Source organism: Thunnus albacares, chromosome 12 (genome assembly GCF_914725855.1).
Source record: "Thunnus albacares chromosome 12, fThuAlb1.1, whole genome shotgun sequence".
In the NCBI taxonomy this organism is placed as follows: domain Eukaryota; kingdom Metazoa; phylum Chordata; class Actinopteri; order Scombriformes; family Scombridae; genus Thunnus; species Thunnus albacares.
The window spans coordinates 10,857,740-11,001,918 of NC_058117.1; the positions used below are offsets into that span (position 1 = coordinate 10,857,740).

A 144,179-nucleotide genomic window follows, 5' to 3' on the forward strand; every position below is an offset into this window, starting at 1 on the left:
ATAATGATATATCATTATATGCCTTGAAATATATATATTCAAAGGCTGTTGCAATATTGTATCACATTTATTCAGTTTGACACACAATGAGCTGCTTTTAAAGCACATTCAGAGAAGAGGCGGCCAATGACTATGCCAGTTACATTGACTTACATTCATTTCCTGGAGACTTATTCTAAACTTAATCATAACCACCACATGCCCAACCCTAACCCTTACCCGAACCTTAACATAACCCTAAACTAATCTTAACTTTAAATCAAGCCTTCACCCTAAAATTAACAATTTACATTAAGAGGACTTGCTGTTTGTCCCCATAAGGGCAGTGAGTCCCCACAACATAAGGAATATCTGGACCACATACACACACACACACACAGACACACACATACACACAGATTTATTTAAGTCACTTTTGGAGACATTACATAGATTTACATTCATTTCCTGGAGACTTACTCTGACCATAACCATAACCACTACTTGCCTAAACCTAACCTTAACCTAACCCTAACCTTAACCACTGCCTCAAAAATCAGCATTTTACCAATTGGGAACACGGCTTTGGTGCCCAGTTGCACAAGCCATCCCCAGTCAGCTAGTCTTAAGTCTGGTGTGTGTCCCTGAAAGTAACTTAAGTCATACCTACACACACACACACACACACACACACACACACACACACACACACACACATTTTTGTGCATGTGTGTGGGAGGAACAGATTTGTATCGTGCCTGGGTTTATCACACCTGCATCTAATGTGCAACAGACCATATTGTACGTTCAAATCAGGCATTAAGTCATTCAAATCAACAACTACATTAACAGGAGAATGACACTAAACACAATAAAAACTAAATTTCCCTCCTCAATCAGCCTTCTACTTTGCTACAAAGCTGGAAGTATTAACAGAAAAGGAAAAAAGGAGAAGAGTCAAACACTGGATGGAGAGAGAAACAGAAAGGAGAAAAATAAATTGGATAGAAGAGGGGAGATGAGCCTTAGCTCCCTAGTGTAACGAGCTTGGCAGGCTGCAGCAGAAGCAGCCGTATGATTGGACGTCTGTGCGGAGAGACAGCGAGGGAAGAAGAAAAATCAGATAAAACTGGATGATGACGTTGCAGTGGCGCAATGCCACCTCCAGCACTGAGCTGTATGAGGGAGTAAAGCATCACCAACAAATTACAGCAGCAGTGCTGACGTCACCAACATGGAGCCATTACCACATCTCGTTCAATCACTTCACCCAGAAAGGAAATTTGTCGTCACTCTGACCACTTGGGAACAGGACTGAATGATAGGATGTGAGAAAACTAATTATTTGTACTTTTTAAATTGGTGGCAGTTAAAAAAGTAAATTTGGAGTGTTGTCTTGAATGCTAGGACATCTTAGTGGAGAGATCTGAATACTGTTTTGTCATTTGTATACACACATTGTACATTATGATACATTTACCCAACATTTTGAATCATGGTGCTGCTCATTGCCCTCTCACCTGACACATGTATAAATTGTGAGGATTACTGGCATTCAGCAACATTACCTTGATACAAAATTGATGATTTAGTGACTGCAAGGAGGCATTTAACAAGACACTGCAATTACTTTGTTAGCTACTAACAATGAAATTTAGAATAAGAGCAAAACAGAGAATTAGATGAGAAGATTGATATGACTCTTGTGTTTGTTTGTTAAATCACAAAAAAACATATTTTCCCGTACGTTTTAACTGTTTCTCTGTAAAGCAGCCTGGCCTGTAGAACTAAAGGTGTTTGGGAGGCAACACAAATACCGATTGATTTATTTTTTCATTTCAAGCTGAAAAGGTCACAGTGGTGATCATTTGTGTTTTTAACACAAATAAACAGAGCATGTGATATCAAATGAAAAAAAAAGACTTGTATGTCAGCGGTCAGCCAGGTATAATAACGCTCTGTGAATTTGTGATTGCAGATGTGTCACATACTGATCAATACTTAACTTGGATATTGATTAGGCCTACACCCAAGACAGAAAATTGATTGTAGTGTTTTGTCTGTAATAAGCAGGGAGAATCTTCTAACGCTGTAGAGCTTTATTGCTCAGTGAGAGCTAAGATCCCCACTCAAACCATTAAGACCATTCATCCAGCCAGCGTGGTTTCCATATATATCAGCCTCCCCCCTTGACAGCTAGCCTAATGAATGTGTATATCAGCATCTCAGCATCCCTCCAGACTGCACATACCCTCCAAAGACACTTGATTATGGTCACTGACGTCTGTAGGCTTTGGGTTATTACAACAGACTCCAACCCACAAACACAAACACACCCAGGAGGCATCTGTCCATGAGAGGAGGAGAGGAATCCACTTACACAGACAGAGACAGAGAGCTCCAGCCTCTGCCACAGTCCACCATTAGACAGACCTTTCCTCCATAGTATATGATGAATTCTTTAATTTCCACTGATTAGATTATCCTGCTGCTGAGCTCACAGGTGTGTGTGTGTGTGTGTGTGTGTGTAAAGAGTGTAAATGGTGAAGTTTGCTTGTATAGTAGGCCTACTATGAACACACTATACCACTATAATTTGTTATAGTACCTTTATACCACATATCATGCTATTTAGAACATATACTATGTTACAGTATATTAAAAAGCACATGTATCTGTAACATCTTCTCATTAGATCCATGTAGCTTTTCACACCATCAACAATACAACATACTGAATACCGTAAACCTCCCAACCTTTCTTTTGTCTAACTGAATAAATGGTTTATAACACACTATTATGTGGTCATAAACAGATATAAGACATTTCAAAGTGTTTCTTTAATGTAGGCTACAGTATTTGTCAGGGATTATAACTAGAAAATTATAATCATAACTCCAATTAAGATACGTTCTATATTATAACTACTATGTGTAATCTAATAAACACTGTATAGGCCTACTGTACCTCTGTTGACAACTACATCATACTGTGTTATGACCCATTTATTAAATGTTTATATACTGATATAAATGCTAAATAGTGGAACTTAAAGTGGTTATAATCAATACATTTTATAACAACGCATCAAAAAACTCTGCAGCTGTCCTTGGCTTTGGAGCTTTACAGTGAGTTTCAGATCATTGTTTAGCTGTCCAGCCCTGTAACTTTACTGTTTCGGTGCATTTTCACCACACTCACACACATTGTTTTCAGCTGTTTTTAAAGGAAAAGCTCTAAAACCCCGTTATACACTACCTGCTCAGCACCAAATGGCAAACAGTTTGGCACAGTTAGAGACAAGCTGGTGAACATAGCGGAGCATTTAGCAGCTAATGAGCCAGATATTTCCCTTAAGAGCTGATAGAAACCAAAAACTGAGGTAAAATAGAGTGAATATTAGACTTACATTCACCACATGGACAGAAACATGAATCTAAAGGAATGATGCCTAATATTGCTCTGTACCTGCTGGATGTATAAATAACCAACTGTTTTCTAACAAGTTCAACATGTCAACTTAAAAGTAGAGATGCATCAATACCGATACTGATATCAGAAATCGGCCTGATACTGACTGAAATAGCTGGATCAGGTATTGGTTACAATGCGCTGATCTGGTATCTGATACCATTATTTTAATAAATAACAATTCAGTAAATTTATCTCTATGTATTTAGTTGTCACATTTCGTTTTGCAATGTTTAAGTCAAGCCTGATGTAGCATTACACATAAAAGAATGATCCCAGTCTCTTTCACACAGTGAGACATACAGCTTATTAATTAAACACTGGTATCAGATCAGTACTCAGTATGGCCGATACCCAGAGCCCAGGTATTGGTATCCGGACTGAAAAAGTCGGATCAGTGCATCAGTACTTAGAGGGTGATGATATGTCAATGTTTTGTTCACAACTTGTTTCAGCTGCTTCAAAGTGACCAAAAAAATCCTTTAATGCAGGTTTAAAGTTTTGTTTGTTCAGTTTGTTTTTTGAAAATACAATTAAACTGTCAATGTTTAGATAAGTTAGCATTTATTACTATTACCACTGTGAGTGGCCAAAGCACGAGCTTTCAACCATTTATCTGTTAGCCTACTTTTAAATAACACATTTGAAATGTTCATCCATGAGTTATATTTTTATGTTTACCCATCAGATTACTTTTATCTCATTATTTCAACTGTTTATCCATTAACACTTCTGGCTAATTGTCACAAATGTTTATAGATTACTTTTAGCCAATAACTGAAACAATAATATATCCAGTACTTTCAGCTGTTTCAACTTCTCTGCTCACTTGTTATCTAGTTTCCATGTAATCTCCATGACAACACGTGGTTTTAAAATGTTAATCTGACATTCAGGTTGGTGAGAGGTCTGCACTGTGCACTTCACCTGGTAGTTTATTGTGACAACAAATATTCTAATCTATCTAGTATATCACCATCACACCAACTTGTAATCCTGTTTGTGGTTTAATTTCCCACCTAAAGACAAATACAGTAGGAGGATCTATTTTTTAATCAAATCATAATTTCTTGGCCCTATTTTTTCAAATTAGCTGTGCTTCTCTACAGTCTTTCCCAATATCTCCTATCACTGCTCAAAGCTAAAACCCCATAGAACTGCAACTTGCTTTTCACAGTGACTGACATATTGACATAATCTGATGATAAGGGAGGAGCAAGCAACGCTACACCTGGGGCCAGATTCAAGTCTGTGGTGCTTTTTACATTCAATTTGCGTTTCAGTCTGTGCTGTTATTAGCGCCCGATTAACAGCCAGCAGGTATTCGTGCAGTCAGCACCGGGATTGCCCTGCAGGCGCAGTCTGCAGACTGAGTGTAAAAAAGAGATGCTGCATAAAAGAGAACCATAACAAAACCAAGCCCGCAGTACAATTTCCAGATGAGAAATACTCAATTATTAATCATGATTACTCACAAAATTAGAGTACAACCTCAGCCATAGGCCTGTTTATACTGTAGGAGTTATTAAACGAACTCCAAAGGAAATGAAAAAAAGAAACGGAATTACGTAATAGGGCCCACAACGCTTATTAAAAATATATGATAGAGAGGAGAGAGCTGAGAGAGCAGCAGGGGCTGTTCTGTGCGCTGGTGATGAGGCTGATCATAATTTCACACTTCATTTAGCATCAACTTCAAATATTATTTTAATGAACACACACACACACAAAAACGCCACTCCCCTTCTCCTCTTTGTTTGGTGTCAGTCAGATGTTCATTTATCTTCTCGGATGAGTGTTTATTTATTTATTTGTATTCATTTGTTTACTTTTAGTTAATTCAGTGCAGCTCTTTGTATATTGTTGTGCTGCGCTCAGTCTTTGTCTGAGATCTACGCAACAATAAATAAATATACATATATAAAAAAACATATGAATTAAAGCCTCTCTCCCGAAACATAACCTTCGTTTTTAATACCTGTTGAACGCTTTTCCATAAAACTGAGCCTCGCAAAATGAGCAGTTGTTCACACTTAAAGACTTTTGCCAGTTTGGAAAAATACGGTGCAAAAGGCTTGCTGGATTTGAGATCCATTGGTGAAAAACTCCAGACACATCCATGAAGTGAAATGAAAGCATGGCTCAACTTGATTTGACACCGTGGTCATTCATGTTAGACTTTTCCTCATTAGAAGTCGCCGTCTGTCTGAGCTGTCAGCGATGTTTTGTACAGTGGATTCATGTTTTATACTAAAGAGTGGAGTGTAGTTAAAGAAGACTTGTAACTGACCCTTTAAATTTGAACCTCCAGTGTTATACTTTGCTGTTGGGAATTAATTTGTTTAAAATAACAAAAGAACAGAAAAATAACAAAGCTGTTCCAACTGCCAAAAAATTAAAATTATTTCTGTCGATGGTGTTTCCTTCTCCATAAATAGAGTTTGAGCTGTGAGCTCACTGAAACTCTTTTGTTGTTTCAATAAAGGACGCGTTGTGTAACAATACCCGGAGGTCAAAAGCAGTCCACAGATAATCATGAAGGGCCATAAATATATTTAACCAATAACATTGACAGTTCGTCCCCATGAGTCCTCTTCTACAAAGCAGGCATGTGGAGCTGCGCTGTCAGTGATGGAGTTTATGTACAAGAAGCTTCCTCACTGTAATATCTGGGCTCTTGTTCTCATCAGACTGTACTTTGTTTTAACATCAGATTACAGGATTGCAATCATATCAGAAATACTCTGGATGCATGCATTGGAAACATATTCAGGATTATTTTTAATGGATGTCGATTGTTTTCAGAACGTTAAAACATTTCCTGATTGTATTATCCGAGGACAATAGATCATTTGTGTGTTTTCGATTGGTTGTGTCATCGACTGCAACTTTCAGGCACACAGTCAATACTGGGTTAAATGCTGCGTTTATGGTTTCAAACAGCAGCAGCAGCGTGTCGGTTCATGGTGCTGATTGTGTTGAAGGTGCTGACCTTGGTGCTGAAGTGGACCTGTGACGTGATGTACTCCATTTCCGTGTCTTTGCTTTTATTTCTGGATCATATGTGGCTACGGAAAGTACTTTTGTTTTCCTGAATAAGTTAGCTAGTCTATAGAAGCAACCCAGTCGCCAGAAGAAAACGCTGGCATTGAACGTTTCTGCAAACCACAGAAACGTTGAATATATACGTTTCAACAGGTGAAATAAGTATCATATTCACATTTCTACCCGTTGAATAATGATGTTTTATGGTGTGACAACACTGTGGCTAAGGTCTGGTTAGGTTTGGGCACAAAGACCACTTGGTTAGGGTTTGGGACAGATCGTGGTTTGGGTTGAAATAAAAATAAAAAGATAAAGTAAAAACGGCCAATGTCTCCCTAAAAACACCGGGTTTTCTCGCCAGAAAAACGGCTGCAAATGTCCGGACGTCTCACTAAAAACACTCGCTTTGCCGGTTGAGACGGGAAGCGGGCACTGGTTTCGAGGTGGTCTCGAACCGTGTTCTTTGCTGACTTCCAACTTGCTGCCAAGAAACTTACTAACCATGCACCGACCTCTCCTCCCCGTAACAGGAAAGTCAGCTCATATAGATCGCATGTGAAATGTTGAGATGATACGTATTTTGGAAATGTTGATATGATATGTTTTGTTGAAATGTTATTATGCTACGTATTTCACGTGTTGAAACGTAGATATTCAACGTTTCTGTGGTTTGCAGAAACGTAAACTGCCAACGTTTTATTCTGGCGACCAGGCTGATAGAAACCCAGGTAATAATAATCCTGCGCTCCTGTGCTGAGCCACCACATGCCTCCATTTATGGGAATCTTGCAATAGTGAATCAGATGGATGACACGCCATGTGGCCTAAGGCTATCAATTCAGAATAGATTTTGCAGTTTTTGTCATTAGAATTTAATGGTTAGTAAAGATCAAGCAAACAGGCAGAGGTAATCATATTGTCGATAAAGAGAAGATTTCAAGACTACTATGCTGGTGAAACTCTGATTATTATTAGATCTATTTATAATGATCATAGAAAATATTAGTGTTTAGTTCATGGTCCTTGTTTTTTTCTGAAGTTTGAAGCTTTTGAACTATTTGATACCAGATGTTGGCATTTTGCTCTTGGGTTTTGTGAACTGACGTTGTTGGCATTTTACCTCTAATACGTGGCGAGTAATGAAGTGTTGTATATTGATTCTTTAGCTGCAGAAATGTGATCCTGGGAAACCTGGATCGCTGAGCCTACAGCCCGCGCGTCACTCTCCTGACATCAGCACACAGCTTAAATACCCGCAGCACCAAGCAGTGTAAACACAACCAGGCACACCTTCATATGGGCGCATCGGGAGCCAAACACACTGCTGGACACAAGAGAGTCACTTCAATGTGATGCACTTTATGCTTTCACTGAAATAAGATTTTCACCATGTAGTATTACAATTAGTGATTATTTACTTGCTCTATATTTCCAGAGCAAGTTTTCTGAACATTAGAGAAGGCTCTTGTACTTTAATTCTTGTGCATTATTTGTTTTAATGATGATTAACGACACACTTGCGTTTGGAGAACTGGACACTAATGTTTCTGAGCCGCTGCCGCCTCTCTCTCTCAGCCAAAACTACAGTGGGGTCCCAGCGCTCCGACTGGAGTCAAAATCTCTGGTCACCTCAGCCACGATGTTCGCTGTGGGAGTCCTGGGGAATCTCATCGCCATAGTTGTGCTGTGCATCTCCAAAAAGGAGCAGAAGGAAACAACTTTCTACACTCTGGTCTGCGGGATGGCCATCACCGACCTTTTGGGCACATGCTTCACCAGCCCGGTGGTGATCGCCACCTATGTGGCCAGCCGCTGGCCTGGAGGAGCCCTGCTCTGCCACTTCTTCTCCTTCTCCATGCTCTTCTTCGGCTCAGCCGGGATGTCCATCCTGTGCGCCATGGCTGTGGAGCGATACTTGGCCATAAACCATGCCTATTTCTACTCCCAGCACATAGACCGAACCATGGCGCGCTTTGCACTCCTGGTCACCTACTTGGCCAACATTGTACTGTGTATTATGCCCAGTTTTGGCTTCGGGCGGCATGTCAAGCACTTTCCGGGTACTTGGTGCTTCCTGGACTGGAGGGCGATGGATCCACTCGGCGCCTGCTATTCCTTCCTGTACGGCGGAGTGATGCTGGTGCTGATTGCAGTGACAGTTCTGTGTAATTTGGCGGTGTGCAGGTCGCTGGTGGGGATGAACCAGAGAGCAGGAATAGTCAGGACGGAGCTGTGTGAGCAGGGAGGCTCACGTCGCCGCTTCCCTCGGCTGCCGTCGGTCACTTCTGCAGCGGAGATCCAAATGTTCTGGCTTCTGGTCTTCATGACCATCGTTTTCCTGGTCTGCTCCATCCCCCTAGTGGTAAGGACAACAGGCTATTTTATTTATCTATTTTATGAGGTGCACGTGCATATAGGTGCATATATTATTACACTTCGTTACGTCTCAGTCATTCTCTGTCTCTGTATGCCTATCTGACAGGTGCGAATCTTCGTGAACCAACTTTATGACCCTGCTTATATTTCTGCTGGGGGGCAGCCTGACTACCGGAGTGACCTGATGGCAATCCGCTTCGCCTCATTCAACCCCATTTTAGACCCCTGGGTGTACATTCTGTGCCGGAAGAACCTGCTGCTAAAGGGCTGCGAGAAGCTGAAGAGGTTAGTGACCCGGGTTAAACAGGGCCGTAAGGACAACATTGTCTGGGTGGGAGGTCAACACTCCCCTCCTTCTTTAAACAGCGACGACACCAGTTGTGCGTCATTACGCACAGCCAGCCACAAAAACGACGTGGAACACCAGGTGTCCATCAAGATTGAATCCTTTACAGACTTCGCAATGAGACAAGCGTGGGACTACGACACCGCCCGGGTCAATTTCCATCCGTTCAGCGTCGAATCCACCGCGATCCTCGGGTGTGAGGAGGAGGTAGTGGCTGATTCAAAACAGGAGGCGACCGCGAAAGCTTCTTCAGGACGCAGCGCCACGCCGCTGCTCTCTGCACACGTTAGAAGAGGAGACATCGTCACCTGCACGTTCAGCACACCGAGTTCCTGTCACTCAGTGAAATGCCTGTAATAGACAGTTCATAATAACACCACTTTAAAACATCCCAGCAGAAGCAGCTACTTTATGTCAGGTGCAAAGCAAACTTTTAAAATTACACTTGGAGAAAACGCTGCCGGTGTTGAAATTCACACTATTATCAGTGAATTTATCACTAGATGGTTTTAAACCACCAAAGAGCCATATCTACTTCATTGATGAAATACTTGACTCAGAACTTAGCAACTGACTGTGACTCAAATTAACATTTCAACACGAGCACTGGGTTATCATGCATTTCTTGCACATAATTAAGTCCTCTGCAGAGAGGTGTCTAAGGATAAATACTCAGCACGTTAAATTTTAACCAGAATGTGTCTCCATTTAGATGAAGTCCAGAAAACCTGTGTCAGAAGTACACCAAGCTCCAAACAACTAGAGTTTTGTTCAGTTTGTATAATTGTTCACCTATCTTATATGATGTGGAGGTGGATAAAAAAAGGGGGCGGGGTAGCAATGGTTTGGGGGTCACTAGAGGGGCACACATCCAATTTGCATCCTCTAGGAAATTTAGCCAATAGTTAAATTATAGAGGACTCTGGTGCTGAAAGTAAATTAAGTCAGTTGTGAAAATTTCCAAACAGGGAAATCTATACAAAATATCATCATACCCTACGGGTACAAATAAAAATGTGAATGTATAAATCTGTATGAATCTTGAAAATGTGCTATTTGTGTATTCATACAAGGCATCACTCATGTGTTGATATTACACTGTATTTCATACTTTTTATCTACTTGCTGCTAATTTACTCTGTGCCATTAAACAGTGTTGTATGACACAGGGAAAACTGAATGTATATCTTTTGTTAAATCTTGTTTTATATTATAAATTTGCATATTATGTTTTGATAACTGTTGTTGTAAACCAGCAAAAGTGAACATATCACCTGTTAAAAAAAGAAGAAAAAAACAAGTGTTGCTGTGAGTTGTATGACCTGTAGTGTTTGCTGGATGTGTTGATGGGTCTGTACAGAGAAATAAAATGACACTGAAGATGGCACACTGCCTGCTCTGCTGTTTAAAGAATAATGAAATCATCTTTTTAAAAGTAAACATTCCCAGTTTATCAGACAGGTGGCAGGAGAGTGATAGCCTACTACTGTCGTCTTAAAATGGAGATATGAGGTTGACATGTGGCCCTGTGCACTTTCAACCAGCAGGTGGTGCAAGAACATTAAAAAAAGTACAGGTTAATCTGTAGAGGGGAAAAATAGTGTTAGTTGTGGTCACATCCTGTACTCTGTCATTGTAAAGGTAAATGTAATGAACAGTTATAACCAGGTGTATATTAAAAAAGAACTTTATTCCCTTCGAGGATAATGCCATACAAAAATAAATTTATAATAATAATAATAATAATAATAATAATAATAATAATAATAATAATAATAAATGACATACTGGTAGTGTGTAACTGAATTACTCAACCACTTTAAGATGAGAAATGTTGAGGTCCTGTAGTATAAATGTTTCAGTTGTTTGCTGTAGATACATTCTGGACACATAAAACTGATTTTCTGTTTCCATTATAGTTCAGAAAAGATGATAAAATGACTCAGTATCAGCCACAACAATAGAGATCAGCTGTCAGACTCAAATGTGTGAGGTACGCTTAAGCAGATGTATTTGTAAGTACACCACATCATTTCACTGTGGGTCAATTTGTTTCTGAAACCTGTTATTTATGTTTTTTAATAAATGTCTGTCTGGGGTGAAATGTGAGAAAGTGTTTTTAAGCTTTGGCATAGTGTTTTTGTTTTCACATTTCAGAAATATAAATGGCATCCAGTCTCGTTCCACTCAGAATCAGCTGTTCAATCCAGGTTTATGAGGCATTTGACAGCTCGGAAAAAGAAAATCAGCACCTTTATAAACAATGTACGGGAGCAGAATAACTGTCAACATGAAATCTAAATCTTGGCAATAAATAGATATTCATCTACAATATAGAGTTCGTAAAAACAGCTCTCATATGAAGCTATAATAAATAAATAATTTATCAGAAATAAATATATTTTTACTTTTATACAGTAATACATGAAGATGCATGGCATCCATTTGGCTGAGTTCACCTGAACATAGAAAATGTAATGTCCCTGTTTTTGTGTGGAAAAAAAAAAGATATTGAACTTCTGGGAGGAGCTGTCTTCACTGTGAATAATAGTGAACATTGTATCAGTCTCATTTTTTTTGTTTTTTTAGTCTGAGTCAGAATATAAACACAGTGTCAGTCCTTTAACTGTGTCTTTTCTTTATGTCTCTTGAGCTTCAGCCTTCGGGTCTCACCCAAATCAAAACAGTCTTGTTCACATAAAGAGTCTATTTTATGAGTAATAACCGGTCTGGGGTATACTGCTTTGGGTACCAGTTGAAAACAATTCACTCTTTGAAGATGCAAACAATAAATCCAGACTGTGATTCCCTGACGACCTCCCCCTCAGTCTCTGATTTTGACCTTTGCCCTCAGTTGTTCGGCTGCACCCAGACCTCTTCCTCCTTAACAGGAAGTGAACAAGTGGTCTCCATCACTTCCTCTGCTCTGTGTGTGTTACAGCGCACCCTCTCTGGCTCTTCCATGCACCCCAGCTTTCTCGCACATACTGTAGCATCCACACTGAGCCTCCTTTCTGTTCAAGAAACAGCTGACCTTTCCCTTTTTGTCCCCCTCTCCCTCGTTCATTTCTTCAGCCAATACACATGCAGCTGGCAGCAGATAACGACTGGATGGTCCTCCACGTGGTCTGAGCATCCATGAAGGAAACTGGCTCATACCGGTCGGGCCGGCAGCAGGGGTGGCTGCTGACCTTGCGGGTGGTACGCCGGGGCAGCGAGCCATTCTCCAGCAGAGCTTTGAGTGCCAGGTCGTAGTTTGTTCGTGAAGACTGACAGGAGCCCACGCAAAACTTGAAGAGGACAATCTCATCTGAGTCAAAACCCAGTCCTAGGTCCCGAACCTTCATCTCTCTCTTCTCCACACGGCAGTCCCTGCTGCTCTGCTTCGGCTGTTTATTACCTTTACCCTTTCTGTCTCCAGTTCCTGTCTCTTCCTCTTCCTCCTTTTCTTTCTTCTTCCTTTTCTTCTTTTTCTTTGGTGATCCCTTGGGTTGAGGTTCTGAGGGGTCAGAGGAGCGTGGAGAACGCCCCACCCAGCGACTACTGGGATGGTCGTCCACCTCATCCATTACAAAGGGGTCTGAAAAAGAGAGGAAATAAAAGGAGTGGTGGACAGGAAGAATGACAAGTGAATAGAAATAAAATACACCAAAAACACCCCATGAAATCATATGAAATACATTTTGATGGCTGGGATACAAAGCAGATCCCTGAACCCGCGCCCTCTTTCCACTCTAATACTGTCTACTACAGCAGATGTTCTGTAAATTACACTTTCATAAAGGCTTCAGTACCATATAGAGCATGCCAAGTAGAGTAAGGGTCACTGTCATCTTTCTGCTCCTCGTCCCCCACCAACTCTGGCAGTGTCACAGGAAGCTCTCGCTCCTCCTGGCCTCCCAGCAGGCCCACAGCAGGGCCCGAGTCTGCACCCACACCAGCTACACCAGTGCCAGCTTTCATATGAGCTCCTTCCGCCAGAGGCAACAGAGACAGGAGCACCCACAGCAGCACCTACAGCAGGCAGAGGACAAATGAGAGACAGACTTCTTTAATTAAAGAAACAGCTTCCTGCCACAGCTGGAAACAAAGCTGATGAGGACGGTGAGAGTGAACCATAACATTAAAGTTGCTGGCTGTAAAACCAAAACAATGAGCTGAAAGATGCTAAAACACTCCATAGAGCTAAAGGGAACAATAACACCATTTACGTAACACGTGGAGATTTTTTCCATTGTTAATATAAAGATACCTTTACCTTTAACACAGACAGGCTAGCTGTTTCCCCTTGTTTCCAGTCTTTATGCTAAGCTAAGCTATCCACCTGCTGAATCTATAGCTTTATATTTAGAATACAGACATGAGAGTCGTATTAATTAGCATGATATAACTCTTGGGAAGAAAGCGAATAAGCATATCTCCCAAAATGTCAAACTATTACTTTAATTTTTAAATATTTGTTTCTTTCATTTTTGATGACCCATTGTACTCAACTACTTCTAGTCAGGCAAGAATCACAGAGCGACGTAGAGTTCTGCTTTTTGCTTTGAGCTCTTTTCTTTCATAAAGAAGCTTACTTACAAAGAAAAGATAGTAACAGTCAGGATGCTGTATTGGTGCTTTCATGGTGACCATATAAAGTAATAACACTTATAACTTTTATTTATGTAGCATTTTTCAGAAACAAGTTTACAAAGTGCTTTACAGATTAAAAAAAACTGATAAGGATAATGAGATAATACTCATACAAGCACATCAAATCCAAAAGCTGTATGAAGGAGATACAGCTACTTTTACTTAAGCCTTTTTCATCAAAAGTGATCTCACTTACTCTTAAGTAATACTTAAGTCAAATAACTTTCTTTCCACCTCGGATCGAGCTTTGTCCACTGGCTTATAATTTAGCAATGAAAGCTTCGGCTCTGACATGGTTTTATGGAAAGCTCATTTCTGAGCGTGGTGGGAATGGATTTCATTAACAATTTATACCTACACATAACCCATCCTCTGGTTTATAGAGGTCTGTAGAGTTGAAATGAAAAATGATAAGGGGAGGTTATTTGCAGAGATGGTGATTTCATAGAGGACGATGGCAAATAAGGATAGTGCGAAAAATGGAATGGAGTGGAAGAGGAGAAGGAAAGTAGAAGAAGAGATAGAAGATAACAGGAAGAAAAACAATATGATAAAGAAGAAGAGGAATGTTTCAGGGTGATCTTTTGGCAGTGATGTCTGTTTCTGACAAACCTTGGCCTTTGCTGACATTACAGAAGTTATCTCTTTTCTATCCTTCCTCCAAACCCTCCATCGGGTCCCACCTGGAGAGAAAGAGAAAGAGAGAGAGATAGGAATGTAAGAACAAGAACAAGGCTTCACTCTGTCAACTTTCCTCCTCCCAGAACTCTCTTTGAAAAGGGTAACATAAACTAAAGGCACAATATGCGGGCAATATGAAGTCTATACATTCACAATTGTCCAGATACTGTAAAAAAAAAAAAAACAGCCCTGTGGGCCCCTGAGCAAGCCGACGTGTCACATAAATCACGTCCTCAATGCATGAGGATGGCGTGTTTGTTGCTGCTTCAGTAAAAGACCAGTGTTTGCTGCCAGCCAGTGTGGCTAGTGTTGGCTTGTCAGTTCATACATCCATGCAAACAGCCTCAGTCCGGCAACAAAAGGCAACATCTGCGATTTACTTGTCAAAGGCATTCTTCAGGGTTATTCCTGTGGCAGAGGTACAAGCAGGGGGAACCAGGCATAGCGAGAGCACTTCGCGGAGGTCCTGGACAAAAACCACAGAGATGCAGGACAGGTGATAAGAGATGTCACGGATGGAGATGTTTATATATAGTACGTGCAGTGTGGAAAGTTGCACTGGCTGCAGCGTGCCACCCATCCTGTAACATGATGTCATTATGTGAAACTCAGCGGAGATTAGAGCATCATGTTCGGCAAAAATGGGAGTGATGCTCAGTGTTAGGTAATGTAGATGTTCCTCGTGTATGTTACGTCAGTTTATTGGCATTAAGAAGCATTATAAAGGGTATGAGAAGAAATGAATGGTTTTGTCAGACTGAAAGTTCATTCTTGATCTTGGAAACAGCAGCTGACAAAATAACGTCACCACAAGGCCAATCAGTAGCTGTTCTGGACCTTTTGACTGTATCGCAGGATCCTCCTCAAAAGTTTGCACAGTTTTCATGAACTGTAGATGTTAAAATTTCCATTTTTCAGAGCATTTTAAACCTGCATTAACTGATTTTCTGGCCACTTGGGGGCAGCCGAAACAAGTTGTGAACATAACTTTGATATATTCACACCTTTTAAGTTCATATGTTGAACTTGTTAGCAAGCTGTTGCTTATTTCCACATCCAGCAGTTGCAGAGCATCATTATCATTCAGTTGGAGTCATGTTTCTGTCCACCTGGTGAATGTAAGTCCAATATTCACTCTCTTTTAGCTCTGTTTTTGGTCTCTATCAACTTCTGAGGGAAATATCTTTCTCTTTAGTTGCTAAATGCTCTACTCTCTTCACCAGCAAGTTGCTAACTCTGTCTGTTTGCTGTTTGTGGCTGAGCAGGTAGTGTACAGTGTTTTTATAAAGCTTTTTATCTGAAAACAGCTGTCTACTGCCGATGAAAACAACACTATGAGAGCAAACAAAACAGTAAAGTTGTATCCAGGCAGCTAAACAATGAGCTGAAACTTGCTATAAAGCTCCGTATAGAGGGCAGCTGCAGAGTAGGGTGATGATTATCTGTAGGTTCACCACTATTAGTGACACCTCTGGTATTACACATGGTCATTTGATGTTTTTGTTATGAAAAATATATATAATAGCCAATTTAAGGGCTTCCTGTGCATGTATATTATATTAATAATGATATTGAGGGTCAAGCAGCAGGCTGCCAGTGATGGCAACACGCTAGGTAGCTTAAGACACTGTTAGCTGGTTGTTGCTAAAAGACAGAAGTGAATATAGTTTGCTTTTTAGGGCTGTGTCAAATATGTGGTTCTGTGATGCCTGAACACACTGTTGAGCCTTCTCAGTGTCGTGAGTCCAACTCAACAAAACACCAGTTCTTGAGAGGATGCCCCCCTGATGACCCCATAGACTTTCCTGCAATCTTACACTCAAATACAGACACTGCAGGGCCCGATGATAGGTCAAAACATTTAACATTAACACCAGGTAAATGCTCACCCAACTTTTGGCACAGTTCACTACTGTATGTGTGTTGATAACTTACATATAAAACAGAGGAAAGCAGCAGATCCTCACATTTGAGAAGCTGGAACCAGGAAACGTTTGTCATTTTTGCCTGATAAATGACAATGATCAAAATTGCTCTTGATTAACTTAATAATTATAATTTCAAGAGTTGTTGTACCGTCTGACCACTGGGAGGAGCCTCTGGTTTTCAGACCAGAGACTTCTGATTGTTCCAAAGTCAATACTCAAAACAAAGGTGATTACTCTATTGCTGGTGTCACTCCAAGCAGGCCCTCCCACAAAGTCTCACAGAAGCCAAATCAGTGCACAAATCTTTAAAAGACAGCTTGTTTAAGATTTAGCTATCAGCAATAATCTGTTTAAGTGTGACACGAACAACAGATTTGTGTAACAACATTATGTCTACAGATACACCCAACATCTCTGAAAACCACATCTGTCATCTCTGCAATGCTTTGCATAACTTTGGCACTGAACTACAGCAAGACCATACGCCCATAGTAACGTATTCAAGCATGTACTGTTCATGTATTTGGTAGATTTCACTGATATGTAGTGTACCATGTTTATTTAAAAGTCAAAAACAATCCCAGCAGTTCTGTCTGTGCAGCGAGATGGAAGACTGACAAAGCGTTACGGATCACAGGTCACGATAAGAGCAGTTGATGCATTTATGCAATCCTGCATGGTCCAGCTGTAGTGATCCACTGGAAAGAAAAGGCTGCAAAGTGAAGTTACAGACACTGAGGGGTGAGAGAGGGACAAAGAGACAAAGTGAGCATAATTCAGACAGACAGACAGAGTACACGCCACGGCTGCAACCTAAAACCAAACTGTGCTGACTCCTCGGCCCTCCATCTCCCTCTGTCTCCAAGCTGATTTAAAACCTGACAGCAGCGCGAGACGGGACGTAAGGGGATGCAGCATGCAGGCCTTGCTCCACAGATCTTCACTGGGTCTCGGGAGAGGTGCCATTCTGAGTCCCTAATGCCACAGCTGGGAGTGTTTAGCTCCTTTTAGATCAGCGAGCGGGGAGTCTACGTGGGCCTGTCTGCTGGTTCATTTCACCCCAGCACTCTGAAGCTGTTTACAGCTTGACGCCTCCAGCCTTTTCAGGGATGAGGTGGGTGGGGGAGTTGAGGGGTGGAGAGAGGAGGAAGAGGAGGAGCGGGACACTGGTCCTGAAGACCTCCAGACTGACACAAGCCTGCTGATGGCATGTGTGTATGTACAGTTTCAAATCCAACAAAGTTCATGTGTGTTTCTATGTGTGTTTAGAGAGCAGAGCATGTGTTTCTTCCTTGTGTGGCTGATTAAAGCCTTTGGTTTGTACATCAGGCTGGATGTCTGCAGCAGGGGAAGCCCTCCCTAAGCAAAGATAACCCATAAAGATGGAGCCAGCTACTATTTCCAGAGCTTGTTCTTCTGTGCGTTGTTATTCCAAATACTGTTTAAGTGCTTGGAGAGGATATAGGTGGATTTTGTTTTGAGGGTATTTATAAAGTAGGAGTGGGGAATTACCTTTAAAACAAAGGCAGCCACCACAAAAGTAAAATTAGTTTACTGAATTTTTTCACTGAGGAGCAGTATGCACTAAATTAGGGAAATTAGAGTTTTTATTCATCATTACCAGCATTTGGTCCTTCAACTTACAGTTTAAACTTCTGACTATCCTGCCCTACAAAGCCAAAACACAGTAATTGTTTTACCATATAAAAATTATTACGCCACAGAAATGTGGTTTCTGGTGGGAAAAAATGTGCATGAAGTAGAAAACAGGGGTAAAATCCAAACTGCAGTGGCTGCAATCTGGTTAGTTAAGACTAGCTGGTGAGATAGCCTCAGCGAACGCTAATTTACCCACATTTTTCTGTTTCCTGCAGTTGGAAAAATACATTTAGAGGATCCAACACTTTAGTAAGTGAGTTTTATGCCACATAAATAAGTCAGTAGCTGAATATAATCATAATGTAGATAAAAAAGTTACACCAGATAAACTACCTGCTAAAAGATTAGCCTAGCTTAGCAGAGTAGCAATAACTGCCGTCTCTGCGGTGTCTGACTCTAACTTGGGGGAATTCATGTGATTTGATGTGGTTAAGCAGCCTTAAAATACATATTTGTTTGTTTGTTAATTGCAGAATAATTTAATACATAACTTCAGTTGTTCAAATCGACAAAAAAAGCTGAAGAGAAACAAAAGCATGTTTGTAAATCCTGCGTTTTCCCTGAATGTTTTTTTTAGGTTTTATGTAAAGTCTGTTACAGTTATTGATAATCAGCCTTAAAGACATAAAATAAAGGTTTTACAGCTTTTAAATCTGTTACATATTTGTATAAAAGCAAACTTCCTTTTTAGCCAACATCACTGTCTTTCTCTGCCTTTGTACAGAAGCAGAAGTAATACAATAAATCAATAAGTTAATTCATTTAAAGATGTTATTCAGACTTCTATTATTATTGCTACACGTGTTTCCTAAGGAAAGAAGCAGGGCAACATAACATAAATATGTTTCTTATTAGTGATCTTGGTGCCTACTGTATACTATTACATCGTCAGACCCGGGGTTTGCCCACAGAGCCTCTATAAACCTCTCACGTAGTAAAAAAAAAAGAAAGCTCTGAGCTCTCTGGTGTTTCACCTCTCTCTAAAAGCCAAACTTCTCTGATAATGACCTCCTATTAGAGACACAATATTGTTCTCTGCTGTGCGCGCATGCATGTACGCGAAATGTTCTGACCTCCAGCTTTAACCTGTCACTACTGCAGTGCCTGATTGCAGGAGCGAAGAGGAAAACAGGGTACAGTAAATCACCGCCGGCTCAATAAAAGACACCTGCGGTGTAAGAGGAGATGCGGGAGAGAGAGGCAGAACACCAGGAGAGCCGTCTGATCACTACCAGACACTGAGAAATCTGTAGAAGTCCCACAAAACGCAGCACAATGATATCTGCTATACATGCACGTGCCCCACAGCTCTGCATACATGTATCCAGAGCAATGTGAGAACTTGTTTTTCCTCTAATCTTGCTTGTGGCGTTCTAATGACAGTTCTTGGCTTCAGGGTGTAACGCCAAGCATTCACAATCTGACGTGATTGTTTGTTTTATCTTTATCTGAACTGAAATTAGTCTGAGGATGGATTGTGAAATCACAACAGATTTTCTTAGACTTTAATGTCTAGTAGTCATGTTATTCTGTAGAGCGATCTGCAACTATTTTTATAATCAAACCATTTTCATTTTTAAGTAAAAATGCCAAACATTTGCTGGTTTCAGCTGCTCAGATGGGAGAATTTGATGGCTTTCTTTGTTTTACATGATAGTAAACATAATATCTTTCAGTTTTGGATTCATGGTCAGACAAAACAAAACATTTGAAGATGTTATCTTAGACCATGGGAAATGATAAAGAGCATTTTATACCATTTTCTGAACTTTTATAGACAAAGTGTCTATAAATGGATTAATCAAGAAAATAATTGTCAGATTAGGCAATAATGTAAATAAATACATACCTATTCATTTTAATTATGCTTCATTTAATGCTTCATACACATTAAATGTATTTTTTTCTTGTTTAATGTTCTTTCTTCTCCTTTCTGACTAAACCAATTTCACTCTTCTGCAAATAATGACAGCATGTCTTAACTATTCAAGGCAGCCACAAAGTCACAGTCAGAAAAGCTAGAGGAGGAGCGATAAGATAACAAATATTGGGGTGAAAAAATCACAAGGAGAAAAAGGTGAAGAGTAAGGGGAATTAAAAAGGAGAATGTTTTTTTTTCCCAGAGAAAAAGATAATTAGACCACTAAATGGGAGAAGTCTAAAAGCAGAGATAAGGTGAACACAGGGAAGCGAGGGAATGGCCAAATGAGAGTGCAGAAAAAGAGCGCAGACTGAAAGCCAGTCAGTTTGTAATCCCATAATCCCTGGCAGGCAGGCAGGATGTAATTGCTCGTTAGTGCCAGTTTCCACTCTGAGGCCTGTCACTGCTGGAAAACCACAGAGCGCCGCCAAAATGAGAAACAGATAGCAGATCCCATGCCTCGGTTCAGATCGGTAGGTAGGCCCCCCACCCATACCCCCTCCCGTGAAATACACACACATGTGTGCACACACCGCCTCACTCTTTCTGTCTGTTATCCCTTTTATTCTCCTTCCTTTTACTCATTTTTGGTCATTTTTCAGCCACAAACACACACATACACACCCTATCTTTGTCAGTTTCTCTCCCACACATAAACTCAAGCACAGAGGGGGCCAGGGTAATCAGAGGTGTGGACAATACAGAGCCTGGAGGAGGATGGTGAAGAGTGGAGGGAATCTGTATGACCTCACTCCTCGTTGCGTTTCTCCCACCAAGAGGTTTTATTAACTGACTGACAACATCTGAGCTGTAGGTGTTTGAGAATCTTTCAGGCCAGTAACAGAAAGTAAAGTGTGAGAGAGAAACGTGGGGAGGGAAACACCGGTTAGCTGAGAGAAATCTTTCAGGAGCAGCGAGCGTGACGGTGATTAACATGAACCGGGTTTGACTCCAATCTTTCTCCAAAAACCACAAGACAGTTTATTCACCAATTTATTAGTGCCAACAAAAATAATTGAATAACTGACTAGACGGTTGATTGAAAATTAAAATTACTCATCAACAATAATAATCAATTGATAATTTATGTTATTTATGGAGCTAAGATACGTGACATTTGCTAGTTTCAGTTTCTCACATGTCTTCCTCTGTTTTGGGTCACAGTGAATAACATTTAAATTGAATATTTCATCGACTGTTGGGTTGAGCAAAACAAGCAATGTGAAGATGTCACCTTGGGCTTCGGGAGGTTGTTATTGGCATTTTCCACTATCTTACATTTGATAGACTAACCAATTAATCAAAAATAAGCATATATAAATAGTTGTACTGTTTTTCATGTAGCTGGGAACAAGTCTGAACCCTTAATCATTTGCATCATTAGATTCATCTTATATCACCTTGGAGCTATGGCTTACATGCTAGCAAACAGTTGCTTATTTACACGTCCAGCAGACACAGAGAAACATTATCATTCCTTTGAAGTCACGTTTCTGGCCAGTATTCACTCCTTTGGACTCTGTTTTTGGTTTCCACCAACTCCTGAGGAAAATACCTGGCTCTTTAGCTACTAAATACTCCACTATGTTCACCAGTTAGTCGCTAACTGTGTCTTTCTGCCGCTTGGTGCTGAGCAGGAAGCTAACTTATTTTTTTTATTGTTTATTTTAGCTTTTTTGCTGAAAACGTGGCTGAGTGCAGCAGCAGTGGAGAGGGATCCAAAACAGGAAAGTTGTAGGCTGTTAAACCAAAACGATGAGCTGAAAGATGCTAAAGTGCTCCATAGAGCAGAGTTTGGTGATAATGGGGTTCATCACTACAAACAACACCTTTCACATTACATCTAGTCATATGATCCAGTGCTAATATAAAAATATTGATTAGAGCAGCTTTAAGGTGCTTTGTACATATTATTATGATGATTATCTTGCTGATTATCTGCTTGTGAAGGGTTAACTAGTCGCCAATTATGGGGAACAGTACCTCTTTCAAGCTTTGCCTGTAGGGTTAGACAATACAACCTGGATCTCATTAGAAGTACCTATTAGAGGTAAACTTATTGGTTGCCTGATGATAAACCTGAGTGATTAGTGATTTACCTCATTGACCCTGCAGCTTTCTCTCCATACCAAAGAGAAGAGCTCCAGACAAAGGTGTCTAATGGTTCTTCCATGGGATAAATGAAGCAATTTCCACAGAGAAAAATGTGTTTGAAGTGTAACAGTTCTGGATTAACACCCTCACACACGCAGGTTCAAGCTGCCAAAGGTGCTGTGGAGAGTTACTGCAGGTCATCAAAGAGCCAAGATCAGTGGGTCACAACAAGCACATACATAAAAGAGTACATAAAAGTGTCATCCGTGACCAGCACATTAACCTGGAGCTGCAACCCTGATGGCATTATTAAGACAGAAAGAGCTGCCACTAAAGCCACCTGGCTCCACTAATGGAAACATGTTCTCACTGTGAAGCATCATCACTGTAATAGAGCTCACAGCAGAGGAAACTAACAGATAGTATGGGGCATTTGGCAACCAAGAGAGCATTACAAAATGACAGCAGTCTCTAACAATATCAAGTAAAGAGGAATGAATATCAGTCCTGAAATATATATGTATATTATGTTGTATTATGTTTATTTAGTTGCATAGATGTCTCAGACACTCCCTTGATGTTTCCAGTGAGCTAATCACTGTAATTGTTGTGGGAGGGCATTCTGCCAACTCCTTCTCTCATAATATGCGACTGTTGCTGTCAGTCTATCAATAACATCACTATCAAACATCATTAAACTATAGTTGCATAACAGTGCATCAGTTGCATAAAAGGAATGTATCGTGCACGTTTCCAGGTCTATATTTTTATCCTGGAATGTTTTAGCTCCTGTCTCTTTAAGGCCCCCCTACCCAATGAGCCCACTCTGTTCTGATTGGTCAGCTCCCGGGAAGCTGCTCTTCGGGAGACTTTCTCTGGCTACGGAGGCTACATCAGCAAACAGTAGCAGGATTTAAATTCTTTGTCTTGTTCTTTACTCAAAATCAACAAAAAAAAAAAACTCAGAAACTTTTCAAATACATGTTCAAATCCAATCCAAAATATGCAAGTAGACAACACAAACAACCCATGGAACAACGTTAGCAACACCCTTAGTAACGAAGACTACAGAACGATCTGATGTCACTTTGAGGAGGAAGTAGAGGTAACCGTAAATGAAGCGTTCACAGAAGGCTGCAGGGCTTTCGACTTTCAGGTAGCATTTTTACATACGTTCACTTCATGTTTTGGAACTTAAACTATATTTAACATAAACATCTAGCATTAAAACAGTGTAAAATGAAATCAAAAAAAGCATCTTTAAACTGGTTTAGAGTACACAACCAGAAAACTGAAACAATGGTAGAAACTGTAAAACATGGACAGGAAAGGGTTTCTGGTACGGTAAGGAGCTATAATGATCCTGCTGTAGGATTTTCCACATCAGCTGTAATGTCCATGATGTACAACGGCCTCTACAAGATTAAGCGTGCAGGGTCACTGGAAAGTTTAGCTAATGTGCAGTTAGTGCTAATTACCCACACAGAGACCCACAATGCAACAGACTTATATGTGTCTTGTGATCCAATCAGATAAATTGGACGGGACACCATCATCCGCTGAGCTGGGCCTTTTTTTTCTCCCATGAGCGCTGAGATAAAGATGGCCTCCTGATGCGACACATCTGCGTCCTCACCGTCTCGCTCTCCTTCACCTCGTTTCTCACTGAGGCAGTTTCCCTGTGTCCCTGACCCTAATAACCCAAATTCCTGCCTGATTAAGTTGGTTTTAAAAGGAAGCCACACAGAGAGCGGTTGGGTTAGCCTCACCTTAAATGGGAACACATTTTAGCGGTGTTGGAGCGGTGATCAGAGGGTAGGATTTCATTTTCCGTTGTTTGTAAGGACGGCGGCGCTGAAAAGGCCGCAAAGGGGGCAGAAGGAAAGAATGGAGAGGGACGAAGAGGAAAAGATAGCAAACATACACACACACACACACACACACACAAACACACACACACACACACACTCTGAAATCCAGTCTCCCACCCTTGCGACCTTTTCTTGCTCCCATTTCATGTTGTTATTTCTCCAAATTAAGCCCACACTGAGCCCGAGAGTAGCACTCAGAAAAGTGGCCATCAGTGACTGACACACACACACACACACACACACACACACACACACACTGGTCATTATTAGCGTGTCTTGTGTCTGAGTGAACCAGCGCTCTCCAAAGTGTTTCCGTGTCGCCCGCTTGCGCCCCAGACAGGCTGGGTTTAATGACCTGGCCTGATAGTTCAAAGCAGCCCTCAGACGCTATGATTAATGAATCTGACCTGCTAATTTCAGAAGAATACAGCTTATTGTATCAAAAAAAACTCTCACAGACACAAACACTGCACTGGGCTAGTTAACATTCTTGTGCATTTTGAGAAAAAGTTGTTAGTTTAAGGAGGGAGATTTTACGATAAGGACAGGAGTTAGCTTTATGTTTCATCAGCGGCTCCACAAGTATGAACTGCTGCTTTGTTCTAAATAATTTAAGTTGTTTGAACTTGAAGAAGCCAAAGTGCTCAACAACAACAAAACAATTCAAGATCAGAGAAAGAAATAATTCCCCTGGCATACTTACACAAGATTGTCTGCTGCTACGAAAGCAAGGCACCCAAAGAACAGAAGTAGCATGGGAAGCATTTGTCTGAAAGAATACATCTAACAAATTGAAATTCCTTGTTGTCAGATCATGCCTCCTTCAATTTGCCCTGAAGGAATCACTGTGGTTCGCTGCGTACTCTAAGCACTTCCAGATTGAAGTTGCCCTGTGGCACTTCAGGTTGCATAATCAATCTCTCTCACTGCACTCTCTCCATTAGCGCCGGGGCAAAACAACCAGAGTAACGTTACACGTTGAGGCTGAGACCCAGCTGAAGATGAGACACACATCCATCTTTTAACAACTGATGTGCACTAATCTGATGATGTACACCACTTTAATGGTTAAATATTTAATTGCATTATTGCTATAGAGGGAGCAAAAAGCCTGAATCTGTTGCCTGTAGAATCGAACCGTCACTCTCTCTAATGATGCTCTTTATGTTCTCCATAGTTTTGTGCCTTCTAAGCAGTTTGTACAGTTCATCCTTTGTATTAAAGGATAGGTTCACAATTTTTCAAGTCTGTCTTAAAACAATGTTCAGGCGCCCAGATGAACATTGAAGTAGTTTTTTTCTTGCTGTAATCATTCCTCCTGTTCATACAGGCCAAGAAAATATTGTTTCTAAATGTGCTTCCAATGTAAGTGATGGTCCTCCTTCTGTGTAAAAATGTGTTTAAAAGTTAATTAAAGTTAATATGAAGTGTCAGCTATCAAAATTAGTCAATATCAAGTCAATATCTTTCAACGTTACAGTCTTTTTAGTGCCGAATTCCCCTTTTTGTTACTTTCCCTCCACTGCAGCTCACTGTCAGAGAAGTTGCTCTGCAGAGTAACTTTTATGAAACCATTAAAGTTACATTACAAGACTTTGGACTTCATTGGATGATTTAATGAGCCGTAACAATATATAGATTGTTTGAGCTTACTGTTGGACATGATGCCTTATCAGATTAAGAAATCCAAGCATTATAGCGAATTTGGTTAATGGAAGAACAAGGTGAGCAGAAATAAAAACTATGCTGTGAAAACGGAGAAGTGAGGAGCAAATGTTAATTTTATTAAGTCTATATGTTGTTTTCTGAACACAGCTAAACATTTTTTTCCACATAGCTTCCATATTGCAGAAATGTTATTTCTAATTATATGGATGAATTTAGTATGTTCTTAGCTGTGCTGAAACTAGGGCACTGAGGCAACATTAAACTCTTTTTTTTTTTTTTTATCACATTCCATTCAAGTGTACCAGTAGCCATGACAATGTGACGGTGAGTCAGCATGCACAACACCAGGACCCTGAAACTGAAGCAGCTAAATGGAATCCAGCAATCATTAATTTTATTAATTACACCTGTTCATTTCCTACTGAGATGTGCAAATGTCACTCCTGAAAAAGGTTTATTCAGATTTTGTGCTCATGATTGATCAAGTTAAGGAATCTAAGCCTTATAGTGAGTCTAGTTAAATGAAGACAAGGTCAGCATGAAACTACCTTATATGGCCATGAACATTTTTTTTAAACATTTTGGAATATTTATTAAGCTCCAAAAGTAGATGAATTTATTCTTCCTTTCAGCTTTTTCCAATTCATTTCCCCTGGCTGTAAGTTGAGGTAGATTCTTATGTTTTTCTTGGCTTCTTTCTAGAGTTACAAAAAATTAGGTTCTTTACCCACAACATGAGTCTTGAAATGGAAAAAATTTAAGTTATCTTTGGAAGTAAAGCATCAGGTTCTGCAACTGAAAGCTCAGTGAGTAATGAGGACAACTGTGAGAGGAGGACAAACTGTGTTACAGCCTGTTCGGAGCCACAATGGCTCCAAAATACATTTGTGGGGATCCTTCTATATAAATGAGTGGCAATAACAAGAACTTATTTTGTCGTTTTTATTACAAGTGTTGAACTGACTCTCTGCGAGCCTGAGGAGCAGCACAGAACAGTACGAGAGCAAAAGAAGAGTTAAACCCCTAACACCAACAAACGGCTCGCTGGCTCTCGTAAAGCTGCATGCCAGTTAAAACAAACCAGACCACACATCAGGAGGCTGCTGGTAAAGAGAGCACGCCAGCCCCGCCGTACCTGACCCTCGACAGGGCCGCTGACCCCGTAACCTTTGACTACAGGAAGTGAAAGCTATGGCAGCGTGACGGGGGAGTGTGAGATGCCTGAAGCAGAGGCGATGCTCTCATGTTCAGCCTGAGAACGAACCTGAGATTTTCAGAGACACGAGTGAAGAAAAGGTTGTTTCATGACATTTTTTTTTTTTTACAGGCATTTAGTGGGGGGATGCCAGCTTGGGATGTGCGACATGTCTCAAAGCTCTTGCACACTCATGCTGAGGAAAAGAAAAAAGATGAAACATCAAAGCAGGATTCAACTCTGGACATCAGTCCTCTAACTAAACCTTGCCTGTGTTCTGAGTGTGTGAGTCAGTGGGTCATTGAGTCAGGCACTAAGTATGAAAGTTCATCTACGAACGTGTGAGTCAGTGAGGCATCATGTTGTTTCTTCATCTTTAAGTGGATGAATCCTGACAGAATGCACAGTTTGGGATGGAAAGTTCCACAAACTGAAACCGTAAGTGTGATGAAGATAAAAATCCAGTCTTGAAGCTGCGAAAACACTTAAAATAGGATCACTACTGATGAGATCAAAATAGTTTCATCTGAGACTGAAAAGAAACTTGCTTGACTTCCAGCACGTCAAAACACCTGAAGCTTAAAGACTTCATCTGCCCCAGATCCCCTCAGAGGTACCAGAGAGGAGGGAAATGGATGCAGCTGTGTGTGTGTGTGTGTGTGTGTGTGTGTGTGTGTGTGTGTGTGTGTGTGTGTGTGTGTGTGTATGACCAGCACTTTGATATTTAGATTTGCAGCCCACCACAGAAGAGGGTCACACTGGAAGACTTCCTGACTGCCACCGTTTCCTTGCCAGCCAGAAGAAAACACACACACACACACACACACACACACACACACACACACACACACACACACACACACACACACACACTATCACACTCCGACTTATATTTCTCCCCATTTCAGAATCATCTTCTCGCACCTTCAGACCACAAGTCAAAAAACTTCGCTTCATAAACACAAAAAACAAACACCTTCACCATCCTCCTCCCAGAGGGCGTTTCAGGAACACTTCCAATAAACACTGAATTAAGTCCAAAATACTTAAGTCCAGGTCACAGTGACCCCGAGAGTGAGAGGAGTCTGAAACAGCTGGCAGGTGCGAGCAGGGAGGTTTGGAGCTCAGAAAAAGCCACTGATGTGTAAAGAAATCAAACAGCCACTCCAGTGTTGTCACAGCAAACAGAAAGACAAGAGCTCTGACAAATGACATCACAGCAACATTACAGAGGGAAAATCTAGTGATATTCAACAATATTCTTCAGGAAAACTTTGACATTTCTCACTGTAGTTGATCAAATCACTATAAAGACATCCTTAAAGAATCTTACCAGCTGTCCTGTGCACACTCTGCTCCAAGTGCGCACCAGAGAGGACAGGAAAGACGCTTGTCCCACGCTGGGTGCAGGTCATGTTTTTGGCTATCCATACGCTGCAATGTGTCATGTTTTTCGCCTGATTGTCACAGCGTGCAACTCTTGAGAGCAGGCTGTCCCCTGTGAGGCTGAAGCAAACATGAAGAATCCATCTAAAAGCGGCGCTGCTTCAACGCGAGAGGCGCCTCCTCCTCGTGTTTGCGCGGCCAAAATCCTTTTCTCTGGCCGGTCTCCTGTCACCGCTCCTTGCAGAGTCTCAGCACCCTGAACAAGAACAGAGAAGGTGGTTAGTGGATATAAGACAGTTAACCTGCGAGCTTCCAAAATGTTGTCAAGGTTTATAAAGGGTCTTTAAGTTTGGGTGAAATATCACTACTGGATGCGAATGTTTCTCACGTTTTTTTTTTTAAATTTATTCATTTTTTAAAAATCAATTTCCCAAATCAAGTGTTTTATAAAATCAACTGCCTCTTTATGAAATGGAACAAGCCTAATTTTCTTCATCTGCCACCTCCTGTCTTGTTTCAAGACACTTGTTTCTAGAAAAATCTTGAAACAAGTCCCACTCTTTTTTGGAGTTATGTCAATAGCATTTCAGTTGTTTAAAGAAATGCGTATTTTAGGTCGGAATCTGAGACCAAATGAGTTGTTAGGATGGACATTTTGCAGACGGAAAGCTACCCGGGACAGTGAAAATAAACTTTACAACCGCCTGGCGCACGCAAGCTAAAGCCCATATTAAATCTAATTAGGTAGGAGATTGTTTGTGGTGAGATAAACAAACAGTGGGCGGGAGAGGACAGACAAACAGAAGTGTAAAAAGAAAATTTTACACTTCAATTTGCTACTCGTCTCCGCTGACTCATGTCCAACCATCGCTTAATGAAATGAAGCCAGTTTTTCAGGCACGACTCCCCGTCTCCTTACCTCCAACAACCTGTTCAGTCTTGCCTCCAAACAGCTCGTGTGGATAATGAGTAAATAACACCGCGGGAAATTTCTCACAACATGTTCTGCGTCTCTTTAAAGAAGAAGTCAAGGTCGAGACAATATCAAAACCTCCAAGGAGACTCTCTGCGCGCCCCCCTGATGAAGGACGAAATCGCAGGAAATATCTTTGTTTTCTTCTTTAGTGTGTCAGTTGGTCTTGAGCAGATCTGAATGTGAGGTTCAAATTGGAAAAAAAAAACGCTGTCCTGTCTGTCAAAATATCTTTCGTGAAAGTGAAAAGTCCATGCGTCACGCCTTTACGCAGCGTCTCCAAATGTGCCTGACTTGCTTTCTAAAAACTCTCTCTTACTTGGGACTCAGGTATCCGGTTATCAGAGCCTCTGTCGCTCCAGTATCTTCTCAGGAGTCTACTACACAGCTACTAAACAATGTCTACAATGCCCCGCAGGACTGGAGGCTATGCGTAAAAACAGCGCGCCGCTCCGCCTGTCAGAGACTATGTGAAACTGGAGCGCGGTGGCCGCTGTTCAAAGTGCTGTGATTTTTCTTCCCCATCCACATAGCTCAGATGTCTTTTTGTTCCTCAGCGAGGAGGAGGAGGGAGATAGAAGTGTGGGGGGGTGGGGGGTGGGGGATTATATAGACGGGGATCATACAGGACGGTCACGGAGCGTTTCTGGAAAAGTGTTCCAGTGGAAGAATCCGCCGAGTGACATCTGTCTTTTACTGTTTACACTCACAGTGTCGTAAATGTGTTTCACTACATTCCGTTTGCCATTCCACTAGGAGCACACACAGAGTACAAGCATGGTGAGACACACATGAGTGATGAATGCGCGCACTGTGCACACACTTATGGGTGTTTGCTCAGTTCTGCTCTGGCTTCTTCAGCAGACTGATTCACCTGCTATCCAGCCTGAATGATGGACAGAGAGGAGTGGAGGAAGGAGCTGGGACACACTACAGACCCCTGCTCACTGCGCACCGGCCCGCCCGGTCCCCTCTCCACCCTCCACCCTCCGACACACGGAAAGGTCCACCAGCTGAGGCACTCCCTGCAGGGCAAACACTGAGGCCCGCCGAGTACAAAGGCTGGGTAAACAGCTCCTTAGCTTTCCTCTCCGGGCCCACTCTTCGCGCCGAGGCAGAGACAAATGCAGGGAGGATCCCTGGTCTTTGCCACGGCGCTATTAATAGTAGCGACCAACAAGGCAACAATGCACACAGCTGAGGCGCATGACATGCAGGAATGTACCGTCAGATAATAAGGATGAGCTCAATAACAACAGGAGGGCAATTAAATGAGAGATCAAGAAGACAGACTCATGAAAAAGATGTACAAAACTTTCTTTTCCTGATATTAACCAAAACACAGAGACCTACTTTACTCCTTAAACACACTTGAAACATTATAACACACATCACACTGATTTGGCTGTCAAATCATGCCAGTCCTCCCCTCTTAAAAAGATCAGATAATAACCCCCAGAGTGAAAAATGTCCTCAATAAAATGAATCACTGTGTAAACTCAAGACAGTAGGCGGGTGGCACACATAGTTTCTGCAGAGGGCACCACGCTGCACCCAGCCCCACAAATTTAAGAAGTGTGTGTGTGTGTGTGTGCTTTTCAGAAGTGTGTCATCCATCACTGTGAGTGATGGCGATGAACTGGTTCAGCATTGTAAGAGGCTTTGCAGCTTGACACTGTTTGTACACCCACAGTAAAACCCCATGCAAGCACAACACACATATATCTTCAACACACACAAACACACACACACACAGGTTTAGTACACACCTCCTCTCAAGTTCCAGGAACATGATGCCGGCTGTTGTGGAATTTCTTCATTTCCTTCTAAAAATTTAAAACTGAATTTATGAGGACAACATTTTTAACTGGGAGATATTAGATTTTTATGATTTGTACTATTTATTTATTGAAGGTTGACTTTTTATTCTCAAGAAAGTGCTGCTGTTGCTTTAGGATGTCCATGCATGGCGGTTTCCATGGATACAGGGTGCTGGTCTGGGCCTCTGGAGCTGCTTTAAGTCCATGCAAGTTCAGGACTGGATAGGGGAGAGGGTGAGATTTTGGGTGGTGACAGAAAGACAGAAAGGAGAGAGTAGAGTGGCTCTCCAGATGTAAAGGACAGTTAGAGGTTTTTTAAATTCCCTCCAAGGTTTCTCCAGTTTTTTTCGGGAGGCACAGGTCACTGCCCTCAATGTTGTCCTTCCTCTCTGTCCCTTTTGTGCTCTCTCCATCCAAAGGTGCCTTTCTTTCTTGGGCCTCTTCCAGCTCCCAAGTTTGTTTTCACTTTTCAAGTGGAACTCCCCTCATCCAGCAAAACTGTCCAAAAGCCCCCTGGCCAAATCTGCAAAACAAAGCCAAATCTGTGGGACAAAGTCATAGCTAGAAAGTGAAAACAGTGAGCTCCATAACAACACGTTTCCACATTAGCTGAACAAGTGAATGTAGCACAGATAATCATCTCTGCAGTGATTTACACTTCATCAGAGCATTTCAAGGCTGCGTTCCCACAGCCGTCCTCCAGATTTGTTTGGATCACTGTTCATACAAACAAATCATAAAGCAAAGCACCAGCGTGTGGCTTGATTAGAGGCGTTATAATGTGGATGGATGGAGGGTGAGCAGAATACAAAGCATGGGAGCTACAGTGAGCAGTGGTGAGACTTCAGTATGTCACTCTGGCCTTATTCTTATCTCATGAATAGATACCTGAATTGGCATCATTTTTGATAATCAATTTACCATTTAATTCATTTATTAACCAAAATATATAATAAATAATTGTTGTTTTTTGTTTTATATCAATTTCAATAATCTCACCACAAGATCCATTTAGTAGCTGTTCTGGAGCTTTCTGTTATATCACATGATCTTCAGCAGATGGGGTTTGCCCAGTTGTCATAAAATTATAGATTATTATAAATTTCCAAATTTCTGGTTCTGAGCACTTTAAGGACTTCTGGTGCATGTTGACTTTTAAATTTAGATGAAAAATTCATTCTTGACCTTGCAGCTGACAAAATAATCTCACTGCAAGGTCAATTTAGTTGCAAACCATATGCTCATCATCATGCGATATGATCGAAAGCTCCAGAATAGCTACTTTCACAGGTCAAGAATGAACTTTAAACTTTTTAGGTCCAACTGATGTCACCTTCAATCATCCCTCTTTGCAGTCAAAAATAATGTCAACATGTTTTTTTTTAAAATGTTAATAGTTTTGAACCATTAGAATGATGAAAAAAGGTCTTTGGGGAAATATCAGAAAGGCGCCTTTTTGTCTCTGCTGGCTGGGCGGGCATGTTGGAGGCTTGTTTGATTGACGTTCGCTGGCAGGCTACTGCTGTTACACTGTACAGAACAAAGTAAACAAACTGCCTTAGTTACACGTCATAGTCAGACAGTGTGTTGCTAACAGGGATTTTGAAGAGCAATGACCAAAACAGCATCTAACAGGTCCGAAGTACATTTTCATGCATGTTAACATGTTTAATGTGCTGCAGCTGAGCAGCTAATTAGCTAAATAGCATACTAACTGATGTTAGCAGTGCACTTTTCCCTGGTGAATGTTTGGCTCATTCATCAAGCTAAGGTGCAGGACAAGATGTGCGTCCATGTTTGCAAGTTAAATAAGAAGGAGGCTTTAGCAGGAAAGCTAATGTGGGTTGTCCAGAGGGCTCTTGTGTTGCGTAGCAGGATGCTATCAGGCTCAGTGTGACCGTCTGCTCTGCCGATGACACGCCACGTTATCTGAATGGTTAATTAAAGTAATGAAAAATTAGGGGGCACAATCATGAAATCAAAGAATTTAAAATAAAAATTTTCTTCCTTTTGGTTTCTGTTTTTTTTCTCAGGAGAACACTGATTTACAGAGCAGATATGTATGCTACAGTAGACTAAAAATGCAAGTTCATTTCAGTTGGACTTTAAGTCAACATGGACGAGAAATCCTTAAAGTGCTAAGAAAAAACTGAAATTTGAACATCTACAAATCCATGACACCTGGGCAAACACCACCTGCTGATAAAGATCATGTGATATGGTCAAAAGTTCCAGAACGTTATATTTGTCAAAGATTTTTGGGTTTTCAGTTTGTCAAAACAACTAAATTGAAGATGTTGGGCTGGGAAATTTAAATGGACACTTTTCCCACTACTTTCTGACTGACTTCATTTAAAACTGTAGTTAGTTGCAGACACAAAAATGATTTTGTCAGCTGGATAAAAATAAAGATGACGTCAGCATGAATGAACACATTATCGTCAACTTTACAGCTGTTCAGAACTGAATCTACAGTAGTTACATTTGAGTCTTATTTTGCAGTCTCTGTGTTGTAAAATGCGCTATTCATAAGGAGCAGAGACAGTAATTTGTTCTGTCTTCCTCTCATACTTCATCTTAAAGGATACATCGCTGACTGAATGAAGTGTTTTCTGATTTACAGATGTTCAAACTTACAGATGTTTCTAACTTGCTTCTTGCCTCTGAGCACTTGTTTTTGTGATGTTTCCATTGCAGCATTGTAGAGAAACAGAAATCGGAAACATCCAACACAAGGTCTTGACATCTTTTAACAATTCAGTGTCATCTTCAAAGATTTCTGTCATCCTGAACAGGCCTGTAGGCGTGTCACATGCAGAGACAAAGGTAAACTGACTGAATGTGGGACACGGTGTGGAGGGTATGTTGTTTTCCCTCATCTCAGCTGAACCAGCATTAAGTAAACACAGGGAGAAAAGGGCCCTGTCTTCCTGCATGGGTGTCTGAATGGGTGTTTTCTCTCCCCATTCCAACTCTTTTTACGAGGAGTTTAAATTTCAGGCCCGGAGGTCATGGCCTCTCCGTTCCAACCCTACAGAGAGGAGGTGGGGCGGGGAACCTGTCGCCGAGAATAAAAGGCCCGTCGGCTGAAGAGGTGCAGGCGCGTTCATACCCCTGTCTGCCGGACGAACAGGAACGACCGCCTCCAGCCGCTCAGCCAGCTGCCTCGGGGCAATCCCAGGTGGCAAATATCCTCCTGCCAGAGGCGTGAGGGAGCGAGCATTCAGTCCCACCCAGTGCAGGTCAGGAAATCTGTTGAGTCAGAGTAGTCAGAGCTCGGGGAGGTTTTGGTGACCGGTGAGGCGTAACGTGTGTGTGTGTGTGTGTGAGGTTGAAGTTTCTGGAACCCCATTAACAGCAGGATGGGACGGTCCAGCGGTGCTTTAAGGGCCCTTGGCGTCTTGTCCTCTCTCACCTCACACCAATACTGACTTACAGCAGCCGCAGCTGGACGAACAATACTCCTCTGGTTTATGGTGATGTTGTGGTGTGTGAATGTGAGTGAGAGTTTCACGGCTGCAGCTGAATAGTTTGTGTGTGTGTGCGTGCATGCACTCTAACCCCACAACAGGTCTCCAATGGGTCCCTCATGGCTACAGCAATGAAACAAGATCCATCTCAGAGTTGAGCAGGTGAAGAGAGAGAAATACACAGCACAGAGATGGGAACGGACAGCAAAATAAAGGGTGGGGGATGAGGGGAGTTTTGGGGAGGGGAAAGTGACAGTCGGAGAGGGACAGACATAAACACACAAGAGAAAAGGAGAGTACATTAGGGAGGAAGTCCTGTGGATGGGGATTGAAAAATGATTTCCTCTTAGCTCTGCAGGTAGGAGATACAGAGTACAGAGCAGGAGAGGAAATCCCCTTCTCCACGCTCCTCCGTTCCATCCCTCCTTCATCTTTACTGTGAGCTTCCTGCAGTTTGTAACCTCTCAAACAGACTAATGGACACACAGACGGTATAATAATACCTGTGGTACGCTGCATATGAGGCCCCATCGACTATAAGCACAGTAGACAGTGGAATTGAAGGCTACACTCTGAAGAGCCATCTGCAAAGAGCATCAGCTGTCACATTTAGACAGAAGCAAGGATGAAAAGTACGTCTGTTGAGATAAAACAGAAAAGTAGACTGTAAAGAAAAACAAAACAGAAAATTACTGTTGAGCTGTTTGGGAAAAATGTGTCCAGATGCTCCGCAGAATCCATCAAAAGATGCAAACATGCACAGGCAAATATCCTTTACAAATGTATTTATTGAGTTGCAGAATGCCATTTATAACTGTATATAAAAAAACACTTTATTTTGATCACATAACTTTTGACTTCCCACTGATGATGGTCAAATGTTAAAAGAAACAAAAAAGGTTTATAAATATGATGAAATGAAATGCTCGAAGCGAATACATTCTGCTTTATTATGAACAGGTTATTAGAGGAAAGGATTTGGGCCCAATCCATCTGAACACCTCCAGCATTCATAAAAATTCAAAACCGTGGAAAAAAAAAAAAAAAAAAGAATAGGGCTTAATCCAACAAAGGATCTGCTTAGTCTCAAACCTTTAAAGACCATACTGGTGGTTTGGCACGTTTTATCCTGCCGAGTACAAATTGTACATATTTTACATTATGAATGACCATTTTCCAAGACATACGACAAGATGTGAGTGGTTTCCAAACATTTTAGTACTGAAAGTCTACCTTCAGAAAAATCAAAGTTGTTAATGATATGTTATCTATGACAGTCGCCTTCTTTTTGGTAAGTCACATATTATCATGATATGATAGTGTGGCTGTCCTTGCTGGTGCATTCAAGGACTCTGACAATTGAGCATAAACAGTCAGCTGCCGGAAAACATAGCACTGATGAGCCATGTTGTCTGAAAATCAAATCCTTTACACAAACATACGCAACCGCAGACAAGACAAAACAATTGCTGTATAGCAGCCAACATATATGTGGATTTGTGGCTAAAACATACAAAACCACCATTATGGGGGCTTCAAGTCGTACTTTACTGTATATAACGTGCTGTTTACACACCACAGATATGAATTGGACTGGTCCCAAATCACAGGAATGAGTGACCTGTCCTGACCTGCAGCTGATCGGCTGCGGTTACTTTCCTGTGTCAAACTCCCCGCTACAGTTTCCATATGATGAGGTGTAAGGCGCTGAGAGCGCCTCATGATAGTGCAATGGTCAGCTGTTCCCTGTACCTTTGCTCTGAAGGTCCCAAGCAGGGCCTATTTACGCAAAAAGTGATGCATTCATTCAAACCCAGCAGCCCGTTCTGACAGGACTGACTGAATGATCCCAGCAGTGTTTGTGAAATGAAAAAAATGTAGCAACATAACAGACATAACAGCAGCTTACTGATTGAGAGGAATGGAAGTGAGCCTGTATGTGTGTGTGTGTGTGTGTGTACAGTAAGTACGCACTTCCAGAGAAAAAATAGATACAGAAAATAGTTGAAAATCCCATTAAACCGTCATGTGATGAAGTAATTAAAAAAAAAACGGTAAAACAAGAAAACTGCTTTTGTGAAGCAGTATTTAAAATGCACCGTCACTACATAAATCTGATTATCGCATTCATATGTTCAACTGACAGGCAAACATAAATGTGACAATGTGACATTCTCACATTGTTGTTTTTTTTTTTGAGGAGGGGGGGAGCCAAAGGAGAAGTAAAAGGTTTGATTGTGTAATACTGAACAACTGCTGCGCTTATGCAGTGTCAAAATACTGACAACCACGTGGCAAATGTGACCATGCCATCAAAGTGCAAAGGCGTGATCAACACATGTAACGTTGATTTAAACTGAACGTGGCGATTCACTCACAACTTGCAGATTCTCTAAATTTTGCCAAGAAATTAAAAAAAAAAAAAATTGCTATTGTATGTCCATTGTCACAAAAGAGCACAAAGCAAAGAAATAAAAGGCTGCTGACTTAACAACATTCAACATTAAGCCAATTAAAGACAGACTCATGTATGGATTTAAACATGCCACAAACTTAAAAAGATGATGCAGTCTCTGAGGAAGCACATGGTGGTGAATTCAAAAGAAACACAAACTTTTGTGTTTCCTCTGAACAAAACAACAGAAAGCAGGCCTGCCTGTGACCAAAACGCTGGGACCTTGTAACGAAATAAATAATTTAAAATCAACCTAAAACAAAAATATATATATTTATATTCTACAATCCAAGATTTCACCAATTACTGAAGAACAAGGAAACCTGCAGCAATAAGGAAGATGGAAGAGGGATCCGGCATACGGACAGTCTGTGATATCTTTGACCAGGACAGGACATGTTACTGTATGTCTCAACAGCTGATGAAGCGGTGAAGACTGTACCGTGACATGAATGAACTGAGAGGAAGAAGGATTTACATAGAGACGTAGAAGTGGAAGAGAGAGATGCTGCATTGCTCAACTTCAGGGCTTCACATGTCAGAGCTGGTAAACTATATAAAATTAAAGTCCCACAATAAAAATAATTTAGACCAAAATAATTCATATACCTTTTTCCTCATACCTGTTCTCAGCGCCACTGCTTGTAAAGAATCTGATAAAGCTAAAATGATTACTAAAACAAGCAGATTTAGTTTTAATTTAAAACTTGGCCTCTCAACTGATGCGAGCTGCCATCAAGACATCAGGAAACAGACGTAACCATTCTGTGCAGAGTCAGCTTAACAGGCAGCAACAGCCAGGTTTTCGGAGTTACTGCTTTGATTTGATTCCAGTGAGTTTACAGAGGTCAACACGGCAGCAAATATGAACAAATCCTCAAACACTGATGTCTGTATATTTCTAAAACACTTGAACGATAGTGTAAACCAGCCAGTGTGACAGGTGACCCTCACTGATTTACCTCCTGTCATCTGGCTTGGCAAGTGTTAACTTTGGACTCTGGACAGACAGTAAAAAAAAGTGAATGAATGGACAAATGGCAGGTGGGGGGGAGGGGAGGGCGCTGCTGTAGCTTGTAGCACAGTAAAAATCTTTGATATTTACACTGAGGAAGGTGAATACATTCAGGCAACAAAAGGAGAGGAGGACCACCTCTCCCTTGTTCGAGGTACGTTTGGCACTGCTAATGCTCGACCCAATCCCTGCGTGCTCTCTGTTTCAGTCCTTTTTTTAAAAAAAAATTCCGTTTCTCTTCAGTCCCGTAAGTCAATAGAAATCCTGACATCTGTCACCATGTCACCTCTGCTCATGCGATTCATTCATGTGATACTCGGGGGTTTGAAGTGGCAAACGTCAAACGCTGAAGTGTGGGGCCAGCGCCGGAGCTTTCCGGCAACTGTCCTTTTGATAAGACAGGAACCGGGCAGATCCAGTCCTCCCCACGTCGCCCCCTGCTTCTATCAGCAGGAGTCTTTGGTTCAGAAGGCACATGTGTGTGCATCACTCCACAAAAACCCTCCTGTATCTTTTTCATTTTTAAAATAATCTCCTTTGATATAAAAACCCCGGCAGTGTGCAGGCCACCCAGACTTTAAGGGTTCTTTCTCCCAAAGTTGATCCATTTCCCAGCTTCCTGTTTTGGAGTCCTTTGGGAAAGGCAGAAGGAGACTGGGTGGGTGTAAACTCAGATACCGTTGGTCAGGTCTGTGATGACATTGGCCTTCACTAGCTTGCGGAGGAACTCCTTCTCCTTAGCTATGTTGTGTGTCCATGACTGTGGGAGAATTAGAGGAGAGAACAAATTCAGAGTCATAAATACAATCACAGCTACAGGAGGAGGATAACTGATCAGGTAACTTATGACCATTGAGAGAATACTTCAGAAGGAAAACCTGAGTCTACTGTACATTGTACTGAGGAGGCCATATTCAACAGCCTTTATACCAAAAGTATTACTCTATGTACTGATGTACATGCCTGCTGGGACTTGTGTGGGTGTACATATATATATGTAAAGCCACACTGGATCAGTTTTCCTCCCTGCCGTGCTATGAGGATTCAATCCACTGGGCTGATGTGTAACCAGAGCCGGAGGTTCCTGTGTGCTGCTTTGGGATGCGGAGACGAAGGAACAGCCAGAGAGCAAATGAAGGAGGCAAAGGGTGGAGGAAGCAACACACAGGGGGGAATAGGAGGAGAAAAGAGGAGAGCTAGGTTGGGCCTTGTAAGACTCAGATTCAGTGTAAGACTCTCCCTATAAGCTCCAGGTCTGTCTGAGTCAGACCTCCCTCCACTGTGGGATGGGGTGCACCAGGACCACAAAGAACAACAAGCTGCAGTTGTGTTGGAAATCAACATAGGAAACAGGGCTGTTGTGTTTACAGTCCAATTAAAATCACAATAGCTCATCCTTTTTTGCAGTTAAAAATCATATCAAAGTGATTTTAAAATAAATTGTTCAACATTTTTATCATTACAAAGGAAGAAAAAAAGGTCCTCAGATAAATCAGAAATGCTTCTGTAGTCTCCCAACCTCTGGACAGGCAGGTCAGGGAACGTGTTTGATTGACAGCTGAGCCAAGGGCACAACTGTGTGCTGGTAAATATAACTTACAGTTAAGGGCAGAAAATGTTTTGTTGGCAGTGATGTTGAAGAATAAGGACCACCATCATTTAGTAACTAAACTGACTGATCCTTACCTTTGCAGTTTTTAAAAGGGAAACTTTATATAATATTCAGCCATGACTTTGAAAATCTTTTAGGTAACACTACGCTACGTTTTCTGTACTCCAACATAACAAACTCCTCCCGGCACTCCTCTCTCTAACTCTGTCGTGGCTGAATATTTAGCTGATTTCGACAACAACTCGACTCTCAGAACAAGACTTCTCCTTGAGTGAGACTCGGTTAGACAAAATAACAAACAGACCAGATCAAGCGAAAGGAAAGAAAACCGTTTTATTTCTCTGTTTGGTCGTCTCCATAATGTTGTCACACACTTATAATAACAATCTGAGCCTGTCAGTGGCAAAAACAAGCACATTTAGTGGACGGACATTGATGGGACGCCATTGCCCCAAAGGATTACATTACAGCTCATTTTGTGGCTGCTGGCTACAGTGCTCTCAATACTGGACCAATTTCAAAAATTGTTGTCCCCATTAGTCACTTAGCCACAAAAAGATGGGAAAATAGGGTCCAGGTTGAAAAATATAGAAGTTTCCCTTTAAGCTTTTCAATATGAAACTCATTTCAGTAGGACTTTAACATTCTGTGTATTTCCACTTTCCTTAGACATCAAGCAGATATGTAGCAACATTAGCATTCTCCTTTGATCTCTGTTTTGCTCTCCACTAACTCCTGAGGGAAATATCTGGCTCTTCAGCTGCTAAATGCTCCAATTTCTTCAGTCGTTAACTGTCTGTCTGCTGTTTGGTGCTGGCAGGCAACAGTGGGTACAGTGGGGAAACAGAGCATTTTTGCAGTTGGAAATGAGGTTGATGAGTGGATCAAAACAGTAAAGTTGCAGGCTGTAAAATCCAAACCATAAGTTAAAAGTCACCGAAAGCTCTGTAGCACCGAGTTATACTGCGGAGTTGGGTGATGATTCTCTGTGGGTTCATCACTACGAGCAACCCCGTTCACATACACACATTTGTTCCATTGTTAATATAAAAATATCGATCATAGCAGCTTTAACTGAATCAATTATAACTTTAATCATCTTCAAGATAACAGAACTGAGGATAGAATAAAAATCTAGCTTCTCATACGCCACAGCAGGTGACCTCAGCAGCACTGCAGCGTCTCAAGTGATGAATGTAACATTTTTTCATCAATTTTTATATAGTTTGTCAGGTCACATGATTTCCGTGGAGCTTTAAAGCATCCAACCAAATAGGAAACAGGCTCTTTCTCCAAAGCAGTGGAATAATATGTGGTTGATTTCACAGCTCAGCAGCTGTAAAATCAAACAACCCCTGGGACTGGCAGTGGTTAAGAGTTCCAAACAATAAAGCCAAAACTTTTCCCATTAATTAACCATGTGTGGCTGATGATGACAACGTTGATGAAGATGATGATAATAAATGCCAAAGGTTCACTGGGAGTTTAAAAAAAGGTTATCATCATACTGAGCTCATGGTTTACACACGTCAGCACATGGGTGACATCTTTGATTCCACTGGGTTTCAGTGTAAACAGCGGGAGGAAGACTTGACTGATGGAGAGGAGAGCGATCTGTCATGAAGGCATTTAGAAAATGATTGTTCAAACAAAGCACTGACAGAAAAAAAAAGACCAGTACCACTCAAATTTAAATTTTTAATGTTTTAGTTTCTGTTTTCTGGATTATGATTAAGTTTTTGTTTCAGTTTTACTTTTTTTTTTTTTTAGTTTTAATCTAGTTTATAGTTTTGTCTGTTTTCATTTTCCATTACTCTAAACAAAAGAAACGTTTTAGGAAATTAAAAATCATATGGAACAAAAAATAGGGTGATTAAGTACATCCCAGGGTCTAACTGTGCCACTGACAAATATTTTAATCAGCATTCTACTTATTACATTCAAAAGTGGAATCATATTTAGTGATGAGTGCTATGTAACTGTCTACTAATGGCAATAAATACAAACTTAGCAAGTCACGTGTGACAATAAAGCTGGCAATATCATGTAAATGAATCTTTCTGACAGCTCTCAGTCTTCCCTATGGCTGTTGAGCTAACATTAGCTTATTTTAGCTAACATTAGAATTTCACAGACTGACAAGGCAAGCAGCTGCTGAGCTCTCAATGTCCGGAGATCCTGATTTAAGTGATGGCATATATTAATGCTATTATGAAGTAAAGTATAACAGAGATTCATTTTGTTGTTTATTATCTGCTAGCATAAACTTATATAGCTTTAGATAACCTAGATGATTCAGAAGGTTTGCAGGACAAGTACAGCTGATTATCATCAGCATAGCAATGAAATTAAATATCATGCTGTTTGATAATGTTGCCCAACGCAGTACATAAAGAGAAAGTAAAATTGGTCCTAGAGTGGAGCCCCGTGGCACCCCACACGTAGACGATGCTTGAGGGGAGGTAAAGCCATCAACAGACACAATGAATTTTCTGTAAGAAAAGTATGAGGAGCGGCGATAAGATCAAGCGGAACCAGTATCGAGCAATCATCCTGCATCAGCCTTCATCAAGATATCATTGACAACTCTTACAAGAGCAGTCTCTGTGCTGTGTTGCTGCCGGAAACCTGATTGGAGTTTTTCAAAAATATTGTTACTGATCAAGACCTCCAGCATTTGATTTGAGACGATTTTCTTGAGGATTTTTGATATGAACAGAAGCTTAGAAATCGGTGTATAGTTGCTATGGTCAGAGGGATCAGAACCACGTTTTTTGAGAAGTGGCTGGACACTAGCAGTCTTAAAATAATCGGGAACACATCCAGAAAATAAAGAACTATTGATGATTGAGAGCAGGCATGGGGAGAGCGGATCAGCGGTCCTTAATGACTCCCTTTAGTGCACTTCCATACATTTTTCATGATGTTCATCAAGTTTAAACTGTCATATCACTGGATGTAAAAACAGAACCTAAGAGAAGTTAAGTTAATGCATAATTCCTTGGCTAATATTACCATCAGATTAAAGAGTGAATGCTTTTTAGTGAATGTATTTTGGCTGCAGGCCAGTTTAAATCCCCCCTCACCCTCCTCCACACAAGTGGTGGTCCCTCCTCATCAGAGATTACAGTTTTTTATTCTTCAGGGAGGAAGAAGCCATAATGCATTGTTCTCTTTCACATGGGGGAGAATGTCACACCTGATTTCATTTTTAAATTTGGTAATTTAAGAGTTCCACCTTCTAAAACTGAAGATTTTAACTTTTTGATTAGCGCCAAACAAAGCCCAAAAAAAGATTCTGCAGTGAAAGAAGTGCTGCGTTGAACTGTTCAAACACTCACCTCTTTAATGGCTGACATTTTGACAGTCTCGTAATAGTGCAGGGGTGCGTGGGGCGTGTTCATGTCGTAGCCAAAACCAGCCACCGCCACCTCATCACAGTTATGTAGTGCCATCGTTATGGCAACTGTCCCTAATGTTGGAATGTTCTGTAGTGAAGAAAGAGACACAGGCTGTCAGACAATTACAGCTCACATACACCATTTACTTCATGTACTGAGAGACAATTATTTTTTGAGGAATACAGTGTGCATTTGTCAATAGGAATTTATTTTGATAAACACATGGATTGATATAAACTAAAACATGTGTCGTGTTTTCATTTTTAGTCAATTTTGAATTTCTGACACTGGTTAAGAGACAGATGTCCACTCCTGTATCTGCTTCCCTCCCTCCTTTGTACCTCTGTCTTTGTTCTCCTCCACTGCTGCTAACTGACTTTGAGCACTTGGTGATTAACTATTACTTTTAAGACGCGACCCCTGCTACGACACAGTGATCTACAGGGTTGAACTGTGCTTCCTAACCGCCTTGGGCTGCCAGAGATCTGGGGGGTACAGCTTGTGTGTGTGTTGTTAGAAGAAAAAAAAAAAAGAAAAAAGCGGGTGCAGAAGAAAGAGTGAAGGGAGGCCCCATTTAAACCATTACCCTGATTTGCAGCCCTCGGGGTAGGTGGAGCTGAACCAGCAGCTGGTCAACCCCCTACTGTGTGTTCTAATACAGATTAATTTACACACACGCTCATAGACACTCAACATAAACACTTGTATAACAAATAGACCTACTCATTAATTTCCACAGACATAAACATACACTATGATGGTCAGGAGAGAGACAGGAAAATGTGCTAGGAGAAAAAAAATGCTAAATCATACAACTCCACAGCTTGTATTGTATGAGACAGCACTGCAAACACCCAGACACAAACACAAATGCGCACACACAAATGACCACACCACTCTCATTCATACACACACACACACACACACAGGCCAGATGCCCACATGTTGAACACATGTTGCAGAGTGGAGTTCATGCAGGGGTGTTCTGGTGGACCCAGAGGGCAGAGTTATGGTGATACACTCCTCATGTCCCCTCCAATTCTCTAACAATATTCCCTCTCTACTTTCCAACAAAACACACAAGCACATAACTGAGACAGCAGTCTCATGTCAAGACAAACATGATTCATGAGTCAAGAACATATATCAACCTCAAATCAAACAAAATGGTAAAATTCAATGTAGAACAGGGTTGCAGCAGCTATTCAACAAGTCTGCAATGTCAAAGTTAAGAAATTGTTTGGTGTTTCCTCTTAATTTACTTTCTTTCTCCTTTTCTGCATTTTGAAAATGGTGGAGGGATGCTGCATTCTGCGGTTAAGAATGTTCAAGAAAGCCTATAAAAGTACAGAAGTACTGAGGTAAAATACAAGTGAGGAGCAGATCATGTCATCATCTGCGAGGCATCTTTAGAAACCACTTTAACAAAAAGTAAATTTGAATCCAAAGCTCTGTTACAACTGTTCCCTGGAGTTCCTGTCCTGAGTGACAAACATTCCTCATGAAACAGCAGATTATGTTATATTTGTATTTTTTCTTCAATCAATAATTCAAAAAAGACACATGCTGTCTTCCTCTGATCTTGGCTCCACTGTAGTAGTAATGAGTTATGTTCATTGAAGGTTTCCTGTGCGGTTATGACAGAACAATGTGCTGTAGAGTATTACAATAAACAATTATCAAAATACTTGTTTGATGCAGCCCAAGTCTGGATTGACTCATCCAGCATCCAGATTTTTCAGTTTATTTGTTTCCCTTCAAAAACAATGCAAATGCTATGCGTGTGCATTTTTCTTGATTTTTTGGTACACTCACTTTCCATAAAAATGTGATTAGCTACAATGTTTAAGCAAATTTCCCCTAAAAAAAAACAACTCTGCAAAAGAAGATGCAAACCAGTGTGTTTTCATCAAGTAGTGTCATACCAATATTTTTTTTAAGGCTTAATGACAGCAATTCTTTAAATCTGGCTGTTCGTTCTTTAAATCAATGCTGTTATGTCTATGAGTCTGCATGTGTCTTACCCCTTTGCCCATCACGCCATTGTTGAAGGGCAAGCCTATGAACTGGAAGGCGGCCTCCTGGATGAAGTAGGGATTGAGGATTCTCATCTCGGTTGGCTCACGAGGCACATAGTGGGCCACCGACTTCCAAAAACCCTCTGTACCCCTCTGATGGAGACAAAAAAAGGAGGAAAAGCAGAAACTGTGCATTAGTCATTTTAACATCAACAGCAGAGTATTTTTCTCATGTGCATAAAACACAAAACTAACACCCATGTGATGACACCTCTGCTGGGTCCAGCCAACTGCAATTTACCTACCAAACATCAAAGTGAGATTATCTTGTGCAACACTGACATAAAACACAGAGGCCAACCAGGAGCCAGACCCCTACTAGCACTGATTAGGAAAATGGCTTTTGGACCTTTAATGGATGAAGTCAGGGTGAAGGGCTCGCAGGACATCAGTAATTACAACCCCAGTTGGAGCAGAGTCTAGCAGTGGGTGAGGGGTGCAGCTGCCCTGGAGTGCTGACAAGGTACTGCTTTACTGTCCCCCTCTTCAAAGTTTCATTAGTTGTGGGGAAAATGCTTGGGACTGTGGTTAATATGATCATCCTTATTATTTAAGTTGTTTGTTATTGTTTCAGTATTTCTGAAAGTAACAGCAGATACAGAGTTTTACTCTACTCTGTCTCCCTTTTATTTAAGAAATGACTACTGCATTATTACTCTTGCGTAGCACTCTTGGCTATCTGATGTAAAATCAGACAACAGAGAGAAAAATCACAACTGAAAGAACTTTTAGGACGTAAAACCATGTTTACACCCTCTGACTCAAGATTTTCCTTTCCATTACTTTCATCACTTCCATTACTTCCCCACTTCTTCTTTTCTTCATCTGGTTTCATCCCCCAACTCAAGATATCCTTATAAGTTTCCTCCTTGACTTTCTTATGACAGTTTCCAGTTTCTTGATTGTGACATTTACCCTCCCTGTCGAACAAGTTGCATATCCAATCAGTTGAGCTCATAGGACTTGGTTTTACAATCCCGTATTATAATCTGTGATCATTCCTTGAGTGGGGGTAGGAGTAAACACTTCACTGAGGGCATCAGGTGGGCACCCTCCTTCCTTGGTGTTTTGTTGATAGGCCTACGCAGCAACAGAACTTCAAGATGATCAATTGAGTCTGGGTTTCTTCTAAAGTGATAGTGTTCAATGGTAGTGATTGTTCACGCTTGATGGAAGAGTTTGCTTTACACTTAATATTTGTGTCTTGGTGAAATCACAAACCCTAAAGCCTTTTCCCTGACCAACATCTGAGGTTAAATATGGCATTTGAGAGGAAATGGTTCAAATCACACCTTGACCTGAGGGTGTTCTGGGAGACCTCAGGTCTTTTTACACAAAGCAATCATCAGTCGCTGGGGCAACCTGTCAGCAGGTAGGCAGCACCACCTGGATGAAATTATATAGCTCTAATGAAATGCACTTGTTCAAGTCAGTCATACCAGAACAGCCACTAAATATCGGCATACCTTTAGACACAAAGTCACAAACAGGTACCCTACACAACTGTAGTGCCAATACATAATATTAATTTATTCCCAATTCTGACATCTTCAACAAAAACAATCAACATGATTACACCTCCAACAAATCAGTCTTCGTTACAGCATTACTACTGTTAAATGGTAAACTAATTGAATGTGCAACAAACTAGCAGTGCGTGATTGACTTGCCTGACAGTGAGTGTGATTTCCTAAAAGGCATGAAGCCAATCAGGTCAGCAGATGTAAATGGGAATCACCTGTTCAAATAGTCAAGCACCCGCCCGGCCGCCTTTGATACAGCAATGCATGACTCTGTGTGTGTGTGTTTGTGTGCGTTTGTGTGTGTTGGCAGAGGCAGTAGCAACAAGTCTGCTGGCTTTGTGGCTACAACAGTGGCGGCTCTTTTTGAACACAGGCCCGGCTCTGTGCCTTCGGCAAGCTGCAACAGGAACAGCAGCTCATCTCTCCTGTCAACACAGCTTGTGTTTGCCAGGAATCTATTTAGCAGTGCTGTTTGGATGTGTGTGTGTCTGTGTACGCTGAATAAAGAGAGTGATGCATTTTTTTCTTTATTCTAGGACGGAGAACAGCTAATGACACACAACACACACCCCTCGCTTTACACAGCAATGACCTGACATGTACACAGACACAAATGTCACGGGGTGGGGATCTCTTTGAAGATATTCAGACAACTGGCAAAGTACAGGTGGCTTTGAGAGATGTAAGAGCAATTAGTATGTAAGGATTTAGGACTGTCAGAGGGAGGGGGTTGTGTGGGAAGTGGGGAATGTGGGCAGTTGATTACAGTAGATGTCACCAGCTCAAACCTCCACCATTTAGAATAGAGAGTAAAGGTTTATGATAACCGTCCATGCTTGTTAGATAGCATCCAACAGGGTGCTTAGAACAGGGCACTTAGCTTTTTAACTACCACAGAGATGTAAATCTGAATTAAGTGACACGGGTGAAGACTAGAGCCCGGCTCTGCTTAAGGGTCCTGTTAAAGGGGAGTTTTTCCTTGCCGCTGTTGCCAAGTGCTTGCCCATGGGGAAATGTTGGGTCTCTGCAAAATAAAGAGTACAGTCTAGACCTGCTCTATGTGAAAAGTGCCCTGAGATAACTTTTATAACTGTTATGATTTGGCACTACATAAATAAATTTAATTTAATTGGCTGTGGGTTGCTACTAGGTATAAATATTAAAAAATGTGCAAATGTGATACAGGTGAGTTTTAAAGGTGTTGTATCTTGCAGATTTCCAGATCTTTTTTTTTTTTTTTTTTAAATTTGGGGCACTCCCGGAAAATCTTTTCATGATTTACAGTTAAAAAAACTCCTTATTTATTTTATACTGGCCCTTTATACAGCCCCTCAGTTCAGCATCTGTCTGAAACAGGCTGCTTTAGCTCCTGTCTCTTTAAAGGTCACCCTTCCGATGAGCCCACTCTGTTCTGATTGTTTAGCTCCCAGAAACTGCTTCTCGGCAGACTTCTGCCATCTCCGGAGACTACGTAAACAGTAGTAGTAGGATTTCACTTCATTTCCTGTTCTTTACTCAAAATACAAACCTCTCAAATACATCTGTACATGTTCAGGCCCAAATCCAAATTATGCGAGTGGACAACCACTTAGCAACAAAGGCTACGGAATAGATGTGGGCATGCGTGAATGATCTGATGTCAATTCATTGTGAAGTACAGGTAACTTTGCAAACTGAGCATTCAGAGCAGACTGAAGCCCTGGCTTTGGACTTGAAGACGATATTTACATTCACCTCAAGTTAACAGTATATACATGACAGAAATTTTTAAAAAGCATGTTATGGCCCCTTTAATAAGAATTTAACCAAACCATATCAGGGTAAATTAAAGTTAAAAGAAAATTGTAAATGATGGAAAATAGAACTGAAAACTAAAAACTGCTGAAATGCTGAAAACATTGCCAGGATGGTGGGAGCAGTGCTCAAAAGTTCTTGCAAATAGCCTCAAGGGAACAGGATGTAGCTTCCACTGTGCACTGACCGCTAACCTCTGTGTGAGTGCGTATTAGTTTGTCAGGAGAAACACCACTGCACGGACAGAACAGGAAGTGGTCCTACACCACTTACTCACCAAGCCCTGACACACACACACACACACACACACACACACACACACACACACACACACACACACACACACACACACACACACACACACACACACACACACACACACACACACACACACACACACACACACACACACACACACACACACACACACAGAGCGCTTAAAGGTGAACAGAAGTGTGTAGCTTTGGCGTTTGGGCTGTTGCAGGGATGTGGTCCGAGAGGAAATGGCTGTTTCCCTTCTCCGGCGACAGCTTTATGGTTAAATTGGCCTGGATTATTAGATTTAAGTGTGTGTAAGACTGTGTGCTCCAATAAAGCACCTGTTAAAACAAGCTTTAACTGGGAGAGTTAATTATTTGCAATGCAAGGAGACAGACTAAGACTAAGATGAGAACAAGTTTGGTTTAGAGAACTAAATTTGACATTAGAACTCCACTTGTGTTGACATTGGCTATCAGAGGTTAACAGCCTTTCAAGTCTTTACAGGCACAGATACATCTTGAAATTTAATGTTGATTCCAGAGGAACCCTAAAAAAGTGCCTTTTGTTGTCAGGATATTTTTTGGCAGTTTTTGGTGCTTCTGAGATTAAGGGTAAACGAGTACTTTTGATGAGTGACAGATTACAAGAAAAGATAAGAATGGTCACAGTCCCTTGCCTCACATTTAACAGAGCTCGACAACAGACCACAATGAGGTCTCACTTTCTGTGCCAAGTTGCCCTCTTCTGTGAATCCAGGTAAAGTTTGTCAATCCTCATGAGCACATATTTAGCAGGAATGTACCAAAAACTGCTGCATCGAAGCTTCAGAAGTGAGCCTGAGAGAAGCAGAGGCTGAGAATGGCTGAGTAGCTTTAAAAGCCTGAATGAGAGCCAAATTTGTATAATTTGCAGTAAAGCTCTTCATATCCAAGGGGAGAGTTGTCATCAACAGTTGCAGTATTGAATACATGTATATGAATACATGGTTCCCATGGACAGCAGCAAGCTGGCTTATATACCTGTGCTTGTATATGTATGTAATGTCTAAATAGATCTTTAATGCTGGTGAGTTTCGAAGAGACAAGACTGGAAAGAATTAATTTATCGTGTATGATAAAACAACTTCATTGCTTTGATGCCTATGTTGCTAAGTTTTATTGATGATCCTTCTTTGGTAGGGTACTTCAGGATGTAGTGTTAAAGCAGTACTGCATTGATTTTCCACATCAAGACCAGTTTGCTTGTCATGGGGAGTACATAAGTAGTAAACTACAACAAGTAAACTAATCTAAACTAAAAAATAATCCTGATGATGGCTGGGCTCGGGTTTGGAGACTAATTAAAAGGAAGCCTGTGTTACAGTCTGGAGCTATGGAGTTTGAAAGATATGGGCATTTACAAGGAAGATAGTTGCATTATGGAAAGTGTAGGATCCAGTGTTTTTGAGTATGACCCATACTGGAGACTAAAAGTCAATATACCTCATTCATTCTTTTATCTTTTACAAGTCCCCCAACTTTATAGAGTCTAATGCTTAGTCACTTGAATCCCCCTTTAATGCATTTCAGAGCATACACTAATACCATAAAACACTCAAGTTTCTCAGTATTTGTCTTGTAATTTCACAGATGTAGGAATATCACAGCCATACAAAACCATCACCAAAGGAGCTTAATGCTCAGGATTAGAGCAAGACAAGACAAATTCAAAGGGTTACGAGAAAACCTACTGTAAGCCAATAGAAGTGAAGGATAAAACAGATGGAAAAAGTATGTGAACTGAGAGATAAAGACGGATAAGGACAATGAGAAAAGGGGTACTGAAATGGAAAATGTACAACATTTTAAAATGCTAAACTACATACCTATGCCATGACTAATGGTTAGTGGTGGTGAAAGACTTAAATTAGAGTGGATATATACATGATGACATACATCACTTTACAGTGGCATAAAACTGAAAAATATACTTCAGTTGCACTTTCACTCAATCCCCAAATTAGAAACAGCTTGGTTTATAGCCTAGTCTTATCCAACTTTGCATTTATAGTTTTAAATGTGGTTTGGTTTCAGTGTGGCTTAAAGCTCAAGCCTATAACTCACCTTTAAACTGAAATGTTTCTCTGTATTGAGTAAAGCAGCCCCTCAGGAGCTATTAACTGAGCTTCAGTCTCCGAGTGCAAAAGTGGAGCACTGAACAGGACTGTAATATGAGGGGAAAGAGAAGAACAAAATGTTTCACATCTGCAGGGTTTTCTACAGGTGGCTATGAATCCCTTCGATGTCAACAAACAAAACCAAACTTCAGTTTTGTGGCCACAAGCAGTGAAGCCCGACCATCTTGTCACCAGTTACAGTATGGCTGATTTCAAAGGTCTTATTTAGTACTCTCTGGAATAATCTCATAATATCCTTGAAATTAGGGAGTTGTCCTTTCTTAGGCAGCTATCATAAAATTAGTCTCTATCTGGGTTCTTCAGTCCTTTAAACCACTCTCTAAGGATGTGATTGTGTTTGATGTTTACGGAGCAGACGACTCAACCGAGATGGACTTGATTCCCGGAAGGTAGACTTAAAGCAATTTAGAAACAAAAACGGCAGCCCCAAACTGCTAACAATCACAATTAAGGTTGTCTGGAGGTCATTAGCACTGTGTACATGTTGGACCTTTGAGTTTTACAAGTTGCAATGTCTCACCACACAAATGCTCCACTGAGAAGGAAGCATTTCAGAAGGAATGTTTGAAATGAGAGAGGCTTTCCAAAGTAGGTGGTAAATATGAGGTGCACAGTAGAGGGTTATAGTTCGTAAGCTTCAGAGAAGTAAAATTCTGGACAGCTTTGGTGATTTTATTCCTTTTGTTAGCCAGGAATCTGAAGCATTCGCCAATTTGCTTTTGCTTTTCTTGACACATACCACAACCTCTGCCCTCGTCAAGGTCATGGTGGTTTCTCTTTTCCTGGCCTCTTGGAGGTTATCCGGTGTGTGAAACCCTTGTCTTCACACTCCCATGACGGCAAACCCAAAAACAGTGTGAACGTTTGACAAAATTGTGACCCTAGGTGGCATATACAAAGATCAGAAGGCTATTGCTCCATTGGCCCACTGGCAGAGTCGGTATTTTGTCCTGCTGTTGGCTTTTTACAGTAATACAGTAAAGAAATTCCTATTTCTAGTGACTTATTTTGATACCTTAAACTTATATAAATACTTAATTACCCAACATCAATTGCATCCATCAGAACACAATACTAAAAGGAACCCAGTGTACTGGCTTGAGTGTTAATCATCTCTTTCTAGGAAGGTGACTCATTTGTGAAACACAACACCCATGGTAATCAGTGACATCCGGACCCTATGTTAGTCACTTGGTTCATGTTCAAAATCCATGTTTACAAGTATGTAAATGTTTATGAATGCATGTATGCATGCTACTTTAGGCTTCTGCACAGATGTTTGGGCTTAAAAAAGAGCCATATAGCTGTTATTTCTGTCTAGCGGTGCATCCTCAATGATAAAGTTACAATAAACCTATTGGCTACAATGACATGTCTATAAACTGGAAAACCTCAGTGTAACAATAGGGAATCCTTCATAACAAAATTCTGGCTAGAGGAAGTTGAATCGGACATTTCTCAGTGATGTGGCGCAACTTTAATGTTCTTCCAAACTGGCTATTTTAGTAATTCCCTGCACACTTCATTTCTGGCATTGCCTGAGAGATGTGCAGTGTTTATGAAATATTGGCTTCATCACAATATTATGATACTTTTGAGTAAGAACCCTGGCTGAATTTCTATTAAAGGAGAAGTACTCTCTTCCTCAAATTGTCTCCATCCATCATTTATCTCTCTTGCCTGCAGAGCGCAGGGAGAGCTCCTGTAAACAAACAGCAGAGATAGAACACCGACACTCCACCTTCGAACCCCGTGTTTACCACCGGCTGTATATCCTTCACTGGCTCTGTTTGAAAATATCCCCGCATATACAAACAACTGTGGCTGTGTGTGCATGAACCATGAGCGCGTGCTGTGCATGAGGGCAAAATCAAAATTAGACACGTAGGAAAAAGACAACAATCTGCAGAATCATGTTTGAGCACATTTGTAAACAGCATGTAACTGGGCAATCAACCTGGCTGCGGTGTCTGTGGGGTCAGACTTTCAAGTAGAGTGACAAAGTTGAGTCGTAATCATGCCGACCTGCTGTAATGAGGGATTAGGGAAGTTAAAATCCTTGTGATGCTGTAGTATGGTAATTGTATATGTAGTAGAGGACTTCACTGATCTACGATGCCGGACACGCTCACGGAGAGAAGCCTAGAATCTGATCAGGACCGAGGTTGAGTTCCCAAATCTGAACTTGGTCTGAATTTTACCCTGAAGTTTATGACTCGTGCGTGTGAGCATACGAGGGAGAGTGAGTGGGAGGTTGTGTGTGTGTGTTTGTGAGAGTGTACGAAACACTAAATAACAGATTGGGAAATTGCCTCGCTAATTTGAATTCTGCTCAGCCATCCAAGACTGTGCTGTAGGCATCTAAAAAGCCACAATAGCGCAGGAGAGACAAGCACACTGACCACTGACTAGATGAGTCACTTGCGGCTACACAACTGCGTACCACCCACTAACCTTTTAAAGAAATACACTTGCTTTCATAACCACTGAAAGAGAGTGAAAAGGTTTTGCATCCCCTCCAGCTGGGAGTGTACAGGTTACACAAAGAAAACCCTGCTGGACTAACAGATGTAAAAGCTGCCAAAGGACAACTGTGCCAAGTTACATTAAGGCTCTCTTTCTCTCTATCTCGGATGGACTAAATGGATAGGGCGATGGGAGAGATGCTTTCTACTAAGTGAAGTTAACCTGCTTCATATTTTAAAGTATGCACTACCACTCCCTGAACCAAATGCGTCTGTAACAGCTGTCAGTGTCTTTTATTGATGTAGATAATTGATGTTGTCAGGTCATAAGTGGAAAGAAATATGTAAAATAAAAATTTAAAAAAAGAAATATGAGTCACTGTTGCTCTAAATGTATCCCTGAGTGCACAGAATGCACATGTACATACACACAAGAGCACCTCCTAATGTTTATGTTTCCACTGCATTAGTCTATGCTGGATGTGAGTCACATACAATGAAGCTAGGATACCAGTCTTTTAACAGGACTTCAGTTCCTTTCATGTTGCTGCTAAGACTTAAAATCCACTTTCCATAGTAAACAGATATTGTTGCCCTGGTAACAAGTTTTCTTATTTCTTCATTTCCCACTGCTTTTCCAGCTACTTATGTAGCTACCAAAATCTACTTGCCAGTTGCTTTCTATGTATGAGAAAACAAAACAAAAGAAAACAAAAAAATTAACCAGACACCTGTTATTTAATATACATATACAACTGTCAAATGACAGCACAGAGGGAGGCCTACAGTAAGTAACACCTGCTCACACTCATAACAACACCTACCACAACCAAGCATCTAATGGAACAATAGCAGGCACTAGAGAGAGCAACACAACTCATCACACTCAACTGGTCCAAATGGTTTAAACCAACTGACCAACACTGCCATCCTTGGAGCCCGGACTCTAACTAAAAAGGCTAAAAATGGTGTTCAGTCTTTTGGAATCATTGTTGCTTTTTATGTGATATGTGTCTATGTATGATGTTAGGGAAGCATGATATCCTGATATTTTCTAAGTCATTTTGGCTGATTGCCGATGCCGATATACACACTTTTTATTCACCTGGCTGAAGAGACTATTACACATGCAATCACAGATTGTACTAAGTATGATCAAGAAAGACAGTATATGAAGGAAGAACTTAGGAAGAAGCACAGCCAGGCCGCGGAGGAGAAGGTGACGAATTGGCCTGTCATATTGGAAGAAATCTTCATTTCGGGCCAATGCCAATAATTAATTTTAAAGTCTTTACTGGCCAATACCAATGACGTGCCAATATTATCGTGCATCCCTGTATGATGTTAAAACTATGAGCTGAGTCTATCTACAACATTGGACCCAAAAGTCAAGTGGTTATTAAAGTGGAGTAAATTGCACAGGAAACATGGACATAAGGTGATGTGTGTTAATTGAGGTGTGTTTATATGACAGTAAATTAACTCCTGCATGCGTATAAAACAGACTATCCATAGGTCAAATACAGGTGCTTGCACATCTGTCAGTTCTCTTCTGCCATATTATAATCAAGGCACAAACCAACCTGATTTTTAACCCATGAGAAACATTCTTCCTTCCTAAGCAGATCAAAGAGGGCTGAGTTGGACGCCAGGGGCCAGATCAATTATCCCAAGCAGCCATTTCCACTGTCCTCTCCTTCTGACACACTAGAAAAATCTGGGCCCTATCAAAGGCTGAAGGGGGCCATCAGCCAGCCAACCAAGCTATTTTCCTCCATTTTACTTTACCGTTACCTTGCACTGCTCATTTTCTTTTCCCCAGCTATTATCCCTTTACTCGGTTTCACTTCATCCTTCCCATTCATCTTTCCTCTATCCTGCCTTGTGCTTTAATCCACCTTTGCACCATTACTTAGTTTCAGCTTGACACTGCATGCCCTTTCCATCCCCTATTGTAACAGTATTGTCCTTTCCTCTTTTTTTGTCCCCCTTCCTTAACTCATGACTCTTGTATTATGACAAATGTCACCTTGTAAAAATTCCAGCTGGCAGCTGGTTGCTGAAAGTCAAACAGCTGTGCTGGAAAATAAAGCAGGTTTCCCCAGTCTTGGGTTGCCCAATTAGACAGAAGCATCCTCCACCAAAAATGAGGGGGAAAAGGAGTTAAGCTTTTCTGCCTGTAAGGAACTTGCCATTAAGGACTGTACAAGTGCTTTTGCATGGTTTAGCCCATTTACTTAAGCTTCACATAACTATATTTGCAACTTCTCCGTCTTCCTGCAATAAATTACTTTACCTACATTTGGCAAACACTTTTGTCCAAAGCGACTCACAATAAATCCATTCAAACTCAAAGGTCTGTCTGGGAAAACACATTTACAAATCTTAAACACTCTATGCTTTGGAAAATGATCAGAAATTGTCTGAATTCATAAACATTTGTAGTAAATGAGCAAAAGCATGTAAAAAGAAAACTGGAATGGTCCTTTAAAAATGATTTTTTATGACTCTATGAAGGGCTTTTAATACGTAACCCCATTGTCTGGGAGTTGAATGGACTCAAAATAATCTCAGTCCAAGAGATACTAGAGACTGTTCAACAAGAACAAAATGAAAGTGCTTACATGAGCTTTTTAATGACAAAGGAAAGAGAGGACATAGGAGCCATTAAAATGACCCTCTGTAACACTTAGAGATAAGGGAAAGACAGTTCTGTCTGTCAGTCAGACCCTGCTGATTAAGAGGCCAATTCACAGCTTGTCATAGAACTGTGGCAATCATAAAGTTTCAAAGGACATCCAAAAGAGCTGTTAGAAGGAAAAATTATAAGTGAATTGGTAAGACAACATCCAAACGAGCCCAATGGGAGAATACAGGTTAAGAGGGTAATTTACTTTTTAACAATGTAAGTCAGGGGAAATGGCAACATAGTGTGAAGAAAATTCACTATGTTGCCAGAGAAAGAAGGAAAAAACTCAACTGTCCTTTCCACGTTAAGCATTTAAACCATCTAAAACATCCAAACTATATAGTAGACAGTCATGTTGTCCTCTTAACCCCTTTACAAAAATGGCTTACATTTCCAAAGGAAGGAATGTACAGTATGTGATCAGAGGTTGGGCTGCTATGCTCTGCTAAAAAAAAAAAAAAAAAAAACCCACATAACTCAGATACTCAAAACACATTTAGACACCCAGAAAAGTAGAAATTTTCGGTACAGTATTGTAATCCAGTTGGGTGCTGGTCAATTGCAGGTGTAATGTGAAAGAATGCTAAATAAGAAAGGGAGCATGATGAGACAGAACTTGCAAAAATGTTGAAATAAATGAGAAAAAAAAGCTTTTACATGGGCCTTTGCTGTGTGTCAAAACCAGTTTTCATTTTGGATTTAATCACGTTTGGACATACTTTTGAAGTATTTCTGACGTGTATGTAAATCTGTCAGCTGTGAGTCACCAGTCCTTTATCTTTTGTGACTGTGCGACTCCCCAAAAAATCTGTAGTGGCTGACCAACTTGATATTTGCAAACTACTGTGAACCTCAAAGGAATATAAGAATGCCAAATGGTAAATTAACACTGCCAACAGTCAAACATGGCACAATCTACACAAAAAAAAGTCTTAAACCAGCATTAGTGGGGTTAAAGATGTTCATTTTTTATAAATTATTCAAATATATCCTTACCAGTTTCTCCTTGAAGACCATCTGTCTTAGCCACTTGAAATCCAGTGGTTTGAAAGCGGAAAAAACAAAAAGCGAGTCTTTTTCATAGTTTTCAGGCTTCTGAATAGCTCCCTCGGGATAAGTAATCCGCAAGGTAGTTTTGGTCCCTACATCCCTGCTGTAACCAGCTACTGGAGCTTCATTCAGCCTGTGAGGAAAGAAGGAGTATTAGTGAGTGAAAGTTGACTTTTAGAAAAGTCAGAAAAGACCCATAACACCGGGAATAAAGTACCTGGGATGTGGTTAAGTTACATTTCATCAACTATGTGCACTTAAATAGTGTTCTTTAAATGAATCTGTGTTGCGTGACAAAATGCTCAGACATTCTTCACAGTGTCTTTGTCATGAGAGAATCATCTCACCTTACGACGACATCATAGTCATCGATACGGGAGCCCAGAGACTTGTTGTACAGGATACCCCCGTTGCCCACAATGATGCATCTCTTACAGCTGAGACTGTAAGGCAGGAGGGTCAGAGATTAGTAGTATTAAGAAATGATGGATAGACAAAACGGGATTTCCTGTTGATGTGTGGGAGAGTAGCAATAATTACCTGTCCAGGTCATCTCCAAGTCCGTAATTTTTGGTGGCAGTTAAAATGCTGTCGATGACTCTCTCTGCAGAGGGAAAAAAGAAAGAACCATTACATTTAGTTGTAACCCACACTGCATTTTGGTTCACAACATTAAAAATGTACTTCTTACATGAGCATGCTAAATATAGATATTTGAGTAGGTTACTTTATTGCACTGAACAGTTTGTGTATAAACACATTAGTGGATTAATTGCTTTCTTGGCAGTGAAGGGGCAACTGAATTTATACAACTAGTGTCAAAGTCTGTATTTCGTAATTTGTTACCAGAAAATGTGCTGTTATCACCATAAGCATTAACTCTTTATGAAGCAGTACATCAGATTGGATGGTAGAACAAGGTCAACTCTAATATTGAAATAATGGGATATTTGCAAAGCCAAAATTAAGGAAATTATCCTTCAAAAGATCAACAAACTGCCTAAGACTTCACCACACCACTAGAGGTACAGCAATCTAGGTGGTCTTAAGAGGAGTTGGAGGAGAGAACACACCTCTCCGTTTATTCAGTTACAGATAAGGAGTGAAACCAAAGAAATAGCGGTGATGGGATTATGGAGGGAAAAAAGCTGTTGAGTTCTTGACAGGAGTGAATCTGGGAAGGAAGAGACATACAGGGTTCAAGATGATATGTGTGTATATGTAGAAACTCTCCCATAAAAGCACTCAGAGAGGAATGCTGTTTTCAAACAAGCACATTCTCCTGGTTAAGTGGGCGATGTTGAGCTTGTCTCTCTGCGTGGCTAGCACCCTTCTGATCGCAGGGTGAGAAACGGAGATGTTTAGCCATAGCGCACATTCCTGCCATGTTCTAGGGGGCATTCTGCTGGAGTCATGCTTCCAGCATTACATATTAAACATATTTGTATCTTCTCCTGACCTTTTTTAGGCCTCTCACACTAATTCAAATATCATGACATCCCAATATACAGATTCCATTACAGCATCTACTTTCCTTGATCCACGTTACATTTGTGGTAATACGGAAGCACCATAGAAGGACTACTTGAATGATAATACTGTGATGGCAATTAATCAACCTTTATTTATCTGCATCCCACATGGAAACACACAGTCAACACGTGTCATGTTTTTAAAAAATGAGTGGCATTTTCATTACCCTCTCTACTTCACTTAATATAATCACCATATAGCACATAGCCTGCCAAGGGGGGCCAAGAGAAACAGCAAAAGTGAGAGTAAGGGAGAGTGAGAAGAAAAGAGTTTAGACTGGGGCCTCAAAGCAGTTTGTAAGACATATTACAGCCCCATTCACCCTGGCTAACGATCCTAATGATTAACCTGCTGAGGAGAGGCGAGCAAAGCAACAGCCCATTGTTTGGATGTGGTGTCGATGTCTGGCGTCAAGCACCACCCCGAGCAGCGTAAACACAAGGCTGAGGACCACACCTGAATCCAAGCGGGTGAAAAGTGAAAGATCACAATGGGCAGGACTCTCTTCCAGAGGACGACATGGAAGCTAATTGTTATAAGTACCCGGGATAAACATTTCAGCAAAGTATGTCTCGTGGTGCAGCTAAAGATGAATGGCTGTAGGTCCAGACATTAGTTACAACACTGCGCTTGAATGACAAAAATCTTTACTGGTAACATCAAGGAAGCTTGGAAGCATCATATAACACATAAACACAGACACATTGTTGGGAAGAGTGTAGTCTAAACAATATAAAAGAATCACATGATGAGAGAATGGTATTTGTTAGGCTTGCACTTAAAATAGGCTTTTGATTCAACGGCAATTGCCATGGTGAGAAAGAAAAAAAGAATAACTACAATTTCTACATTTCTAGCTGAATCATGTGTCCTCCTAAGAGTATGTTAAGTTGCGCAAAGGTGTGGATGCTTCTTCTGCAAATTATTTGCATAGGAAATGTTGCAAAGAATTGCTGCAACTACAAATTGCACTTGCACTCGTTACAAAGAACATAAACCTCTCATTTCTACATGCACATTAAAAGTGTGATCATGTGACTTAGGTAGAGCTCATGGAAACAGTATACTCTGGGTATGTTACAGCAATTGTATTCATAATCAAAATAAATAAAATATTGGTATAATCTGCGCTCTGCTAAATTAAAACCTGATTTATGTTAATATCTGTCACCAACAACTGATAGTATGAAACACTGTGCAGGAGCTGCTCTTACAGGTATCTAAATCTTTTTAGTCAACAGAGGTGGAGGGTGAGACAAGTGAATTCCATCTCTCTGCATCCTCTAACGTGACGGCAGTATCATTCTGGGGACTTCATGCAATGTGGGTACTATCATTATCTGAAAAGTTAACATCAGGTTTTGCACAGGTACAAAAGCTTCTCTAATCTTGTTCCGCTCATCTTCCAAGTGTTACACACCACTAAAGGCAAACGATAACAAGCCTGGAGTTCCACTGAACAGACCATTTGAACCACTCCACTTCACTCTAAACCTGCCTCTTCACCGCACTGTGTCCTTCTTACCAACAAGTTTCCCTGAAATAGCACATGAAGCATTGCATTTTGTACCTAAGCAGCGGTTTTCCAAAACTGACTCAATTTTCACGAGCTGTAATATAAAATGTATCCACTTTAACAGTTTATCGATACAAATTACAGTAGTTGGTAATGATACTGTACATACCTGTCAACCTAACTGTAATGATAAATAGGAAAAAGCTGATGAATACTACCAAACACCATTAAAACATTTAATGGTCTTTTAACGCGATCATTAAAGGACCAGTGTGTAGGATTTAGTGGCATCTAGTGGTGAGGTTGCAGATTGATACCCCTCCCCCTTCCCTTCAAAGCCTGTGGCTGCGGAACCCGCGAAAGAGGGAAGGCCCTCTCTAAAGCCAGTGTTTGGTTTGTCCGTTCTGGGCTTCTGTATAAACATGGCGGTGCAACTTAGCAGCCTCCGTGGAAGAGGACCTGCTCCCTATGTAGATATAAAAGGCTCATTCTAAGGTAACTAAAACGCAAAACACCTGTTTTTCAGGTGATTATACACCAATCAAAACATACTTATGAATAATATTATATTCCATTTCTGCAAAGTCTGTTCCACTCGATGCCACTAAATTCTACAGACTGCACTTTCAAAGAATAATATTTAACAGTTTTTGACCATTCAATGGCCAACTGCATCACACAGATCTAACAAGAATGGTTTTTCTCGAGGACAAAGAAAAGAACAACAAAACACAAAAAAAGAAAAAACACCCTAATCCTGTGTGCCAGATATCTCTTGGCAGAAAAAAAAAGTAAAAATAAAACTCCTGCCCTCCACAACTCCATGTTCCTAATTTGGAATCCTTTGTGGTGTTCTATTCAAGATCCACACGTATCATCGCTCCACATGAGTACCACTAAAAGGGAAACCCCACTGCCATCGCAGTCCGTGGAGAAAACAGAAACCAGGTGTAACACTCATACAGGGAGTGCTCCTTTGATAGCAACTGTGACAGTGTGTGTGTGTGTATGTGTGTGTGTGTGTGTTCGTATGACAGCAGAGGACTTGCCAGAGCACAAAAGGTAACATTCACTGTACCTTCTGCTTCTAAGTATTGGAAAATGTGACAGGGCATGTAACTGAAGCCTGATTAATGTTATCTCTTCAGTTCCCACGGCATTGCGCACTGGTTTGATATCTGAAGGGCTGGAGCGTGTTGAGGTCAGGGAACAAGTAAAAGCGTTGTGTGTGGATACATGGAAGTGCTGTCCCGGGAGACTAAAGCTTGTTCAGACTGCAGGCAAATCAGATTTGTTTCTCAAATCAGATCTTTAAGACAGACTGTCTGCACTGTTATTTGAAAGTGATCAGATCAGATTTGTGTGTCCAGAGATCACCAACTTATCTGCATAGGTTGCTGTGTGCTGACAATGTAGCCGTCAGAAACTACGTGTGCTGGTGACGCATCTTTCCGATACAGAAGCATGAGAAATGGAGATCAGTCATGTCAAGTCAAGTGCCAGCACACAATTTATTTCAGCGTCTGTCCACAGACTGTTCTGAGTTGTCGTCCATACCCCTCTGCTAGTAGCAGCATGGGTTCTGCTTAGCTGCTCTGATGCACTTCCGTCCCTCTGGGTTTGACATTGTCGTTGTGTGTCGTGTTGCGAGTGTTGCAAAAGACACTTTGAAATCCGATTTGAGCGGCCAGAGCATCCGAACTGAGACACATATGTAGAAGTCCGATCGGAATCACATTTCAAACCACCTTCAAATGTGGTTTGGATCCAATTTGCAAAAATTGCATTTTGTTTTTTTTCTGTCCAGACTTTCTAAAATCAATCTGGATACAATCTGGATCTGCCAAAAAACAGATTTGGGCTGGCAGTCTGAACAAAGACAAAGTCCCCTGGTCCCAAAATAGAATTCATCTGGCAAACAATTGCACATTACTGTAAAGGTTGTTATATTTAAGGATACAGCAGCACAGCTAAAATTGCAAATAAATTACTAAAAACTGTTCTTATAATCTGGTTTATGGGCATAGTTCAATAAGATTAGTATGAAGTTATGATAATATCAAGAGATGGAGGCTGAGAGCTGGTAAGAGGTAAGGACCAAGTTAAGGCCATATAGCAGGTCAGTGTAATCCTAGTATTTGAAGAGTGAACCCTGCTTTACGAAATCCTCCTTTTTAAATACCCTCCAGCTCAAAGAAAGGACAGTTTTAGGAAACATGTTTTAGTGGTGTGCTCAAGGACTCAAATCAAACAATAACCAAATATAGAAAGTGTAAATTTGTCCATTTGTTGAATTAAAAGACTAATTTTTGGCAACTTACTCTGACATTTTCAATGTCAGGCCTTCCAAGAATAAATCAATAGTGGGAGTTCTCAAATAGTCCCTGCTTAAATTGCTAGTTGATGAGAACATAACTTTGGCAAAAGCTAAAGGTGACTAAATGTACAATGTGATGGATCACTTATCTCACCTGTGTCTTAACTCAGCACAAAACACAATAACAAACCTGAAGCAGGATGTATTCTGCCAAAAACACACAAAGTGGCAGAACATTGGCCACATTCTCTACTCATGAACGATTAGAATGAAATGATGATGAGGAGAGCTTAAAAAGAGCAGGCAATTACTGCTCTTACTTTTAATTACTGCCCAACATCTCTAATTCTTTTCAGCCATTCAATCAGAAAAACAAAATGGCAATTCAGTCTGATTATCAGGCTACAGAAGAACTAGTGTCTTCGAAGATGCAGACAGTGTGTTGAAAGGTCTCACAAGTTACAGTGATGCCACAAGTAGATACAGTATGAGAAGCAAACTGATGTCTGCTGATAAGGAGAGGTGCTTGGCAGCTCTCACTCTTCATTTGGTTTCACCTCCTCTTTTGACCCAGGTGTAATGTTGGCAAACCAGAACAATATTGTAAATTGCATAAATCCTCAAAGCTGAGCTTAATAGCAGTTAAATCAGATAGTTTATTTTGAGATGCCAAGCACTGCTGGCAATAAACACCCTACCAAGCAGCCACTGTTAAGCTCCCACATGGCATCTAAACCCGTAGAAACAGTAGCACTGAGAACACAGGCTCAGAGTTGGCTTTAACACAAGCATGTCTTCCACACCAAATCAAAATGTCTAGTGTTAGTGTTTTCTTTGGAGAGTAAGGTAAATCAAGTAAGCAATATTTCTTACCTTGTGTTTTGAAACCAAATGGAGGTAAGTAATTGCTGACTTTTGCAAGACGCTTGAAGTTCCGATCAAGAAACATGGGTGCTGGTTTCACAAACCTGCAATGAGACACAGGAAAGGAAGGAAAAGGAGGAAAGACAGAAAAAAAAGTTTTATTAGCTGAGACAAAGAACCCACTCTGGTGACAAATATCCTATAAGAATGATCTATTCTAATGTGCATCTCCCCACCACACTTTTTATCCTGTCCAGTAGTGTTAATGTCTTGGGCAAAGTTTAAGGCACACAGTGATAACCAAATTAGCTTGTTCCACTGTCATTAATCTAATGGCATCCCTACTGCTTAAGCTTCCCAAAACAAGCAAAGCCTGCACAAACATTAGCAAGGTAGCTAAAAACTAAAAGGGGTGATACTGAGAGGCAGGGATAGACACAGAAGGCGGCTGCAGTGCATAAACCATCAACATAACCTCTCCACCCAAGCCTAAATCACAGCTGACACACGGTTTTGATAAATCTGCAGAGACAACATACTCATGCCAGAATGCTTTTCCTCAAATGATCTGGGACAAGACTGTTTATACAAACTGAATTAGAGTGGAGGAAGTTACCCCACTTCAGGGGAAGACACACTAAAAAACAATAAGTAACCAGAAAATTCACAAAGGCAAAAATGCCACAGTTTAAACTGCTCCAGCAAGAAGACGGTCATCCTGAGAGAGTTTGATATTCAAAAACACGCCTGTGACCAATGTTTAAATGCTCTGTGAACTATAACTTCCAGCATCGCCTCTTCCTTATCCTGTGTGTCTGTTTTAGTATGTGTGTGTGTCCCACTTTGATTAATTGCAGCTCTAAAATCAAAAGCATCCATTTCCTCTTAGTCACGCCTGCGACCCCAGTGCTGGGCTACGTGCCACTTGTGCGAGTGTGGCTTCAGGATGGATGTGTGTTTTTATGACCTGCTGTCAAGCTGGGGGGGGACACAGAAGGAGAGAGACAAGTCAATCTGGTTGTCTCTCTTCTGATGTTAATATGCATGGAGCTCCTCAGCAGCACTTCTACAAATACAGTTTCATGTCAGACGTAAATGATCATTCAGGAAACACATACACACACACACACTGAGAAGACAACGCCAGGTGCCTTGTAAAGATCTGTTGAGCTGGTGTGTATTATTATGTTTATGAAAGAGACTGTTGCACTGTCTCATTAGCTGGAACCAGACCACCAGTGACTTAACTATTGCATCTTGCTGAGAGGCTGATGATTGGCCGCCCCGCACACACAAATGGTTGCTCTTCTTCACCAAGTATTAATTATGGCTCCCTGAGATGACATCAACTAGCAACGTCATTTTAAACTGTGGAATCAAGAGAGGACACATAAGCATGAACATACTCCCTCGTTTCTCGGCAGGAACTTGGATAGCTTGTTACCATAACAATGCCGTGGGTTCACAAGAAATATGAGGGGCTCTACAGCACAATGACCAAAGATGGCTGACATTATCGGGAGGCCTTCCGGTTCCCTTGTCTCTTTTTCAAGCACTCTAATTGGTCTTTGATACCCTCATTATCCTCCGTCTGTAAAGTATGCGAGCAGAGAGAGACAGACTCAGAGAGGAGAAGCAGTTATGTATGGCTCTCTCTCCTCCTCACATCACCTGACAGGAGCACATACACTCAGAGACTTCTGACCTGCCAAAACAAATGGAGATTCATTGAACCCAAGACTTCTGAGGCCATAAGGGGCTATAAATAACACAGGACCATTGCAAGCCGCTGAGCCCTGACCAACAGTCAGTCACTGACATCCTGACAAAGCAGAGAGACAGGGGGCTGCTTGTTGTTAAATACAAAGTGAGGGTTCCCAAAACAGCCAACAGGCTGGGACGCATTGTACTCATTTCCTTTGCTAGGTCCATCTCTCACTGGCAATATTTTCATAACCGTACCGCTTCAAGTTCACTGCCAACACTTGATTTAGGGGTCCAGTACAAACAGTTTTAGGTAAAACGGAGGGGAGGGGAGGTGTGGAAAATAAATTGGATTCTGCAGGGCAGGGGCTTCAGAGAAGACAAACATGGAGGAAGCAGGAGATGATTAGAGGGAGAGCCACAGGACCTCACTGCTAGAGGTTAAGTAGGTTTTCTCTAACAGCTGAGCAGCACGCCACGCCTATTTACACAAAATGCTAACAAGAACATTTAAATTGATTTGGTTTTTTTCGCGGTAAACTAAATTTTTTGAGATTTTTTTTTAAGAACAAACAAGCAAACAAGATGTTAATTGGTTGACTCTCTTTCGCGGAGGATACAATAAATCACACACTTGGGCACACAAACACAAATACATACAAACACATACACACAGTCAAACTTACAAAAAGTGCAGCATTAATTGTGCTCATTGACCTGTGTGTGACTGGGTTGAAGGTGGTAGTAATCAGTGGGCTCCCAGTGGGGGTTCTGTGTTGTACGGAACTTTGATCCGACACGTGCGGCTGATTAGAGGAAGTCATTACGAGGGAGGACATTTTTAACACGTAGTCTCTCAGATAGGTAGAGGGCAGCTCCACAAAACTGCCTCTTCTGTGTGGTTAAGCAGCGCAGCAATTTACAGCCAACAGTGCAGCTGATGGTGATGTTTAAAGCGGTTTGTGTACAAAAACCCACACCGACAACTCATTCAATACAGTTTATACTGTACATCTTATGTCATAAGCCTTGGATAACCCCACTTAAAGCACTTAGGACAGCATTTTATTAATATGCATTTCCCTTGTAAACAGAGAAAGTACTTTAAAATGTAAAAATATATAAAAGAAAGTAAAGCAAGTTTTATAATATATTGTAATTTATTGCGAAACAGATAGTGATTTTTTTCTTTTAATCTAATGCTTAGAACATCTTCAGGCAATAGATAAATTAGGTTCAATACTCAATGCTTGGAAATAAGTTGGCGAATTTGCCCCATAACTAGGTCAAGTACTGCATTGAAGTCCCACTCGCTATTGTTCAGCAATGTGGAAAATTACCCCTCTATTAGCTTAGCTCCAAGAATGCTAATAGGACAATGTCCTATAGATTGAGCTGAGTTGGGCGGCAAATAGAGGCCCATAATCAAAAGAGTCAGTGACATCGGGCAGGACCGTGGAGGATTCAGTGGACTGTGTGGGCTGGGTACCAGGATGCTCGTGGTGAGTCATGGTATGATGGACAGGAAGTTGGTTTGTGTCGCTCATAGAGAAAGCCTCTAAGGCTCTAGGACTTGATAGGAGAGAGATGGGAGACCTTGTGCTCAGATAACAATGGTTCTGTTGTGTAACAGCGGGATCACAAGGACACAGTCAAGTTTTTGTGATGGGGGAGATGCTGGTAGAAACATGATTGAAAGTGGGGAAGATTGCATAGGAATGTGGGGGCTTCTCTGTTTCTGAGTCAAAACCCTTAAGGCGAGGTTGGCTTGAGAAGTGACATCATGCATCTTGGTATGCTTGAATACTTCGTTTTTGGCTTTTCTCATGCTGACATGCAATTAAAATGATTTGTTTGCAAAACTCCTGAAATTGTATGTGGAGACATTACACTTGTTTGAAGGAGTCTGCTTTGTTCGTTTAGATAAAAGACACTTGAGGACATTCAGTTAATTTAAATGTTGTCTCGTGACATTATGTGTACAAAAAAAGAAAGGGGGGGCGATTTTTCTCACTTAGGATAGATGGCGGTCATCTTGGCTGCTGCGTATCCCAGCTTGCACACTCCTTCGCTGAGGTTGCCATACTTGTATGCCAACTCCGGTGGCCTGCACATTAAAAAAGAGAGGGAGAGATTAATCCAACACATCGTGATAAGTGATTATTAATTATACTGACACATTTTCAACCCTCAAAAAACCGAGCTTGTCAAACAATCTTGCTTGAGAGATAGGGAAAACGGCTTGCTTAGGAAGTTGGAGAACTCAGCAACAGCTCAGTGTATCACCTGTGTGTGGCGAGACAAAGCAGAGGGGCCTTGTAAAAATAATCATACTGACAGGGCTAAAACTAGAACTGCCCGATTACCAGCACGATCATTAATAACTTGATGTATGCCATGAATCTAGTTCAAATAAACAGGGAGAAGGGAGAGAGGCCCAGGTCTGCCAGAGCTGGCAGAGGAAGCAGCTTAACTGGGGCCTGCTTGTACAACATCTGAAGCTCTCCTATGCTAATATAATACATTTCAGTTAGCTGGTAAGTGACTTGGTGAGGTTGAAACCTAGGGGACACCTTCAGAAGGAATGCATTACCAGAGTCACAAAACTAATTCCAGTTTTGAGGTGAATTGCATTCATGTATGCATGTTCTTTAAAGGTGTAGTTAAGGAACACTGTACATATAATGTAAAGAGATGTATCACCCATGTGAAAACCACCTTAAAGTGTGTGCTGACATGGTGCTTGCAGTGTGTGCGCAGAGTGTGGGCAGACATGTCCTGTGAGAGCCAGGGTGGTGATGGCAGTATATGATTATTGGCTGTATGGTAATGTGGGGGGGAGGCCTTATCATGGCAGTTTAGAGCAAGAGTGTCAAACCAATTCAGGGAAATATATACATTTCAACAGACACACTGACACCACGACAGCTGCATAATGACTCAATGTAGCACATTCCCACCCTGACAAACCACAGCTGCTCTGGAATAAACGAGAAAACACTAACTACAACTCAAATCACACACATTTCAAAATGTATTGCTCAGGCCAGCAATCAAATAGGTGCATTTGTCACCAGGTTTTGGTTAGGACTCCAATGAGATGTTAGGTGTTTATTTAAAAAAAAAAAATCAAGTGAGATTAATTTGCTGAAGGTTTACATTTTCATGTTTCATTTTTCCCCATTGATCAATCAGAATCTGTGTGAATAAGTATTTAGTGAAAATAGCTGTAAAACATATCTAAACTAATGGAGTCGACGTCTGACTGGGAATTCAGCTGTTCTAAATATAACAGCTTGGAAAAATCCCACACAGTGTGTGATGGAGAATTGCTTAACGTGCTACATGAAATGACAGGAGTGTTTATTAGAAAAAGATGCACTCACAATTTTGTGTCCAGCTGAAGCAAAAAGCCCTGCTTATCATACACTGGAAAAGAAAGACAAAAACAGAGATGGATATGATCCATTACTAACACAGGTCTACATGGAACATTGTTAGAGAGTATGGCATCATTATACGGTTGGATCATTAGCACTGGTTCAATCTAAGATGTACCATATTGCGCAACTATCAGCTCATTAGCTGTAGTTGTAAACAACCTGTGCTTTTTTTCCATACAGAAAATAAAATAGCAAATGTAAATGTAAAAGCATTAGAATTAAAGATTTGTGAAAAACAAGCAAAGTTAGGAAGAAGCCAGCCAAAACAATCTGTTGAGTTTAAAATAAAGTTAGAAAAGAAGTTAGAGATCACCTATGGACAACCGAAGGGGCAGCCAATAGGTGCCTGGTGAAGCGTTGAGTTAAGGCCATTTAGAAGACAGAAGCACAGAAAACGAGGAGGTAAATATTTATGGTGAGATGAGAACTTTGTCTTGAATTAAATCATTTGAGTATTTACTGCAGGATCTTCTATATTCTATAATGATACTTACATACTTCCATAAAAACACTTAACATTGATTGATGTCTGTCTGTTAAATGCCATGATTACATTGAAATGTCAGAGCGCTACATTTAACATGAGCATTAGCGGAAAGTAGGAAGAGTGCGGTATTGCTCCTGTGGTTGCGGATCTTGTCTTCACAGTGAAGCTGGGGGAGAAAGATAAAGAAAGAAAAAAAAAAACAATGGCAATGTGTGACGGCTGGTTAGGGGAGGATCCAAGCACTGCCCTGGTGGATGAGTACTTTTGCCATAGCAGCCAAGATGAGTGAGTGTGAGTGTGTGTGCATTATGTTTCTGTTGAGAAGCATAAGGCAGCCAGAGGCAACAGCTTTGGAGAAAATTAAAGCAGCGGGGTCCTACTAGTTAGACAAATATTACAATATATGCACCAAAACTCCCGCACACTGCTTCACTTGCCAACCATTTGTTACTGAGCCAAGACAACAGAGGGCAGTGTTGTATCACACTGCAGCTTCATGTGGAGGAGGACTACTGAGCAGATGCTTGATTTCACAATTTGTACCAAATTCAGATTTTTCATCATAATAACAACTTCACTTGTCTTTCAAAAAAAATGCTGATAGTTTTCCACCACAAATGTGGCTGCTGATGTATTGCAGGGTTTTAACAGGTTCTGTAATTTGTTTTAAATGGTTCAGGAACAAAATGGATGGGCAGGGGTTCAGCTGGTTTGGGCTGCAGATGTACCTGAGCCTACTATTCGTCCCGCGGTGATGTCTGTTTCCGACTCTGTAACACAAAAGGGTCAGTTAGCACCGTTTGAGGTCAGTCTGTTATGGCAGCATTGGACTTGAAGATAAAGCCAACTGCAAATGTCAGGCGTAACAGAGTACAAGGAGGAGGAGAAGGCGTGATTAGTAGCTTTAATCCCAGTAGGCTGAATTATAATTCTGATTCTCAGTCTTAATTCAAAGTTGAAAGCCCAATGAAGTGGAAAATTAACTGCAGAAAGCCCCCATTGTGCTTTTGTGATTATTATGATAGTGGTATATTGAGAGTTACCTTTACAGATTGAATGAGTGAATGAGCACAAACAGCTTGGGTAATTAAAAAAAAAAAAGAAAGAAAAAAAAAGATGAATGGTAGATTAAAATGATAAAATGCAAAGCTTTCATTGTTCAGTTAGCAGAGATTTATATTCCATTGGGAGAAAAAAAACCTCTACAGCCCAGTTTTAAAATCACCCGCTTCACAACAGTCACCCAGTATAAATGGGCAGAGTCTCAGTGCCTCTACCTGTTATCCTTTTCACTTCAGCACCTTTAGTCAGGACTACAGGTGTCGCTTCTGCATCACTCTCTGAAAACAAAAGGGGGTTAAGACACTGAAAAAACATCATCACTGTAGAGCTGTGGAAGCAACTATTAACCATACAACTATTCATCAAGACCTAAGTACTCAGAATATTATAAAAAAAATATATATGTTTTCAGTATCAGCTTCAGCAAAACACACACCGCGGCTACGCACAAAAACAGATGCACACAAACGAAAGGCAGACACAGAGACAGAAAGAAACCAAACACATCAAAGGTTTACTGCTAATCCTCCAATGTTTGTCTACCATCACAGCAGTACCACTCAGAGTACTGTAACAAGTCTTATTACAGACTTACAGGACAATGTGGAATATTAACACCCTTTCTGTAAAAAGATGAGTTAACAAAAACAGATAGTCCAACAGTAAATGACTGTGACTTACTCTCAGCACCCTTAAAAATGCTGAGATTTTGACAAGTGCTGCACATTTCTTCTCTACTTATCTTTTCAAGTTGTTAATAATTTTTTTTTTTTAAACTAAAAGGATAAAAGCTGAGGATTCTAATTAACAAGGTTGGCTTGAAACAAAAAACATCTAAAAGGAAGAAAGTTAAAAAATGTCTCCTTCTATGAAAACAATCAGAGGACAGCTGACGTGTCATTTCATCCAAATGCCAATGATTAAGTATGACACTACTACAGAGCCCTCTTCAAATCAGAACAAGGACAAAAAGTGCTCCTTGTGACAAAAAGACAGCATAACATTTCGCCAGAGGCTGCATGTACAACATGCATGCCATGTGAGGGTTTCGTGCAGATCAAATTCCCCAATTAGTAAACCTCAAACTCTGTTCCAGCTGAAACTGTATAGGCGTATCACTGATGACTACAACAGCTCTATAGGACATGAGAAGACAATCCCTAAAGTTGTAAACGAAGCTGGGTGTCAGATATATTCAGAGCACGCTCCTGGAACAGCGGCTGGTCTTACTGCTAACGAAGCACTGAGAGTGACAGGGGGAAAGGGAATCACGTTTTGAAATATCACAGATTATAGATTTATGAGCAAAGCATAAATACATTCTTAAGATCTATTTTAGAAATACATAGAGAGATTCACTATTGAAGAAACAGCTGGATTATCTCATATCATCACAACTGGCGTCACATTTTCATGAGGGGTGAAATTAATAGAGTTGAATGTTATGGCTTGTTGGCTACTGCAAATAGAAAAAAATCTCAGCAGCTTGGCTGGTGGCACACATTCATTTCTCACCCTGCAGGTGTTAATTCCAAGTGTGATTTAACACCCTGAGGTGATGTTCCTGTTACTAGCAGTAAAGTAAACCAATTATAAGCAACTGCGCTGTTAAGAAGCACTGAAATAGAGACTTGAAAGTTGGGAGTGACCACATTACATGCCAGAACTTCAGTGACAGTTGAACCTTGAAGATAATGGGCCTCACACAAGCCTCGGCCAATATTTGAAATGTGTTACATGTGGGCAGACCCTAATCAGACTTGAAAAAGTGATATTGTGGAAACTTGTGTAAAAGAGGCTCAACGCAATGATCATGTTCACACTGAGGTGGATCAATCTGAAAACATTTACTTGTGAAAACAACTTTTTTTCCCCTATTTTTGAAAAAGGTCTTCTGTTCAAAATGCACTGAAACACAAAAACAAAAGAATAGCTTTATCTTTACTTCTTCCTCTTCTATTGGTTTGCAAACAACAAAATTGTACATTGGAAACTTTTTTCACAGATTACTTATAGTGTGTTTCAATAAAGCTGAACACAATGGAATTGTTCTGATATGTTTCTGCAGTCAGACACCTCAACCTCATAAATGCTACCTCGTAACAAGGCTAACACTAACTCCTGCCCTGCTGCACTGACAGTCGATCAAATCCCTGTTTTATACTTGTAAAGTTATCTCACAACTTGAATACAGATCAATGACAACAGCTCTTTTGTTTTGTTGACGTTCGCAATAAGCAGTCGCAGAGAAAGTTTGCTTCGTTAACAAATTAAATATCTGCTCATGTCTGTGCGGGCACACATCATCGCTTGTTCAGCTGCATAATCAGTGCACACAAAACAGCCTGTTCTTTAGGTTAACAGTGATTCAGCAGCCTCTGTGAATTTATGTGGCTGTACAGGCTTTAATGTGATTTCACAGTTGAATGATACAGAGAAAACCGCCAGAGATACAAGTGGCAGCTAACAGGCCTCTATGTGTCAGCAACAGCACTTCTTGACTATGTTAACTGAGAACATTACAATGAGTAGAATTTGGAGACTAAAGCCTCTTTCACACTTAGTTCCTGGTAAATTAGTGGGAAAGCCTTTCAGGCACCGCTAGTGACTTTCACTATTCACACATGCTGCTACATTCAGGAACATTTCTGTCTTGCGCATTTTCACACATGACATGGCAAAAGTTGTGTGTGTAGCGAGTCTGGTTGAGAGAGAGGTGTGGAACAGCGACTGCCAGACCGGAGCAGAGAGTATGAAGTTAGCGGTATAATGTTAGCTGTGAACGTCAGTGCAGTGTGTGTACAGTTTAGGCTATGTGTCAGTGAATAAATGCTCCTGTAACTACATTTAGAGATGTTTCTGGTGGAGCGGCATGTTCATCAGCAGGAGTGACGAGAGCATTTTAAATCCTTAATCACAAACCAGTTTGCCGTCTCTTTTCCATGGATCTGACACCCCATGTCTCCGTTCTCCATATGTCTGCTCACCAAAACTTTACTCTACGCTCCATAAGAGTAGTTAATGTTATGGATATGATTTGTACTGTGATATTAAAAGATAAAATAATGTTAAATGGAACATGATGCTGTGATACTGTCGCACCAAGCACAGACACACAGACTTTTAAAAGAGAGCTTGAGGAGAGGAGACATCGCTATTTTTTGTGTTGTGTTTAAATATTTTAAATAAAATATTCACACTCTTTTGTTAATGTTTATTCACATAATTTTTAATGGTATTGCTTTCATAAAGTCATATCGATTATTCAAATCTCCACGAGATTAAAGATTTTGAATAATCAGCTCGAGCATGGTTCACTGTGTGACAGAGCTTTGAATAATCGATACGGCTTTATGAAAGCAATACTATTAAAGTTATGTGAATTAAGATTTACAAAAGAGTGTGAACATTTCATTTAAAATATTTAAGCATTCAAAAAATAGCAATGTCTCCTTTATTCAGTGGGGTCTTGTGATTGGTTCGCTCGCCCGACGTGAAATCGTCTTTTGTCAGACGGACGTAACCCTTTACGTGCTTGTTCCTGCAATGTTACTGCTTTCAGTCACAACACAGCCTTACTGGCATTTTCCCTGAAATGTAACTAGGTCTTAAGATGGGAAATTGGCAGCACAGATTTAGCTGAATATCGATCCCTGCTCCCATTCACACATGACCTCATCCATGCAGGAAATGTTCCTGAACATTTCAGGGATAGACTGCATGTGTAAAAGGGGCTTAACTAAATTAGGCGGGAAGAAGAGAACTCTATTGTTAAAAGAACAGGTGAATTGGACCGGAGCTGCTCAAACTATAGCCATACAAGAGTCACACACTCCAGCTGCCACAGGAATGACAATGGTAACATGAACCTGGTCTGAAATTCACTCTCTAAATGTAGTGAGGCAGAGTTTAAAAGGTAACCAAATAATAAGTGGCCATAGGAAATTCTGGCATCAGTAAACACCAGCAAAAAGGGGATGTGGCCCAAACCTTCTGGATGTGGTGACCATCTGGTGGATCTGTGTACAGCAGCTGGTTGAGCCTGGCTCCTGTCACAGCCCACAGATACAAGCACCACACACACACACACACACACACACACTTTATACAGGAAGCCAGCTTGTAAATGCATGGGCTTGTTGAAAATACTACTAACACAGAATTGAAGGCTTTGATTCTGTATTGAGTACTGATGGAGTTGGCATCACCACCCTGAGTCATCATATTGCCTAACAGAAACATACTCCCTCTAGCTGACATCAGTGTTGTGAAATGTGTGGAATTGTTAGGGGTGGGAACATTCCTCTTTAAGCCTAAAACTAATCTAAAGTGGTTAGATGTACAAATTTAAAAATCCAAATCCAGTTCCATTACAAAACTTTACCGCCAATATTAAGATATCAAGGACACCACAAGCTGTACGCTTTAGACAGCATGTTGTCCCTCTAGCGAGGCTCTCAATCTGGTTCAAAACACTGGCGTGTGTTTTCTGTGCTACACGCTGCTCCCTGAGCTTGTCTGAAACCATGGGCTTGTTGAAAATACTAATAACACAAAATCGAACGTTTTGATTGTGCATTAGTAAGGCTTGTCATTTAATTTTTTTCCCATTTTCCCTTGTAAGTACCCAGATGTTTTTAAAAGTTTAGACAGATTTTCACCTGGATTTTATATCCCAATGCATCCAAAAGATGTGTTTTCTGCTGCAAGAAGATGAAACTGAGCCCTATTAATAAACATCTACTACATCCAACGAGCAACGAGTACCATGGTACCAAAAGTCTTCATTTATGTATACAATGAGGAAGGGATAAGCCTCTGTATGTTCCATTTGTCCCTGGAGCAGTGACTTAGTCTCTAACACTCAAAGTCAAGAATGAGGAGGAAAGATTATCCAGATTTGATCCTCTCAGTGAAACAGTATAGCTTAGCTGACCAGCGTGGAGGACAGGAGAGACCATCAACATGCTCATCTTTCCCCTTTGAGCCTCTTTAGGCCAAACATCTGGCACCACAGTGCCGCAGAAAGCCAATATCTCTCACTGCAATCAAAGCTCCTCTCCTATTTGTGCTGTTTGAAAAAAACCAGCTCCATTCTTTACATCATGCAGTTATGAAAATAAACCGACTGACAGTACAAGGTTGAAAGCATTTGACTTTGCCGCTTAAAAATTTAGCATGCAAGCATTGAATCTAGATTAAATAGAAGGGTGTCCCAACAGAAAACTGGAACATAGTTACACAGAGACCTTGGTCACAGCTTGAGAAATTGTTGAGTTATGAACCACAGACAAGGTCAACTGTTCCTTGGGAGTGCTGTCAGTGATGCAACAACATCACACAAAAAGAGGATGTTTTCAGTGAAATGGAAGAGAAATGTCAAATCCAGTGCATTAGTATGTGGAGAAATTAAGAAGTTTATCTATATTATTAAGTATATAATCTACAGTATACAGTACCAGTTTGGACACACTTTCTCATTCAAGTAAATGGGAAGTTGTGTCCAAACTTTTGACTGGTACTGTATATGCACTAACCTCTACAAGGTAGAGGGGCAGAGAAAGGTCAAGTTCAACTATAAAGACAGTTGTAAATGCTATGGTTGACACAGCTTTATGCACATGTGAGCCTGCTAGTTGTTACTGGGACCAGAAACAGGCCATGATGGGTTACAATAACGGTGGGCACAGCAAGAGACAAAGTTGTAGTGTATGAGGAACCTGAAGTAAACTGCGCAGGTGTTTTACTGAGACTAGTATTAGCTAGCATTATCTACTTCATCATAAAATAAACATTAGTACACAAAGACTTAATCTGTACTGGCTCTGCAGCCCGTTTCAGACAGTCACACTGCAGAATTCTTCACTCTGATTAAGGATTGTCGATCGGCTTTCACAAAGGTCTGCGTTACAGATAGAAAATCAAAGCTTACACCTTGTACATAAGACAGGGGAGATCTGACGCCATTTTTACTTGTGTCGTCACCACGGCGGGAGAACAGTGATGGGTTAGGAAGAAAGTAAACTACACCAAAGAAGAAGAGTATTCTCAGTTGTCTCACAGGCATCCTCAGTAATAACAATTATTTATCAGTCTGACGTTATCTTCATAGCTTGATTGCTTCAGAAGCCTCATGACTGCCTGAGCGCAAATACTTTCAGTTACATAATACAGTTTCATAATTTACTATTTCACATGAGACATTTAGGCCTTATATCACACTTAAAATGTGGAGGAATATAAGAAAATATTACTGGCTATTTTCCTGAGCGACTTTAAAAAGGATAAAAGTTGGGGGTTTATCCCATACATGACTTTGGACATGTAAAATTTTCTGACTATTGAGTGAGGTATGTCTGAGAAGGAGCTTATAACAAGTATTCCTAATATAACCATAGCAAGAGCAAAGTCAGCTGACTATAACTGGAACTGGGGATGGAGTTGGCATCACCATCCTGAATCATCATATTGCCAAACAGAAACATACTCCCTCTACCTGACATCAGTGTTGTGAAATGTGTGGAATTGTTAGGGGTGGGAACATTCCTCTTTAAGCCTAAAACTAATCTAAAGTGGTTAGATGTACAAATTTAAAAATCCAAATCTAGTGCCATTACAAAACTTTACAGCCAATATTAAGATATCAAGGACACCACAAGCTGTACGCTTTAGACAGCATATTGTCCCTCTAGAAAGGCTCTCAATCTGGTTCAAAACACTGACGTGTGTTTTCTGTGCTACACGCTGCTCCCTGTGAATGTTTTCCCAGAAGATATACTCTGTAGGTGGTAAAGGCATGAACAATTCCTCAAATTTGAAGTTTTTAAGAGAGATCTTCTAGCCCCCTCTGCTGGTTTTTAACAGCTGTTTCAGGGGGTTAAGAAGCCTAAAATGGTATTTCTTACTGAATCAAACAGCAACAGTATACAAACATCGAGGTCGCTCATCACTTCTTCTCTAAATATGGACAGCATATCCAATTTTACAGGGAAATCGAGTCATAACCAACACTCAAACATACAGAGGTACTTTTAAGTGGAAAGTGGAAGAGATACTTCCTCAGAATGTTATGAATGGTATTGTGAAATTTTGTATTTTCAGTTTTGGTTGTTAAGGTTTCATCATTTCAGTGGGAAAACCTCAAAACACCCTTTCCTCCTATTTACAGAGACAAAATAGAAAATAAGTAGGCAGCTTAAGACAAAGTCAGATGAAACGCTCTTATATCTGGGTTAAAACACAGGCACTTGTATTGTAGTGTAGGAAGAGGGCCATCAATAGATTTCCCCACAGATGGAACAACTAACGCTTGATGTACAAGAAAATCTGATTAAATTCTCCCTGTAACATCCGGTGCTCTGGTGAAGTGAAAGCTAATGTAATAATAACAGAGAAAGACAAGTTTGAGACACCAACAAACAGCTTGACATACTAACGGTTCAGCGGAGAGACTATGAAATAAGAAAACAGATTGAAATAAACAGACGGTTAACTGGCAGTCAGCACAGAGAGGCAGACAGCAACACAGAGAAAGGTATCAAACAGACTTGTTCAATAAAAACAGATAAAAACGTGGTATCAAAAGGTAGGTATCAAAAGGACTACAGACTATGACACATGGTTGATGAGGTGATGAATCAATGTTTCAAACAGTCAGACTGAAGATGTCACTTACGAGGCTTCTGGCCCCATACGTGTAGATGTAGCTTCCCGGAGGAGTAGTAAATAAAGCCCAGGACCAGCATGGGACACAGGACAAACAGCAGCTTGTGTGTGGGCTTCATGGTCTTCAGTCATTCACATGGCACCATCCAGGTCATCACCTGAAATGACAGAGAGGCACTGCATTTACAGATCCCGGAGGAGAAATGCCTTTATCAGCAGCAAGAGAAATAAATTGACAAAAGAACATCATCCAGATGTAGTCAACAAGGCGATTACATACAGCAACAGCATAGGGGAACACGCACAGGGAGGAGTGTGAAAGAGGAGGAAAAAAGGTGGAGTCCAAATAGAAGACAGGCTGGAGGAGAGATATGAAATTAAAAGAAAATAATGTAGGTAAGACATGTGAGATGGGAGGTAGTTTTATAAAGATTGTTTTTGGTCTGATTTCACCAATGCTGAATTTCACATATCCTCCTTGGCTACATACACCATCCTCTCTCACTGAGGACAATTCAATCATGTCTGGAGGATAGAGTCTCCTAAGCATTCTCCAAAAGCAACAGAAATTTACGAGAAAATAATTTCTGCCTTTATTGGACAGTCAACAGTTAAATGGCAGACAGGAAACATGCTACGTTTAGTTAATCCGACCTTTCAGTTAACGTTAATCGACCAGCCTCAGGCACACATGATCTAGACTGTCCAGATCAGTATCAGAAATACTTTATTGATCTCTGAGGGGAAATTGGGTCATGTTACAGATGCTCATATTCTAGAAGAGAAATATATGTAAGCATAGAGAAAATATAACAGAAAAAGAAAATAAAAAAATATGTTAAATATGTGCATTAGAAGATACAGATATTAAACCAGCAAAACCTGCAGCCTTGTTTACAGTGAATCATGTTCAGACTAGATGTCGCCTGTCAGCAGACAAGACAACCCAACCCATTAGTCATTTATGTGTCTGTGTGGCCTGGTCTCTGTTTTGAACAAACTCTGCTAATTATCCTTGTTATCCACAGTCTTACAGTCTTATGGACTGTTACCCAGTACTGTGCAAGTTCTTTCAACCCCAGACATAGTTTTATTTTAGCATAATCTACAGCTTTCCATAAAAAAAGGCCCTGCTGAAATTCAACACGTTTTGCAGAACTTCTCAGATGTCACATGTTAAAAAAGAAAAATCAAATTCAATCTGGGTCATCTTTGTTTCATCCTGAGAACTGCTAGAGGCAAGTGTAAATTAGGGACTATGAAGCTTTTAGCACAGGGAGGTGTTGAGTTGATCCCAGATTGTAAAACCATGCATTTCAAAAGATCAGATCACAACCCACGTGATGCAACAGATGCTATCCACCAGGTTAAAAATACAACACGTTAACGCTCTATGGTTTGTCTTACATAACATCCACTTTAACATTTATTTAACAGTTATTTAAGAAAACTGCAAATTGATAATACACCTGAAAGTTATCTGACAAACAGCCAACGAGTCAGATTGATCATTCATTATGACTAAGCTTCGGGGGGGGGGACCCACTCAACTGAATAGACACATGTGGCATAATGTGGCGTCCAACAGCATTTCTTGCATCAAAAATGTAACGTTACAGAGGCATGCAACGAAATCAGTGAAACTCCGGGGGGGGAGTCCAGGCAAAACACAGGGTTAATTTCCACTTACAGCTATTGCAATTCAAGATGACTGGCCCAACAACAGTTAGATTAGATTTGTGACATGAAAACAGCAAACGGTAACGTAGCAACAGGAAAAGCTTAACCACGACTTAAGTAACTGTTCCACACTATTGTGTTTTAACTCACAGTATTTCTATGGAACTGTGGCCACAGAAGTCCCCCGCACAGTTTCAAAGGCGTTATATTTCAAGTCATGTCGAAGGTTGGGTCTCCACTTTCTCTTTTAAGTGTGTTTTTTATCTTACCTATCTAGCAGGCAATATGAGCAGTCCACACGAAACCAAGTTCAGCAGCTAGCAGGACAATCATAACGGAACTTTGCTGTCCTTTTATTCAACGCTAACGTTACACCTCCGTCTCTCCAAATACAATGGCTACTTGAAGATTACCTGGAGCTTTGTTCTTATTGAAATGGTAAACGACACTATGGTCAGAATTATTACAATATGTTTACGAACAGAGAAAGTAAGACGTGTAGAAAAGACAACGGTGAATGTCGAGCAGCTAAGCCTTAACGTTAGCTTTGGTTAGCTGGGGTCGCAATGCTAGCAACGCTACGTTGGCATAGTGGGAAATTTGCCTTGATCCGGTCGGCAGGCCTGCAGCGTAACAACACAGCACTGGTTGGGAAATGTTGTAGCCAGACACGGGCTTATACAGCAGCAAGCGCAATAGGTGGGCAAACCAGTTTAGACATGTAGGATAATAATGGTATGTAACTAAAGGCACCGAGCGTAACGTTACTGGAGTCTGACAAGAGAACAATACTGAGGTAATCCAGTTAACGTTAGCTGATGTTGGGAGAATACTAACGTTACACCAACGGTTTGCCAAAATTAACCACCACCATCATTGTCGAGTAAAACACGGCGTAGCAACGTCTCATTTGGCATTTCCAAATGACAGGGATAGTAGTAAATATTACCTTTTCTTTTCCGCTTGAGTCCTCGGGTCGGAAACAATACCAGTCTTAGTTTAAATAATGGACTGGTGGATAAAACGACCGTGTTCTCCCTCCTCTCCAAGCCATCGTGATGAGATCCGTGAAAGTACCCTGGCTCTGTGAGCACAAGACGACCAGCCAGCCAGCCAGCCAGACTGTGTGTGTGTGTGTGTGTGCGCGTGTGTGTGTCCTGTCTCACCAGCTGTAGTTTGCATCAAGACTGGCAGAAGGAAAAAGCACTCCCTCCATCATTATCATCATCAACAGCAGCGGCGGCGGCAGTTCACTGGTCAACACTAACACTGTCACTAACCGTCACATGAGGTATCTCAGTAAATTATGTTGTACTCCCGCCCCCCTCTTTTAGTAAAGTGAAAATGAATACACCTTTTCATCCTCTTTTTTCACGTGGTGCACCTCTCTGCTCGTCAGATGTTAAAATCGCATTGTGGCTGGGTTTGCTTTTGCATTTATAGCCAACAGACATGTGAACATCCCACACAACTGCAACAGTCCTCTTTCAGCACAGCAGCAAATGCTATAAAGTGTAGAGCTTGTTGAACTGCCTGCCACACACTATAATGGTATGTGCTTAACCAGCACTATTTTTTGATTGACTAGGTGAGAGGCATGTTTTTCACCTTATTGCAATGGGTGAATTTGCTGAAATCTAAGGACCTTACAGATTAAAAGTGGTGTTGAAGTAGTCTATAGAGTATATACAGTGGTGGAAGAAGTATTCAGATCCTTTAAGTAAACATATCAATAAAGCAATGTAAAAATACTTCATTAGAAGTAAAAGCCATGCATGAAAAATCCTACTTAAAGTCCCCCTCCACCCAAAAATGTGTTTTGTTTTTTGTTCCTACAGTTGGATGTTTGTGCTTCACGGAGCAGAATGATGTATGTGCAATGTCTGAGACTACGAGGCTGTTGTCACGTTCATCTGCTGAAAGTGGAAAGTTTCTCTGTGCTCATTTACAATCTGTTTAAGGGGTGGGGCTATGAGCATGATTTGACAGCACAACTAGTTTGGAGCCAGTTGTGGCCCAATATTCAAATTACACACAAGTGTGATGTGTGTGTGTGTGTTTGGAAAAAGTATATCAGGCACACATTTTTGATCCAAGCAGAGTATTTCTGTATATCTTAAAACATGTCTAGAGGGGAACTTTAAGTAAAAGTACATAAGTATTAGCAGCAAAATGTACTTGAAGTGTTGCAGTGAAAGTAGTGATTTGGTTCCTCTGACTGATATATTATTATATACGACATCATTAGATTATTAATACTAAAGCATCAGTGTTGAATGTTGTACTGAATTATTTTCCACCACTGTCTATAGAGAAATTCAAAACAAGAAACAAGCTATTCTAGAGTGAACTCCGTTTTGTATTCCTTTCCTTTTGAGTATTTTGACATCAAGCCTTTTAAGTAAACAATTTTCTCCAGACAGTCCTGAATGTCTTGTGTAGACACTGGCCATGAGCAATATTGGTCTAAATCAATATCCATCTGACCTTCAATAATATTGACAGTCAAAGTGTAATAGTCTAAATATAAAAAAACACCATCATCCAGCCTTCCATTAGTGTCTGCATTTGGTGGCTCTGTTCAGGTTGGAAGTGCTTTTTCTAAAATCTTTAGCTCTGATTATCCCTTAGAGGACTAAAAATAATTATTACTTACAGTGGAGTAATCCCCTTTGCTCCATGATTCATCTTGAGACCAAGTTCTTTGTCTCAACCTATTATTTAGATTCTTGTTTAGTGCAAATAAAAGACTGTGGGATCCAAAGAGGCAGTTTCTACTGTTGTTGTGAAGTCAAAGAATCCAGGTGATACTCTGGAATCGCTCCAGATCACTGACTGCAGCATCAGAAAAAAAGCATAAAAATTAAACTACCATTTATAAAAAAGAAGATGAAGTAAGGTGATAAAGCTCCCAAGGTGGTCACCCGTTAAAACTGAATGATTGTTGAATGTTGAATTGACCTGTTGAATTGAACATTGAATGAGTACAGAAAGTCCAAAGTGAGATGGGTTTGAATGTTCCTTCTGTAAGAAGTTAATATATGTTATATATATGTATGTATGTATGTATGTATGTATGTGTGTGTGTATATGTGTGTGTGTGTGTGTGTGTATATATATATATATATATATATATATATATATATATATATATTTATGTGTGTGTGTATATATATATATATATACATGTATGTATATGTATATGTATATAGGTGTGAGTTAAAAGCAGAAAACATTTTTCAAGCATCTGTGGCGCCACAGATCTTGTTCTGATAGTAAGTGGTCTTAGCCATTTTTAAATCGGAGGAGAATGATGCTAGGAGACACTGATAGTCATTGAGGTCAGTGGACTCTCTGGATTTACGCTATTTTCTCTCTGCCGCTCTGAGCCCCACCCTTTGCTCTCTGATGACTTCAGTGAGCCATGGACTGGGGGGAGGGTTCTGGATGTGAGAGGGCAGAGATTGTTAAGAGAGGAGGCTGGTGAGGAAAGAGTGTGTCTGTAGCCTCATATATATATATATATACACACACACATATATATGGTATGAAAAAGTTAAATCAACCAAATAATGTATTGAGTATGTGTGGTCCAAGATAATGTTGGAAAAGCAGCTCCCTCATACAGAAGCCACAGGCCCTGAGGGCCCATCACACATGCATACATCTTTGAGTTATGAATGAGTTATAAATCAGGGTCACTCATGCCAATAAACACAGGCATATAGAGGACCAAGGATGCAATGCAATGGACTATACAATATGTATAGGAAAGTAACAGGAATCACTAATGAATTTACAGTGCTGTTGGGCAGTTTGTAAAAGCATGATATTTGCTGTCTACTCTCATCTATCTGCCACAAACAGGAAAAAAAGATCTCTGTCAACAAGCACATGGATAACTGTTCTGGTTTTCCACATATTCTTTGGGATGAAAATAAAAATACCCAGTTGTTTCTTTTATTTCTCCCTTATTTTCTTTCATTATTGACCTTTACTCATACTCCGTGTCTTGTCTTTGTGTCAGACCAAGTTACTCTTCCATCACTACCATTATTTTAAAGGGAAATGCTATTAATGACTGCACATGAAATACCAGCCCATATTCCTGTGCACACATGTGCAGTCAAGCTCATGTATGTAGAGTCAGAGCCTGGAGTCAAATTCAGTTGTCTGTACCTGTTTAAATCAGTCCTCATTACCAGCTGTCACTCTCACTGTAAAATGAAGAGCAGCATGAACATGACGGTTCCACACCGTCATGTTCCCATGAATGTGAATAGACACTCTGTTTATCAAGCTTCTAAGAACAGAGGTAGTGATATTTATAGGTAAATAACCTTTACTTGTCAAACCTGCTTTGTGAAGATGCTTAATAAACATGTACCTTGTATGTAGTTTGGCTTTTATCCTATCATGTGGCTGCTCACAGCAGATTGTTGTATGGCATCAAATCCATAGTACTGTCCTCCACACCTGCTCAGGTTACTCTGATAATTCACTTTTCCTGTCACATCTTGGGTCTTATTAATGCATTGACATTCACAAGGCCTCGTCATATCCTACATAAGCAGTTGTTGGGCTTAGAGCCAAGGCTTGGGGGGGAGGGGGGGCTGTGGTCTTCTGTTTTTGCCCTGCAAAGAGTGTGGCAGAGTAGCATACCGATCTATTAATATTAAATCAAGCAGGAAATACAATCTGCTCACCCACTGCTCTCCATCTGGAGTCAGGAGATTAGCAGGAGCCAGGACAATAAAATACATATGCAAGCAAACCATGAGATGTGTACATGTACATACATGCACAAGTCTATCGAAGTGTCCAAGGATCACAGGCTGCCGTGAGACTCCTGGTGAGTTGCCAGCACTTTATGGCCTTTGTCACACAGATAATTCATTTACATCACTTACAAGAGGCAATGATCAATCACCAGAGAAAACAATGCAAGGAGCTGATATGTTCTTTCCTCTAACCATTCCTTGGAAGCACACAATTATTCATCTGCCTGTAAGGAGCCATGTTCCTGAAGAGGAAAGCACAGTTTGTTTTCTAGCAATGCATCTGCTACAAGATAACAACACATCCAAATTAATTTGATCCTTCAGGGCTTGAAATGTGACTCAGTCATTGTACAATTGTGGTTTTCCTTATTCTTCTCCGTCACACGCCATTGCCCTAATTGGTTTAAAGCTGGCAAGGGCATAAATGACAGACCAGTGTAGCTTTCAGTGACAGGTTTCTCATGGTAACAGAAATATTCTTCCTTCACTCAGTGTAGACTTTCAAATCGGTGCCACTAGCAGCAATACCATTAGGTCCATCACTGGAATTAACACTCCCACTCCAGGAGCTTAAAGGTACAACAGATCAGTGGGAGATGGAAACAGTGAAATAATGTCTAGGAAAATGTAATGCCTTCCACATGCTTGTATTAATTGCAGCTTTATATGAATCCAGTTACCACTAAAGTAGTTTGAAGGGTTATTCAGCTATTTCTATTCTTCAGACTTTGAATACTGTATAGTTTACACGTGAATTATGATACTGGAAGATAACAGCTGTGCAAAAGCTCAACCTTGGGAAAGAAGTTTGCCAGAGATAGATAAAATCAGTGTACTAATATACACGAAGACTGAATAATAAATCCCTCTTTACAGGCCCGTAATCTTGATTCTTTTCTTTCACCTCTCTTTCAAGCTACTGTACATCATCTGCAATCAATTCTAATAAGACATACCATTAAAAAGTGTATTTTAAACCCTAGTATATAAAAAAATAACACATATAATTTAGCAAACACTGAACAGAATAACAAGATCTTTGAACAGACTTTTTCATGTTTGATCATTTCATGTCTCTGAGTGAAAATCCTACATGAATAGAGCCAAACTTTACTGTGGTGTAATAAATAATTGATTGTTGTATCATCTGAATCATAGATGAACTATCTGCTCGGTGGTGTGGCTTTTGCTCTAGCCGCTAGAGCAGACAGATAAAATGGGAGAGTGGTATCAATCTTCTCATTTAACTCTCAGCAAGAAAATTAATACGTATTATGTATTTTCCTTTAATGATAATGCAATAGTTATATTTAGTATTGAGCTGTAATCATTCAAATTCTCTACATTGTCAGTTAGCTGTAGTTAACAACAACATATAATTTCCATTAAGAATCATTTGCTTGCTCGAACTCCTGCAAATAGATGTGTATGTGCAGATATAGTTTATGGTTATGAACAAACTCTGAAATTAAAACCTCAAAAATATTTGCTTATTTGCAAACTCTAAAACACAGCATTACTCAATGTGACGTAGGGTATACACATGGCTTCCTTATGGAGCGTACAGCTCACAGAGTCACTCTCTACCTTCGTAGAGAACAGAGAGCTTATTTTAAGCCCCACTAGGCCAAGGTCATGGATTCATCCTTGGCCCACAAATAATTCCTGTTTTTGTTTCAAGGCTCTATCTATGATGGTGAAGATACTGTATCTTAAGAGACAGATTATATTGAAAAAACATTCCCATGCAAACACATAAACATTACTGTACATCACCACGCTGAAAATAATTTTGAGGTTGATATATTGTACATCATTTGAGGTTTTAGAAATTTGTCATACATGTCATTTTGATCTTATCTGACAATACAAAAAGCTATCGACATATTAGCAGCATAACAGGGCCTCTACGGTGAGGAAGTGACTTCAGGGTATTTCCTTTTACAAAAATAGACTCGAAAGGTTTTACTGTCACATGACAACACTGAAGTCAGTGAATTTTTTATATAATAAGATATTTACAATTATTTAAGAAAGGAGAGACAAACGTGTGTGTTTTTGGTGGGGGGTGATTAAGTGTGTAGGAGAGGACGAGAGAGAGAGTGAGTGTGTGATGAATGTTCACAAAGTTAAAAACAGTCTTAAGGCAACTTTAAAGTTAGTAATTTGTTTTCAAATTTGTTTGTTAAAGTTGTAAAATTATATCGCTATGGTTTATGACAAACATTACCTTCTCAGCTGCGGCTGCTAGTTCTCAGTCTGGGATGAAACAGACAGAAAGTACCTGCTGAATAACTGAATAAATGATCACACAGTCACATAGAGCGGTATTTCCAAAAGAGAGAGGCAACGCCAATGACACAATTTTTATGTGGTCACTGTCCTTTCAGCACCGTCTGCAAACATTGGTTAACCAGTAACAGAGAATATTTGAATAACAGAAAAATGGGTGCCATAGATAATTCTCATTAAACACAACCAGCACAGTATACTTGTGCTGTCTGAAAACATTGGTTAACCAGTAACAGGAGGGATGGGGAAATCTGTGTTTTCTGTTATGCGTTAAAAGTATAGCAACTATTCTGAGATATCCCAACAACTTTTATCCAATAGTATTTCATAACACATCTGGATTGAATGTTGACCTTTGTACTAGAGGTCAGCCAGCATACTGCAGGCTTGTTTAAATCTGCTTATGTTGTGAAAGATATTTTGTGGGATTTGGATCACTTGCAATTCCTGGCATATTTGTCGAAATATCATGATTCAGTGGTATTAGAGATTTTGCATATTATTGTCTAATTTTTGGAAATTATATACACATAAAAATATAGCTACAAGACATGAGCTCCATGTACTGTGTCACTTCTGTTCTTGTATCCTTTACTTATTTGATCCAAAGCATCCTTTTTTGAATTTGCGGTATAGATTTATTGATATATTTCTGGTATTTACATACAGTATTTTGCATTCAGTATACTGAACTTTTGATGTACACGTGTTTATATACACGTGAAAAATGTGTTCTACTTGCTCTCTACTTATTTGTTTTGCATCTATGCAAACACCGAACGGACCTGTAATCTGAGCCATTAATTTGAAGAAATGTTCACAAAGCCTGTTTCAGAAATCAAATTCATCAATATGTGGATATGCAAACATTTTTACTATTTCATATTGTGTGGGGCCTGAGAGTAATATGTTCACTTCTGCAAAAATAGCACATGTTGATATCATGACCTTTGCGAAATGGTAAATGTTTACCTTCCAGCTAATCCCCACAACCCACCAAGCACAGCAGCAGGAATAAGGTCAAAGAGCATGCAGACCACATTGAAACACAGAAGGTTTTCTACACCAATTTAGAAAAACTGAATGACATCTTCTCAACCACCACGATCTTGAAAATTTGGCTATTTTGGCATTTCATTTGTGGGAGGAACAGCCTCACACAACATATTTCCAATCCATGCAAAATGAGAAGTGGTTGTACTGGAACTGGGAAAGATTGTGTGCTTGCAGACACAAGATTGCTCAGATGATTATGGGCTCGATCCATCATGTGATAAAGTAGGGCCAAAGTAGAGCCTTAGGGAAACCTATAGGCTTAGATTGCTGCAGTCTGCTGCTTAATGAGGTGGCAACAAGAGGAAGTCCCATTAGAATGAAGCAGACAAAATGCACATGATCTCAATAGCAGCACAGTACATATAGTATGTATAGAAAATGGGAAGTAAGGACATAGTTTATATGAGCCTAGTATGACACAACAGAGTATTTTCCATCAGAAAGGATACATATGATTAATTTCTTATTCCCTTTGATATCGGCATCGTATGCAGTGAGCAAAGTAGGGCAAAGAAAAAATAAAGTGATGTAATAAAGCCAAAAGAATAAGATGAATACATAACACTGAAAAATAAACTTGAAATGTACAGTGCATCTTGAAATATGTACAGCCTTAAACTGCAAATGATACCATAAACAGCAAAGTCAAAGAAAGTAGCTTGTGAGACAGTGGAAGAAACACTGGGCGTCAACTTTCACATATCTCGCCGCCATTCTGTCTACCCAGGGACATGTTAATCTATTTATCAATTCACAACTTAATGCATCTAGACTTTCTGTCTCTGTCGCTCATGCGAATACACGCATACGCTCTTTCCTTTACATCCTCATCGTGTGTGTGTGTGTGTGTGTGTGTGTGTGCACACATGCACGTACATGCTCGACATTTCCATCCAGGGCTGCTCAGCAGGATTGCAGGGTGTCAGCAAAACAGCTGCAGAAATGTTGCAAAGCCTTTCATGTGTTTGAGGGGACTTGCAAGTAGGAAGTGGAACTTTAACAGCAAGCATGTTGTGACAAGTACACTGGTTATACTGAGGTTACAATACAAGTGATTAGCCTACTGTCAGGTTTCGTCTCAGCAGCCAGCCATTGGGCATCATACAGGAACTGATTTCATACATTCTACCAGATTTCTCATTTCAGTAAGTGTAATATCACATGTCATCTTGGTACTTTCATTATAAAATCTGTGTGCGGTGTTTGGCTCACTTAAAGCTGCATAGAAGCTTTATTGTTGTGTGTTACTGTGACTTTTAAGACTGATAAGTGAGGCAGCAAGAGGTCAACTTTTCTGAAACTCTTTAATTATGTAAGACTGCAAAAAGTTAGGAGTTAAATTAGGCTTTCCAGCTCGGTTCACTGCCTTTATAATGTCATCTGCTTCCTTGATTTTTGATTAGAATCACCCGTTAATGCAGGGTTGATATAATTTCAGCTAGACAAAAAGCAACCACTATCAGTCCAGAAAGGTAGAAGGAAATTGAGTCATACATTTGCTCACTGGGGTTGACGTAATTCCTGCTTGCACTGATTTGTAGCTCACCTGTGTGTAGACTGTGGGAGCGTGTAACCATAATGGTTGTCTCTCAGCCCTGACTTAAGCTCAACTGTCACAGCAACAGCCCTACATTTCGAGGTGTTAAACACTGTTCCTGTTTCTGTTTCTGTTAATGGACAAGTGACTTACGTCTGACTTTCACCACATGAGGGGCTTTGGTTAGAAAACTCCACTGTATTTGACATTATGCCATGGTAATGATTAATGTGAGTGCAATTAACTTTTACAAGCATAGAGGACAAACCAACAGCCTTAAAGCTAAAATAACAGCTACTGACTATGTGGGTAGAAATGAGAATCACTCACCAAGGAAAACAGGAAGAGAACATGAATAAATAATACTGGGATCTACTTAACATCATAGAGTAAGGTGTCAGTTTACAGCTAACAGTCAGCAGGCTGTTCTACACTGTTGTTGTTTTTTAATCACTCCTCTAAACCAGTTTCATTGAGGAAGGATAATGTTTCCTCGCAAGCCACACACCCAATGACAATGCGGAAGTTTCAGCACAAAAACTCTCTGCTTCCCTCAACATCTACAGCACTAGCGAGTATTATTATTTATTTTGTCAAATGTGATATCTCAGACACCAGCGGTAGGACTTAAATGAAACCTGAATTTATCAAGTACCTTTGTGTTGTCAAGTGCCTGTGATGTCACAAACATGGCTTGACATTTGTAAGTTCATTACAGGAAACCAATACCAACAACGCTCCTCACAACACATGTGACAACATCTGTCTACACACATCTCACATATGTTAAATACATATTGTACGCACAGACAAATATATATATGTATAAAACCATTGCCCACAGTACTCCAGAAACATCGGGAAAAATCACCATCATACTGACAAAAGGCAGTAAAAGTTGAAAGTCAGCATACATCAATAAATAATACAATAAATGTAATAATAAAGTGTAAAAAGAAATCTAAAACTTTACACTTTTCCTTTAAACTCCAGTCACTTGGTAAAAATAGAACCTTAATATTTCTTCCTTTTTTTCAATTAGTTGATAAAATAAATCTAAACTTAATTTTTTTTATTCCTCTGTTTATCTTTCCCTACTGTGTCTTTCACTTCATCAGCTCCCATTTTCCCTTTTTTTCATGCTTATATAAAAATTGACAAATGTGTCCAAGTGTGGTGATGTTAAACACATCAGTGTTCTCAGTTAACTGCTGTAACTACAGCAGCTGCAGCTTACTACAGTGTATAAACCATAGATATATACACATAGATGCCTCATTGGACCAGGGTTTGGGCTGCTCTCTATCAGACTTGTGTGCTGCATTTCGATGTTCCAGGAAAAAAAAAGCCAGAACAAAGGTACAAAAGAAGAGTGTGCATGTGGTGGAAAATAATTAATTGTCATAAGGAATTGTAAAAACCTCTCTTTGTCAAGCATGGATTTGGCTTTTTTTTTTTTGGTTAATACTTGTGCAGACATCCCTATATAATATAATTTAATGTGCATGAAATGTGCAGAAAGTTTCTTACATTGTGGAAATGGAAGTAAACCCAGAAGCTAGAAACTTTTTTGGCATATGCACCAGGTAAGCAATTCTTATTGGACTGAATAGGCACCATTTTCGATCCGGTATCCAGCTCTTATAATACATCCATGGTATATATCTATGGTATAAACTACAACAGTAGCTAAAGAATTTTTAACAGCATGCTAACAATTCACTTGTAAGTTGAAGCTAGGCAGTTATCTGAATTGACAAGTACTCAGTGTGTTTATATACCAGTGTTTAATTAAAAATATGAAGCTTTATATTTGTTTTTTCCTTCATGTTAATTTTTTGGTTAAAATCTTATTTATTGATGTATTCAGATATTTTTTCACTTGTCTGATAACCTTTTACTACCTTTTGCCAGTTTCATGTTTCCATAAAGTTCATATATTAGTGAGGTAGATAAATAAAAATAATCTAAAATACTGAAATCAAATATAGATTTAAACTGATTAAACACCACTATATTAGTGAGCTAGAAGTTATACAGTGTGCACAGAAAAACAGACAATAGACCAAAAGACTGTATGTATTAACACTGGTTATCTGTTATCACCCTTACTGTGCAGTGCGGTGTAGTATAGTATAGTTTTACTTTTCATTGTGAGGATGACTAAGAGTTTTGACTTCAGGGAGTTACAGTATAAACTTATCAATGACGAAATATGAAACAATGAGGTGGAGGTTGGTCTGCTCTAACAAACACTTCATGCAGGCTGCTGAGTCTTTCATCAATAACATGCAACAATTCTGTACAGAGAGGCTGCCGTCAATAACAAGCCAAGCCATTCGACTGACGGATGCAAAGCCTCAGCATGTCACTGTGGACTGACTGTCATTATTTCTTTGATCTTGCAAGACTTCCCAGTGTTATGATGGTTTTTAACCTTACAGGGACAGTTTGTACAATGACAATGACCAAAATGTACACTCCATCAGCCCAAACCTGCCTTCCAATAGTTAATACAATAAATGAAAGAGTGCCACTGTGCCACTGTGTTCTTATGATGATGCAAACTCTCTGGCAAGAGTATAGACAAAAGCAATGAACCCTTTTCTTGAGATACTGAGATCATCTGTTTCTACCTGAATGGTGAGGTAATATTTTACAGCAGTATGATGATTTATTCAGCTGATGTTATAGTCATAATGTCAGCTGTTGAATATATCTGTAGCTATGTGAGCTATGGAAAGTCAGGAGGATGTGGTCTTGGGTAACGCAGGGGTTAGTTTGCTACTTCGAATTTGATGTGGGTTGAGATGTCATGCCGTGTTGGTGAGGTTAAATTCACTAACAGTACAAAAGCACAGTATTTCTCGGCGTCTTTGCACCGTTCTAGCTTCTATAGAAAATAGACTGCAGAATTACCATAAACAATATAAATACAGTTAGCTCTTTAAAACTAGATCTTGCACATCACAGAGATGACAGGTGCTGGTTACACCACAAGCTGCTACTACTGTGTGAACAGACCAGAGTTATTGTCTGTTTGCAAAGACAGTCAAACAGTTGCATGCTGCGTTTGAGAAACAAGCTCAGTAAAATACCAGTCAAACACCAATGTCTTAAAATCAGAAATCAAGCTCTGTCACTTGACTACCATGTGACTGGTCTGAGGCGGTTGCAGACAATAATACCCTACTAACAGAGGGACCTGAGGGAGCCACAGCTGCAGGATCATAGAGAGGGGGTGGGAGATAGTGTGAGAGTTTAGATATGAAGGCATGCTGAGAAATAGAGCGCTGGTGTGAAAACAACAAGACAGCCATTGGCTTGCATGCTCTTGCTGTTTCCTATTCTGCGTAAAGACAAAAAAAACTACTTTTGCACCAAAGTTTGTGATTGTCTGCGTGTTTAAAGAAGATAGAAAATGAAGGGCTTAGCAGAGCAAATGGCCTGCCACAGATGGTAAGGTATCAGAAAAGAAATGAGGAACTAATATGGGAGGAGTATACAGGGAAGACAGCAAGTGTAAAAATTAGAATGGAAGAAGCAAAGAAAAAAGGAGACTGTCATCATCAGCTGCATTTTAACTAAGCTCTGATATTTTTTCTTCACATTGTCATATACATGCATATTTTTTCTGAATAATCACAGTTGCCTCCTACTTTCTCTAGCAATATGGTTTGTATTAGTACAATAAATGTGCGAGCTGTTGTCTTAGCTGAGCCTCTGTACAAGTCAAGTTGAACAGGTTATACCAAGGAAACTGGCACAACACAAATTCACATGACCCCGCTGTGTTCAGTCACAATAATCGCTTTTCTATTACCCCACATAAAAATCACTTTGTTCTTTGTGATGATCCACTTCAGCGCATCAGATTCATTGAGTAGTACTTAACCACACAGTAGCTCTCTTCATTTTATTTCAGCTCCCACAGACTCGTTGAAAACAGCCGCTGGTGATAAATAATAATAGCAGAGCAGACCGAAGCGAAAGCAGCTAATTGTAGCACTCAGCATGCAGTCATGGATTTCTGTTTTGTATCTCAAATGAGAAATCCATTAAACTCTCTGTGAAACACTCAATAAAGTGAAAAAAGATGCCTGTTAATTATCGAAAGCATGAAAACAGTACGCTAGAACACTGAAACCTTCTGATGAAATTCGCTGCTGAATTGCATGTCAACTAGGAAATCATAAGATGGAAAATAAAGAGATTCCTTACTAGAGAATGCATGAAACAGAAACAGTTAAAAATGTTGTTTCCACTGTGTGAAGCCTTTCTATAACCTTCATAACCTACATATCATTACACATCCTCTCCCAAAAGATATGGTAACCTTGAAATGTTTGATCTATATCTAAAGGTTTTTGCTTTAACTTTTATATTTATATTCTTTAAGTAACTTTTTACAGCATTCACATCTTTTTACATGGGGCCACTGACTTCCCCACACGTGGCGGAGGCTCTGGGGGCGAAGGCAAGCAAAGCTGCTCGAGCGGGCTCCATTCCCCATCTGTCAGCAGATGTTATGAGCCTGTGTAGACGTGGAGGATGCATGGGAAAGAGCACACAGCCCTAATGCAGGTGAAAGGCATCTAATGCATGTGGTTTACTGGCAGTCTATGTGTGGGCGGGTGAGATATCTGACCACCCATCTCTCTCACAACATTTACGTTTGTGCTGTTCTGTCTGTGTACTAATGGGCCTTTTTTCTCTGCCTTCATTCCTCAGAGCCTGATTGTCAGGTATATTTCATGGCATGAAATGGAAATACATAGTTTAAATCCAGTTAAACAAGATTAAAGCCTACATGCTATGGAGGACCATTTCTGCCAGAGAAAGAAAAAAGTGGGTGAAAAGTTAGATGTGATGGAAATCAAAATACGTAAGTAAAGAAATGTGACCTCCTAAATCAAAATCATTAGATAACAAGATTTACTAAGTCAAATGACAAAATCATGATTTAAGTCAACTAATTTTTTTTTTAGTTTTTAATTTAATTGAGTAAGTCAAAGGTAATTGTAACCAATGAAGTCAAAATTACCCATGAAAAAATTCTATAAAAATTTAAGCCAAAATTAATTTTGACTAACTATCACTCATTTTGAATTACCATGAGTATTTTTAATTTTTAGCACATGTAACTTCCTTTTCCTGGCCTAAATGAGCTTCCATCACATACAGCAAATGTTGACATCATAAATTCTTAGGTAACATTTAGGGCTCTTCGCCTGGTGAGAAAATATCGCATCTCAGCAGCCGATACTATGACCAAACCCTAAACTGAGAGATGCAAGAATGGCATATGAAAAGCAGAACATGCTGTCCACCACAGCTCGAAACCAAAGAGGTGAGAAAAAAAACGCTCTGAAACATCACAAAGGCATGTTTCATCATATTTGGAAGAGGCGTCATTGAGGGCACAAGTGCAGACAAAGTGCAGGTGGCAGGATGTCAGCGTTCATTTCTCACAATTGCTATCACTGCCCACAAGTGAATGACCGCATCCCACTTGTCTACAGGCTCTTGTTGAACTTTTAGCAGAATTTCAAGGTTATACTCATGGGAATTTACATTAAGAGAAGTGAAATAGCACACCTACGCCGTTTCTCTTAAATTGAAGCTGAGTCAATTGGTCTAAAAATTCCCCAGAGGTATTTCCTTGAAAGTTCAAGATTGCAACTTGATACCTGAAACAATGCTGATTCATATTCACAACTCTTATGCATATTGTGCCTGAGTCAATCAGCCAAACAGTGTGAACTGTCTTGTGTGAGTGTGTATGTGTACAGACTCAGATATACTCAAATTTTCTTACATTTTTCATTTAAATCTGCCCTCCAAATGTGAAGTTACAAAAGTGATCCCACAAATATGTACATAAACCTACATATACAGGAGTGTACAATAGAACATGTACATACTGTACTGTACTGTACAAAGGTCACAGAGATCGACATATCTCGCAAAGTTCAACATGTAAAATCAAATGTGTGTGTTAAAATATATTTTAAACACCACCAATTTGCATTTTTAAACAATTCATAAATTGCTTATAACACAATATATTGCCAGTGCAAGCTGAATGTATTGGGTTGGATCCATGACAAGCTGTCATATAGTGGTGAGTAATGGAGTCCATCAGTCATTTTGAATGCGTGCTGCTATGCACTTACATTACATCCCTTCAAGCAATTCAATATATCTTGTGTGTCAGCTACCAAACAGAAAGGTGTGACGGTACTCCAGTGGTGAAGAAGTAAATTGCCGAGCAGTGTACAGCCAGTTCATTTATAAAGGGTCCATTAAAGGTGATTATAGGGGTCCAGGCTGATTTAATGCGCTGTGTGGATTTTGAGGAGACAATAGATAACAGGGCACAAGTCATCTTCACCTTGAAGAATCCAGCTGATTTTGAAAGTTATCTCCAAATATTTTAAAATAATTTTATCAGCTATCTTCTCAGTTTGGTTCTGACATATAGTCAGTAGAACTAAAATATAACTGTATAAGATTTCTCAGTGTTAGTTTGAAGTCAATAATTCTGGGGTTGGAGTTGTTTTCCCAGTGACAGAGGGAGTGACGGTGACATTTACAATGCAAACCTGTTAAAACATGTAATGGATGAGATATTTTATCAAAGGTCTTCTCAGAAAATCTTAATATATTTGCAATTCATGTTGAAGATGTTCAAAATGGTGCCTATGAAATTTGACAGTCTGTGAAATCTGCTGCGCAAATTAAAAAAAAATGAAGGGAATTAAAGGGAATAATTATGTTACACGAGAACCAGACTGTATTGGTTTCTGATTGCTCTGTTTCTCATAAAACTGGCACATTAAAAACAAAACAATTCAACAAGCATGTGATAGATAATTCCTACCTCTATAGAGAACCAATATGTCATCACTGGTTGCCTTTATCCTGTATTTTCTGTCTCGTGGATGAGATCTGATGCAAGCACAAGAGTTCTAATGGGTGAGGCTATGGCTCTATTTTTATTTGGAGGAAGGCTACCGTCATTATGTGTCCTAAGTTTTCCCATGTGATCAGACTAGTAAGACCGGAAGCTTTTATTTCACTTTTGTTATCTGCTGACAGGAGTGGCAGACGTGCAGAATTGACCTGTGACAAAGATTTCTCAGAACGATGACGTCTGACACAATTGCAATTTTTTGTTGACTTTCCTGGGAGGCTATTGTTTTGTTCTGTTTTTTTTTTTTTTTTTAGCTTGCTTTAGTGTTGATCTTGAATGCTGTTTTTTTTTTTTAACCAGTGAACAAGTATTAGTGTGTGTTATAGGTGTGTCAGATTGCTATAAAGTTTGTATCTCAAATAAATTAAAATATATTTGTAAGGCTCCAACACAGCTTAAATGATGGCCTGATACAGAGAGCCAGGAGCGATCCATCTAATCAAATTCCACCAGCGCTCTCCACCCTACAAGACTCATCCTGCTTTGGCACAGCTGCAACCCCTCTGGCTGAGGGAGGAACACAGATCCAAAAACAGAAATGTCAAGAACAGCATGCCACAAAACCGTAATGATTCTAATAGAACTGCTGCCTGATCTGCTCATTTCTAATTAAAGTGTGGTATTTGTAGAGATTTATCAGACAATCACTACAACCATGCAGGCACACATACATTTTATGTGAAGTAATTACATATTAAGGCAAAAACAAACACTACAAGGTTGTTTTTCTTAGACCAAACTTTACTCAAACAGTTGATGTTTACAAAGAGTTGTACAGATTTAATGGTGCCTTGGATATAGGCCCAAATGAAACCAAATAGTTAACAGTGGCCATCAAATGGACATAGCTAAAAAGTTGTCTGCACACCACATCCTCCTGGGAAGCCAGCAATTTTCCATAATTCTCTACAGAAATGACTATTTCAAAGCAGGTACAAGGGACTCAACATGAAAGGAAACTTGCTTTACAAGTCTGAAAATGATCCTCTAACAATGTTTTTGTTTAGTTGGGATTGAACTATAACCTCTAGAGCTAGCTTTCATCAGAGAAACACCAAAAAATAACCCATCTTCATCTAATCTAAACTTAGTGGAGGCCATACGTCTAGAAAATTTTTTAAATGTCCCCATGGCAGCAGGGAACAATAAGTGCTTTTTGCTTTAAGAGGGACTTGACCTAAATTGGCATTCGCACCATCCAATCCCAAAGGAGCAAAGGAAAGCAAGCCTGCAATCTTTAACAGGATGTGTGAAAACCTATCAATATAATAAATATAAATACATCTGAGGTTTTCTACAGATTGTGAAAAGGACATGACAAAAATAGCTTTGTTCTCAAACTTAATGCAATTGCATAAATAAAGTGTAATCATAACATTAATTACAATAGTTATAATAAACCTTAAGCTTTAGAAAAAAAAACAAAGAACACTTGGCCCTTTTGAAATGTAAGGCTTGGGCCTATAAAACTTGCCTCGCTTTCTTCTATTTTCACAGTAGATGCACGTCGACACACCTTGGTACAGGTGAACTATGAAAGGAAATTCTCATGAAATATATAATGCATTCCATGAAGTACAATCTAAGGAAAAGATCAGTCAAAAAAAAAAATCAGGTCCACACCTTACAGCAACAAGAGCTGACAGTGACCTTGAGATGTTATTTCATTTCTTTGGGGTTACAACTTAACAGAAATCTTGATTAATCAAATTGATATTGTAGTTAATAGCCGATTACATGTACAGTTCCACCTGTTAAATTTCATGAGTGAAAAGCTGACCCAAGGTAATGCTTTCTTTAAAACCTCATTCCCAAGTGCAATTTTATGTACTGCTGTTTATGAAAGAAATATCACTGAAGTAGAAAAACTACTGTCCACCGTGTACTGTGTAAAGCTGTATTTATACTTGACAGCTGCTAAATGTGGCTGTAGAGAAAAAACAAGCATCTTGTCTCAGTGGGATAGTCCAACCTTTTCCATATTTAATAATTCACTGATGGCTCCTTCCTGAGAAAAAGTGGAAAAAAAAGAAATGTAAGAAGAAAACACAATATACAGGGTGTGAAGGGAAACGGGAGGTCTAAGAACATTATTCAATGCACACAAAAGTCATTTAAAGTCCCAGCCGTAGTTTATAAATATGTAGCCTGACAGGCCATGGAAGCAGAGGGGAGGGGGGGGGTTGTTCCTATCAGCAGCAGGCAGAAACAGGAAAGCCAGACCAGGAAGCAAAGACCTGGAGCTGCAGCTCTCTGTGGTGAGTTGATGAGGTGGAGGAGGAGAGGTGGAAAAGCAGGAGGAAAGAGAGAGAGAGACGGACGTCACTCCATGATGGCTCTGTAAATGACGGGTTCGATGTAGTCCTCTCTGTATCGAGAGTTGATGACCCGTTGTCTTTTGGAGTTCTGCTTGACGTCGTTCTGTGTGAAGAGCTCAAAACGCATATCTGACGCCACCGACTGCGGAGCAAGCACAACATCAGAGAGAGAAATGAGTCCTTGCTTGCTTGCTAATCTGTTAAATACCAAATGTACAATAACCAATGTTTAAAGTCACACCTAGCACACTTCATAACACTTCTGACAAAAAGGTATCTTTGCATTTTCAGATTATTTTTTTCTTTATGCTTCTCTGATATGAATCAAATCTGTGGGGGATTATAAATTACCATTCTTGACTTCACTCGTTTGGGCAGATTCTCATCTAGAGTGTAGATGTCTTCTCGTTTGACAGAGATTTGTGATCCATCCTCAAACTCAACCTGAATGCGCGCACACACACACACACACACACACACACACACACACACAGAGACACACACAGAGACACACACAGACACACACAGACACACACACACACACACACACACACACAGAGGAAGTTGAACCATTAAAATACACGTGGATTAAAATTCCCTTCACCAGCATTTGCATGACTGCTGGTTTTAGTATTTTATTACACGGCAATATAAGAACTTTACTCACATGCTGCAATAAACCAACTGCTTAACTGGGTAGTAAAACTACAAGTAATAATATGCAGTCAGTTGTGTCACATCATAATTTCTCCTGAACCAAATGTTAATTAGCAGAGAAACTGCATAAAAAGCCAACCAGATAAAGGTACTTCGGTTTAAGATATTTTTGTGTTCTGATGTTTTTATTGTTAACTGCACAGACCACCCACTTTTTGAGGTTAGGGGACTTCACTCAATATCTTCTAATGTGTTTTGAACAGAGTGAGTAAGAATTTTACATATAGCATAAGCATGTCAGGGAGGGCAACTGAGACAGATAAGTGGAGATTTACCAGGTACATGGGGATGGAGTGCGACGCTACGAACTTGGCCCCGTATATCAACCCATCTGTCCATCGCACTTGAACAGCAGCACCTTCTGCAGGTGGACCGAGTCGGACACAGTCCCGGTTCTGAAAACACATTAGAATGCATGGTAAAATATAGGTGTATATATCAGACAAGGAACCTGTCATTTACATCTCACAAAGTTTATCATTAAGTTAGTTCACTTTCCATTCATATCACTGATACTGCTGATTGATACTTTGATCTTGTTCATTTGAGGCAGTAAATGATTAACAGAAGTAATTCTATTATTTATACCTCGATGTCCTCTGGGAAGAGGTTGTCACTGTATGATCCATCGTCAAACACAACCTCGTAGAAGGTGGCTGTAGTCAGTTCTACCACGTCGCTGTGGTAGTAACGGCCATTTTTGTATTTACAGATCACCTTCTGACCCACTGCCAACTCCCGCATGGAAGCCTTGTCACGCTGTGGGACAGAAGACAGGTGTTATTCTTAAAAGCTTATCATATCTCATCATTCACTCTAACTCTAACAGCCTCCAGGAAAGATGAGACAGTGGTTATAGTGCAGGAGAAAGCATGGGTCTATAAAGATAACTCAGCAAGTATACTGCTGAGGCAATATTTGGTCAGTAATGTGTACCCAGGAAATTATATTGCTCTCTCTGCTTCATGGTACCACATTACAGCAGAGGAGCCACACTAACAAGCCCAGACTTGTTGCTGCATAGCTCAGTGCCACAACAGCAAAGAAGAAACATTCATAAAGTCCATTTAAATTCAGTGAACATCAGTTTTGTCTCAACAGGACCAAACAGATGTCTTTCTTCCCCAATGAGCAAATTAAATCAGCATGAACATTTATAAAAGTAAAAATCCCTGTGGTAGTTTGAGGGCTGAGAAAGCAGTTTTCCAGCTATTACTGTGTAGCATGGCTGACTAAACCAGGGCCAGAAGCTAAGATGCAAGCCTAATTAGTCTTCACTTTCTAAAAGTATCTTGGCATGAAGATAAATGCATTTATCTTATCCTTCTTGCATAATCAACAAAAACAGTCACAAGAAAATAGTTTAAAGCTCGATTTAGAACATTTAAGAGGTCCTAACATGATCTTAGAACCTGTAACCACTGAACTCTGACTCCACTGAAGGAAACTTCAATGAGGAACTGAGAAAAATCTCAAGTAAGCTGTGTTTACATGCAACATTTTAAGTGCCATCCTTGGTTGTTTCCCACAACACAGGTCAGTTCACAAAACACAGAAAGTGCTTGTAGAAAAATTAGTCATCACAGTACATACTTGTCTGGGCAGCTTTCCCTTTAGTTAAATAACCTAATACCAGCTAAGCAATGAGATAAGATATAGTCAACAAGTGAGTGTGCATCACTACATTACCTTTTATTTCTTCAAACAAGAAATGCTCCTGTTAGCCCTTTTTACCGCACAAAACCCCAAAATGTAAACAGAACTTCACAGGATAATGTATGTAATGTTAAGCCCTTTGAGGCTATATAAATAACATTGACTTGACGGCTGTCACACTGTACTGTATATACAATGAAGGAAGTGCTTTTCTACTGTGGTACCTCAGGCATGATAGGCGCTCGGTGTCTGTGGCAGGTGATGTAGACTATGAACGGCCAGTCGTCTGGGTGCATGAGGATCCCAGCTGCCTGAGCGCAGGTGGGGTGAAATGCCGTGGAGCAGCGCCCGTGGGAGCACTGAACACAGCAGCCCTTCACTTCCCTCTTCATCCGCTTCCTGCAGTACGCACACTTCTACCATAGTGACAAAGACAGAAGCACAAAGCGGGGGAATAAAGGTTAAGAGGAAGAGTTTTTAGTGGCAGATTTAAGTAAAGGAAGTACAGGGGAAGGAAAGGAGGAGAAAGGAAACAAGCAAATGGGGAGGATGATAAAGTTTTCAAAAGGGAGTAAAAGACAGGCAGAACCAGACACGAAATGGAGCGCAAATATGTTAGCAGGAAATTGCAAAACTTCCTTTTGATAACTGTTATGGGGTTCTGACATCACATGTGCTAATTTAAAAGTAGATCTATTGAACCGACCTCTAACAATGGAGACAAGGCCAACTATTGTGACCAAAGTCCTGAATTATTTACAACAGACTGTTTCGTAGATGACTCATACACAAGACAAAAGAATAGCATATATGTGTCAGCTTTTTTAATCCCTTCCAAGTGAACTCCTTAGTTAGTTGACTCGCTTATTTTTTTCTATTTCCTGTCTATTTCTTTTTCTCTTTTTTAAATCAAAGGTAGTCAGAATGTGATGTCTCTGAGGGCTAGAATGAGAAATGAAACAGGGTAAAGGACAGCCAACATTTTCACTCTGCTATAATGTGTGCCCACAGCTAGAACCACAAACAGATGCTATCAGCTCTGTTTACCGAGAATACAAACTATGTATGAGTTCACAAGGATGTGAGGTGGTGATAAAAAAAAGAACTGACTCATAATGAGGAAATGGAAAAACCGTGATAAAGGTGAGATATCATCGGGGCATTTACTGTATGTCAATAAATATCGAGAGCAGTGTGTTGGTGAACATCAGACAAACACACAGAAAAGAGGCGGGGCAAGTATTTGAGTTTAATCTCAGCATTCTGTTGAATTGACAGATATGTTCACAGGACATTTTATATGACTTATTACCTTCATGCCTACAGCTACTAAACAGGTCCCCATACCAGCACGCACACCACATCATTGTGACTGCAGTGAGTCTTACCAGTCTGAAGCGTGGCAGTGGGATTGCAGAGAGATCGATGGGGCTCCGCTCGGTGATGTTGACAAAGCGAGCTTCCAGCACAGTGATGGCACACAGCACATGAACCCACCTATGAGAAAGCAAACATGAAGTAGATTCGGGACAAACAGTACAATGTCCAGGGTGCAGTGTTTCTGGAAATATCAAAAGCACATGTAGCAGCAATGTGGTTAATTATTTAAACAGTCTAGTGTTGGGAATACACGTCAATGTCAACATAAAAATCATTAGAATTGATTAATTGACAAATACATGGTAAGGATTCTATAATAAACTAATATTTTATTATTATTTTAACTGAAAACAGCATTACTTTTCAGCAAATCATGACACAAATTTCCCAAGCTTCCCCCAAACACAAAACAGACACCTTTAAAAACAAGATTGCATAAATGTCACCAGGAACTATCTCCATGTAAAATATATGTTGTTTGAACAACTTATTCATAACTTGAACATGAAAGTTCATGAAAAAGTAGTTTGATTTAAGGTCCATTTACTAGCTTTTTCCTGGAGAACTTCATCCACCAGAGGACTCTGAGATGCATTTGAAAGCTAGTTTGCAAGTGGACCTTGAGTCCTAATCATTTTTTGTCAAAAGTTCTAAACCAGTCACTGGTGTGTTTGGATATGTAGTGGAGCAAAAAGTTTACTTTTTAAAATACATTACATGGTGCCACGGATAACTAACATAAGTTCGATAAGTGGTCCCTGCCCGAATATAATTCCGTAAACAATATTTAGATGAACTCCACCTGAAGGCTAAAAAATGCACAACACTTGCAACCTCTGGTAACCTATTCATAGTTATTAAGTGCATTATTATGACCAATAAGAAGAGAGTAAGTTACCCACTGTCATAAGACATTAAAGATAGTTGGCTGAGAGGGAAACATTGCCTGTCTAGTCAAGTCAATTTTATTTGCATAGCCAAATATCACATATCTGCCTCAGGGGGGATTTACAATCTCTACAGCTATAAAAACATCCTTAGAAAAAAACCAAAAAAGTATCATTTCCTGTCTTTCAACTGACATGTATGTAAAGTGCCCTTCATTCAGTGATAAAGTGTAACCACAGAATGAGGATGTATAACAGCCACATAAACACATCTGCTGTATCTGTGTGTGTGTGTGTGTGTGTGTGTGCATTAAAAAATGCATTTAGCTTGAGGGGCTTGATCCACCAGATGGATTTCAGCAGTAACTGACTTTAATGTGGTTCATAGAAAAGTGAACAGTGAGCATGGGTAGCAATCTGTTGTGTACCAGCCAGACACACTATGTCTGGGATGTTTTGTAAACATCACACACTGTAAATGCCATGAGAATTAAGAACGTGTTAGGGCACTTGAACCTGCACAAAAGTCCAAACAATAAAGTCCTGGGTGTTTCCATATTATCACATGTCCTATCATCCCATCAAATCAAACGCCCTTTGTCCTCATAACTAATAAATCATGGGTTCACACTTAAGACTGATCCCTGAACTATTTCACACCAGTTCATCTGACATTGGCATAAATTTAGCAGCAACTCGGATTTCCATGGCTACTAAACACAAATTACAGGTCTGTGGTGGCTGCACTGTTGTCTGCTGGTATTACTTACTTGTCATTGTTGGCTTTCTGCAGAGCTCCACCTCTGAGGGAACACAGACAACAATCCTGAAGGAAGAAACACACAATAATGTCTGTTAATTCTGAAAGTAGTAGTTCTGGCAGTTCATGTCTTTATTATCATATTTAAATCTGGACACTTGGATATATGATGTTCTACTCTTTATCATTTATACCTTCACATTGGGATCCATATTTCCTCTGCTGGATAGGTGTCAGCTATATAAAGCAGCTGTAACAAACGCATCACTGCACTTTCTTACAACCTATTCCTAACATACATCACTGCAAGTAAGTGACCTACAGAGTGGCACTAATTAATAAACACCAGCCAACAGGTTGAGTAATAAGGACACAGGCAGAGAGTGAAGTGAAGATGGTTGTTTTACCTCTGTAGCAGTCACATATACTAATAAAGGGTGTAGGACCGTTAATAGTTTTTGGCCACAATAATAAATAACATTGGGTTGCAATCATCTAATCTCAGTTGTACATGTGTATTTTCACGCTTGATTTTCTGCCCTGATATCATCAATATCCTACGGAACACATTATGTAAACAAAGGTGGGAAATATGGTATAATATGGCTGGTAAACTTACTGAAGATATTTCAATTTAGGAGCCTAGAAAATTTATATCATGGGTTTTTTTCAAAACAGGACATGCTTATAATTCTCTTATAAATCTACAAGATAAATAAGTTTAAGATTGTTTGCATTCTCAAATAAGGGGGAAAAAAGACTATCCTTCAACGTCATGTATACCAAACTTGAAAACCCAGACAAATAAAAACAGAAACAGCGGGAAATCAAAGTCCTTTGAAGTGTCACAATAAACGATGTGGTAGCATTGCCCAATGGTGGTCAAAGGTCTTTGTGTTTCACAAAAATCTATTGTTCTGATCAGACAAGAATGCTGAACGCAAAGGAAGTTTACAGGCTCATTTCACAAACATAGTTAGGAAAAAACACATCCCCCAAACAGTAACAAACGAAGGAAGGCAACATTGTACAACCATCTTAAACCAAAGGAAGTGGCAACACAGAGCGCCTCGTATTTTGCATTATAGCAGAGAAAGCTAGCGGCACAACCTTGAGGTGCTGGTGTGGTTAGTAGTGGTTTGATATAATCACTTCAGGAAACCATGAGTGCACATGAAGTACATTTATGTTTGCTGAACTTCAGTGCCATATAAAGCTGCAGTAAAACTAAGAGGCCATCACGATTCTTGTAAATGCCACAATGGTCTCAGCTGCAGCTAGAGGCAAATAAATTCACTTAAATTTTTTTTAAATGAGTTTAAATTTTATCTTATTACACGTGGTCACAGTGGCAGTCAGCCAATGGCACTGGTCTGTCATCAGCTGTGTATATAGATGTTTCTGTTAAAACCTTGATGCCTCACCACGTGCCATCTATTTTTCACTATTTAGCACACCCTGATACAGGGATACAACAAATCTGCTGCTGCATTTGTTGGTTTTACCTGTTATCAGAAGGAGGAGTAATGTAAATGATTTCTCTCTAAATAATGACCAATTAGCTAACCTCGGTGGTGGCATCAGCCTCACAGCGAGCACACAGCCAGTCGTCTAGCTCCGCTTCATCCCCAGACACACCGTAGCAACCTGAGCAGGAACAGAAAAGAACGCATCACACATTCTCTTCTCTTAAGATCTCACAACCTGCATTTAACAACTTCGTTAATAATGATGTCCTCTCTTTGGCTGGTAACCTGCACAAAAAGTTACATTAATTCCCCATTCACCTCATTATTTTATGTGGATATAACTGGCAACATTTTGATTATAGATAAGGAAGACTGTTTGTGGGCAAAACATTGAGAGTCATACCCACATAAAATAAAAGAGGAACTGAGAATGAGACAGCTGTGGGCAGGGATTTTTTACTTTTTTAGTGAGCTTAACTAGCAAAGTATTTGTGTATGTTTGTGTACGTCTTGGAATTATTTTCATATTTAAAATGATTTAATAGAACTGATAAGTATACAGAGCGACCAGACCAGGAAGGACTAATATAAAATATTAACAATAAAACAATTCATTTCAGATAGACTCTGTGTACATTGTGTGTAAGAGTTCTTAGCACTCCTTGCTGAATAATTTTATGAGCCACAGATGTGTTTACATATTCATCCGTAATCCATTTATGGACTTTTCTGACAGCAGTTTCTCACATAACTGCATGTAACAGTAGTGTTAAGAGTAACCTTTGAGTAGTTGTTTCCTGAAGAATAACAAAGGACTTGAATGTACTGGAATGTTCTAAACAATGCATACTTTGAGTAGATAGGGGCCTTACTGGTATGTACACGGACGCAGCACTGAGCACAGCTGACCAACCGGCTGGTCCCGTCCTCTGCTACATGTGGGTTAGACAGCTGTCCCTCCCCGCCATCATTTGTCTTGCTGGTTTGGGTGTTGAAACACATTTCAGGGATGAGTGGTTTGGACCATTGGCGGCCTCCTGGATGGTTCACCAATGTCACGCTGGAACTCCCACTACTGGACTCAGACTTCAGGGGGGAAAAAAGGTTCAGAGACATATTATCACTTTTTTTCCCCACACATTCATTATATTAATATCTGATGGATTCTCTGGCTGAGACACCTTAAAATCTTTTAAGTGTCAAATCAATACACAACCATGTCAGCGTTATTCAGACATTACAGTGGCTAATTTGTGAGACATATATTAGATATATATTTTTTGCTTCAAAACTATATTATCAAGCTTGACATGTAAGACACAAGATGTTTGCTTCAAAGGTTGATTCCCATAAATGACAAAAAATACATACAGTACCAGTCAAAAGTTTGGACAACCCTTCTCATTCAAGTTAATGGGAAAGTGTGTCCAAACTTTTGACTGGTACTGTATATATTTTAGGTATTGATAACTAACTTTCCACTGATAGGATGGTAATAAGACAATAACAGAAATAACTTCATAAAGACTGAACATGGTTCTAGTTCTCACCTGTTGGTAAGTGTGGAAGAGCAGACAGATGGAGCAGTAAGGGGCCTGCTGGCCCATCCTCTTGTTGTACTCCCTCTCTGTCTGGGGGTTATATGGTCGACACTGCCACAGTTGAGTAAGCGGCTTTGCCCACTCCTCTTTCTCTTCTTGCTCGACCTCCATATCTACATACACCTCTACAGAAGTAGTGGGAAAGTGTGACAGGAGTAAGATGAAGGAGGACAGAAGGGGAAGCATTAAGATTTAAAGAGATGGAAAGTGAAGAAGCAGTGAAGAATTTGAAAAATGAAAGTTTAGATCAAGAAAATTTAATACATTTACAGAAGACATAATGAGGCCAGGACCTGACATTATGAATCACAGTGCTTAGTAAACAAGAACACATAGTACCACTACATTAAGAAGACTGCAAACCAATAAAATGAATATTGTTCTGCGTACCATCGTCACTGTGCACCTCTCTGATTAAGGGGTGATGACGGGGAAGTCTACAGAGCTGCGCTTGCTGCTGTTGCTTCTTCACCACTGACTTGCAGTACGATTGCTCTTCTGACACCTGGTGGAGCAGGTAACGTATAGCAAGACAAAACTTTCAAAACAGGGATTATACTGTACCTGTAGCAATGAACATAAAATCAGTTACTGTGAGATCTTCCCATTATGAGGCATATTGGTAGCTCTGTACTGGTATGCATACATTTCCAGATGAACATTAAGTCCAATCATCCCTTAGAGTTTAGTTACAGCTCGTAACTACTTACATAGTGATTCTTCTGCAGTACCTGCAGACACTGAGGTGCGATCACCTTCATCTCATCGTGCATTGGTTTCCTGACAGGAATGGTGTCTTTCAGGATGATAATGCCACTATCCGCAAGGGGGCATTGGTTACTCTGTGGTTTGAACAGCATGAATAACATTGAACATTCATGGCAGATTTTAAAATAATGCCTGATAAAGTTTATTGTGTCACCATCAGAGAGGTCACCAATTATTGATAGTTAGTAATTAGTAATGATGACAAGATCAAAGAGATTAGTATGCAAACATCGTGCAAGGGAAATGTACCAGTACAGAGCCACCAAAAAGTGTTGTGTGTTTTCTTTTTCTTCAGTACCAGTCAAAAGTTTAGGCACACCTTCCCATATCCTTGAATGAAAAAGTGTGTCCAAACTTTTGACTGGTGCTGCACATGCAGTATTACATACATGTGTACCTACTGTACATGCAGTATTACAAAGAAAAGACTTAACTACAAGCTGCTTTGGATCATTTGGTGTTAGCTTGACAGAAATAACCATGCATGCTCCTTGAAACATGACCTGTGCTCTAACATGCATGTGCCACTGAGACAGAGAGCCAACAATGACTAACATTTTAACGGACTGTGCTACTTTTACATAAATACTAGAAAAAAGTTCAGTTAAAGAAAATAAAAACACAGACCTTTCTTTTGCTGTTCTTGGGGGCCTCAATCTCCATGTTTAACTCTCTGGGTTGTGTTAGAGTCTGAGGGGAAGCAGACCTGCTGGTGTCCTCAGCTTCAGGCTTCTCCTCTTCAGCCTGAGCTTCAAGAGACATTGAAATTTTGGGTTTGTCCTCTTTTTGGTTCTTCTCCACAGGACTGTGTGCTTCTGAATCATTCAGTGCTACTTTGGTAAGAATGTTTTTGGGTTCTGGCTGTGGCTCCTTTCTTTCACAGCATGGGGCCTGAGGCGAGGACTGAACCTGTGTGTGAGGCAGTGTGCAGGCTCTGAGCTGGAGATGACGCGGTTGATGCTCTCTGGCATAGCTGTGCACCTGAAGCTGTGTGTGAGGCTGCTGGTGCTTTTCTAGAGTGTAGCTGCGCACTTGAAGAGTGTCTTTTGGACTGAGAGTCCTGTGAAAGAGCAGGCTGGCTACCCCCATTTTACGGGCAGGCTGGGCTGTGGCTTCTGTCCACGTAGGTGTCACTGAAACTGATAGATGTCCGTTCTTGGGCTGTGACTGAGACGAGATTGCAGGTGCACGAGTCTTGGTATAGTGAGGGGTACGGCCTGCATCACTATTACCTAAGCCCCTGTGAAATGGATCCATTAAAGTGAGCTTGGTTGGCGTTACTACCAACTTTGGTGGGCCTGTAGAGGGGATAAAAAAAAAAAGCACACTTTCATCTCATTTTCTTCCCTTGCAAAAAAAATTGTTTATAGATAACTGAAAACCCATTTAGAGTAGCTAACCTAAAGGAGCCAGTAAAATGATTCACTGGTAATGAATACCTTTATTTCTCTTGCCATCTTGTGACATAGTACGTGGAGGTATAAGACTTAGCCTGGGACGCTTCCCGTACTGCTCCACTTCCTCGTCTTCATCCTTGGGAACAACCTCCTCGGGCACCTCTAGACACACCCTGTGTCTCTTGGTCTCTATCCTTTGTGTGGTGCTGAGGGTTTATCAAATAGAGACATTGATAAAGGATTTGTAACAATTCCCATTCTCTTGATTTCTATTGATAGGGAACCATACAGAATACATATACTGTTGGGTTACTTTTGAAAAGACACATTTCACTTGATGGTATATTCCTGAAAGCACCATAAACATCATGTGTGTCAAGGACAGACAGCATTAAACAAGACTAGATTCTGCCTTCCCAAAATCCCCAATCTAACATTTCAACATTTAAAGGATTGCAACCTCATTTACTGAATTGTTCTTGTTAGTCACACCACTGGTGTGTGTAACAAATACTTCTTACAACAAAAATGTTTATAAAATTATAACAAAATAAAAATGATATGCTTTCCCTCTCCAAAATCCGAAGTAAAACAAACATGTATCTCACTGCAAACTAAAACTAAACTGAAATTGTTTCAATAATGTAGCACTTACAGAAAAATAGAAAACAAATGTGATGTTGGCAATGGCATAAAAGGCTACCCTCCAAAAATACCCTTCAAATAGTTCTTCTGTGTTATCTTCATTTAATTTGCCTCTGGGAATCAGTTACCCAATTGTCAATATTAAATAAAATTCCCCTTCTATCTCTATAACCCAAAATCCAGCAGTGAGCCCGTGTCTTCAGCAACTGAATGGTGATTGTAGCATGTGGCCTACCATATGCACCTCGTGACAGTGCAAGTGATTCCCCAATTACAACAGCTGCATCTCACACCTGGAATCAGGAAAGTCCCAATCCCTTGCACTGGAGCAATGATGGACTGTTCATATGTCACATAAAGTTGTGACACATTATGAGAGATATTCTATCCTCACATGATAAAACTTAGTTTTAAATAGTTAGTTAAATGAGACCGACTAACCAGCACACACTGCAGGTTTACAAAACTTCAACCCCCCCCCTCCCCTTACACAATTAGATACACACCAACTTCTGTTTTCACAAAGACACATTTAAGCAGTGATGTTGCTCAGTAAATTACTTTCATTAAACTTCATTTCATTATCAGCATATATGTTTCCAAATGAATGCAGTTAACTTTTTTAAATAAAAAAGCTGCATACTCTCAGACTTTTCTCTGCTTTTTTCTGTCAGTCAGTTACCTTCATCAAGAAGACCGGTTAGTTAGACTGTCAGTTATATTGCAGTTCACTGGACTAAGGACACAAGTGAGTGGTTTGGAATATAGTGCACTGAAGTTAAGAGCCTAAAAATAGCGCCCCATCTATTTATTTAATTCAGAATCTATTCTCAATCAAATCATGACACCAAGAATCAAGGGATTCCTTAATATTGTATCTATGTCTATATAGCCCATTTCACACATGCAGTCTATCCCTGAACTGTTCAGGAACTTTTCCTGCATGGGGTCATGTGTGAATGGGAGCAGAGATTGACATTCAGGGAGATCTTTACCACCAGTTCCCCACCTCAAGACCTAGTAACATCTCCAGGAAAATGCTGATATGGCTGTGTTGTAAATGAAAGCAATAACATTGCAGGGACAAGCACGTAAAGGGTTATGTCCGTCTGACGAACAACGCTTTCACATGGAGCGAGCGAACCAATCACAAGACTCTGCTGATGACGCATTTGAATCTGTGACTTGTTTATGGCTGCCTTACCGATGCTTTTGTGGGTGATTTGATAACTAACAAGCAATGCAAGTCCTTTTATTTGCAAGCAAGCTCCTTTTTTCAAGAATGGCTGGAAACTGGAAAGATTCCGAAATAAGGGAGCTCCTCTCAGTCTCAGAGCGGTTGGCATACATAAGTGTTGTATGACCACCATCTGCTGAACTGTCCCTTGCCCCATCTAGTCCAGCACTGCCATGACATGTGTGAAAAGACGCATGATGGAAATGTTCCTGAATGTAGCTGCATGTGTGAACAATGAAAATCACTAGCGGTGCCTGAAAAGATATCCCAGTAATTTACTGAGAACTATGTGTGAAAGAGGCTTATGTCACTGGACCTTCATTAGCTGACATACACAGAAGTCTCCCAACCAAAAGGAGAAATAGAAGCTTGAATAAAAATGAGTACTAAATTACCCTACGCTAGGGCTGGGCGATATGACCAAAATCTCATATCCCAATAACGATACCCATCTCGATAAAGCACATTTCAATTAAATGTATAAATAGTTGGTCCGTCCCCGCCATCCACCCCCTCGCTGGCATAAAGCCGCCTCCGTGTGTGCTTTTACATAGCTTGCAGGTGTTCCGGATTCAGAGGTGTGACGGAGATCAGACTGATCAGAGCTGTAAACTACAAAGACGTTACTAGGATGAGGGAGGACATTTCTCGTCGTTTGATAACATTAAGTTAAGTTAGACTTTTCTGTCGGCTTCCCAACTCATTTTAAAAAAGACAAGAGAAAAAGAGAGAGAGCGTAGCTGTGGTCAAGTGAGCTAGAGAGTGAATGAAGATGGTGAGCGCTGGTAGTAAGAAAGCCGGTGAATTATTTTCTTGTTTCACAGAGGTTACGTTCTAAAGCACAAACATGCTCACACCTCCACACACCTGCACTCAACCCTGCGGCTGTAGCAGGGACTCTCATACACTGAGCTGAAACTAAAAGAGTGCACATAAATTTGGTAAATAACATAAATAAAGACAGTCTCTATTGCGTTTCGCTGTCATTTACAGTCGCTGTCTCACTGCTTCTCTGCCCTTTCGCGGCGTTGGCGGGGCTGAGCCCTCCGCGTGTGTGCAGCGCAGCAGAGACAGACAGCGGTGGAGAGTTGACGACAACTAAACTCGTTATGTTACTGTAAAAAGATGGACAGACTCCAAGTGACGAAAAATATTACCCTAAAGAGTGGGATTTCCGTCACAACAATATAAACGCACAAAATGAAACGATAGACGTTTTTCTCTCGTCACACGATATATATCTGCATATCGCACAGCCCTAACCTACGAATGTATATACAGTATATGACCCACCTCTTCCACTCTCCATCCTCCTCACAGCTCTCCATGGAGCAGTTGTTACTGTTGCTGGTGATGTCATTGAAGGACTCCCCCAAGAACTCCTTAGCCTCTGGGGTGGGCCGTGAGTGATCGATGGGTACCACATCTCGCCCTGCCAGCCACTGTTCATAGCGGTCTGGCTGGAATTTCTTCACAAATACATCCATAGAAATCTTAACCATGTCTTTACGGCATGAGCACTAAAGGAAAGAAAGGAACAAATAGAACATAATTTGAATGATGAATGCAATAGGTATTGTCAGGATAAATATGTATATTAATGTACATTTATACATTATATAGATTCTATAGTTATATGATTGCATATGTTTACATTATAGCAGCCAAAGTAAATAATCTGATGAAGATTAGATCAACTGTTAGCGTTCCTCACCAAAACCGATTGCTTGCCGTATTCAATCCATCTCTCAGTGGCAAAATTGGTGGATTCAGCACAGTTGAAACCATGGTTGAAACCAGCATGATAGGCATAGGGGAAAGTTACCATGAACTCACCAGCCTCCTGAGTAATCTTAGGGGGAAAAAAGATAATAAAAAATTAGTAACTACAGCTTATACATCTTGCTTTTGTAGTGGGTGTAAGGACAACCTGAGAGAGAGGAGGTCATCTGTTTGCAACAGGAATTGAAAATTAGTCCATCCGTACCTTTTCAAATGGAATACCATATTTCTTCAGTATCGAGGGGGAGATGAGGGTCATCTTGTGCCTCAAAAAGGCCTCACAATTTTGGGCACTACCAGGAAAGAACCCTAGAAGAGGAGAAAGCAGATAAATGTTGGAGGTCCCTGATTGTTAACAACTTTATATATTATATAATATTCCACTGGTCTCATACCTTTAGCTAGACGCTCCAATCTTTTCCCGTGTTCTGGAGGAACACAGTACCTGCAGACATTGAAATGAGTCTTCTAATTCACAGTGAACTGATATTGGGCCCTCATCTGCAGAACTATCAATTTTCTCTGCTTTAGGCTAACAGCTCAATGTAATATAGCTGCTACTAGCATAAAATACCCGGATCTTTGATTGAACTGTCTGCGGCCAAGTTGCAATGTGGGTAATGTGGATGCACAGGTTTATTTAACAACTTTTTATTCCTTTGAGGCCAGATTGTATAACTGGAAAAGTAATTACTGAAGTATTTTAATACACAGGCAATAATTTAATCCTCCTCTTAATGTCCATGAGGTTAAGCAGCTCAATGTTAAAAGGTACACGCTTTTAGTAAATTGTAAGTGCATTTTGATGGGCTAATGTGGTGCATCATCAGATGATGTACTACCCTGTGAAAAAACTTGTTTGGCTCTCCACCCAGCAGTTTTTATAAAACCAAGACATTCTGGGATGGGACCTCCTGTTGCACTTATGCAGCAGTCTAATCAACATGACATAGGAAGTCTGCGTTTTCTTTTTAAATTAATATGAACTATATAATATTGAGTAAGAATCAACAATTTATGTTTACAACTGATCAAGAACATATATCAGTTTGTGTACTTTACCATGATTTGGGCTCTCCAAAGTGCAAGTAGTTGATACTGTAGAGGTCCATGTCCTCAGTGTGCCAAGCGAAGGTGGTCTTCCACATGCCAAAATACAAGTAGGGTGTATTAACACCCTCAATAGTGATGCCACTTTCACGTTCCACGGTATCCAAAATTGTGCCCAGATGACAAATGTTCCACTCTTTGACTTCCTGCACGAGTGAAGTAAATAATACAAGATCAACAGGTGAGACATGAAACAGTTAGAAGCAGCGTAATGATAACGTTATCATAACCCCTTGTGTATCACGTCAATAGATACACAGACAGCAGGAGAAAACCCATCAATACTGGTGAACATTCACTAGAGCAACGACATGCAACATCATCCAAGATATCAACTCACAGGGTCATATAGACTTCCATTGACATCTGCTCCGTATATGGGAGGGTTAAATGTCACATTCTTCCAGTACTTCCTCTCCAGCTCCTCAAAGTCATCATAGTGAGGGCTACAGAACCTATAAAAGGCATTAACAATTTATTAGCACCAAAAAGTAGCACAAATTAACTTGCAGCATCAAGGTGAAAGTGCAACTGGCAGTATTAAACTGCAGAGATAACAGATTTTATGATGGCAGAAGGAAAAATAAAACACTTTAAATGTATCATTTCTGCATGTCTCACTTGTCGCTGTTGGCAATCTTGCGGAACTCTCTGACAGGCATGGACTTCTTCTGAATGTTGTATTGAGTGAAAAGGCCTGACTGGCCTGTCACCACCTGCTGAATAGGTGCAGGTATCACCAAATCATCTATATCGTCATAGGAACTTCTCGGCTTCCATTCCTTTGGTGGGACAATCTTGGAGGAAGAAAGTTTGAAAGCAAGTCATTATGTTTTTCTGAACACTTTTTAAAATCAGTAAAGTTCTGGATGTAAGAATGTCACATGTTTGCAACATATGTATGATAAAAATTTAAAGAACAAATGGCCTCATGTTTGTCTAAATTATGCCACAGCAAAAACAGAAATCATAACTATCTAAGCAGTCCCTCCAGGAAATTGCGGTCTTGTGATTACATTAATTAACGAAAATTCAAGAAATCTCTGCGGTATTTACAAGAGCTTGCAGTCAACAGACCACTTGTGATTTGGACCAATTGTCGCATTTTGTGTCTTAGTAACTTAGGCCATTGCAATGTGCATTCAGCAATGATTTAGGTGCATTCAGGTGGAAGATGGACAAATCTCACCTGCCAACAAAAATTACTGCCATAGACCATGCAAAAAAACTCCCAAATGTTCCCACATGAGGTTTGTATTCAGTTAGTCAGAAGAATACAAGTTGATGCATTGTTCCTCCAGACAGCAAAAATGGACATAATTTACCTCAAACATAAAAATGGGCACTTTGGAAATGAAACTATATTTTTATGTTAGTAGATTTATTTTAATGGCATTATTGGTTGATTTAATTTGGTGCTAAAGTTGAGGTGAAAGTTTATTTAATAAAGGCTTATTAATGGAACTCATGTACAGTATTTTCTTTTTTATAACTTTGAGCCCATGGCTCTCAAGTTCAGAAAATAAATTTAAAAATTAGCATTGACATATAGTTGTTTCTGTCACATGTAGTATGCTTTTTATGGAAGGAAGTGATTACATATGACTCTTCAATGGAAGTAGTTTAAAAAAAATAATTTATGAAAAAAAAATAAAATTATATATTTTAAATTATTCACATTATTTTTCTTTGCTTCCAATTTTTCCCAATTCCCACATTTCTACTACATTAAGAGCACATAAAACATTGCATCACAATTTTTGAGAAAAGCAGCTGCAAAATCAAGTATTTTTGCCCACAATAAACACAAAAAACTGGAGGGACTATCTAATATCCTTCATAAATGTGTCATTGATGATTGTACAATTGTTGTACAAAGCAGATGTGAATATGGACTGTAAACACACTCTGTATCAGCACTTACTTTAGCCAGGCCTGCTTTGTGTGCCCCTTGGGACTCTATATATGCAATGTAGCGGCTGAAGTTCTTGAATTCCTCAGCAGTGGGGTAAAATGTCATTATCCCCTTGGAACCATGGTTTTGGGAAACTGCGTCTGACGCCATCCCAAAACTCAATGGGAGCTCCTGCATATTGTAAAAAACAGACATTTGTTATTTAATGATACATGATAAACCATAACATTAATATTTTTTCAAGTGGAGACTCCTTGTTGCTATACACAGGCATTTTATGCATTTGTGTTTCATCACCGGACCATGGATGTATAACAAGCGTGTATATATATATATATATATAGATATAGATATAGATATAGATATAGATATAGATATATATAGATAGATAGATAGATCCATGCAAAGTGGGACATTAACTTTTTAAAATGTCAACATCTACCAGCCACTGACAGATAAATATTCAAATTCACCAGCCACTCAATAGTAAATCATTATTTTTTGTCTGATCTACCAGCCACTTTCATATCTTACCAACATTTGGCTGGTGGCTGGCGTAATTTCTCACCCTGCATCCATGGATTTGTAACTGTATGGTAGCCTCGCCTGCTAACGGTAGCTCCCCTGCTAACAAGCTAAAGACATTAGCAAATCGTAATACGAAAACGAAATGACATATAGCATAGCATTAGCTACTATGATCGTGAGCATGACGTTATTTGTTTTCATTGATATTCAAGTACGAGTTAGTCCTCGTCACGTACACGACAATGAGTTACACTTCTATGAGTGAACTTGCAGTGTTGTTTTCAAGACAACTAGGCTAGCGGGATAGGACTATTTCATGTGTGGCAAACTCCTCCACAGCTATAACTTGGGAAAGGCTAACTTTAACGTTCTCATCATAAATCCTCTATAATGTATCAAATTACAGCTAGCTTATTCCTAAACGCATTAGTCGACAATTGTTCCAGTTCAGTTTCAATAGACAATGCAAACAGTACTAACTCTTGAGTCAGTGGTGCGAATTCTAGGAAATAGACGGGACCCAACTGCTACCATCGACATTAGCAGTTCCGGCTAGTTTAGCTATCAGATTAGCATTTTGAGTTAAGTGGAGTAAACGTGAAGGCCGTCAGCTAACACGACATGCAGATACTTACAACCTGCTCCCCGGGTGATGAAAGAGTTTTCTCTTGCGATGCAAACACTTCGTAATCAACAGAAACAGCAGTTGTGAACACAGAAGAAAGACAGCTGGCTACCTAAGCCCTCTGTGAGTAAAATCCATGAGTAGATTACTATCCTCCATTACCGCTTCAACGCATGCGCACGTACCGCGGATTTTGTTTACCACAACACGCATGGATCACGCTCAGCCAATCAGAGGGCGAGTCTGGTGGCTTTAAATCTCTTTAAAGCTAATCTTTTTGTAAAAATTAACTTAATTCACAGAGATATCGTCTAGTTTTGTGGTAACTTTTGATTTTAGTGATAACTGGAGAGGGCGGTTTTCTAATATTCAAAAAATGAATGATCCAGCAAAAAGATGTCCCGGCAATTCAGAACAGATTTTGGGTTGTTTCAAACACATTAAAATTAATATGTTAGTAATGTTTCAACCATGGTTTCAACTCAACCATCTGTTCTTACTGATCACAAGGGTTTTCTTTAATATTTAATTTTTGTGCTTCTGGCATTGACAGACAAAGCTTACTAAGAATACTAAATGATTACAAATTTAAGAAAAGAGTTTTTATTTATTTAGAACAATTATGGAATATAATCTGATTATATAATTTGTGTGTGTGTGTATGTATGTATGTAGGTGACATAATGAATACAAAATAAATTAAATATGCAGTAGTCTTACCTACATATGTATACAGTACCAGTCGAAAGTCCAGACAGCCCCTCACTCATTTGAATGAGAAAGTGTATTCAAACCTCTGACTGGCACCATACATACACACATACAAATACACATCCACATACATACATACATATATATACTGTACATATACACTATATATATTGTACATACACATACACACACATATATACATAGATACTGTATATACACATGTATATACACACATATACATAGGATGGAGGAGTGTGTGGGGTGGGATGGTGATGGTAGTGGGCCTTCACAGCTGTTTTATCCTGTTATACTCTTTAATTATTGCCACCAAAAATAGGTGGTGCTGCACAATTTCAAGTAATAATCATTAATTCATAGTAAACTTTGTAGAGGTTTACATGCAAATGTTGTTGTTACAAGATGCACTTTTAAGTGTTTATAGTTAAACAGCCCAGCTGTATAGACATCTAACAGATGAACAGATCTAGTCTACCTACTTTTTCCCCCCAAATTGTCTTTTTGTTTGTTTGTTGTTTTTTTGTTTTGTTTTTTGGATTTTTAGTGCCAATTACAAAAGTGTCATCTTCAAATTTTCAATTCATAATGACATATTGTAATTCTGTTACATCCAACACTCCCTGAGGAAAAACAGACTGCATTACTGCACAGAAACAAACAAAAACACCTGTAGACTGTGAACATCAGTTTTATTTCATGCCAGGAAAGGCACATTCATACACTGAATCCAACTGTTTTGATAGGTTATATAATGTTATATGCATCTACATTCAGGCAGTGCATATATTATGATTCCCATGAATAAATGCAACAGTAACATTAACACATTTTGTTAACCACAAAAAGATATAGCACATTGGAGCACTGACAATTTGTATATGCACACTTTTAGCATAAGAGGAAGTACATGTGCACCCTGTAGTCCATACAGTTTTACTGACCTTTTACATCAAAGGAGACATACGTATAGTACAGTACATTGCATCAGCAGCACTTGTTGGTTTTTGGAAAGGTCTGGCATCAGTGCCAGGTCAGTTTATTCCACTCTATTTCTCCCTATTTTGTTCCAGTTGCATAAGACCGGTCATGTTGCATCCATTCTGTCAAAATGCATATATAACAGACCAACATGGTGAGTATGAATGTCCCTCTTTCTAAGGGGACTTTCTCCTTTGGCTGACTCATATTTGATTCTAAGCATTGGACACCCAGTTTCAAATTCACCAGTTACACCTTCCGCAACTGATAAGCATGGTCTGAGAGCATATTAGACTGTGCTTTAACTCGCACCTTACAGTCCCAGTATGGGACAAAGCAACACCCATGAATGAATGTCTTTCACTGAGCAATATGTTTAGCTCATTCTTTCAGTCTTACACCATTACATGAACAGGGTGGACTGGAGAGTAGTAGGGGAACACACTCTGGTTTTGCATTAATCAGCTAAGAGACACAACAGCTTGAAGTACAACCACAAATTATTATGGCAGTTGCTGTTATTTTAGATTAAAGGCAAAGTAATACTTACACATAAAGAGGAACACCCATTTGATTAAAGAGAAGTGCACTGGGAAATTATCAATATGACAATATATTGCAACTCTCTCTTATTCTGAACTCATGCAGGGTCCTGGTACTTTGCATCCTTTGGATATTAAACACTATTGAAGGAGAATGGGCTGTTAGAATAAAGGAGGACAACCTTTTGGAATCCATGTCTGTTTTTGCAACCATTTCACATAGATCTCTCATTGAATATTATTTCATTTTCATGCAACTATGAACTGATGAATTGGTTACATTGTGCTTAACATAGACACACATAGCTTTTTGGTTTTAGAGTTTATATAAGAGTTCATTATATGGAAAATAAATGGCTCTAATTTGGAAATAGATGAGCCAATTTTATTGACAAAAGCTGTGACTGAGTCTTCATCTTTCAGATAGCATACACTGCACAGTGCTTGAGTTAGTTATTGGGAGGCTGGATTGCAGGTGAGCCATGATTTAGTGTCTCTGCCTCATGCGTAATGTAATTTAAATATGCATTTAGTGCAATTATTAATTACATTTTGCATGTATATATCTACTGTCTTTAACCAATTTCCCACTACCATCCAGTCAGTTTTAATAATAAACTATCATTATCAACGCTTACATTTCATCATAAGCTGTCCTTCATCATCATACTGGCAAATCATACCTGTGAAATTTCTCAGTTTACTACATATTACTTTGCCAGTTTTCCATTGAAAGCAGATGTAAGAGGGGCCCGATGCTAAGTTAATAGCCTCTTCATAAAGGTAGAACAGAAGCTCTGCAGTACTTTACAGAATATGTAAGACAAAGGCAAGGAAATTCAGACACCATTTCTTGGATTTTATGCCTCTTGCATCTTGTAGTAGTCAGTTCTTCACCAGAAACATTTCAAACACAAATCACAAATGGACATAGTCCCTTTGACCTCCAGATGTTGTGTCATTTTGCGAACATCGTTTGATGGAGCACAAACTCAAATCAAAAAGCAAAGCGGAAACTGACTGTGTATTTGCATCCGTTCCTCTCATCTTTATGTTCTGTCCATCATTCTCTACTTGGCACAATGCCATAAGTCCTGCTTTATCTTGGAGCACCAGTGGCCGTCCGCATCCTTAAGATGTGGCCCTGTATATAACAGCTCTCAGCCTAGGAGCAGCCTTAAGAACACATGTCGAAAAAGGCCTTCTGCTTGGTTCTGTGATGAAACCAGACTCCTTGTTGGTTATTTGTCCATAAACTTATTGATTTTCATTGTCTGGAGAGTGTCACTGACAGTCTTCTCTATGTCTGTCTTGCAGCTGTCTTTTCTGGACATGTCAGGCTCCCATAGAAAGAACTCATGGAGGAGGGTGTTGACGGTGTCAGGACACTCCATCATGACCATGTGACTTCCTTCCTCAATTACTTTTAGGAATGCAAACAGGAGGATCTAGAAAGGCAGCAAAAAACGAATGCAGAACTTTACAATAGGTCAAACTAAACTACAAAGAAGACACTTAATCTTAAATACCACATCAGAAATTAACATGGATTCACATAAAAACATGAAAATGTGGTGTACCTCTGCCATGCGCTGGTCCTCATCCATGGGCACAAACTTGTCACACATGCCATGAACCAGAAGGATGGGCACAGTGAGCTCAGCATGGTAGACCTCATCCCCCTCAGGCCAGTACTGGCCACTCATCATGGCACGCAGGACAAATGGAGACACATTGAAGGCATTTCCCTGCTTCAGCAACTGCTTTTCTTTGGCACCCTGACGGGCAAATCCAGCTCTAAAGACAGGGAAGCGAGAGGAGGTGTTACCTGGAATGCTAGAATGTTTTTAAATGCTTTGACACATAGCAATGCTATTTTGTCTGTGGTGAGGGAAGCTACTACAGTATGTGTCATTATTTCTAGTGGCAATTTTGGCACCATATACAAATGCAGCTCTTACTTGAGGAAGCTCCATGCCAAACAGGGTGACAGACAGTGAAGGACACAAGATGGCAGCTGGAAGATGGAACAGAGGCTTGGCTCCAGAGCTGTGGGACCCCCACCATTGATCATCACCACCTTATGGACAAGGTCAGGATATTCGTGGGCCAGGAAGGTGCAAAATGACACTCTGCAAGACATAATTGTATGGGTAAAGGGTGTTAAAAACTATGAAGAAATAAAGTTTAAATCAGAGTAAAGAAATCACTTTGATCATCTTTAGAATTGCATCAGATAGATCCAATAGTTAATGATTTATAACAAAAGCATCTCACAAATCCTAAAGCACTCACCCATATGAGTGGCCAATGAGAATGTTGCGTTTACGTGCATATCTCTTAAAGATGGCACGCAGGTCCTCTGCCAGGGCATAGAAAGTATAAGCTGCTGCAATCTGTGGGGCAGTGCTGGCTCCATGGCCCGCCAGGTCCGGCGCAATTACCTCATAGCCCAATCGAGAGAAGAAGTCCAGTTGGCTGCTCCAAATGTCCAGTGAGCCTCCCACCCCATGCACAAAGAACAGCGCTACGTCCGAGTGTGTCCCTTTGCAGCTTGAGATCACCCTCTTTGAGTCGATTAGCACTGTGCGCTTGGGCTTACGGCGACGGCGGCGAGGAGGTGGAGCAGGTTTCTGTTCCCCAGGGGGTGGAGGAACTGGGGGAGGTACAGGGTTGGGGTCAGGAGAAGAGGCCATTTCTTTGTAGTCAGCCAGCTCCACCTCCACAGTGCTACAGGGTTCCAGATCCCCGTCCTGACACTGCAGGATCTCAGAGTGCAACACATCACCGAGATTCTCAATCACCAGCTGGCCGTTGCGGTAGACGGTGATCTTCCTCTTGCAGTGGACACTGCTGCCGGTATTGCTCTCCTTATTATAATCCTCAGGAGAGCTGTCATCATCGCAGCCACTGTCCGTCTTCTCCTTGCCTGCAACTTGCTCTTCTGTTACTGTGGGCTGACGCTCAGGGATGATATGCCGCACCCGCAGGACTCTCCCAGGTTTCACCTCCACAAACTCAAAGCCATCAGAGGGTTCTGATGACTCCAGGGGCAAGACCAGACTGGCAGCCTTCCCAGTTAGGCAGCACAGTATCCCTTCCGTGATACTGGTCAGCATGGTGCTTCCCTGCATAACATCAATAACATCAAACATCAGAAATAATGACAAATACGTGATGCAAAGATATAACAAAGCTTATCATCACTCAGATGTTTAATTTGTAATATAACAAAAAACACATTATGTCTAAGCACAAAATAGAGAAAGAGACAACGCCTGAATCAAGCAATAGGTTTGTGAGGCTTACTACCTGACTCTTTCAGTATTCATTATATGGAACATTTTACAGTTTTTAAATAGGTTCAAGTTTATTTCCTGACGCAGTGTTTGCAAATGTCAACAGCTCAACAGGAAGAAATTGGGACCCAGCTTGGTTCCTATGAAACTGGACCAAAGCTGTTTCCTAGCAACGCAGTTACAGTGAAATGGTCTTCTTTATCCTTTCATCAGTCCACAGCCAATGTTGAGTAAACTGAAACCTGCCAATAGCAAGGATGCTTTCCATTTAATAGAATCCAGACTGCATTGCAAATTCAAAACACCATATCCAGTGTAACTCTAGCCTTTGTAAAGCCTTCATAATACACTCACCTGGGTGAAAAAGCAGCTTAACATTCAGAGATCCCAAGTTCATGAACAGACAACATAAAAACAGTACTTGTCTCATAGTTTCAATGTCAGTGAAGACTCACTATTCACATGTTGACCTAGACGTTTGCTATTAATAACCCTTCCTTTTGACACGGTCAGAATCAGGATATATATAAATAGAAAACATCAGTCATTGGGGTATGACTGTGCATACAATATCTCTCATAATAAAAGGATAGCAGTTCCCTAAGCTATACTGTTTCCAATGGAGATGAGAGAAAAACAGTCTTTGTTCTCCTGCTCAGGTCCAGTCACAGCTGAACTGCATTTAACCAGTCATGCAAATAAAGCAACATTAGTCTTCACTTTGCATATGAAGGCAAACGGATTATCTCTAGGAAACAGAGTGGGAAGAGTCACATCTACATGGCAAGGCTTCATTGTTTCCTGGTTACAGAAACTAAAACAGAACGCAGTATGAAGATTACTGCAGAGAGGGCAGATTACAGTTTATTGCTCATAGTATATCATGTAACATGTTGTTTAGATCATGATTATGTTTCAGTCATGCTTCCGACTTCACATATTTCATAGGAATACATAACGTGTGAACATGCCAGGATGTTGTTGATATAAAATGTAATAAACATGAATGGATTGAAGTGTATTTGTTGAGGAACATCATATATCATCATCTGATCTCATTCAGATGTAGATTCATATTTTATTTTTAGCCATTATTCAGACATCAATGTAATAAATTCATAATGAATAGTACATTTGTATCTGTGATCTATCTTTTATCTTTAAATGAAGAGTGCTTCAGAATCTGGCACTACTGCAAGGGAAAATTAAGCTTGTTTACCAACCGAATCTCCATATCTGCAAAGAAGAGTTCATTAACATATTAAAATGGATGAAGGGTCAATGCCTGAAAGACTGAATGGAGAGACCAGTATGTGTGTGCATGCATTATGTGTGCATGTGGCAATGCATGTATGTGTGTTGTTGTTGTTGTTGTTGTTGTTGGCAGTGGCAAGATGGTCTGAAGGTCAGTGCATCAAATGCTATCCAATTACACCCTAGAGCCGAGTGAATGTTGACTGACTGTCATGTCTTTCCACAGATATCAAAATGGAGAATCGGCACAAGAAGCAAACAGACACTCCAAACTGCAGCTGGATTCAGCTGTCACTCTGAAAAACTGCAGCAAGCCTCGTTTTATACTCAAAATGCGTTTCATATTTTGGCCAATACAGGTCTTTCATGCCACATTAACTACAACTGGAACATGATGAGGTAAAGGTGTACACAGTAGGGGGTCCTAAATAAGAGGTGGTCACTTGTGACAGTGGTGAACATTTGGCACTTAACCTTGTGTAACTGCTTGGCTGACCCTGAGATGCCACCACACCTCATCAACACAAAACTAACTACAGCAGCATCCATCCAAAGCCCTATCATTTAAATCAGTGATTATCCTGCTGACCTACTATCAATAAATATGGTCAAGCAGGACTTGAATGTGAGTGAGAGGAGCACAGTGACCACTTCCTGGAATCCACAAACCCAAACAGGCTGAAGGTTACTCAGCCATGTTAATTTTTGTCTGCATTGCAGAATATATAGGTTGATATGTCTGCCAAGTCTTACAGTAACACACATTAGGTACACAGTGTGCTGCTCTATATCCACAACATGGGTATACACACAGCACAGTGCGGTGCAGTCTGACATGACATCTGCGCACGAAATGTATATTTCAAAAAATAAGCCCATTATATGATACTTTCTGTTAAAAAGGTCTAATGCACAAATGTCCTATTGCTTAGCTGGTTCAACAAGCTTATGGCTTTCAAAACATCACGCCATAACCGCAGTAGGCTGCAGGTTTCAATAACATGTCATAAATCAATCATATTTCTAATAGTCACATAAAAATAAGAACTATAAAAAATAAAGAGCTATGTTACGTTACAATTGCAATGAATATGTCCAAATTACAGCACCGCATAACAAATAATTGAAAGATAAAAAATAGTGCGCAGGTTTAGGCCATAATTGCCTCGCTTATATTATCGATAGATCTATTATTTTTGCGCTGTCGCAGGACAACTGCATGCAGTTATCGTGCACTGTTTATTGATGCTTATCATTTTTTCCCCCTTGCACAATAAACATTAGCTAATTAGACAACATAATGTAAAATAAATCGATTCCTTACCTGCAGAATTACTGATGATTAAGGTGATTATACGTCTGCACCAAACAGATGACAGTCAAGGGCCGACAAAACTGAACTGAGAGAAACGTTGCATTTGGTGCAACAATTTATCTATTCTAGAGATGCTGCAAAATAGTAAAAGCTTCTTATTAGCGTCATTAGACTGCTACCACAGAGCACGAGGGGACTTGGACTGATGATAACGCATGCATCCATAAAAGTGTGCCAATTGCATTTCAGTAAGATACCCATAACGACTGCAAACGGCGATGTTTTTTCTCCTTCAGCATCCACTGCGCACCCAGGCCAGACCCTACCCAGCCCTGCTGCCCTTGTATCCGCAGCAGTCTTCGGGCAGTTTCCCTCCTGAGTGGCAGTGAGCAGGGCGAATAGAAGACAGCTGAACACTGAGCTGAAGCCAATGGGAGAGTCTTGTTTCCCTGTTGCTAAGGCTGACAGAACAGCAAGATGCGTGCGTGCGCGTGTTTGCGGTCAGGGAGACAGATATGAGGGGGTGACAGAAATGATAAAATGATGGTCCAGCTAATTTTCTAAATAGGCTAACACATGGCCGTAGTGAGGCCTATGCGATCCCATTTCAGAATTTACACTTGATTTTAAATCATCTTAACTGTCTCATCGTAAACTGTCACCTAAACACGTGTTTGGCTATTGCAGTTGCTGCAGCACTATAAGGAGACATGACCTTTAAGTTTTGGACTAAGATGTGCTGTCCCTTTGGTACCCTTGAACTCACATAACAGTTCCAGATCAGCACTGCTGTGACTGTCTGGTGCCTGTCACAGAGTAGTCCAGCTGTGACGTTTATGGGGCGGAGTGTGCCAACAGCTGTGTTGTCTGGTGTTGTTTGGCAGGCGGTGTAAATAACAGTAATTGTTTTATTATTATATGCACACGTGTTTTTAAAAAAATCAATTATACCAATTAATCAATCGAATGGCAACTCATACACAAATCTTGTATTAAGTTTTTCTCAGTTTGGCACAATTCTAAAATGACAATAATTCTCAGTACACCTAATTTCTCATCATTTTCATACTGAATTAAAGCACACTGATCTTCAGTATACTCAGTGATTCAGCGTGTGAGTCAAAATGGCTTCTCAGATTAGGGCCACATGTGGTTTATTTGGTTAACTTGTGGCGGACATATGGTGACCAGGAGTGGACTGCCCATGGGCCATCATTCCATGTTCTAAGTGGGCCAGAACTGGACCAGAATAATTTTACTATCTGGGAACATACACAGTGTGTAAATCATAGCTTTTCAAATATGTATTTGTATGCATTATATGTATGTATGTAATATGTATTGTATATGTATTTGTAAACATCCCAGCAGGGGGAAGGTGCCACCACGGAAAAAGTTTTTTCCCCCACAATGTATTATAAGGGCCATATGACCAGATGTGATTTTAATTCTGGTGTACATGACTTTTACTGTGCGGTCCAACTGTAAACAGTACACTGGGAAGGTATATATTGTAAAGCCTTTGAATAAATACTTAAACAGGTGTTTGTATGTCAGGAGTTTTGATGGATACTCTTCAGCTGGCTGTAAAGGATATTTGACTTGGGGGTCACTGTATGTAAGTCTCAATGATGAGAAACACAGTTTTGGTAGACTACTATATTGTTATATTGACACAGCTGTTTTTCATTTTGACTGTTGTGTATTAAGCAAATGAAGGGGGATCACAGTTTGGCAGTGATGCACAAATTGATTAAGTCATTTAATTTGGGCACAAGTTAAATTATGTCCCATTGCAAGTTAAATGAAGTGCTGTGCTGCACTATATACATTGTTTTGATGACTCCACTTACAGTAGTGTATTTAGAATTGTAAGTGTTTCAAAAAATTGGCTTAAGCAATTGAAAAAACAAACAAACAAACAAAACCCCAACAACATTGTAAATAAACAGTAAGTTTATACCCTGAGTACAACCTCTCAGGCAACGCTTCCTCTTCAGGCATAATTTGTAAATCAATTCATCACATTGTTGAATTACTGTGCTTACAAAAGTAAGATAAAAATTTTGTAAATGTTTTAAATTAGCAATCAGATTATAATTAGTGCCTGTACATAATGAGTTTTCTTAAAGATCCCCTATAGACATGTTGCAAATAGATGCAAATACTCTACTTTGAATAATAATTTGTGTCTGATATGGTTTTTCCACAAAAAAGTTCAATTATCTTGTTAAAATCCTTCAAATTACACATACTCCTTCACCCTCATTAAAAATTCCAGAATCTATAAATAAGAAAATAAATTTCATTTCTTTTTCCCGCTGGACACAAGATGTCTCCTACTTAAACAGTCCATTCTCTGTGTTTGTGCACCGGAAGCTTCAAGTTTCCACATCACACTTGTGTAAATTGAATACTGGACCAGGATTTGCTTCCAAACTATTTGTAATGTCACAAATCATGCTCATAGGCTCACTCCTGGACTTTCAATGAGCTCAGAGAAACTTTACACTTTCAGCAGATGAATGTGAAAACAGCCTTCTGCACATATATTATTTTGCACAGTGAAGCACAAACATCAAACTGAAGGAACAAGAAGAAAAACATATTTTTGAGTGGAGGGAGACTTTAATAAACCTTCATGCAAGTTCTGAATTGATGTCCTCTTTGTCTTTTCTTCTACATAATGCAGGGGTGCTCTCAGAGATATCTATCCACCAAGCCATTTTTCTTTAAGCCAGGTATTTAACTAACTGATCATAATCACCTTCCTTTGTTGAACTTGTTAACCCAACACTATTTGCTCTGAGGTCACAGCAGGGCAGGCAGTAAGAACACTTGGTGATTAAATCTCTGGAGCTGAGAGAGGAAACCCTTTTCATAATTACAAAAAAGTGGTAAGGTGCAAGACAATATCCCTTATTTTCAAAGGCCAATGTTGACAGGTATGTCTCGGGCTGCAAACAAATCAAGTGTTTACCTTATGCAGCGTCTCCCGTCTGGCGGACACTAAAGCTTGAACCGTTTCGTCGGTAAACTGCTTGACATTTAACCTGACAGGCTAAACTCAGGGTAAATAGTACAATATATATCCAGCTAGAAGCATTTCAATTGGCTAAAAGGTCTGAGCCAATCACAGTGCTTCATATACAGGGGTCGGCTGGCAGACCTGTGACATTCAGTTTCCCCATGCCTGTGTCAACTGTGTAAATATCTCAAAATGAATACTATACTGTCGTCTTTTGCTCGACTGCGTGGAATAACCCACATTAGCAGGTAACACAGTTCATGTATTTGTAGATTTGGTTTAAAGGCAAAGCCAAAAGTGTTTGTTTAAGATGCTAACATTGACATGCTAGCATTAGCTCAGCGGTACGTTAGCGTGGCTCGTTTATAATGAATATGCAGGTAGATAGCTAAACTACCCACTGGCTGGAAATTATATTTAAGTGATAGATAGCTGATCAAATCGTACCTGAATGGCAGCTAAACAAACCAAAACACTTGCAACCCTGCATATGAAACTTACTTTGTTTAATAACTGTCATAAGTTACTCTAAGGCTTTTAGGAAGGACATCTACATGTTGTGTTTGTGTTATCAAAAGCTGCTGTCACTACGACAACCACGCCAACAGTCGTTAAACCGAAACACCGGCATATTGTAGCCTTAGCACGCTGTGGGTTTGTTATTTGATGACACAGCCTCATTTATTCCTAACGTAACCCCAATGGGCAAAATTAGAAACCTGTTGTATCCACGGAGGTAATGTGTGATCTCATTTTAATAAGAGGCGAAAACCACTCTTAAGATCCACATCTAAATATGGTGAAACAGTCAAGGAGAAACCCTGATCCACATTTTCCTTCTCTTCTGACACATTTTCCTTGAAATATTAGTTGTAGACATAAATAATCCCTCCATTGTATCAATTTGCACCTCTACACATGTTCTGTTTTTAAATGACCTCTAATTGTCTAATATATTGTCTTGTTCTGTAGGACATGTCATATGTATAAAACAGAATTCCTGTTATGAGAGATATAGAATAAGTGGGAATCACAGGATGTTATGACTTAAAGTAGCAGTTAAAATGTGTTTTCATCATTATATTGATGCAAAAACCAAGGCATGGGATCAGTACATGAGACCCCACACATAAATTGCCTCAACAAAATGTATTACAACTTGAGTGCAGTTACAGTGCTTATGTGTTGTGTTGGTGAAAACCATTTGTTAATAGTATTTTTTTCAATTTGTCCCTTCAGCATTCCTGCAGGGAACCTTGCAGTAACTGGCAGCACTCACCTTAGATTATTTAGCAACTGGATTATACCAAGAGCAGCTGTGGGACCTCAGATTTCCAGATGTGGGCCACTCTCTTCACAAGCTGAGGGTTCAGGAGTGTTCCAGCAGCTTCCGTGGCAATACCAGCAAGTGCGAACACGGAAAAGAGGTACAGAGTATCAGCCCAAGAACATCAAACGCAAGAGAACCCACGGTTGGATCAAGAGGATCAGCTCACAAGGCGGCATTGAGGTGATTCTACGGCGCATGTTGAAGGGACGGAAATCACTCACACATTGAAGGTCCTTGTTGGAAAGGATGACTGGTGGTTGACCTGTAAGACTTTCAAGACACAGACTTTGGTTCTGAAATGCTGGAGGTGCTCGGCAAGCAACGGAGAACTTGTGTATTGGGCTAACTGGTGATACTGGGTGTGGGTTGGGTTTGGCATTCCCAGTTCATTGATAATGAATGGAAACTGGCCTTCCAAAAACAAGTTGCTATTGCCTTGAGTGAAAAGAAGCCTGGTAGTTTCGCCCAGTTATATTTGCCTGAATACAGTTTACCAAATGATACTCAACATCTCCACAAGGTTTGGTTATAATCATTAAATGTTAACAGATCGATGCATTTTGTGCTTGTGTGAAATCATTTGGTTCAAAGTCAAAATGTGTCTTTGTGCAATCCTACAACATCTGTTTTATTGTTCTGTAATAAATACACCAAGTTCTGTGTGACTTGGAAATAAAAAGCACCCTAGCAGAATTTACATGATGTGCATTTGTGTTTGTTTTTTTGCTGCTTCAAGAAACAGAAATTTGACCTCCTGTTGACCTCATGTTCAAGGAAGACTTTATAGATACATGACTGTTTTCAAGATTGACTACCACCTACTAATGGTGACTAAGTTGAGGTTTATTGTACTAAAAGCAGTTAAACATGAAAAAGAGTGTCAATTGGGTATTTTGTCATTAAGTGTGAAGATTGGTGGTTACTTGCTTATCAGAGGAGCTGGGGGAAAGAACTGGTTTCTGATTGGGTACCTGTGGTCCATCAAGGGACCAAGAATTCAGAATCAGTGGCACTTTTTCACAAACCAAGAAACTGATTGTTGAAAATGATAAGTTGTGGCAGCTATTTTAAGGAAGGTACTGCTGCAAGTATGCATTTTCAGATTCTGTATCTCTTGGCCAATTTTTGCATTACATATCAATAATTAATGTGCATTATTTACCACTGAATGACAAGTAATTAATGAATGATAAACAATTAACAAAGTAGTTTAAGCAATATTATTTTTTTATCAATCATTTATTTACTCAGTTTTGCTGTCAAGTAATTAGAGATCTGGCATTGCATTAAGTGTGACATTTTTTAAAGGAGTTTGACTTTTCGAAAATGTTACTCATCTTCATCTTGTAGTTTATTAAATCTATATCCTTTTTTAAAACTTGTCCACCTTGGAAGCCTAAACATCCAAGTATAGGAAGAAGAAGAAAAACACATTAATGAGGAGAAGGGGACTTTAAACTTTACTCCTGTTTTCATCACAGCTTCTTGCCACAAAGCCTTTTTTCCCCTTAACACTAACCATCTCACTCTTCGTACCTAAACCTAACCAACCTTACCACGAAGGTAACGAGTATTAGCCAATCAGACGCAGAGTAGGGCGGCTCTTTTCGGAATGCGGGTGGGAAAAAATAAGGCAGCCACAACCCCCCCCTCTATTGGGGGATTGACTTGAGCTGTTACATAATCTCTTTCTAGCCAATGAACACATCGCTATTCATTTTCTTAACGCTGCTACCACAGTTCAACCAATCAGGTACGTTGGATCTCAGAGGGTAACCGCCCCCGAACAGACAAACAACAAAAATGGAGTTGTGAACTAGTAGCAAGTTAGCTTCTAAAGGACATTCAGTTTCTGTTTTTGTGTGAATAATTTGATATCAGCGGGAGTGTATAATAGATTAAAGTAGCGTGGTTCGATCATATAGAATTCATATGTCGTTAATGTATTGCAGCAGTCGCAAGAAGCTGCCGAACTGGTAAACAAACCGGTATCTTGTCTACGACAAAGACAACAAGGCTCAGTGGCTAGCTAGCTAGCATCTGCTCGTTTTCACCAGGTTTTCACTCGCACGGCGCTTAACCTACGTAGTTACCGAAAGAAGAGCCCGAGTCCGACAGACATGGAGAAGGTAAGTTCACAGCTGGTTTTGTTTAATCGTAGGTGTTATCTTAAAGAGTTGGTTCTTATCGGGTTGGTAGACATGTTGCTTAAGTGTTGCAAGTAGCACGTACTGTTTATGCCATCTCATTGAACGTTGTCCAGGTGACTGTAAGGGGATGAAATTGTTTTATGCTACCTTGTTATGGCCTAGTTTGCCTGACCACCTGTGACTTCACGCTCATGATAACTATAGTAAAAGAGAAGTGTTGCTGTTCATATTTTCTGTTCTATTCTAATCACAGAGTGATTTCCTGAAGGGACTACCTGTCTACAACAAAAACAACTTCAGCAGGTTCCATGCAGACTCTGTATGTAAAGCATCAGTAAGTGGTCCTATGTGTTCCCAAAATGTTGACAAATGTTGTCAAAATCACATGTCGTCAGTTCACGTAATGAACTCATGTAATTTTAGATGTTAAATTCAAGAATGTGTTGTCACATGGTCGCGCTGCCTTGTTGTCTGAGGTAATTCTAGCATATTTAGAGACTAATGTGGATTTCAATATTGTCTTAGAACCGTCGACCATCTGTGTATCTTCCAACCCGGGAATATCCATCAGAGCAGAGTAAGTACATTGACTTTTTGGGTTATTTACAGAGCAGAGGGAACTATAGTTCTCTTTCTGTTTAAACTGATTTAAATTTCTGTTTATATCTCAGGAAAAGGTTATACTCCAAGCACAGATCACAATTGTTTATGCATAGGCATGGTCTCAATTTCTGGCATCCATTAGCGAGAATCACCATCGACAACTGATTTCAACTGCATTCTTACTTTTATTTTCCTTTTAACTTTGTGTCTCTCATGATCTAATCGGTGTCTCTGTTGTTTCTCCTCAGTCATAGTCACAGAGAAGACAAACATCCTACTGCGATATCTCCATCAACAGTGGGATAAAAAGGTAAAGTTTCTTAAGAGAGTTAATGTCGTGGGAGGTCAAAGCTAGCGCTAATTGTATCATTTATGACAGTTGATATCTGTGTTGTGGTTCACAGTTTGTTAAATGTCTTTCTTTTTTACTTTATCAGAATGCAGCAAAAAAGCGGGAGCAGGATCAAACAGAGGGGGAGAACACGGCGCCTCCGCGGAAAATTGCCAGAACCGACAGTCGAGAGCTGAACGAGGATTCATAAAATGGTGTGCTGTACTCCCAGCAGAGACTGACTTACACAAACAAAATGCACACTCACAGATGCAGGTTATAAATATGTTTGCAAAGCGAGCCTTGACACTGAAGCACACAAGGATCATTTCAGACCACAGCTGACATGACATTAAACCCAAAGGCTTCATTGCAGCGTTGGTCGTTATGTTTGCATTTGACGTTGGATTTCCTTCTTAACCAAAACCCTTTGTCATCAGTTTATGTACTGCTTTCACCCAGTATTTCCTTTTACTTCCATCAAGCCACACTTCTGCCTCAGATTTAGTCTTTGTAGTTTTGAAAATAACAGGCATCTACCTCCTTATTCCTCAACCCCTCTGGTTTCCATTCACTTATCCTCGCCTTTTGTTCTTTTGAACGTGAAGCGAGTAAATCCATTGCAGTTGTGGTTACTTATACCATCTCCATGATATGCATGTTTTAAGTTTATATCAGTGATTAAGCGGCATGCCATCTTTTGCGGGTCCTACTCCATAAGGACTTTTTTGTTTTGATTATGTGATGACATGGTCTGAAAAAATTATTTAAGCTCATCTTTTATGTGATTACTGTCCTTAGAGTAAATCAAAAATAAAGCAGCACTGTGTTAGTTGCTTAGAATTAAAGATCCATTCAGGGTTTTGTTATGGACTGTGTTGTGGAAAAAGACAGAAGTGCTGAAAGAAATGTTCTCGTGTTTCCTTCTGATGAATAATGATTTATTGCCTTAAATGGAAGCGAGTGTGTTTTCACTATGTCTTAGGGTGCCCCCTTGATTTACATTGTTGTTTCAAATGAAAAAATGAACCACCGTCGAGTTGAATGGATATTAGTCTGTCCTTTCAATAAGGACGCATTCAAGCCAGTACAGTCATAATAGAGGATGCAATCTCTTTTGTCCAGTGTGACCTGCAGATTTGTAGCCATATTCTGATGCTTAGTACTTTTGAGATCACCACTTAATAAGCAGTGTTCGTATCTTTGTAACGGCAAAGTTAGCATAATATTTTTACGAAATAGGTGATGACTGCAGATGTGTGTAAATGTACACCGAGCTGTACTAATGTGTAGGCTAATTGCAAGGACTGCTTTCAACCTTGTTATAAATGTGCCATTCACATTTGCTTAAACAGGTTGATCACAATGAGGGAATGTGTGCTTGGAATTACAAGCTTTTGACAGCAGGGCTAAATAAACACCCTGTCTTTGCTCCATAATGCTACACAAATGTTGTATATTTGTACAGTATGTATATTGTGATTATTCTGACCTTTTTATCAGGTAACAAAGACTCACTCTAATTTTGTCTTCCCCAAGTCAGCCATATTGTAATTTCACTTTATTGAGCCACTTTGTTCTTTTCGCTGGAGTCATATAAGCCAAAGTTGGGTTGACACAAAAATATTTTTTGAATTTGCTGAGGCTTGAATTCCTTTATTGCACCTTTTAGAAAAAATACTTTTTGCAAACATAATAATCTGCTGCAAATTGTGTTTGCCACGTTTTCAATAATGTTTGGCACGGCTGACAGTTGAGTCTATTAATGTACATTTTTATGTTTGTCACAGATTCCTGTTTAAAGGTTATGGAGTATATGTTCAGTTTGGCTGCTCATATAAGTTAAAACACATAGAATACACATCAAGTTTCACATCAAGTATGACTTTAAACTAGAGACATGCAGTGTTTTTATTTTCCCTACTCTTTCTAGAAGATCATCAAAGAACATCAAATTGTCATATGGTTTGTATTCCATCACCAGATTAAGTTTGGGATGTGTTTACTGTTTAATGGTTTGCTTTGAGTTTATTGTATAAATGTATTGTCAATTTCAGATCTCGTCCTTGTATAGATCACAACATACAGTAAAGGCTATAACTAATATTAAAAGGCAACATATTTTCCGGTGAAACTGAAGAAAATCCCCTCCTTCCTACAACATCCATATGTGTGTATATACTGTACAAGAGTGTATATGATCTGTATTGAATTTAAGTGTCATAATCTGCCTTTAAATTTGAATTTACTCACACGTCCCATTTCCAAAACACAAGTCAACCCAGCCAGATAGTCTATCATCCAGTGATATTTATTAACCGTTAACAAAATCAGCCAATGCCTTGATCTCTTGATGGATGTTCATTCAAGTGAGGTTTATTTGCATCATATAAGTACATTCACTAATTTATGTAGTAAAATAATTCATAGAAAATCAAAGTTAAGAAAAATAGAATATTTTTCATGGTCACAGTGAATATAATCTGACCTATTGCAGAAGAATACAATGGCTTTGAAAGTGCTTAACAACTGAAAAGATGTGATGGACAGGTAATGCATGCACATGACGCAACATGCATTCAATGCAGGCATCAAAGTGAGAAAGGAACCTGGAGTGGGAAGCTGTTATTTGCATTCTCTGATAAAAGGGGCTCATTGATGATCAGATCCTGGTTTATGAAAAAAGATCCTTCACATCGACATAAGCTGTTCTGGTGCTGTTAAAAACCAGGCAGTCATGCAGTATTTAAACCTTAAGGAAAAGGTTATTCAAGCCCCATTCAAGGAGTTACACTTACTGTACATTTTTTACATGGAAGCTAGATAGTGTTAATAGATACAGTATAATGCTTTGTGCAAAGTAAGTTGCACCAAGAGTGAAAGTCTAACGCTTGCTGACCTTACATGTGGTCCTTGAGACTAACATGTTTTCCTACAGTACAGGCATGTTGCTGTCTCACAATGTTACCTGAACAATTATACATTGCACTCAATCCGTAATATTACATTGGTATGAACATTTACTAACTCTTTGAGCCAGAGTTTTCTAAATCAGTCAATTGTCTTGTTTCTCCTTTGTCGGACTCATTAGAGGGTAATTCCTCTTGGGTTGTGTTTAAGTCAGCCCTATTGGGCGGAGCATTAGCAGCCTGGGTGGGTGGTTGTGTCCCATTTGCGCACACCACAGTACCCTCCGACTTGCTGAAACTGAACAGCTTCCCAGGACTGAATGTCCTGTTGGGGGACTGAGACCTCTCTTGGCCACTAGGGGGAACTGAAGAGGTCACTGTTGACCCAGGCGTTGCTCCAACTGCCACTGCTGGCTCTTTTTTCACCTCAGGCGACTTCAAGAACTTCAGAAATCCAGGGAGCTTTGCCTCTCCTCCAGTTGGGGACTGGGCTGGCGAGCGTGATGTCCCGGAGGAGAACTTCCCTTGGAGAGGGATGATCTGCTTGAGCTTCATTACATTGTTGTTTCCCAGCAGAGAGCTGGGTCTTTTAGGCTTGTCCCCTGGCTTTCCCCCTCCTGCTTTGTCATGGTGGTGCTGGTGCTGGGTGTCTGCTTTGTGATACTCGCTCTCCTGACGGGCCTCGGCCTGCAGCTCAGCCTGACGCTGAAGCTCCTCCTCCTCACGTCGACGTCTGAGCTGCTGTTGGAAATGCTGCTGGGCCTGCTGCTCGTGCTTCTAAATGGGGAGACGTGTTAAAATGAAGATATAGAGATGTCAGTGTTTGCTATGAATGACTGACCCTCATTTTGCATCCTCACTGTTAAAGAAGTTGTCAGCTTATGAAGCAGGTAGTTCACACAAACAGCTGTTTTGTACTTGTTTACACAAAATACGCCGACTTTTGCTAAAAGTTGTGTTTTTCTATCTCTATGACAAGACTTATCTAAAAACACCATCAAGATGAAACGCCACTGATGTGATACAACACATAGTCAAACACACACTTATTTCCTCTGTATCAGATCACAGTGTGCAGTCAGGAAAGGCTGCAGCGGTATACATTTTTGGACAATGCACACAGAGAGACCAAGGGACACAAAGGGATATGTATATACAAATATGATTGACATTACACATTGCCAGCAGCAAGTCTTTCGATGGCCGAAGGTCTTTCAAGCTATGATACAACTATACCTTGAAAGCTTCCCTTCGTCGGTACTCTAGCTTGGCCATCTCTTCTGCTACCCATCCAGGGATATCAGGGATGGCAACATGGATGATGTACTTTAGGAGGATTGCAAAGTGCTGTAAACCACCGAGACCACAAAGGGACAGGCTCAACACACAGTTACATCAAAGCATAACCACATTTTGTTTCCTGTTATGTATTTTTTATGTAGACAAAACATCACATCTCGTACACGTACCAAAAACTCTTGTGAGGTTTTGTGTTCATCAGTGAACCTAGTTAATACAAACTTAGCTCAAAAAATGAATGTTTTACAAAACCACAACAACAAATAGTAGCAGGCCATGCACATGTGTACTTCTTGTGTGATGTGAAAAAAAATGTCATTTTGGGGATAAAACTACAGTACATTCTTTAAATAAAAATAACTCTTCATAGCCTGCATTTACTGTACACACATGAATGCAGTGCATACCTCCAGTAAGACAATGGAGATGATTGTCATCTCAGGACTCAACCAGGGGAACAGACGCTGCAGCTGACCACACTGACCAATCAGGTAACAGTTAACTATGATGGCTATCAATCCCATGGCCTCCATTGCAGTCTGATTTTGAGAGAGAGAGAAAGAAAGAGAGACATCTAACATTATTATCAGATACCCCCAATATGAACAGTGTAGGCCCGGAAGGCTTGTCTGACATTTTGAAAAACAAAACACACTGACCTGCCATTGTCCAATATTCTCCACCCTTTGTCCAAAAGGCCTCTGCAGGCCGGTACAGAGCTTCAGGGCATCACTGCGGATCTCGATGATGTTGTTGATAAGAGCACACATGGCCGCCAGGGGAAATGCAGAGGAGAAGAGCACCACATAGCCAAACTGAATGAACATCTCCTGGTAGTCCTGAAGCGTATCCTGCATCATGCAGCAACATTAGTATTTTGGAAAGGCACTTTATCTATTGCTGAACAGGATACAAATTATATTTTATGAAAGTTAAGCAAGATTTTGCATTCCTTGCTCCCATATCAAGAGTCACACCTCATATGTCTGCATACAGCTCTCAATCTCAGCTTGGGTCAGAGAGACAGTTTTGGGCTCTTCTGGTGGATCAATCCACGACTTCTTGTCCTCTTTCCTCTCACCGACATTCTTTCTTCTCTGACAGAGTGAGTCATATTCTTTTGGAGAGGACATGGTGACATTCTCCTGCCAAAGTCAACATTAGATTCACAATACTTTCCTTACTGAATATGTGAGAAAAAAAAAACATTTTAATGTGTCTGACTTTGTATGTTGTATGTATGTTGTATGTTTGTCTTTTTCCAATGTAGTTTCACATGAAAATCTAGAAATAAGATCACTTCACAGTGAATAGCATTATGGAGCTTGTAATGTTAAGGTTACGATCCACTGGATGGATTGTAGTGGCAGAGTTGAATGCATTTTTAACTCAACAATGTGTATACTGTAGTTTCATCTCAACCTGATTGTTGTACTAACTGGAAGACATGTATCTTCATTCATAAAACCATGTGAAACAAGTTTAACTGAATTGGAAACAAGTGGGATTAACTAAACACAATTAGATACTTTTTTATTTTTTTGTTTAAGAAACTTAAGATTGTATGACAATTTTAGTTTGAAAGGCCTGATGGTTATTTAGTGTAGAGAGAGATGTCAGATCCACAAAGCTGCAAAGCATGTTAACAAATCAAAATCAATCAGAAGACCACATACTTGAGTCAGCGATTCACAATCACTGTCCTCGTCACAACTGTCAAAAATACTGCACGGATCCATCCCTTCCTCTACCAGCGTGGGACTGTCCTCAAGGAAGCTGTCATCTACTGCCTGCGTTTCTGTTGTGACATCCTGGTAGTCGACCTTCTCGGTAAAGCTGACTTTTCGTTGCTTCAGAACACTATCACTCATGTCCCACTCTTCTTCTGTCAGCCTGAATCCAGCTTTCAGATCCCCTCTTCTCTTTGGCTGTGGGTTCCCGTTAGCGGTGTGACTGACAGGGATCCCTCTGGGGCCCAGGAAGGAGTAGGATGTCATTGAGGCTTGGGCCTTTCCCAGAGCCAGGCGGCCATACTTGAGCATGATGGCTTGGAGAAGCTCCCACAGCACCTTTGGTGTGAAGACACCCAGCTTGTTTTGCTCATAGATATAAGGCTGGAGGACCTCTTTGATGTTCTGTAGGAACTGGCGGAAGATCAGTAGCGTAGCTAGCATCTGTGAGAAGCAAGAGAACATCTGTCACTGTGCAGAATGTAAGAGGTTCAAAGGGGAAAACACATGCACATTCCCAAAAGGGTTTAGCAAGCACAAGTGATTTAATAATCCCCTCCAGACATGTTTTAAGATGTATATAAAATACTCTATTTTGAATAATAATTTGTGTCTAATATGGTTTTTACACAAAAAAGTTCAACTATCTTGTTCAAATCCTTATAATTACGTTTAATCCTTTGCCTTCATTAAAAATTCCAGATTCTATGAAAATGCAAATATATTTCATTAAAAAAAATTAACTGCTGGACTGTTTCCCCATCACATTTGTGTAAATTGAATATTGGACCAGGATTGGCTTCTAAACTAGTTGTGTTGTAACAAATCATGCTAATAGGCCCACTCCTTCAAAATCAGATATTCAGTGAGCTCAGAGAAACTTTCCACTTTCAACAGATGAATGTGAAAACAGCTTTCTAGTGTCAAACTGTGCAGATACATCATTCTGCACAGTGAAGCTCAAACATCCAACTGAAGGAACAAGAAGAAAAAACACATTTTAGAGTGGAGGGAGACTTTAAATATTCAGTCTGACTGAAGTTACAAATTGCAGGTCACTGCCTGACATGATCTCAAGTCATTTAGAGCATTTCAGAGTCAGACACACCACATTAAATTAAAGCAATAGTTCCACCTTTTCACTTTCTTGGCAAGTGTTAAATAAGAAGATTGGTCCGGTCTCTCCAGTAGCCTAAATATGGCCCTGTTCACACCTGGCATTAATATGTGTCTCACGTGACCACATGTGATCTCACTTTCCCGCTCTATATGCAAATAAACACTTACATCATTTCTGTTTGCAAAGACCGAATGCATTGTTGTTTTTAACCGGCGGGAGGGGAGGCAGCAAAGCACTTCCCATTCCTAGTCTGCCAGACGTCAGTTGAGTAGATGGTCCTTCAATGTGGCCAAGGACACATACATATTCACACTGTTAAAAGAATGTGGCCAGACCACCTCCAAATGTGGTCTGAGCGATCAGATCTTTAAGCATCCTCACTGTGTCTTGGGCGAGTTTACACCTGTACTCAGAACTGTCCACTTGTGATCGGATCACCCAGTGTGAACAGGGCCTATGAAGCTACTGCCAGCGCCAAGTTAGCTTAGCTTAGCATAAAGACTGGAAACAGGGGGAAACAGTTAGCCTGGCTCTGTCTGAAGATAGCAAAATCCACCTACCAGCACCTCAAAGCTCACTAATTATGATGTTATAACTTGTTTGTTTAATTCATACAAAAACTGAAGTGTAAAAACTACAATTTGTGGTTTTACCAGGGGTTATTTGCAGGACAATCTTTTAGAAGATTGATACCCCTCTAGCAGCTGGGGTATCATCTTCTCGTATGGCTCATCTTATTTTTGTGATACTGCTAACAGTGGCTGTTACCTCCTTAAGTCGCTCCATATCCTTGAGGTAGAATCCAATGTAGAAAAGGCTTAGGTAAGAATTGATGAATTCAAACTGTAAAACAACCAGAAAACATTAGAGGAAGTCAAACACGCACTCGGTCAATATGAACTGTCTGTTTACAACCCAAACAGAAGAGGAAGCATGACTTACAAAAACCATCTTGATGATGAGATTATTCTCATAGGCACTCTGAAGTCTGTAGTTCTCTGGAAGAAAGAATAATTATCAGGGAAGCAGTGCAGTTGAATGACAGTAAAAAGGCTAATGTTTTTCTTTTAAATCCTCGTAGGAAAAAGGTTTTATCACCAGTGCTCAACATAAATATATACTCATTACCCTCAATTCCAGTCATGGGCAAATTTGTTCCATTTTAATTTAATTTCTAATAAACTACTTATCTCTGTTATATATCACAGAGATTCACTATTGTGCCCAGAGAGTTCATTTTGTGTCTCTTACCCATGTCATTGAGCCAGTAGGCAATCTTCTTATACACTTCATCACATATGGTTACAGTAATGGCCAGAAGTATCTTAGGAATGAATCTTGTGATACCAGGTAGCTCCTGAATCTCCATAACCACTTCCTGCAAGGTGAATTAGAAGCATAATAAATATTTAATAAATCCTATTCATTCACGTCTGCTCTCTCAAATCCCACAGCTATTTTTAAAAGCCTTTTGCATGAATCTGAACTGAAGAGGTGTGTCTGAATGTGCTTTGTTTAACCTGTCTGTAAAAATGATATAATTCACAAATCTTCAGAGTAAACTATAATTATGGATGTTATATATATACATACATATATATGTGTATATATATATATGTGTGTATATATATATGTGTGTGTATATATATATGTGTGTGTGTATATATATATATATATATATATATATATATATATATATATATATATATATATAATGTCAACTCCATTTCTGCTTGCATGCTGTATTATCTGTTCCAAACCTGCAGTTCCAGGCAGAGGAGCATAGCGAGAAAGACGAAACAGAGACAGAGGAGGCAGATGGGCAAGCTGACCAGCCATCTGAACAAAGCCCTCTTCCAGGGCGGGTAGTAGAACTCCTCACAGCCTGTTATGGGACTGCAGCGCTTTACGCCCTGCAGCAGAGGAAGAGGACAGAGACAGAAAGAGTGTTGTTTTCCTCATTGCTGTCATCCTAATGGAAAACTGATTGCAAATATTTGTGCAAAATGTGCTCCATGACAACCACTTGTTTCCTTGATTGATTATTAAATTGACTTTTTTTGTGATAGGAATCCTGTACGCCCTTAAAACAAGCACAAATACATTTCTTATGTTTTCGCTATTGTGTGCCAGTTTACTCTGCAAAACAGTTTATATTTTTATTTTTATATTTATATTTTAAGGGGACATTTTTACCTACATCAAAGTCTCTCTGTTTTCACAATTTTTTATATGAACTAATATGAATACAGAATGTATGAACAAAAGTAAAATAAAACTGTTACTATAATTCGCGAAACATTACAGCTCAGAATCACTGAACACATCACTTAAATTCTTTAGATATCATTATGTAATGTTTTTCTCAATAACTGAGCTGCTATCGACAGGAGTTCCTCCTCAAAAAAGCTGACGCCCAACGTGGGGCTCGAACCCACGACCCTGAGATTAAGAGTCTCATGCTCTACCGACTGAGCTAGCCGGGCCTGTTGCATCATTTCCCCACATTCCTTTTCAAAGGGGTCACCCGCATCCCCTCCCCCCCATGGTCTCTATTCATCAGTCTCAACAGGAAGTGGGGGGAGAAACACTGCCTGCCCCCAGCCCACTCCTCTGAGAGAAAGTGGGGTTTGAGGACACACCCATCTTGTAAAAACAGAGATCACATTTCCTTGTATTGTGTGCCAGTCTCTGCAGAGTTGCGCAAGTGCTCACAGCAGTAAACCACGCAAACAGACAATGATACTGTAACATTACATTACCTGAATTGGTGAATTTAAGTGAAAGAATTTACAGTATGATTCATAAAGCCTGTCTAGAGAGGTCTACTAACAAGCGACTGAAAACAAATGTTGTCAATGTCAGTACAGTAACTAAGTGAATAAAAAATCAACTTCACAAGCATTTTTCACAGCTTTCATTCACCACAAAACTGATAGTTGTTCTTTTTCATCAATGCATGCTCGGCTTCACCAGCAATCCTCACCCTGAACTGTGGCCTGGGCTCCTCCAAGGACTCAGCAGGAGTGTCCAGGGTGCCCCACCTGTAGGCCAGCTCTGCCTCTCGCCTCTTCCAGCGCTCCAGAAACAAAGTCGCCCACACAACGTTGAAGAGGGCAAACACCACACAGCAGATATCTTGACTGGTCTGAACAGGAGCATAAGAGAATCAAAGATACTGATATAACTTCTGAAATAGCTGCAGTTGCTTCATAAACTACTTGTGAGCAGCTCCCACCTGTCGCAATCCTTCCTTCCTTTTTTTTTATGATCACATTTTTATTACAAATTTAATATGACATTAAAAAAAAAAGCAATAAGCAAGGAAATAATAAAACATGTATGATATCAGACAACAAATAGAAATCAAGATCTCATGATATTTCTGACATAAACTAATATGTAGATGAAAGGTAAAACAATATAAGAAAGCAGCATCAGTAATATTGTTATAGAATAGGTTTCATGTACCTGGTCGGCTTCTGCTAGTATCCAGAGCAGAAAGCCGATGACAGCAGGGTAAAGCATGGAGTTGGTGTAGAAACCAAGCCAGGCAAAATACATGGCGATCTTCACTCCAAAGTAGTCACAGATATCATCTACGAAAGAGATGAACAGAGTGTAAACAGACAATATTGAAGCCTTAAGAAGAAGAATCTTCATGGTTTAAACGACTGACATTATGCAGATTACAGATCATTCATTTTTAAGTATAAATTAATGTGCCTGGGTATAAACAGCAGAAATAAAATTCTGACACTGCCTACCCAGTGGCTGCCTCTCACATACAGCCTGTACCCAAGATGTCATCAGCTGATTGAGGATCCTCTGCTCATGGAGAGGAAACATTTGATGGATCACCCCTCGAGCCACCAGCTCTGGAACTGGAGAGGACACATCACAAAACATACACATAGTATCTCGGGTGACATGTTGTCCATGTTTGACAAAACTTTAAAGGCCTTTGAAGAAAAAATACTTTTAATAGCTTAATGGGAAAGCTATGTTTAATAGTGAAACTTTTAAATGAGCATACTGATTGGCTGTCCCTCCAGGAAGTGAATGTTGTGAAGCACCTCCCCCTGTTTGGCTCTCAGATTGTCCAGCCAATACTTTATGATGCTTTGACGCTCCTAAAAACAATTACAGGTATGGGGAGACAAAAAGATAATTAATGAGAGAAACACATTTTTAATTGGAATATAACTGAAAAAAGACTACTACTGAATCTTTCATAACAACCCAAAATAATGATCTGTGTAATATTCCCAAAAGATTCACAGCAACGCAGAGCAACCGCAGTTTTGACCTCTAACCTGTGAAGTAAAAAAGCAGAGCTCGCTCTCTATGTTCTCATAGATGTTGTCCTCTTCGCAGGAAAAGCGCCGCATCCCGCCGCCGAACTGCGGCTTGACAGCCTTGTGCATACTCATCTGCTCCGCTCCCCGCAGCAAGCTAAGCGTGAGGAGAGAGGGTAAATGAACAGCAGGATTAAACCCAACCGAACACTGTGCAGAGGCTGGACTGCAGATGTTTGATAGATTAAGTGTATTAAGGGTAGCACACAACAAACTGTAACACGCACAACTGCACAACTGGGCGATGACTCTCAGTGTCACACAAACACACACATGCTCATGTTTGTACAGCATCCATAGTGAGGACCCTTATTAACATGATGCATTTACTGCTCCCTCATTTTGAAATAAATTCTATAAATGTTGCTGCCCTCCTGTATTTCTGCAGTTAAATAAGAGAGTAAAATGTTACCAATAACTATAAGGAATCATATTTAAATCACAACAACACCTTACTAT

At 40.1% G+C, this 144,179-nt stretch overlaps 8 protein-coding genes and 1 non-coding gene across 19 annotated transcripts in view; 3 read left to right on the top strand and 6 right to left on the bottom strand.

The window, feature by feature from the left end:
• Window positions 1–7,202: 7,202 nt before the first annotated feature.
• On the top strand, window positions 7,203–10,596 carry ptger4c (prostaglandin E receptor 4 (subtype EP4) c). Its single transcript, XM_044368240.1, has 2 exons — window positions 7,203–8,857; window positions 8,978–10,596. Exons 1-2 carry the CDS (start codon window positions 7,994–7,996, stop codon window positions 9,572–9,574), a joined length of 1,461 nt encoding a protein of 486 aa, XP_044224175.1. The 5' UTR covers window positions 7,203–7,993; the 3' UTR covers window positions 9,575–10,596.
• Window positions 10,597–11,010: 414 nt separating this feature from the next.
• On the bottom strand, window positions 11,011–29,705 carry LOC122993131. Of its 2 annotated transcripts, XM_044367019.1 has the most exons (5): window positions 29,175–29,705; window positions 28,203–28,511; window positions 14,465–14,535; window positions 13,012–13,231; window positions 11,011–12,797 (listed from the first exon to the last, which is right to left on the bottom strand). In XM_044367019.1, the coding sequence occupies exons 2-5, from the start codon at window positions 28,315–28,317 to the stop codon at window positions 12,289–12,291; spliced, it is 915 nt and encodes a 304-aa protein (XP_044222954.1). In that variant the 5' UTR covers window positions 28,318–28,511; window positions 29,175–29,705; the 3' UTR covers window positions 11,011–12,288. The 2 variants fall into 2 exon arrangements, with proteins under 2 accessions (XP_044222954.1, XP_044222955.1); XM_044367020.1 differs by lacking the exon at window positions 29,175–29,705 and having other exon boundaries at window positions 28,203–28,966.
• Window positions 29,706–35,288: 5,583 nt separating this feature from the next.
• On the bottom strand, window positions 35,289–80,704 carry st3gal3b (ST3 beta-galactoside alpha-2,3-sialyltransferase 3b). 8 transcript variants are annotated; one of them, XM_044367806.1, is made up of 13 exons: window positions 80,475–80,704; window positions 77,639–77,786; window positions 70,179–70,241; window positions 69,630–69,671; window positions 68,358–68,400; window positions 66,986–67,078; window positions 63,277–63,371; window positions 57,578–57,641; window positions 57,385–57,480; window positions 56,984–57,170; window positions 45,026–45,172; window positions 42,942–43,088; window positions 35,289–38,748 (listed from the first exon to the last, which is right to left on the bottom strand). In XM_044367806.1, exons 2-13 carry the CDS (start codon window positions 77,745–77,747, stop codon window positions 38,659–38,661), a joined length of 1,176 nt encoding a protein of 391 aa, XP_044223741.1. In that variant the 5' UTR covers window positions 77,748–77,786; window positions 80,475–80,704; the 3' UTR covers window positions 35,289–38,658. The 8 variants fall into 8 exon arrangements, with proteins under 8 accessions (XP_044223741.1, XP_044223740.1, XP_044223742.1 ...); XM_044367805.1 differs by lacking the exon at window positions 80,475–80,704 and adding an exon at window positions 80,258–80,468; XM_044367807.1 differs by lacking the exon at window positions 80,475–80,704 and adding an exon at window positions 79,578–80,061.
• A 15,966-nt stretch (window positions 80,705–96,670) lies between these two features.
• On the bottom strand, window positions 96,671–116,923 carry LOC122993186 (lysine-specific demethylase 4A-like). Of its 2 annotated transcripts, XM_044367128.1 has the most exons (23): window positions 116,756–116,923; window positions 115,602–115,763; window positions 114,299–114,474; window positions 114,018–114,132; window positions 113,630–113,823; window positions 112,963–113,012; window positions 112,773–112,876; window positions 112,500–112,637; window positions 112,079–112,305; window positions 108,946–109,109; window positions 108,134–108,804; window positions 107,449–107,580; window positions 107,129–107,243; window positions 106,688–106,863; window positions 106,010–106,223; window positions 105,236–105,315; window positions 103,679–103,734; window positions 102,030–102,138; window positions 100,866–101,057; window positions 99,574–99,744; window positions 99,261–99,380; window positions 98,620–98,712; window positions 96,671–98,410 (listed from the first exon to the last, which is right to left on the bottom strand). In XM_044367128.1, the coding sequence occupies exons 2-23, from the start codon at window positions 115,740–115,742 to the stop codon at window positions 98,273–98,275; spliced, it is 3,576 nt and encodes a 1,191-aa protein (XP_044223063.1). In that variant the 5' UTR covers window positions 115,743–115,763; window positions 116,756–116,923; the 3' UTR covers window positions 96,671–98,272. The 2 variants fall into 2 exon arrangements, with proteins under 2 accessions (XP_044223063.1, XP_044223064.1); XM_044367129.1 differs by lacking the exon at window positions 107,449–107,580.
• A 1,233-nt stretch (window positions 116,924–118,156) lies between these two features.
• On the bottom strand, window positions 118,157–127,912 carry abhd8a (abhydrolase domain containing 8a). Of its 2 annotated transcripts, none has more exons than XM_044367131.1 (5): window positions 127,843–127,912; window positions 121,290–122,122; window positions 120,956–121,126; window positions 120,575–120,791; window positions 118,157–120,442 (listed from the first exon to the last, which is right to left on the bottom strand). In XM_044367131.1, exons 2-5 carry the CDS (start codon window positions 122,111–122,113, stop codon window positions 120,236–120,238), a joined length of 1,419 nt encoding a protein of 472 aa, XP_044223066.1. In that variant the 5' UTR covers window positions 122,114–122,122; window positions 127,843–127,912; the 3' UTR covers window positions 118,157–120,235. The 2 variants fall into 2 exon arrangements, with proteins under 2 accessions (XP_044223066.1, XP_044223065.1); XM_044367130.1 differs by lacking the exon at window positions 127,843–127,912 and adding an exon at window positions 124,872–125,343.
• An 80-nt stretch (window positions 127,913–127,992) lies between these two features.
• mrpl34 (mitochondrial ribosomal protein L34) lies at window positions 127,993–129,917 on the top strand. Its single transcript, XM_044367132.1, has 2 exons — window positions 127,993–128,138; window positions 129,130–129,917. Exons 1-2 carry the CDS (start codon window positions 128,083–128,085, stop codon window positions 129,446–129,448), a joined length of 375 nt encoding a protein of 124 aa, XP_044223067.1. The 5' UTR covers window positions 127,993–128,082; the 3' UTR covers window positions 129,449–129,917.
• A 1,051-nt stretch (window positions 129,918–130,968) lies between these two features.
• Window positions 130,969–134,360, top strand: LOC122993947 (DET1- and DDB1-associated protein 1-like). The gene is made up of 5 exons (XM_044368406.1): window positions 130,969–131,349; window positions 131,624–131,704; window positions 131,896–131,947; window positions 132,222–132,283; window positions 132,411–134,360. The coding sequence occupies exons 1-5, from the start codon at window positions 131,341–131,343 to the stop codon at window positions 132,513–132,515; spliced, it is 309 nt and encodes a 102-aa protein (XP_044224341.1). The 5' UTR covers window positions 130,969–131,340; the 3' UTR covers window positions 132,516–134,360.
• ano8a (anoctamin 8a) overlaps window positions 134,001–144,179 on the bottom strand; it is a 15,762-nt gene continuing 5,583 nt past the window's right edge. The window contains exons 4-18 of the mRNA XM_044368405.1: window positions 143,679–143,817; window positions 143,399–143,495; window positions 143,130–143,246; window positions 142,834–142,961; window positions 142,349–142,510; window positions 141,123–141,275; window positions 140,614–140,740; window positions 140,305–140,360; window positions 140,131–140,205; window positions 138,189–138,686; window positions 137,490–137,657; window positions 137,172–137,363; window positions 136,920–137,051; window positions 136,450–136,560; window positions 134,001–135,990 (exon numbers count right to left, since the gene is read on the bottom strand). Of these exons, the coding sequence (XP_044224340.1) occupies window positions 135,328–135,990; window positions 136,450–136,560; window positions 136,920–137,051; window positions 137,172–137,363; window positions 137,490–137,657; window positions 138,189–138,686; window positions 140,131–140,205; window positions 140,305–140,360; window positions 140,614–140,740; window positions 141,123–141,275; window positions 142,349–142,510; window positions 142,834–142,961; window positions 143,130–143,246; window positions 143,399–143,495; window positions 143,679–143,817 (2,818 nt within the window). The 3' untranslated portion in view covers window positions 134,001–135,327. The remainder of the gene's footprint in view (window positions 135,991–136,449; window positions 136,561–136,919; window positions 137,052–137,171; window positions 137,364–137,489; window positions 137,658–138,188; window positions 138,687–140,130; window positions 140,206–140,304; window positions 140,361–140,613; window positions 140,741–141,122; window positions 141,276–142,348; window positions 142,511–142,833; window positions 142,962–143,129; window positions 143,247–143,398; window positions 143,496–143,678; window positions 143,818–144,179) is intronic.
• Window positions 141,776–141,848, bottom strand: trnak-cuu. The gene has a single exon. It is a non-coding gene; the product is annotated as a tRNA-Lys (tRNA).

Excerpts from the sequence above, each read along its gene's own strand:
- ptger4c (XM_044368240.1), top strand. The coding sequence starts at position 7,994 with ATGATGATTAACGACACACTTGCGTTTGGAGAACTGGACACTAATGTT. Across the intron at positions 8,858-8,977 it reads TCTGCTCCATCCCCCTAGTG|GTGCGAATCTTCGTGAACCA; the intron begins GTAAGGACAACA and ends CCTATCTGACAG.
- LOC122993131 (XM_044367019.1), bottom strand. The coding sequence starts at position 28,317 with ATGACACATTGCAGCGTATGGATAGCCAAAAACATGACCTGCACCCAG. Across the intron at positions 13,232-14,464 it reads TAATGTCAGCAAAGGCCAAG|GTGCTGCTGTGGGTGCTCCT; the intron begins GTTTGTCAGAAA and ends TGCCTGCTGTAG. Across the intron at positions 12,798-13,011 it reads TACTTGGCATGCTCTATATG|ACCCCTTTGTAATGGATGAG; the intron begins GTACTGAAGCCT and ends TCTCTTTTTCAG.
- st3gal3b (XM_044367806.1), bottom strand. The coding sequence starts at position 77,747 with ATGAAGCCCACACACAAGCTGCTGTTTGTCCTGTGTCCCATGCTGGTC. Across the intron at positions 57,171-57,384 it reads GACTATGATGTCGTCGTAAG|GCTGAATGAAGCTCCAGTAG; the intron begins GTGAGATGATTC and ends CTTTCCTCACAG. Across the intron at positions 43,089-45,025 it reads ATGGCGTGATGGGCAAAGGG|AACATTCCAACATTAGGGAC; the intron begins GTAAGACACATG and ends TCTTCACTACAG.
- LOC122993186 (XM_044367128.1), bottom strand. The coding sequence starts at position 115,742 with ATGGCGTCAGACGCAGTTTCCCAAAACCATGGTTCCAAGGGGATAATG. Across the intron at positions 107,244-107,448 it reads TACTGCAGAAGAATCACTAT|GTGTCAGAAGAGCAATCGTA; the intron begins GTAAGTAGTTAC and ends CTGCTCCACCAG. Across the intron at positions 103,735-105,235 it reads AGGCTGATGCCACCACCGAG|GATTGTTGTCTGTGTTCCCT; the intron begins GTTAGCTAATTG and ends TTCTTCCTTCAG.
- abhd8a (XM_044367131.1), bottom strand. The coding sequence starts at position 122,113 with ATGCTGACCAGTATCACGGAAGGGATACTGTGCTGCCTAACTGGGAAG. Across the intron at positions 120,792-120,955 it reads TTGGCATGGAGCTTCCTCAA|AGCTGGATTTGCCCGTCAGG; the intron begins GTAAGAGCTGCA and ends CCCTGTCTTTAG. Across the intron at positions 120,443-120,574 it reads AGGACCAGCGCATGGCAGAG|ATCCTCCTGTTTGCATTCCT; the intron begins GTACACCACATT and ends CTGCCTTTCTAG.
- mrpl34 (XM_044367132.1), top strand. The coding sequence starts at position 128,083 with ATGAATACTATACTGTCGTCTTTTGCTCGACTGCGTGGAATAACCCAC. Across the intron at positions 128,139-129,129 it reads GGAATAACCCACATTAGCAG|CATTCCTGCAGGGAACCTTG; the intron begins GTAACACAGTTC and ends TTGTCCCTTCAG.
- LOC122993947 (XM_044368406.1), top strand. Across the intron at positions 131,705-131,895 it reads ACTCTGTATGTAAAGCATCA|AACCGTCGACCATCTGTGTA; the intron begins GTAAGTGGTCCT and ends ATATTGTCTTAG. Across the intron at positions 131,948-132,221 it reads GGAATATCCATCAGAGCAGA|TCATAGTCACAGAGAAGACA; the intron begins GTAAGTACATTG and ends GTTTCTCCTCAG.